This window comes from Coffea arabica, chromosome 5c (genome assembly GCF_036785885.1).
Source record: "Coffea arabica cultivar ET-39 chromosome 5c, Coffea Arabica ET-39 HiFi, whole genome shotgun sequence".
NCBI lineage: Eukaryota > Viridiplantae > Streptophyta > Magnoliopsida > Gentianales > Rubiaceae > Coffea > Coffea arabica.
The window spans coordinates 10,277,270-10,421,448 of record NC_092319.1 but is presented as its reverse complement, the minus strand read 5'-3'; the positions used below and the strand labels follow the sequence as shown (position 1 = coordinate 10,421,448).

At 36.7% G+C, this 144,179-nt stretch overlaps 2 protein-coding genes, 3 long non-coding RNA genes and 3 pseudogenes across 7 annotated transcripts; 4 read left to right on the top strand and 4 right to left on the bottom strand.

Annotated features, from left to right (window-relative positions):
* Window positions 1-3,130: 3,130 nt before the first annotated feature.
* Window positions 3,131-10,170, top strand: LOC113689966 (uncharacterized). The gene is made up of 3 exons (XM_027207787.2): window positions 3,131-3,338; window positions 9,449-9,716; window positions 9,850-10,170. The coding sequence occupies exons 1-3, from the start codon at window positions 3,139-3,141 to the stop codon at window positions 10,078-10,080; spliced, it is 699 nt and encodes a 232-aa protein (XP_027063588.2). The 5' UTR covers window positions 3,131-3,138; the 3' UTR covers window positions 10,081-10,170.
* A 1,858-nt stretch (window positions 10,171-12,028) lies between these two features.
* Window positions 12,029-12,374, top strand: LOC140007431 (uncharacterized). The gene is made up of 2 exons (XR_011814743.1): window positions 12,029-12,095; window positions 12,296-12,374. It is a non-coding gene; the product is annotated as an uncharacterized lncRNA (long non-coding RNA).
* Window positions 12,375-68,447: 56,073 nt separating this feature from the next.
* LOC113689164 (probable dolichyl-diphosphooligosaccharide--protein glycosyltransferase subunit 3B) lies at window positions 68,448-74,193 on the top strand (annotated as a pseudogene).
* Window positions 71,180-71,643, bottom strand: LOC113688823 (large ribosomal subunit protein uL23-like; annotated as a pseudogene).
* Window positions 74,194-83,958: 9,765 nt separating the features above from the next.
* On the bottom strand, window positions 83,959-107,018 carry LOC113689163 (uncharacterized). Its single transcript, XM_072049890.1, has 7 exons — window positions 107,009-107,018; window positions 105,953-106,096; window positions 85,468-85,715; window positions 84,753-85,320; window positions 84,457-84,610; window positions 84,219-84,373; window positions 83,959-84,110 (listed from the first exon to the last, which is right to left on the bottom strand). Exons 1-7 carry the CDS (start codon window positions 107,016-107,018, stop codon window positions 83,959-83,961), a joined length of 1,431 nt encoding a protein of 476 aa, XP_071905991.1.
* A 3,083-nt stretch (window positions 107,019-110,101) lies between these two features.
* On the bottom strand, window positions 110,102-111,736 carry LOC113688918 (anthocyanidin 3-O-glucosyltransferase 2-like; annotated as a pseudogene).
* A 1,348-nt stretch (window positions 111,737-113,084) lies between these two features.
* On the top strand, window positions 113,085-114,145 carry LOC140007430 (uncharacterized). 2 transcript variants are annotated; one of them, XR_011814742.1, is made up of 4 exons: window positions 113,085-113,331; window positions 113,453-113,529; window positions 113,627-113,731; window positions 113,875-114,145. It is a non-coding gene; the product is annotated as an uncharacterized lncRNA (long non-coding RNA). The 2 variants fall into 2 exon arrangements; XR_011814741.1 differs by lacking the exon at window positions 113,453-113,529 and having other exon boundaries at window positions 113,612-113,731.
* Window positions 114,146-118,902: 4,757 nt separating this feature from the next.
* LOC140007429 (uncharacterized) lies at window positions 118,903-124,440 on the bottom strand. Of its 2 annotated transcripts, none has more exons than XR_011814740.1 (4): window positions 124,236-124,440; window positions 123,098-123,151; window positions 120,537-120,626; window positions 118,903-119,102 (listed from the first exon to the last, which is right to left on the bottom strand). It is a non-coding gene; the product is annotated as an uncharacterized lncRNA (long non-coding RNA). The 2 variants fall into 2 exon arrangements; XR_011814739.1 differs by lacking the exon at window positions 118,903-119,102 and adding an exon at window positions 119,612-119,833.
* Window positions 124,441-144,179: the final 19,739 nt, after the last annotated feature.

The following is a 144,179-nucleotide window of genomic DNA, read 5'->3' as shown; positions in this document are numbered from 1 at the left end:
ACCCCTTAACAAATCTCCTATAGTACCCTGTTAGGCCTAGGAACCCTCTCAGTTGTCTCACATTTGCTGGTTTAGGCCACTTCACCATACCTTCAATTTTCTCAGGGTCAGCTCTTACTCCTTCAGCAGAGATGATGTGTCCCAGGTATTCCACCTGTGTTTGGCCAAAGGCACATTTGCTCCTTTTGGCATATAGCTGGTGTTCTCTGAGGATGTTCAGCACTACTGTGACATGTTCTAAATGTTCCTGCAAACTTGAGCTATATATCAAGATGTCATCAAAAAATACCAGCACAAATTTCCTTAACAGTTTTTGAAATACATGGTTCATCAAACTTTGGAAAGTAGCAGGAGCATTGGTGAGCCCAAATGGCATCACTTTGAACTCGTAGAGCCCCTGGTGAGTTCTAAATGCTGTCTTGGGAGTATCTGCTGCTTTTACTCTGATCTGGAAATAGCCTGCCCTCAAATCTATCTTGGTAAAGTATTTGGATCCTGTCAATTCATCCAAAAGTTCGTCAATAAGGGGTATAGGATATTTGTTTTTGACTGTCATCTCATTTAACTGCCTATAATCAACACAGAATCTCCAGGTGCCATCCTTCTTTTTTACCAGAAGTACAGGGGATGCAAAGGGGCTGTTACTGTGCTGGATGATACCATTTCCCAACATTTCTTGCACCAGCTTCTCAATCTCAGTCTTTTGAATATAGGGACACCTGTACGGTCTGATCTGGAAAGGTTTGGACCCTTCTTTAAGGGTAATGGAATGATCATGTCCCCTCTCAGGGGGCAGCCCCTGAGGTTCTTTGAATACCTCCTCAAAATCCTGCAGTACTCCTTCCATCTCTGGGGGTGTAGTAGCAGGGGCATGTACCTCCTCCTGGACTGCACTGAGCTGAGCCATAATTCCATAGGCCTGTTTCCTGGCCCACTTGTGCAATCTACTCCCTTTGATCAACCTTAGCTGCACCTGGTCCCTCTCCCCTTTCAGTTCCACCTGCTGTTTCCCTTTTCTGAACTTCACACTAAGCCCCTTGAAGTCAAACTCCATAGGACTGAATCTGGCCAGCCAATCTACCCCCAGCACCATATCACATCCTCCTAGCTTTAGTGTATTGAACTGGTGCTGAAATTCATAGCCCTGCATCCTCCACACTATAGGTTTAGCTAGGCTGCTGGACTGAACCTTTTCCCCATTGGCTACCTTAACAACTAAGGGTGGGCCACTACTAGCCAGTTTCAGGTTGTTAGCCAGTTGTGCATCCAGAAAACAGTGAGTGCTACCACTGTCAATAAGTGCAGTGATAGTTCTCCCTTTTACTAACCCCTTTAATTTAATAGTTTTGTGCTCACTACCTCCTGCTAGAGCATTGATGGAGATTTCCATATGTTCATCCCCAATTTTGCCTTCTACACAATCGCAGAAAACTTCAGGTTCAGTCTCTCTTCCTTCCTCACTGACCACCTGTTTCTCACTGTCATCTTGTACTAACAGTAGGTGGATGTGGGACTGTTTACATGTATGGCCAAGTGTGTAGGGTTCAGCACATTTATAACATAGTCCTTTCTTCCTCCTGAGATTGAACTCACTAGGGGTGATCTTTTTGAACTGGTTAGTGTTGCTGTTTGGGGTTCTGTAGGTGTTTTTTCTGGGAATCTGGGAAGTGTGGGGTTCCATTTGTTATGGTTCTGGGGGTGGAAAGGGGTTCTGTGTGTTTGGTTGTTAGGTAGGGGTTTGTGAAACTTTTGCATGGCTTTCAGGTTCTTTTCTTGTAGTTTGGCCGCTTCTATTGCATCTGACAGGGTTGTAGGTTTGGCCATTTTAACCATATTGACTATTTCTTCCTTTAAACCACTTAGGAAACATGCTTTATAGTAAGAATCAGCCAAATGAGGGAGGGAAGGCATTACCAGTGCTTTGAGTAGCTCGAACCTTTCCAGGTAGTCTGCTATGGATCCTTCCTGCCTAAGCTTGTTGAATTCTTCAATAGCTTCCTCTGGTGTACCCTCCCCAAACCTTTTGCACAGAGCAGTAGCCAGTTCTGTCCATGGAATGGTTCCCCTGCCACTGAATACTCCATGGAACCAGGTATCAGCTCTGTCCCTCAGGTATAGCTCAGCAATCTCAGATTTCATGTTTTCCTCCACTCCATTGATTTTGAAGAACTTGTTAGCCTTACGGATCCATTCCCTGGGACTGTCTCCTGTGAAGTTAGGTAACTCCACCTTGGGTATTCTGGAGTAGGACCTGGTCTCTCTCCACTCTGATCTGCCACAGCCTTCTTCCTGTGTTACTAACTTACTAGGTCCCTCGATGGAGTTACTGCTTTCTACCTCCTTGTCCCTGTCATTAAATTTTGCCATCATCTGAGCCATCATAGCCATCATACTCTCATATTTTTGGTCCAGATTTTTAAGAGTTCTTTCTGTGCTTTCTTGTCTATGCCCCAACACTTTGACCACACTACCTAGCTCAGAAATATCTTTCTTCAACCCCTCCTCCTGAGATTTGGTCATCCCTATGGCTCGTAGCTAAGCTCTGATACCACTGTTATGGTATTGAACCTAACTACAGCAATGGTGACAGATTTAGTTGCAGCAGAAGAAGAATTAACCCTTAACGATTCTGGTTGAACAGGAATTGGTAATGAATATTGGAACTTCAATTCTGGTTGACAATTGGTAAATCAATTACAGAGATAGAATCCACGGATATAGGATCGAAGAGGAAAGATTTGAAGGAATTTGAAAGGAAAAAAAAAGGGAGGGAAATTGGCAGAGCCAATTTCTGCTACAAACAATGGAAATTAATATCTCAAAAAAATCTCCCTAACTCCCGGATTCTTTCAGCCATTTATAGCATTTTCAGACTAACTAACTCTTAAACTAGCTAATCAGGTGATGCCATGTGGAAGTTCTGGAATCATCAGCTCCACTTGCGCAAAACAGAAGCATAATTCTGTTATATCAGGTAGAAGGCGTGATTTGTAAGTCACGCCTTTCTTCTTCAAGCTGAGCAGCTGCGCCTTTCACTCAAACTGGAACACGCCTTCCTCCTTCTTCAAGCTGGAACACGCCTTTCCTTTATTCTGGATCACGATTTCAGTATTACTCCATGACAGTGGTCAGAAAACGATGCAGAAAACAGCACAAGCGTGGTTTTCAGGGGGACCAAGCAGCGATCTCCAGAAAGCGCCTTCATCTCTGTTAGCGGATTGGAACGCTTATGCGGCTTCAAGAGAATCCGAGGACGCGGAGTCTTCTTCCGGGTTAGGGTTTGATCTCGAAGCTGCTGTCAGAACGGCCAATGATAAAGTTTCCGGCACTTTTAATGTGTAAGAATCAGGCAGTTATGAATTGAATGAATATTGGATTTCCCATTTAAACAATCAGTCGATTGTTTTCTGTCATAAAATTGCTTAGCAAAGATTTTGAACTGTAAAAACCATGCTGGCCAATGTGAAGTTACTTAGGAAAGAACATCTGTTTGTAGAATGTGCTTCTTTGAAACTGAATTTGCATCTATTCCAGTAGAATTGGTCCTAGGGATCATGAAATAAGGATTTATGAAGTCTCCGAATACGTAAGAAACATTAAGTGTAATGCTCGATTGAGATTGGGCTTGTGTAGAGCAGGTTATTTTGTGAATGTTCTGGTCTTGACTCTTGAAAGACCAATTTTGATTAGGTTTAGCTGGATTTTTGCTATATCATTGTATTTGGGGATCAAAATGTTGATGCAACATATTGGATAGTATGGTGGATGTAAGCCTTGGCTTTGGCTTAATTTGGATCACGTGATGTTTTTCTAGTCTTCTTGTAGTTAGGCAGATATATGAGGGACAGTGGAGGTCAAGGAAAAATGCTGGTTGGCTGGGTGAGAAACGTATGTGTCGATCCAGTATCCTTCTCAAACATGCAAAGAGGTCATTTGGAGTTTTTATATCAAGCTAAAATTAAGCAAGTATCGCCTTTCGGATTTTCTTTTAGATGGTTATGTGTTTCACTGAAGTTGCATTGAGGAAGAATGAGCTTACCAGGAGCAAACTTAATGTTCCTTTGGCAGTCTTTTGCAAACCTGCACATTTTATTTGCTGCTGGAGAGTTTTACTTATACTGGGTCCTCTAAGAGTGCATAAATGTTTTGCTGCGCTTGAAATGCACCTTCTCATGCAAGGATGCAGTGTTTCCCTTAATCATTCTGGTTATCCAAAATTGTCTTGTTAGTTTGCTATGAATGATGATTCAGAGTCACTATGGTGTCTGAAACTGATAGCAGGACACAAATATTGGTTAAAGTAGAAAAAATTTGACAAATTGCAGTTAATGAATTCACTCCCCACCCCCCCCCCCCTTTTGGGGAGGGACCAGAGGCTAGATATTATTGTACTCTATTTTAATTAACTAGCTATTGAAAATCCATGGGAGATTGGCTCATTATAATCTTGCTTGAGATCTGCTTGTTACCAAAACAACTGAATCTGGGTTCCATTGGTATGTTATTCTGAGACAGTGCTAAAAACCTTGTCAGTTTGAACTTATGTGTTTGATAGTCTAGAAGGGATTAGCTTCTCTTATGCAGTTAACAATTGCTGAAGCCTAATGACCGTCTTTAATGTGAAGTTGCTTAACATCGTGTGCCAGCCTATTGCAAAATATGCTTCACAAAAAGATAAGTGTCAAGCATTATATTCAACAAAGCTGCATTAAGTTGACTAATAGCATTGGCCTTTTGAGTTTCAAATATAAATGTTTTTAAAACATTCAATGGATCTTTCTTTAATGCATGATCCTGTGTAGACTCGATAAGTGTATGATTTTCTTTTAGAATTTGAGAGACCTCTATGAATGAGTCTCAGGTGGAATAGGGGCTTTAGAATACAATTTGGAGAATGCAAATATTAACCTAACATGTTGAAGTCCGTGTTGGTGGATATCAGCGATGGATTAGCTAGATCAAATATGATAATTTGTAATCATCTCAATTTATTTTGTTATTTGGTGGATAGGATTTTAATTGAAAATGTACAGAGGAAACTGGATGGACAGATGAGACCATAAAGGGGATAGCCAGTGTGGTAGCAAAAACTTCTGAATGGTACTCAGCTTTTTCATGATGCATGTTTCCAGTATCATTTCCTTTGTTGTCAGAAAGTTGATTTTTTGCCTGAAGTTTGCAACACTAGATCCAATAAAACGGTAAAATGCCTGATGCATATCACAAGTATTGGAAGCTAGGACTAGCATCTCTTTTCTCGCCGTTTGGGTGAAGAATCCTTATTGGGAAGAGGAACAGATAAAACATGTTGAGAACCACCAAACTTTACTTCAGAGGATAGAAAATGCTAAGAAAATTCACTGTTCTTATGGTGTATCTATTGGATACTCAAAGATGAGAGCTAGCTTCTTTACAATCATGTATAACGTATGCCCAGAAAACAAAACTAATCATGGCATGTGTATATGATTTGCTGAACAAGGATCCAAGGCAAACAGATATATTTGGAAGCGTCTCCTTTTGGTTAAGGAAATATGCATTGAAGACATAACTTGGCTTTAAACATGAATTGAAAACATAATTTGGGGTAGGCACGACCATCCGCTTTTATGTGCATTCAACCTGGCTTTGCATAAGTAGCTTTTTCTACTTGTAAAATTTGTTATAGAGAATTATTCTTATTTGATATCGTGACTTCATGGTCTCCAGTCATGTGGTTTTCTCATTCAAATCTCAATTAAATTAGAGACTGTTGATGAGCTCAAAAGCAATAATTAGTTATTGAGACTTGTAGGCAGCCTTTTAAAGAGCATGCTGAAGCCTTTTATCATATGAAAAACTAATGTGCTCTCTTTGTGTTGGCAAATAGGAATAGGGAAAACTCAGTCTGTTAGTACATATTTCATTATGTCCAAAACCCTTCTGGTACATTGAATTGAGGTTTTCGGGATTAGATATTAACTGCAACCTAAATAAGCTGAAGCTGGGGAGTACTCCTCTTGGTGCCCTTATGGGGACCTCTATTTTTGCAGATGCTTATGTGGCTTGAGCCAAGTAGCAAATGCTTTTAATGAGCTTGCTTGGACGTTGTTGTTATTTTTTTTTTTGAATATTTTTTCAAGCCTACTTCAGAGTTCCATTGTCAGTGGGTGGCCACCTATGGCTGCATTTAGGCTCCCTTGGTGTCAGTATGTATTTTCTATTTTTGAGAGTGGTGTTTATACTGAAAAAGTTTTCCTTCAATCTTGCAAAGTATTTAATATTTAGTTATGTTGGACTTTATCAAACTGTTGAGACCCCTTGGTGCAAGGTATCAAAGAGATATTGATTAAGTGCTTTTCAGGGACAACTCTTATGTCCTTTAGCTCCGATTATTGTTTGAAATTTACTATGGAGGACAGGAAATTTTATATACCTTTTGAAAAGTTTCGGTAATTGCTTGCATGTTCTTTACACTTATTAAAATGTCCCACTTTTCCAATTAAACTATGCTTAGTTTCATTTTGTTATGATATTTGTGATGCAACCATCTAACCCTGTTAACTTGGATGGACTTCAATAGTTTAAGGTCATGTTAGTGGGCATCATTGTTAAAACCACCATACATTATTTTGTTTCTTCTTTCTCTTTCTCCTTTTCCTGGTCTTTTGCTTTGCTTTCTTCTTTCCTTCCCTCTCAATAGACCTCTCCAACCAGAATGCTGTTGTCATGACCTAAAGCTGGCTTTCACGCATTTGCCATCCACAACTGCTGGCCATAAACTTTTTGGGCGATGGACACATTTCCCAACTCTTTTGTGGCATAGATTTTATTTCCTGGGGGGGGGGGACGGTTAGAACTACCACAAGTGATCTTTTTTGCATCATATAATCATGGTTAGCTGCATATCCGATACTGCACTGCCCTTTATCTAAGTTCCAATAAATCAGCACGACTCTCTCATCTCTCTTTAACCTTAAGAATACAAAACAACCTACAATTGATCCTTTTACTACAGGGCATCAAAAGAATGAAAGCCAAAAACTTAGAAGTTTTGCCAACTTAGAATAAAACCTTCATATTCCAATGCTAAATCATATGGTCTATGTACACCAGTAGGCTTCCTTGATTGGGAATCTCTCTTGATCTTGTATGTTTTCTGCAGAAACCAAATTTCACAATATGCTGGTGGGATATAGCAAGGGATTATGCAATGGTCTTCATGGTTACATCGTTTGGAAATCATGTGTGTTGCAGGCAAGTGGTTATGAGTGTCTTGTGGGCTGCAGGAGGCAGTATTGAGGGCCTAATGGTGTTGGTGTGGAGAATATGGAGAAGGTTGAAGGAGGAGCAACAGAAAGAAAAGTATGAAAAAAAAAAAAAAAAAAGAGAAAGCAAAAATGGAAACAGAATAAGATAAAGAAAACATTAAAACTGACATAGAAACCCAATAGAGTGTTGATAATCTCAAATGTGGGTCCTATGTTAGTGCTATTTGAAGGAGCATCTTGATGGAATGTCTAAAATGTCCATGTGACATCCATGTTTTAACATTCAGATACCAAAATGAAATTAAAAGTAGTTGGGATGGCAAGATGAGACTCTTGAAGAGTTTGATGATCTCCATGCACTTTGCCTGAAATTTTTCTAGTGGTGGTTTTATGGGATCTTGTGCATTGCAGAAGATGTCTTCTTTTGGTTCAGGTCCACCTTTTCATGCAAAGAGGCAGTCATATTAATAAGGGATTTGGTTTTCTAAAATTTTTTTGAGTTTTATGCTGATGATCAATTATATGATCTCGGCTGAATCATATCATGATCAGAGAATGATAAGAAACTAGTGCTATGAATTACCATCATTTTTCATGGCTCAGTCTTTCTTTATTTTGAGATTGGCTTGTATAATACTGCCTGAGAGTTACCATACCTAAACAAGCCTATTGTATGGGATTGTCATTTTTCTGAAGCCAGGTTTATCTTTTATTTTATTTTTAAAAATATTTTCAGGCTTAAATTCACTAACTTCTACATTTGATAACATATGGGATCCCCAACTTAACGTGGATTATCAGCTCCATTCAGTGCTCACTTGGAATGTTATTTGGCATGATGAAAATAAGCATGGTATCATTAAGGAGACACGAAGGTATAGCTCTGCAATCTAGTGTCCCGAGTCAGATGAGGAGTAACATTTTTTAGGGATGGTACTTTACACAAATAAAAGCAGATCAGGAATGTATGGTTTGTAAAGTTCTATAACACCGGAAAAAAAAGTTGACTGTAAGGAAACTGGCGACACTTTAGCAAAGATGTAATCCAAGCAAGAAATTAGTGTTCAGGTTCTGAAGATACTACATTACTTGTTAAACTGAAAGGAACATGACAAGTTGGAAGAGCTGAGGAGAAGCATTATGGAAAGAACAACCAGAAATTCCTATGGTTTTGAAAGCTATAGCATTCATAAATGACAATACAAAGGAAAGGTCCTTCATGCAGTTCTCCACTATTTACTTCTTCGGTTTGGCTTTTTTTCTATAGCTACTAGGATACCTCATTAAGAGGTAAGCAGCCAAAACAACAATTAATCTCTTAAATTTTAGTTGTTTGTTCCAGGTTAAACTCACAGGATGTTGTCAAGTGTCTGAAGATGGAACTCATAAAACACCCATTAGAGGTTCTTGTAAAATCGAAGTATTGTTGCAAGTTTAGGAAGCTTGCCTAATTTTAATCTTTTTGAAAGGTAATGCGAAGAATTACGGCTTGACTTCTGGCGTATGTGTTTTCTTTGTTGTGTCTCATTGAAGTAGATTTCATGGAAAATCTACTTTATAATATCTTAACCGTTCTAACACTCAGGGTTTTCAATTTTTGTGCGCAGGACAGGAGCAAGTTCTCAAATTGTAGATTTGACACTTCTGTAGCATGCCACTTGTTAAACATAGCTTATTACACATAAAATGGTTTGGGAGAACTATCCTGACATGCTTGCCCCACCAATTGGAATACTTGAACTCTATTTTGAAGCTTGTTAAATGGCTTAGCTTGAACAACATATTGTTTGGTTTGGTCCAAATTTTTATGCCATTACCACTGGATGTTTCTCATGTTAACACTGTATGTAATTTGTACATTTCTAGTCATCTTTTATGTGCCTATCGGAAAGTATTATAATGTTTTCGGAATTATCTTTCAGGTATTATCATGCTATGCATTTCATAGATATCCCCAGCTTCTTAGTCTAAGGGATTCTTTTTCCAATAACTATAACTCTTCAATAAACGGAATTTAGATTTCTTTTGCATAACCAAATGTTTTGGCCATAATTTCTCTGATTGCTTGTTTGTTTATACTTAGATTACTTACAGTCCTTGTTTTTGCTTGAATAAGAAACTTTACGTGCTACTTGTTCGAAGTATATCTTTTTTAATTTTTTATTATTATCTTATCCAAATTCTGTTCTGTCTTACAGCGTATCGAAGGGAGTGAGGGATCTGCCAGGGAATTTCCAATCTGCCACAAGTAGTGTCCCTTCTGGAAAATCTCTCTTGTACTTCGGCATCTTGCTTGCTTCTGGTGTGTTCTTCATTATAATAGCATTCTCCATTTTCCTTCCTGTTATGGTGATAGCACCCCAAAAGTTTGCTCTATGCTTCACAATTGGCTGTGCCTTTATCATTGGCTCGTTCTTTGCCCTTAAAGGCCCAAAAGATCAGCTTGGACACATGTCATCAAAAGAGGTATTTTTGTGAAACTGGAAACCTATCTGGTCTAAAAAATTTATATTATGCTGGCTCGATGAATGCTGGCTTGATTAATGGTATTTAGTTGGTGCTGTACTCTGATCCTGTACTACTTTCTGTACTTCTCCAGAGACTACCTTTTACCTTGGGATTTATAGGCAGCACCGTGGGAACAATATATGTTTCTATGGTGCTTCACAGCTATATTCTCTCTGTTTTCTTCTCTTTGTTACAGGTATGGAATCCTCTCCTTTCTCTATGTACAGTAACTGCATCATTAAGCAATAAAGACCATGGGAATTATTTAAATGGAGATGCAGAAGTTCTACCATTCTTCCTTGTGCATTCACAATTATCATAGAACTTCTACCTTACCTTCTTTCCAAACTATGCATCAACTCAAAACGTTAGTAGTAGTTTATGAATAATGCCTGATGTAAAAGATGAATGTTAGGGGTACAACTCGTCATACGCAGACTACAGCCATTGTGCACATAAGAATTTGTCTTGGTACTGTTGGACGAAAATCTAGAGAAAGGGAATGGATCAAGGAAACCAGAGTACCAATTAGGTACAATCACAAGCCTGAGAGGTGCGGGAGCGGAAGATAAAAGGAGACTATGAATATAATGAGCAGTGTATGTGTGCATTTTTAAAATCTTTTTGTGCATTAAAAACATGGTAACTGGTGTCTTTGTGACTTTAGGTGAAAAAGGAGATGATGAATAGGAGCAGAGGGGTATTTGCATCTTTATAGCCTTTAACTGCTTTAGAGATATCAAATGGGGTCTTTGTAACTTCAGATCGAAGAGTTTAAGCCAACTTCCGTGTTATACAGTTGAAGACTATATTAAGCTATATCCTTATGCTATTCGCATGACTTGACTGTTTTAGAACACATTTCAGGAAATATTTTCTTTTTAATTAACAGATCTAATTTGGTTTGATGGATTCACCTCTATGATTTTCATTTAAAATAATATAATTAGGGGCCAATCCACCTTTCAGTTTTAGGGAGTTAAAAAAGAGCTGCTGTTTGGGGTTGTGTTAAGGTGTTACTCTTAAGAATGTTAAAAATATTTTTTGACTACTGGATAAATAAATGTAATAAAGCACGACAAACTGGAGATTTATCTAGGATTATTACCTAGAAATATTCTCATTGATTTTTTTTTTAAAATATTGTTTGACTACTGGATAAATAAATGTAATAAAGCATGACAAACTGGAGATTTATCTAGGATTATTACCTAGAAATATTCTCATTAATTTTTTTTTTAAACTATCTAGGGAAGAAATCAATGAGAATATTTCTGGGCAATAATCCTAGATAGATCTCCTCTTTGTCCTTGTTACATTTGCTTATCCAGTAGTACAAAATACTTTTAACATTTTAAGAGCAGCACCTTAACACAAAAAGGGGTTGCTTCCCCATGATGATAGATATTTAGGTTTGTGGTTGCCCTTCTAACTGCTTTACCAATAAAGCTTAAATGGTTCCTACGTTGTAAAAATAAATTATTCTCATTAAATTTGGTAATTACCAATGAATGCACTAGCTACCTTGGGTATTCAGGGTCCATGTGAATTTGATGTAGAATTAAGATCCTTAAATGGGGACATGACAAAACAGTAAAAGCAAAAGGCACCTGGATTGTTTGTGCAGCTACACACTATGCTGTATATGTTTGGTGAGAGGCTTGCTGCAAGCAAGCTAGATCACTGTAAAACACGGCTCTATGTAAGACGATGGTTGGGTTGGAGGATTTTCTGTGTGATTATATTCATATATATTTTAGAGTATACTTATTTTGTCATGTTGATTTAAAGCTGTTTCGTTTTCCTTTTTTGCCCCCTTGTTCTTTGGTTGTGTGCAGCTTTTACATTCTAATTTTATCTACTTTGGCCTCTTTGCCTATTGCCAAATCTTGAACATGGAAATGATGACTGTAGTTAAGAGGGATGAGATTTTCTATTTTACAGGTTAGTCAAGTGCCTTCGTAGAGGTGCCACAGATGATTATGGTTGGCTTGTGACCTTTCTCATTCACCCACACTCATCATATAGAGTTTGGTTTTCACCCCTCAATAAAACAATTAGTCAAAGCAAAAAAGTAAACGGCTGTATTATCGTTGTTTATACATATAGTAGGCAAATACTGACACATTACTTCTTTGTGTTACCAAAAGGGAAACAAGTGAGAGTGGTAGATAATGCGTATGATATGCTATAACAACGTAACATCAGATTTAGCTTTTGGAGTAAGAGCCTGACTTAAAACACTTGATTGGTTTAATTCTGTAGGTGATTGGACTAAAGTTTCTTTTCTCAACGCTTACCTCTTCTCTGCTAAGATGTTTTGGAAGGTGATATCAGGTTCTTGTTTATCCGTACATCTACATCATCATTTGCAGAAGTGTAGCTAGTCTGATGACGAATCTGACATCTTTAAATTCAAGGATGCTGCCATTGCGTGTGTTGTATTGTTCATCACAAAGTTTTTATTGTGCCCTTTAAATTCTTAATTTTATGTGTATATTTTTTAATCCCATTTTGGTGTATAGACTGATTTCAAGTGATGGAATAGTCTTGCTTTGTTTGGAGCGGCAAAAAAGAATTTGAAAGAGAAAGAGGCCAAAGGATGGAGATTGTCAATTGAGTTGGCGCCTGCTATATTTTAGTGACCAGCATGATGTGAAATTATAGAACTTTGTATGACCGAAGTTGACTAATATCTTTAGTCACTTTTTTTTCGCAAATTTTTTTAATTTAATAGTAGTTGGTACTAGATAAGATTTTAAACATTAATGGAGGGTTCCTATTGCATCCACTTCACGTTTGATTTCAAATGTTTATGGTTATAACAAGGATTAATCTTTGGGTCTCGGGAAATTGGATGTGCAAAGATGCTTTTTTTTTTTTTCTAATGTCTAAAAACTTTCCTTTTGAATTACACCAATGCATTAATTGGCATATTGCTGACATTTACCAGTATTGTCAAATTTGTTTGAGTTGAAACAAATTATATATTCTCAAATTCCCCAATAAATTCATTATATATTGAGAAGAAGGTAACGCTCGCAAGACAAAGAATAACGGAAGGAGAAAATACTAATCAAGAGCGTCACAAAACCATGCAACCGATCTCGATACCTATATAACGAATAGTTGTAGAGAATTTATGTAATCATGTTAGAAGATTCTACTGATTCACTCATGTGAGTCCAATGAAAACGTTGCAAACTCGTCTAGCTAAATTTTCATCAGGACATGCTCTTGGACCACACCCAAATGGCATAAACACGAATCCCTCTCTTTGGACTTCCGAGTTTATAAACGTTTCAGGCTTAAATTTCGTGGGTCCTTCCCATATGTTGGGATAACAGTGAATTTCATGGGTTCATCCAAAAAAATTGCTTTGGCCAAATTATTGAGGATCAAAACTGTAATTTTCTCTCTTTTTTTTTAATATTTTCTTGATAAGATCGCATATAATGCACAACTATATGACAATAAAAGAGATTACAAATATTTCAAACTACAACTGATTTATACATTTGGTGGGATAAATACTAACACAACATTACGAAAGACTCGCACTTTGATAAGAATTAAATCCAAGATCTCTAACTTCAACGTTGAACCATGTCTCTGATGATTTGATCCGTATAGTACTGTGATTCAGTCTCTTGGAGAGATAAAAGAACATCAATCAATGTCTTATTCTCACGATGACTGATGATTCTTCTGTGCTCTTCAATCAAATCTTATAGGAACTCTTGCCCCTTCACCTGCAATGTTTTCAGATGACTTTCAAGCTTATTTTGCCCTATCCACCTGAATAGTGGAACAACAAGTGCAGCATTTGTTGATCTGCTGACTTGAATACTCTCTTTGACCATTTCTTGAAGCCTTGTGACTTTCTCTTGAATCATCACCAGAATATTGCTTTACAGCAATCATCCACATCATAATGTTCAGTTTGAGTTCGAAGAAGGCTGATTTCATTTTGACATGCCATAATGGTCATTAGCACTCGTGGAGCGGCCCTTAGAAGGTGCCGAAACAAATTGAACCTCCTTAGAATGTATGTGCGTCAGCATCTGGACTCGACTACCTGATAATATTTCAAGGGTAGTGATGTTTCTTAGATTGCTCCAGTGTTAACTGTACAAGGCCCATGCCAGAGTTGTATAGTTAAAGCCGAGGTATTTTCCGGCGAGGAACTTGGGCCAATTTGTAAAGACTATTTCACTCTTAGGGAGGCATTCCAGTGTAGCAAAAGGCGAAAGATATGAGAAGGACAGGGTGAGAACCAAAATAAAGCAAGAGAACTGGACCATATTTACTGGAGATTTGAGCTTGTGAGAACCTAGAAATTCGCTAATTTATCTAGTTTAACAATTTGGTACTTTATTTATTAAGTCATCTATTTAGTTATTTATTGATTTGATGATGATTTTGCCTTAATACTTTTATTAAACTTTACATGTGAAAGTTAATGTGTAGGGTAAAATGAAAATTTCCTTTATAGTGGGGTGTAAAAAGGAATTTTTGGAAAAAAAGGAGGACTTTAGTATAATAAGAGAGAGAATTGGAATACTTGGAACTATAGAGCTCTAGAAGGTGACAAGTGTTGGGACACTTGGACCTAAAGAACTCTAGAAGATGACAAGTGCCACCATAGGAATTAAGGGAGACCTTTGACCAAGTTTTCTTATCATTTAATTTTTCCTTTCTTACCTTAAAAAAATAATAAATAAATAGAGCAACCAAAATCAAGAGGAAAGGAGAGAGTAGATGGCCGAGAGCTAGGAAAAAAAAAGAGAAGAAAAGCTCAACTTTTTTCCTCCATTTTTGCTTCAAATCTTCCCCAACTTTGGATGATTCTTGGAATCTTGCTTGAGTTTGGAAGAAAGTCTTGTTTGGGGGCAACTCTTGGAGGAAACTTGGACTTATTACTTGATTGAAATTGCTATGAGAGGTATTAGATTGAAACCCTCTTTTTCCTTCAAGTTTCTAGTAGCTTTGTAGCTAGAAAAATTGAATCTTTGATGGGTTTCCTTGAAACCTTGATTTAGGTAGATGACTTGAGGAAAATTTCTTATATTTTCATGGCAAACTAGGTAGATGACTTCAAGTTCATTCTTGCGCTTTTATGATGAATGTTTATGGTAGATTTTGGTGTTTTAAAAGTGTAAGGATCGAAGATAACCTAAGAGGGGGGTGAATTAGGCTTTCAAAAACCTGCTAATAAATATTTTACCTTTTTGAACAGACAGCCTTTCTTTTTCAAAATGCCTCCCAATGAACAAGATAATATAATAGCACAGGTATTAGTGAGATGGAGAGAGGAACAGTTTATATGGAAAAGCAGTAAATAAGAGTAAAGAACCAAACCAGGCTTCAAACACAACTGAGGTTTGAACACCACTATTATATACCAAGTTACTTCAAGCAGAATAAACTTACAACCAATCTTATGTGTGCAAGGAAGGGATCACTTCCTTCTTGCCCCAAAACACACTTGGTCAAGCAAGGAAGTTTTACAAACACTCGCAAACCCTCACTATGCTACACTATTGAAGAAGCTATGTCTCACTTGAAAAACAACTCCACGAAGATTGCACATGCAAGGAATACAAATGTTTCTTTTGAGTATTCTAGCACTTGAATCACTCACAATCTGATGTAGGCTTGATGTACAAAGTTGTTCTGAGGTGGTTGACTTTGTTCCTTTTATAGGAGACCAGAGAATTCCTCAATTAATGCTGTCAACGGGTAGAAGGCAGCTGAAGAGTCAACTAGCCGTTGGTGCTGTCGGACGTCCGATGATTGGTTTTTATGCGTCCGAACGATATAAATGAGTTCTGGAAGTTTTTTCGAGTCCCTTAGGACGTCCGATCATGTGTCCGAGGGTAGGATGAATACTTGGACTTTCTTCTTCAATTCCTTCGGACGGCCGATGCATCCAAAGTGTTGTGTCTGAAGATCAGCAACGTTTGTCGGACGTCCGATACACAGGTGTTGAGCGTCCGAACCTAATTAGTAACTTCTGGCTTGTCTTCTTCGGACGTCCGAGTCTGAGTTATTTACTCATCCGAAGATGCTCAAAGAATGTCGGACGTCCGATACTTTCCTTTTGTGCGTCCGACATCATCCTCAGCATACTTCATTCCTTTCTGATCTTCTTTTTCTGCTTTAACTCCACATACCTGTTTGGTTTATTTCTGAAAAGGATCTTTACAAAAAGTATTAGAAACATCCAATTGTTTTGTAATCATCAAAAGATATGAATTGAGATAAACAATCTCCCCCTTTTTGATGATGACAAAACAATTGGATACAGCACAAAATATAGCAGCTCCCCCTGACGAAGTGCATGAGTAGTATATTACTCCCCCTGAAACTGACTCCCCCTAACCAGATACTCTATACCATCAGTTGTAAACCATCAAATCCAATTCCAATTCTCCCCCTTTTTGTCATCACAACCAGCAATACATTTTTTCAGAAGTAATATCAGTATACAAATATACATCACAGTTTGGAGTTAATCATTGAGCAGATATCAATCAGAAACATTCATTCAACCAGCAGATTGCACACATACATACCAATCATATCATAAAAAAAATCCATAACACAATACTTAGTTAAAGCATCCATAAACAGTAAAGAAAATATCCAGTTTTACAGACCATGTGTCCAGCACTTAAAACAAAAGATAAACTATAGTCCTAGATTTAGATGCAGTGACCTAGAAGTGCCTAGATAGTGATTTTAGATGATCCAGGCCTCCTCCTGGTCAGACGATACTGTTCAGGGTCCTCCTCTTACTCAGTTTCTTCATCATCATCTTCAACTTCTTCCTCAGTTATTGGAGCCTTGCCTTTATCCTTGGGCTGAGAACTGGAAGTTGGAGTAGTCTCATCACCAGTGGTTGGCCTTGTGGGCTCAGATCTTGGTTCTTTCTGATGAGCAGCTTCATTTGTTTCAGGTATAGGGGGCACAAGAAGATTCCTTTTTTCAAGAAAGGAGGATTGTTGGGCAGAGGTTATGGTCATCATGAGACCATCTTCAAGAAGCATAACATGCTGTTTGAGGTCTTCAAGCAGGGAGATGACATCAGAATTGGAAGGGAAGGACTTACTGGCAGACTTTCTGGGATGAATGGTGAAAGGAGATATATACCCTGACTGATCATGGGGAGTTCTAGGAGTGACAGGGGTTTCATGCAAATTTTTTCTTCTAGACTCGGCCACAGTTTCCTTGTAGCACCAATGACCCTCAAAAAATTTTAGATTCTTTCTTTCAAAGTAAGCTTTGGAGAAAACTGAAGAGGCACTTTCTTTTGGAGATTTGCCAGAAAAGGGTATGTCAAAATGAGCAAAAATGGGGGTCAGAAATCTGCCATAGGAAAGCTTCCTACGACTATCAGTGCTGATTTTGAGCAGAAATTTGCACATTACAAATCCAAAGTCAATGCGGATTTTTTCAACAAAGCAGTAAAAAAGATAGAGTTCCATTTTATTTGCATCTGTTCTGTGGCCATCAGTTGGCACCAACAGATTCGAGATGATAGTGAAGATGATCAGATTCTGAGGACTAAGATCATCCAATCTTGCCTCAGCAGGGGTGTTGAATTTAGATTGAAAATAAGTCATGAGTTTAGCATTGTAAAAGTGATGATAGGCAGAAGGAAATTCCTCATATGAAAAGAAATTTGTAATTTTTCCCTTAAACCAGGTTCAATATTAGTTTTCAGAATTGAATTCACAATGTCAGGAGTTAATATGATGTCCACAAAGTTGACCCTAGAGATGAGTTCAGTGTGTGATGTACCCTTTCTAAGATTAGTAAAAAATTGATACAGCATGTCAGGATAGAAAACATTAGGAATGGTCAAGAGATGAGTCCATTTCTGGAATTCAAAGAGTTTGATGACAGGTTCAAGATCAAGCTTACGAAATTCAAAAGGGATGATGAGCCTTTGGGTGATGAAACCTTTTTGAGATACTAACTCAAATCTGTCTCTGGCTTCATCATCGATGAACTTAGGTAGAGGAATGGGTTCAGGTGCACGCTGAGATACTGGATTCTTCCCAGAACTTGTCCCTTTAGAGGTTTGAGTGCCAGATGCACCAGCATTTTGAGTCTCAGTCCTTGTCCTAGGAGACTTCCGGATGGAGGGTTCTGGAGTTGGTTGACTCTCAGTGATGTTTTCTTCATTCTGTTGATCAACAGATGGATCAGTAGATTGCTTTTTCTTGAATTGGGGAGTTCTCTTCCCCTTTGCAGTCCTTTTTCTTTTACTGGAAGACCTTGTGACAGTTTCTTCACCTTGGGTGGCCTGCTCTGGTTCCTCATTTCCACCAGCAATGTTCCCTTCAGAGATCTGCCTTTCCATTTGTTCATCAGATGATTCAGGAGATGGAATGACTAATTTTCTTTGGGCAGTCTCCTTCACTGTGCCCCTACGAGTCACTTTCTTTCTTTTTGAAACCACAGGAGGTGGATCAACAATTTCAATGTCTTCATCCCTCAGTTTAAAAGACCGTCCGGCACTAGTAGATCCTCCCCTCATCCTAACCATGATGCAATGTGGATGTGATTTTTAATGCAGAGTGTTGTGTATAGAAGGAAAGAACAGTGAGAGTTAACAAGAGTGCACTATGATGCCACAGGGAGAGGGTTATATGAGGTTAGGGTTTCGTATGTAAATTGGGAATTTTGGGGCAGTTGGGTGTTAGAAGTGCCTTTTATGAGTGGTTAAAGAGCAATGGAGGTGTAATTGAGTTGGTTGAGTCAATTTCTCGGAACTTGGTTTGAGGAGAGAGGAATTTGAATTTCAAATTTTAGAGAAACTGAAAGGTCGCGTCCGAGACTGATGAAGGAAAATGAATTGAGAAGAGTCAGTGACTGCCTTATAGGACATATTTTTGGGTGTCGGACGTCCGAACGAAGTGATGCGTCCGACACAACCGTCCGAGCCAGGGATTTTCTGTACCTTGGATGAAGAACACTGTCGGACGTCCGTTTCAATTCATCGGACGTCCGATAAGGATTGACTGGAAGTAAGACTCAGAACATTTTTTCTGTAACACCCAATTTAGTCCTCAAAGACACAAATTGATCTAGCGGAAGAGCTTTTGTGAGTATATCAGCGATCTGTTCTTTAGAACAAATAAACTCAACACGGATTATCCCCTTTGAGACCAGATCGCGAATGAAATGATGCTTAATATCAATGTGCTTAGTCCTAGAGTGTTGAATGGGATTTTTTGTTAGATTAATTGCACTGGTGTTGTCACAGTACATGGGTACACATTCATATACTAAACCGAAATCATTTAATGTGTTTTTCATCCATAACAATTGAGCACAACAAGCACCAGCAGCAACATATTCAGCTTCAGTAGTGGACAGTGAGATAGCATTTTGTTTTTTACTAAACCAAGAGACCAAGCAATTTCCAATAAAGTTGCATATACCAGTAGTGCTTTTTCTATCTATTTTACAACCACCAAAATCAGCATCAGAGAATCCACACAAAGGAAGTTCATAACATTTTGGATACCACAAGCCAAAATTTAAGGTTCCTTTAAGATATCTCAAGATTCTTTTTACTGCATTCAAGTGTGATTCCTTTGGACATGATTGAAATCGAGCACATAAACACACAGCAAACATGATGTCAGGCCTACTAGCAGTTAAATAAAGTAAACTTCCAATCATACCTCTGTACTTCTTCTCTTCAACTTTAATACCTTCCTCATCTTTGTCTAGTTTGGTAGAGGTGCACATAGGTGTCCCAACAGGTTTTGAATCCTCCATTCCGAATTTTTTCAGCAACTCCTTGATGTATTGTGTTTGATTTATAAACGTTCCATCTTGGTTTTGAACCACTTGGAGTCCAAGGAAGAAATTCAGTTGTCCCATCATGCTCATTTCAAATTCTTTTTGCATGATGGTGGAAAAATCCTTGCACAATTTTTCGTTAGTAGCACCAAATATGATATCATCCACATATATTTGTACAATCAAAAGATCTTGTGAGCTTTGTTTTGTAAAAAGTGTAGTGTCTACAACACCTCTTTTAAAACCATTTTCAATCAGAAATCCACTCAGACGTTCATACCATGCTCTAGGAGCTTGCTTTAATCCATATAAAGCTTTTGAGAATTTAAACACGTGATCTGGATAGGATTCATTTTCAAAATCAGGAGGTTGGTCAACATAGACCTCTTGGTCTATAAATCCATTTAAGAAGGCACTCTTAACATCCATTTGAAATAATTTAAAGTTCTTCAAACATGCAAATGCTAAAAATATTCTTATGGATTCCAGCCGAGCTACTGGAGCAAAAGATTCATCAAAGTCTATTCCCTCTTCTTGAGTGTATCCCTTAGCCACCAGTCTAGCCTTATTTCTAACAATCTCCCCTTTATCATTCAATTTGTTTCTAAAAATCCATTTTGTGCCAATGATAGGATGGCCTTGTGGTCTGGCAACCAGAGTCCAAACTTTGTTTCTTTCAAATTGGATTAACTCTTCTTCCATAGCTAAAATCCAGTGCTCATCATTCAAGGCATCAACAACATTTTTAGGTTCAATATGTGATACAAAAGCAAGATTATCTATCAAGTGTCTAGATGAGCGAGTTCTGACCTTTTCAGAAGGATCACCAATTATAAGCTCCCTGGGATGATTATGAGCAAATTTCCAGGCTCTTGGAAGATCATTAGGAGTAGTGGTAACTCCATTATTTACTTCTTCAACTTGACTGACCTGAGCATCATTATTCTTTGAATCAGTTTCTGGTGAGGCAGAGTCATGGTCATTAATTGCTAGCTTCTTTAGTCCTTCTTGAACACCTGTGTCATCATCTTCACCACAACTCATAGAAATGTCACCATTAGATTCATCAAATGTAATGTGTATAGCCTCCTCTATAATCAATGTTCTACGATTATAAACTCTGAAACCTCTCTTGTTTTCACAATAACCCAAGAAAATTCCCTCATCAGATTTCTTGTCAAACTTTCCAAGATGTTCCTTGATATTTAAAATGAAACATTTGCAACCAAATACTTTGAAGTAGCCGACAACAGGCTTTTTGTCATACATGAGCTCATAAGAAGTTTTGTTCAAAATTGGTCTTAGAAGAATTCTATTCATGGTATAACAGGCTGTGTTTATGGCTTCAGCCCAAAAATATTTTGGTAAATTGCATTCACTAAGTATGGTTCTAGCAGCCTCTTGGAGAGTTCTATTTTTTCTTTCTACAACTCCATTTTGTTGAGGAACTCTAGCAATAGAGAATTCATGAGTAATACCATTGTGATCACAAAATTCTGGAAAACCACAGAACTTGAATTCTGTCCCATTATCACTTCTGATCCTGACAATTTTCAAGCCAAGCAGATTTTGTACTTTAGCAAATAATGAGGTAAAGTTCTTAAAGGCATCATCTTTATGAGCAAGGAATATTACCCAAGTATATCGAGAATAGTTATCAACAATCACAAAACAATATCTCTTACCACCTAGGCTTGCAGTCTGTGTAGGACCAAACAGATCAAGGTGCAGAAGTTCAAGTGGTTTTGAGGTAGAAACACATTTCTTAGGTTTAAAAGAAACTTTGACTTGTTTTCCAAATTGGCAAGCATCACAGATTCTGTCTTTTTCAAATCTAATTTTTGGAAGACCTCTAACAAGTTCCTTTTTAGAAATTTCTTTCAGCAAATCCATATTGAAGTGACACAGCCTTCTATGCCACAACCATGGGTCCTCATTTGCTACTTTGAGACATTTGAGATGTGAGGAATCAATTTTTTCAAGAAACACTACATAGACATCATTAACTCTTTTTCCTTTGAAAATAATGTTAAACTTTGAGTCAAATATGAAACATTCAAGCATTTTGAACAGTACAAACAGATTCCTATCGCACAATTGGCTAACACTTAGCAGATTGTAACTCAAATTGTCAACAAGAAGAACATTGTGGATAAAAGTTTGGTCATTCTTACCAACATCGCCAATACCAACAGTCTTGGCTTTGTTATCATCTCCAAATGTTACCTTTACACTTGTTTTTTTCTTGAGTTTGATGAATTGTGATGCATCACCAGTCATATGTCTTGAACATCCACTATCAATGAACCATTTTGATTCTTTAGCAATGTAATCCTGGTTCACCTACACACAAAACCACAAGATAATATTTGGTACCCTTTACATGTTGGGTCCTTGAGAGTTAGTCTTATGTTTGACTATCCACATGCATCTCATGTCATTCCTCATGTTTTTCTTAACGTGACAGTTTCTATACATGTGACCAAATTGACAACAAAAGTTGCATACCAACATTAAATCAATTAAATGAACAGGTTTAATGAATCTGACTTGCCTTCTTCTGTGGATAGCAAATTCATTTGTATTTTGGTTCAGTCTTATTCGATGAGTGTTAACATAAGGTACAGTGTCATTCATTTGAAAATGATTCTGTTTCACATGATGTAACAATTTGCATAAATCATCCATCCTTTTTCTTAAGCTGCATTGCTCACTTTTGAGAGAGTCACAGTAATTTTTCTTTTTGTAATGTTCAGCAAGCATATTAGTTTCAGTCCTTTTCAGGTTATCATTTTCATGCTTAAGACATTTGTTTTGTCGAAAAAGATTTGCATTGTCTTGTATTAGAAAACTGATTTTTTGCTTCAGTTCTTTGTTTTTAACATAGGATTCTTTCAATCTGTTATGCATTTTTTCTAGAAAAGAATTAACATCATCATCAGATTCACTATCACTATTGGTTTGAAAATTGCATTGTGTTACCTCTTCATCTCCAATAGCCATGAAAGTCACTTGAGCAGATTCCTCTTCTTCTTCAACTTCGCCTTCTGAGTTGCAATCATTCCAGGTAATCTGGAAATTGTTGAACTTTGGTTTTCGTTCAATCTTGTTTTCCTTCTTTTTCTTCATTGGACACTCATTTGCATAATGTCCAGGTTGGCCACATTCAAAATATTTATTGTTCTGCTTTTTGTTGAGCTCTAGTTTCCCTCTATTCCTGAAGTCATTTGTCTGATTCTGGAAGGAATTGCTGGATCCGCCTTTCCTGAATCTTCTCTTATTGAGAAATCTTTTGAAGCCTCTTGTGATGAGTGCAATATCACTGTCATCACCTTCCAAGTCATTTTCCTCCAGCGAGGCTGTTTCATCTTCATCTTGTGAAGCTTTCAAGGCAATACTCTTCCTTCCTTTTGTGTCTTCTTCTTCCTGCAACTTAGATTTAAGCTTCAGTTCATAAGAGGTTAGAGAGTTAATCAGAGATTCAATGGATAAGGAATTTAGATCCTTGGCTTCCTCTATGGCAGTCACTTTGCTTTCCCAATCTTTTGATAGAGCATTCAGAATTTTCCTGTTCTTTTCACCTTGAGAGTATTGCTTTTCAAGCACCTCTAAATCCTTGATCAGATCATTGAATCTACAATACATTTTGTCGATGTTCTCATGAGACTCCATCTTAAAAGATTCATACTTGGTGACAAGAATGGACTTTTCTGTTCTCTTACGTTGTCACTGCCCTCATGGATTTCTCTTAGCTTATCCCACATTTCTTTGGCAAATTTACACTCTTTTACTCTAATTGACTCATTTGAGTCTAAGGCACTGTAAAGAACATTCATGGCTTTGGCATTCAATGTGAGATTGGTTCTGTCTTGAGCATTCATCTCAGCTCTCGTTTTTGGTCGCAACAAACCTGTTTCTGCATCAAGAAAGTTAGCATCATGCGGTCCTTCATTCACAATAAACCACAGCTCAATATCAATGGATTGCAAGAAGATAATCATTCTTTCTTTCCAGCTAACATAATTGGAACCAATAAACATGGGAGGCCTAGTAACAGATTGCCCCTCAACAAACATAGCATGACTGGTTGTCATCTTACTCCAAGCCGCTTGAGCTTAATCTCTAGGAGACCAAGCTCTGATACCAATTGTAAGGATCGAAGACAACCTAAGAGGGGGGGTGAATTAGGCTTTCAAAAACCTGCTAATAAATATTTTACCTTTTTGAACAGACAGCCTTTCTTTTTCAAAATGCCTCCCAATGAACAAGATAATATAATAGCACAGGTATTAGTGAGATGGAAAGAGGAACAGTTTATATGGAAAAGCAGTAAATAAGAGTAAAGAACCAAACCAGGCTTCAAACACAACTGAGGTTTGAACACCACTATTATATACCAAGTTACTTCAAGCAGAATAAACTTACAACCAATCTTATGTGTACAAGGAAGGGATCACTTCCTTCTTGCCCCAAAACACACTTGGTCAAGCAAGGAAGTTTTACAAACACTCGCAAACCCTCACTATACTACACTATTGAAGAAGCTATGTCTCACTTGAAAAATAACTCCACGAAGATTGCACATGCAAGGAATACAAATGTTTCTTTTGAGTATTCTAGCACTTGAATCACTCACAATCTGATGTAGGCTTGATGTACAAAGTTGTTCTGAGGTGGTTGACTTTGTTCCTTTTATAGGAGACCAGAGAATTCCTCAATTAATGCTGTCAACGGGTAGAAGGCAGCTGAAGAGTCAACTAGCCGTTGGTGCTGTCGGACGTCCGATGCTTGGTTTTTATGCGTCCGAACGATATAAATGAGTTCTGGAAGTTTTCTCGAGTCCCTTAGGACGTCCGATCATGCGTCCGAGGGTAGGATGAATACTTGGACTTTCTTCTTCAATTCCTTCGGACGGCCGATGCATCCAAAGTGTTGTGTCCGAATATCAGCAACGTTTGTCGGACGTCCGATACACAGGTGTTGAGCGTCCGAACCTAATTAGTAACTTCTGGCTTGTCTTCTTCGGACGTCCGAGTCTGAGTTATTTACTCATCTGAAGATGCTCAAAGAATGTCGGACGTCCGATACTTTCCTTTTGTGCGTCCGACATCATCCTCAGCATACTTCATTCCTTTCTGATCTTCTTTTTCTGCTTTAACTCCACATACCTGTTTGGTTTATTTCTGAAAAGGATCTTTACAAAAAGTATTAGAAACATCCAATTGTTTTGTAATCATCAAAAGATATGAATTGAGATAAACAAAAAGCTTGATGTTGTAGCTTGTGTGTATATTTCTTGGAAAGCTTGAATCTTAGTTGGATTTTGTTTGGTGGAAAAATTCTGTTTTGAAAGCTTCTTGATGGCCTAAACTTTTGAGTGCTATTAGCCCTTATTTTCAAGAAATTTTGGGAGAAATATTGCTCCACAAACTATGTTGGACATTAAACTTTGATTGTGAGTTGGATTTGAACCAAAATTATGAGCTTAAGTCAAGGGTTGCTGAAAATTTTGTTCTGCAGGAGACTTTGAGCAGCCTTGAAAAATCTATTGTATCTTGGTGTAGAAAAATTCAAATTGAGTTCTGCTTGTTGTGTTTGAAACTAGACTCAGAATACTTTATACTATGAAAATTTCAGAAATTTTCTCAATTCCTATGAATATCTGTGATTTTTCAAATTTGATTGAATTTCCACACCTATTCTGTCTTTCTACTGGATAAAGTAGCAACTTGAGATTGGAATTTGACTGACTTGTGAGCAGAATCTTGCAAATGTGTCTCCTAGAAAATTGTATTCCTTTGAGTCTATTTTCCAACGATATAAAGTTTATAAATTTTGGATTTAAGAAGCTTGCGATACGATTTTTCAAACAGTGTCACACAAAACTGGAGAAAATTCTGTTTTCTAAACTTGTTCTTGCTTCCATTTCCAACTTTAAGTTAGAGTTGTTAAGCCATTTGGAGCTTGGTTTTATGAGTGGAAATGAGTTTTTTCAAATCATTTTAGGTCGGACAATTTCCAACTTTGTATTTTGAAAGTCTTGTTCTAATTTTTTCAAACGTTTGACTATAATCAATACTCTTGTACTCCAAATGACTTTTGCAACGTTGATTTACTAAACACATGAGGTTTTTTTCTCGATTGCAACAAGAAAATATTATATTTTGATAGGTTATATGGGTATAAAACTTGTGAATTGATGCATTTTCTAAATGAAGTTTTGAAACTTCAATTTCTTCATGTATTTTGGCTTTGTATTGCTAGTCTTTTAATATAGCATATGATCACAGGGCTCGAAAGAGTTCAAGAGGACGAACCGGCGTTAAAATGAAGGGTTGCAATTGACTGGTGAGTATTCCAATGCATGTTATTTGATTATGCATGACTTAAGAAAATGCTATTATTTGTTTAAGTGCTCTCCTTAAAATGACATGCGAATAAGTGAATGACTGTTGTGATTTTCTTGTCTTGTTAATTTGCTATGAGTGCATGTTCACATTGCATGAATGCGTGATAAATATGCAAGAATGTAGGCCGATATGTACTTTATCGCATCGGCTGAACTGAGTTTAACCTATGCTGGCACCCTGTCTAGGCAATTTGGGTTTATAACTTACCAATGTTAAGTGCAAAACTCAAAACTCTTTGCCGAAATGTCTTGAGTACAATGTTTAATGTTTACTGTTAAATGAGGGGAATGTTGATTTTTTGGAGGGCATAAGGTGAATATGAAATGAGGGGATTGTTGATCTTTCGGAGGATATAAGGTGGGAGTTCAGAGGTTATAAGGTGGTAAAATGTTGGGGATTGTTTATTGGCAGTTATAAGGTGAATGTTGCTCCCTATGGGCCCCGTATCTTTTTAATGTTCAAATCATTGTTCATCCTTGTATTTACTTGAACGAATGATTGAATGCACGTATGAATGTTATTGTTTATTAAGTATTTTACATTGAAAGATTCCTATTACAATTAATTGCTCTATTACCAGTTTCTAAAGTTGAGTATCGATTTACTTGAACTTATGTTCTTGGAAAAACGTGCTCATATGTTAAATTATGTTATTCTCTTATTTTGCCTATTTACCTGGAATGCTCACTGGGTGTAAGCTCATCCCACGTTTTGTTTTCCTTAACAGGATTCGGATCCAAGAGTGCTCAAGAATACTGTTGAAATGTTTTGAGAGACTTTAAGTTTTTATTTTAGTATAAATGACTGTAGTGTATATATTTTTGGGTTGTAGTTAAGATAGACGCCGAATGATGAATCTTTTGTACGCGAACCAACATAATAACTTTTGGATGTATGTAAATATTATTTTGGGGTGTAATGAACATTATTTTGGTTAGTTTAGAAATTTCAAGTAATTCTTGCTATGGAATGTAGTGAGTTCTGGCGAGAGTTGGGGCAGATGGTCCGCTGACCCCTCTGGTTCGCCTTTGGGGAAAGTGGGGCTGTCACAGAGCTAATGTTAGATGGATTGGATTCTTGATGAGATGAAGATGCCCAATTATGGGTAAACATGGAGAAGGACTAGGTGGGAGATTATTGTTAGAAAATACTACTACAACTATAGAAAAATTAGAGTATGGTTTTGACAGGAACAGATTCACTTTCGTTAAGCCAATTTGTCCCCAGCATTTGCTACTGGGTTTGTGGCAACTTCCTCTGGGAATTACAAAGCCAAATCTAGAACTTCCTTACAACGCTATAAAGAAATTCTCCCAAGAACGTTTATAGAATTTTTGGTTTTGATTAGAAGAAGAAAAATGATAGAAATAATGGTAAAAGTTAAAAAAGGGCAGCAAATGATGTCTACAACTTTTGTTTATAAAAATAGTTTAGACGTCTCTAAAAGAAATGTGTCGTTTTAGATATATAGAGTTTCATATGTATATACATTTTCATCAACAAACATCTCATAATGATCAAGTAGCCCTTTGTCAATAGATATCTTTTAATAAATAGACAACTTTTGAATAAAAAGTACCCCTTAATCAATGGGTGCATTTTAATATATCACTTTTCATCTTCCTCTAACTTCCCAATATTGAATACATCAATAACTATATCCAACAATCCCCCTGTAATATCCCTAAAATCATCCCCTTACCATATTGCTTAGACAAATCATTTCCCAAAAATCATTACTTAGGCAAATGAACCAAGTCATACTACTAAACACTAGTCATAAGATTCTATGAATGTACTCAGTCTATTTTCTTTAATTCCCATGGTAATTTTCTAATTATATTTAGTATCATTAATATTTGATTACCAATCAAAAATCAATCAAACCTACCTTTTTTTTTTTTAAACGGTAGTAGACTTGCATTGATCTAGAAAATGAATTTACATATCGAGCAACGGCTCGTTAAGCTGTACAACTTGTGTTCAAAAACACAGAGGAAGAGATGCTTCCTCATCCAACAAAATGCCTAAGGCATATAAGCTAGCATTAGCACTAGCGGTACTATTATCATTCTTATCTAAACAAAAATAGCACATTCGAAACAATGGCTTTAAACAAAATATGTCCTCTAAGATCATTGTTAACCTGCCATCCAATGCTTTCCCAAGCATTATTTGTCTCAGCACTTCTTTGTTTTGGACCCTTACTTTGATGTTACGCCATCCCCTGTGCAGCGCTTTGCACAATACTAATCTAATTGCTGCAGCCGCGTCCGTGTTTTTGTTTCCATGACTTCTGTCCTTTAGTGCCTAGGATTCTATTGTGTCATGTGACCTGGTCTTGATCTCAACCCCAATACCTACCACAGCAGGCCTGAGTAGGGTAGTTGTTGTCACTGTCATACTTTTCAAGTTCTGGTCCTCTTGTGCTTCATTTCCAACCTCCAGGTCTGGCATTGTTTCTGCTGTACTCAAATCAGCTTCGTGCCTTCTTACATCCTCCATTTCCAACCATTCTGTATGTGCTTTTTGGATTACTTTGCACGGTTGATGGTTACAACTATTCTCAAATTCCCTTTTGTTCCTATCTTTCCAAATCTGCCATAAAATGTTTGCAGTAAGACCAATGTGGCTGTTCCCCTCTTGTCTAGATTTAGCTTCTGAGATTCTCCCCCACCACTTTGTGAAGTTGTATCTCTGATCATTTGCACCATCCCACTTAACTGGAGCTACTTTCCAGACATTCTTTGCCAGGGGACATTGCAAGAGTGTGTGTTCTATCGTTTCTGGCTCTTCTCCACATCCCTTGCATATTGGATCTCCTGTTGCTGCTCTCCGGTGGATTGCCTCTTTGACTGGTAACGCTCCACTAACACACTTCCAGATAAACAACTTAACTTTGTGTTTGATATTTAGCTTCTACAGTGTCTTCCAAATCTGCCTGTTTTGGTTACTGCCAGTCTCAAAGCTAGTTCCAGCAAGTTCCTTGTGACAGCCCCACTTTCCCCTAAGGCGAACCAAAGGGGTGAGCGGACTGCCTGCCCAGCTCTCGCCAGGACTAACGATGCAGACCAGAACTATCTATAGCGATCCGGAACTTACAAACGAGCGTAAACACGTCAAAACGGTAAAATAACCCAAAATAACAAAATGAAATCCGGAGTCGGTCATGAATAGCAACTGACCCGTCAGAACCCAACCGAACTAGCTAACAACCATTCACATCTGAACTTTAGCGTGTACAAATCAAAATGACATACAAAAGTTTTCAAAAGTTAATATATACACATGGTTTGCCAAATCAAAAGAGAAAACGCCCCCAAAAGTACACTTAGGGTTTTAATACATGAACTATACAAAAGATATGTTCGACTAGCTCAATTTGGCAGCCATTTGTCAAATCCAGACCAAAAGGGGTTTATTTTTCCTGTAAGGAAAACAAAAGGAACAGAAAGGGGTGAGCTTGCGCTCAATGAGGTACCAAACATATAGCAGAAAATCATGGCATTTCACATTTAACAAATCAGATACACATGCCAGATGTAAAGCAAAGGAACCAATGATTCAAATCAGAAGGATACGGGTGGCTCTCAGGAGCCAAATTTCCAGCGCAGTACTTGATCCAAACCGGTTGACTCTCCGTCAACGTATATAGAACCAAAACGTCCGTAGACCCCTCTTTACACCGAATTCCGTCCACCAAACACCCCTTTACCGGGCCCGCTCACCGTAACCGAACAGAAATGGTAATACTCGAGTATACCGGAATCAAGGGTCTCAATACCCAAAAATCCCCGAACAGACTACCGTGGTTCGTTATCTAATCGTCCAGGCCCTTGCCGGCCCGACTCGAATAACTTAGCCACAGGATTGAGCTCATAGGTCATAGAAATCCGAACAGATGCAGACACAGATAACAGATTCAAATTTTGCATAGTAAATTGGCATATGAACAGACTAGAGAACGAGTGTGATAAAGTACACCCCCGTCTCGAACAAATAAACAGATTGCAGAGCAGAAATCAAGTTAAACAGCAATGGAGGGGAGTGGTACACTCACCGGCTCAACTTCAAAAGTTTTCACTTCAGATTGGCCTTAATCGCCAAGAAACCCTAAAATAATCAAAATAAACCAATTGAAGGTTTTACTTCCAGAATCGAGTAAACAGAATGCACATGTGAGGCTCGACTACTAGTCGTATGCCTCGCCAAATAATTACTAATGCAAGGGTGCAAAACATGATTTTCTTGGAAATGAAAAGGTAGCATGAAGACCTAGGCGCAACCAACCCAAAAGCCTTTCATTCTACCAAAAGGCAAACCCAACTTAAAGGAACCAAACGGCCTAGAAAATCGGGCAGCACTTCCCCTAAATTTCTTACTTTTCCAGCCATTAAGGCTTCATTCTATCCTCAAATCAGTCCCAACATCTCGCACAAAATTCATCTCATTTCCCAAAAGCCGTTCACTAGGCTCAAAGTGGTACAAGTACAAAAGTTAACTAGGAAATAACCGAAATGAAAGCAAGCCCTAAAAGAGACTCGGTAACGAGTCATATAGCAATGCTAAACACAACCCCAATAGGATTTCATATGCATAAATGAGCATAATAGCAAACCAGAAATTAGAAAATGGCCTTAGTCTTGGCCCCAAATAGAAAACTGTTTTGCCCTTATTATGCGGTAATGGTGTAAAATTCTCTACGGTTATCGGATGGGGGTGCAAGACCCACCGTTTCGAAGCTATGAAACAGGGCTACAACAATGTAGAAGGTCACTCAATCCAGTTCCTGGCCCAACTAGGTCAAAAATACGAAATACTATACCAGAATTCCCAAAACAGGTTTGCAAAACGCAGAAAACTGTAATCGGTATATCTCAGTCCATACTAGTCCAAATGCCGAAATTCCAAAGGAATATGTTAGCTAAGACATTCAGATACATTTCATCAGAAGACACAAACTTCAAAATCCAAACCAAAACCAGTCAAAATGGCCAATTACTATCACAGTTTTCGCATTCTGTCCAAAGCAGAACAGCCACAGTAATTTCATCATAACTCATTCTACATTAATTCAAATGCCCTGAAATTTTACAGGCACCTTAACCACATCAATACCTACAACTTTCATGTTTTGAGCAAAGTCTAATTCGGCCTCTAACCCATTGATCTAAAACCGGACAGAATTGGGAATAATAAGAACCCTAACTTTCCATTTTCCATCCAAATCCAAAATTGATTGCAAATACTTATCAAACATACCTACTAGAGCCATTATAGTCCATTGCCAATCATCAAAGATGGCCACAACATTCATTTCATATTACACCAGAAAATTCATCACAAAATGGAAAACTTCACCAAAACTCTTCAAATCAAGAAATAAATCATATATTCCAACACTTATGCCACCCTTAAGCACAAAATAACCATCATTAAGTATAAGGAAGTAGTAAAACATCACTTACCTAAGAACAAGAGGTGTAGAGAGGTTGGCCACCTTAGAGCTTCAAACAAACTTCACTACAACCCTTACTAGCACTAGAAGATAGGATTTTATGGAGTGAAATCTAGTCTAAGCTTTTGTTTATGGAAGATTGAACCAAATGGAAGCTTGCAAAATGATGAAGTTCTCTTCCTTCTTGAGGTAAGAGGGCCGGCCATCCAAGGTGAGAAAATGGGGATTTTTTGTGAAATTTTTAGATATTTAACCAATTTTGGTCAAAAGTCAAAAAAAGTGAATAGTGTTCCATAAGCTTCAACCCATAAGATGGTGACACTTGTCACACCATTAATGCAATCCTATCCTTTCTTTTCTCTCTCACATCAATCATTTCACACACTCTACTTATCTCTTAACACCCGATAAATTTTACACAGTATCCGGAATTTAACCTAATTAGCCGAATTTTTCCGAACTTTTCGCACTAGTGGGTCCCACGCCTGATATACGTTCTTAATTTCTCAAAATCTATTCGTTACAAGAAAAATCATCTAAAAACTATATTTACTCGTAAAATCCACTAAGAAAATATTTCTAAGCCAGAAAATACAGAAATCATGCCATTAAAGGAAATAAACCCTAAGAAAATTATTAGGGATTTACGGGTTCTCACATTCCTGCCCTTTGTTGCTTCTTGTCTTCTCCACCAAAAACCTCTTGTAGCTAGATCTCACTGTATATTCACCTCCTTCACTGTGTGTCCAAAAGTTGGAGTCTGGTCTACCTGCAAAGCTAATTGGAATACTAAGAATCCTTTCCGCATCAGTCTTGTTGAACAATCTGAAAATTATATTAGTGTTCCATCTGCTTTGGTTGATCAGCTGTTGAACAGATACAAATTCACAGTTTGGGGGCCTTGAAGTTGTAGGATAACTTGATGGAGAATTTGGAATCCATTTATGCTCCCATATGTTTATGCCTCTCCCATTTCCAATTCTTCTTCTTACTCCTTCTTCCACTATCCCTCTGACATCCATTATTCCTTTCCAAAACCAGGATGCATTACTCTGAGCTTTACAGGTGAAAATTGATTCCTTGGGGAAGTACTTGGCTTTCAAGACTTTACTGACTAGGAGATTTGGCTTAGTGATAAATCTCCAAACCTGCTTTCCTATCAGGGCTTTGTTGAAGGCTTCCAAATCCTTAAAACCCAACCCACCATCCTGTCGGTTCTGAGCCATTCCCCCCCAAGATATCCAGTGTAGCTTGTTTTTTCCATTTGTTTCACCCCACCAATAATTAGCCATTGCTGAGTTAATGTCCTTGAGGAGTTTCTTAGGCAATTTGAAACAAGACATAACATAGGTGGGCATGGCCATTGTGACAGCTTTGAGCATGACTTCCTTTCCAGCAGAACTTAGCAATTTATTCTTGCAACTTTCCAATCTTCGCTTGATATTGTCTCTTATGTAGCCAAAGATCTGGTCCTTGGTTCTTGAGATAACCATAGGAAGACCAAGGTACTTCCCTTGCTTTGCCTCTGCCATTCCCCCTAGAGTACTACATATCTCTTGTTTCTGGCCGCTGGTTATATTTCTGCTGAAGAACACAGATGATTTTTCAAGATTGATTAGCTGCCCGGAGGCCTGTTCATAGTCTTGAAGAATCCTCAAGATTTCCTTTGCTTGTTGCACATCAGCTTTACAAAATACCAGTGAATCATCAGCAAAAAAGAGATGAGTAATGCTTGGACCTTGCCTGCTGATCTTCATTCCTTCCAAATTCTTGCAGTCTGCTGACCGTTGGAGTAGATTTGAGAAGCCTTCTGAGCAAATAAAAAACAAGTAAGGTGAGAGGGGATCTCCCTGCCTTATTCCCCTTCCTGGCTTCACAAATCCTTTAACTTCTCCATTGCAATTAAAGGAGTAGGATACAGTTTCCAGACATCTTGTTACCCAGCTTACCCACTTAGCACAGAATCCCATTCTTATCATCATGTCTTTAACAAAGTGCCATTCAACTCTATCATACGCTTTCGCCATATCTAGCTTGATGGCCATATACCCTTCTTTCCCTTGCCTTTTGTTTTTCAGATACTGCATGTATTCCTGAGCAATGATAATACAACCTAATAATTAGGTTATTACAATCATTCCATTTAGGTTAAGTCCTATGCTAGGATTTTAAATACAATTGATACAATTAATAATTCATCAATCAAGGCCATTTCCATTACCAATTAGGATATTTCATATGGTAAGATTTAAAATACATTTAATATCATTTATATTTGATTGCTAGTCAAACACCAATGACCCCCATTTACTTGATATTTCCAATTGCCCATTAAGATATTACCTTTTCAACCAAGTATCGTTTTTCTCCAAAACTGATACCACCAAAATTAAACATAGGGTTTATATCCTCTAAACACAAAACTAAATCATGTTTCTTTCTCTGACAAATTGGCAAACCATATAGGTGAAGCTCTAGGGAGAGAGTGAGGAAACACTTGGGAAAGTGGATTTGAAAAGGACAAGAAAGAGGAGGGCTTACTGTGATGTAGATCTGTCAACCAAGTAAGGTGTTGATCTTGCTATCTTACACTCCATTTGGATTAGTCATTTTTTTCATATAAAATATTACAGTAATACACAAACAAAAAGAACCTCAAAAACACAAAAAACAGCCTGAAAAAAACCTCATCTATAGTAAAAGTTTTTTACCTACATTGCTATAGTAAAATATTTTAAAAATACCTCCAAAAATAATTAATCCAAACAGAGTGTTAATTTCTTTATAAACAAGTTTTATACATTCACAATTGACTTGGATCTTTAGTAGGTTGCATGAACAAATCTCATCTAGTAGTCATTGACTATGAACTTGTATATTCTTATTTTGTTAAAAGCATTATAGGTTAACAATGCACATTTGTTTTTTTCTCCGACATGCTATCTTTGCCAATTGAGGTATCAAAAGGTAGTGGTATGAGTATTCATTGTTTTGGATCTTTGAAAACTCATAAACTAGTCACTCAGATACAAAGTGAAACACCAGTTGATTGATTACATAACCTATATAGGTTCTAGAATATACAAATTACAGTGTTACTTTTCCATGGGATTGATGTAATATAAATTCCTCAAGTGATTGCTAGATTTGGAATACCAATTCACATATCCATTACAAAAAATAAAATGGATGAGTTAGCTTCACAATGCACTTGGGATTGATATGGACCATAGGAATATTTAATCAATAATGAGGAAAACTTGCTAAGTATGGGACCATATAGAATCACAATTTTCTGAATCAAGGATGTGATTAGTGTCGGCCTATTGGTTTTGCAATAGTCTTTGACTAATTAAAAAATCCTAACCTTGTGCCCGACGTGATAAAAAGAAATAGAGAAGAAATAATGGCCAACAAGGTAATGACACATGGGTAATGTTGCTTAGGGAAGCCCTAAATATAAAAACTTCAATATTTTAAGAAACACAAAATATTTTGAGGTCAGATGTGATTCTTAGAGATGCATTTAGAAATAAAAAATTGCTGTTTTATATTAACACCCGATTTATATATATATAACATAATAAAGTTATATGACAATTTTTCTAGGGTTACAAGGCAAAGAATCAAGAACCCTAATAGGACTAGCTTTTAAGTTGATCAAGGTGAGTGGGATTTAGCCCTTTGTATTATCTAAAATCATTTTTGGCAATGTTTAACAAGGTGTTACTTTCTAAAATCTAAATTATATGAGATGTTCATGCTTATACAAAGTTATTTGATTAAGTGTGAATGTTAATGTAACGGCTCTAATGGTCACGACATAATCAGTAGGGGCTATAGTCCTACCAATGTCAATGTAAAGTAAAATAAAGTAAAGTGCAATGTTGGTCATAGGGTACTCCAAAGGTCCCTTTGACTGCCGGTTCTAGTGGGGTCAATCACTAGACTAAGTACTCAGCGCCGATGAAGAGGTGTAATTAGTAAGAGTTGATAAATGTTTAATAAACGTTTATATATGATACCAATGTGCAAAGAATGTTTACTCTTCCTAAAATTGTGTGTTTATGTGTATATTTATTGTAAATGTATAATTGTATATATATATGTAACATACTCGATCCAAAATGGTGGTATGTCTTACTCATTGAGCAAGTTGATACCCATGCCAATATTTTAACATTTCATGCAAAGGATGAGTATGTATACAAGTTTGTTGAGGCTGATAATAATTGGGATTGCTGGAGTTGGATTGCTACTAGAAAATCAAATCGTTATTGAATAAATGTTATGTTTGGATCCGTTATTTTAATAATGAGCATGTATGGCTCAATGGATTAACTGCTTAGTCATTTTATTTTTATTTGCTGTATTATTGGAAATAAGTTCCACACTAGATTATCTCTTGCTTCGGCAAATAAGATGTAATGATTATTGATTAATGCCTTGTATCTTGGAGAGTTATATTCTTCGGGATACGGTGACTGTTGCATTTCGGGTAAGGTGCGGGCTCAGGGCATGATAGTTTTAGTAATATTAGAGTAAGGTCTAGATCTTATAAGAATAGATTCTAGATATTAAGATATGTGATTCCTAATATGTATTTTGGGAGATTTAATTTTGCTCTAAGTTAAAATTTCTACTAACAAGAATTTTTTTAGTTGCGTAGGTTATGGTTGGACACATTGTTTATCATGTTAAGGGAGAAGAGTGCAATTGTCTGGTAAAGGCAATTGGATGTAGTGTTAGGCACCTAAGAGATGAAAATGAGATGTTGTAGACTAGGGTTCAGGAACTTGAGAAGTCAAAGGAGTTTGTTGATTTAATTGAGGAATGGATGAAGAAGGCAATACAAGTTGAGGTGGCTACCAGAGAGATTATCAAGAGTTTGAAAAGGGAGCTTAAGGAGAAAGCTCATGAGATTCAAGGACAGGAACTAAGGGAAGATGCCTTGCACAGGGCAATTGTCAAACTTCTAGCTTCCAATGCTGACGTAGAAAAAGAGAAGGAATTTTTAAGGTGTGATGTTTAGAATCTAGTGGTTGATATGGTGGCTAGATTGAGGAATAGAAATAATTCTTTGGATTTGAAAGTCCATAACTTGAAGTGTGAAAATATCCATTTGAAAATGGATATTGAAGCATTGAGGATTGAAGCCAATTCCTGGGAGAATGCGGTGGAGGAAATGAATGATTATATTTATAAGCAAGGGATGGCCTACCATGATCTAAGGGCCAAGTATGAGCAAAAGAGAAATGAGTTTTGCGCTATCATAGCCACATTTGTATCGGTCCCTGAGTTTGAAAACTTTTGGCCGAATATAGATGATGAAGGTAATAATGAGAGTGAGAATGCATCTGTTGTGTTAAGAATAAGAATGAAAATGCTATGAATGAAGAAGAGAAAGAGCATCCTATAGAGGAGGAATAGTAAGAGGAACTCGTAGAGGAGGAAATTGACAATGACGATGCTCCTTGGGATGCTCGAGAGGATGAGAAAGATTTAGGTATTGGGAACATAGTGAATCCTTAATGTCTTGACACATAGTCAAGCAATATGATTTCACTTACTTGATATAAAATCTCTATTAGAAGTTGTAATAAGTGAGGGGTTATTCCCTAATGTTTGACAATTTTATTATTAGTAACATTATTATTGTCATTCTTATTAATATTCTAACTTTGATATTTGCTTGTTTAACTTGTGATTGAATAATTCATGAAATTCATGCTTATCGTTGATTATTACATTCATTAGTTTCTTGCACTAGATAACTCTTCTCTTGATTTACATTTTGAGGCAAAAAAAGCGAGAACAACTTTAAAAAGGCTCACATTACAACTTGAATTTAGGTTGTTCAATGTATATAGATCTTTGGTACAATATAGATGATTTTGATAGATTTTGTTATTTTAAGAAAATGGTACAAGCTAGGAGTGATGGTCAAGGTGAGGGTAGTAGCAACCAAAATACAAATAGTCAAGGTGGCAATGGAAACAACAATTAAACTGTGAATGGTCAAGGTGGCAATGGACCGGTAATGATGGTGCCACCAGAATTTATTAGAGCATTAACTATTGTGGCATGAGCTGTGCAAGGCCATGTGCAGTTGCAAGCCCAAGCGACATAGGCAAATGCACAAAGATAGACTGGTATTTCATGTACACTATTAGAGGATGAAGAAAATGCAAGTCCCAACCTTTGATGGTTCTCTGAATCTAGATAAAGCAGAGAAATGGTTGGAAATGGTTGGGAGAGGTTAAGGCTAACTTGAAGTTATTCCAAGTTCCAAAGGAAGTGAAGCATGATATAATAACACCATTTTTAGCGAGAGACGCGTAGAAATGGTAGTCAACTATTGAACCTACCATTGCATGGCCAATGAATTGGGAGAAATTTAAGGAAGCATTCAATAACTTTTTTTTTAACCTACTGTTCATCTTCAAAAAATGGAGGAATTTGAATCACTAAAGCAAACACCAAGCATGTCCATCGTCGAATTTGCGAATAAGTTTGAACTTTGAGAAGGTTTGTTCCTTCTATTATGGCAAATGATCAGTTAAAAATGTTAAAGTTCACTAGGATTGTCAAGTGAAATACAATCAAAATTGTCAAACACTATGATTTCTGATTATGATACACTATTCAATGTGTGAGAACCCGAAAATTTCCTTATTTTATTTTATTTTACTGGCTTTATTAATTATTTAATTCGACTATTTAAAATTCATTTATATGGAAAAACGCCTCTCTTATGTTTTTAAAGCGTTTGGTTAGAAAAGTTACATTTCTAAAACTCGTTTAGTTCGGAACAACAAGTACACGTTTTTCTAGACTATATTTGAATTAAGGGTGTATTAATTTTGAAAAAGTAAGAATGATCAATAGTAAATTAAGAAAAGTCGTGAGGACTCGTAAAATTTATTTATGTTTAAACTCCTATTATGAGTTTATTTAAATATTTAATTACATGTTTACCCCGAATATTATTTTCTAATCTTTTTAGACCCAATTACATGGAACTATGACTTTACATGTATTTTTAAAATGACTTGTTATGGAAATTAATTTTTGGAAGCTCGTTTAGTGAAAATAGTGAATACGCGTTTGGAAACAGTGATCGATTTGAGGATATAGTGAGTTTGGAAAATTGGAAACTTATACATTAGTCTTAAAAATAGGTATTTTATGTTTAAATACTCAAGTATTAGTTAGTAGTATTATCGTTATAAGAATTTCTTAAAAATTGCACTTTATCGCGCAAAAGTCGGAAGTTCGCGTTTTTACGCGCGCGATCAATTAAGGGACTTAAGACCTTTATTTTTAGACTATTAAGAGTGAATAATAATAGTATGAATGAAAGTGCATTAGAGGTTTAGTGCACTAGTGAAACAAACTCGAGAGGAAACGAGCACGAAATGCGCGCTTACGCGCACTCTCCTTAGTTGACTTTTGAAGCATTTTGTGCCACACATTCTTAGGCTTCTCATGGGAGCATCACACCAGATCAAAACTCTCCACTTTATCACCTCAAACAGCCGTGCAACTCTTCCTTTCTTCCTCTTAGCAGCCGTGCACTCCATGGAAGAAAAAGACCAACAATTCTCTTCATTTCACCTCACAATTCTTGCTCAAATCACCTCAAATTTTAAGTACAACTTGCTAAACACTTGGAGATTCACTTAAACTAGGAAGAAAGCTTCATTTCCATGGTTTCTTGGGGCCCAAAGTGACCAAAAATTTCTTATCTTGATCATCTAAGGAGGTAATGACGATCAACCCCTTGAATCTTAGTTTATGGAAGTTATATTGCACTTGTGAACTCATATATCCATGTGGGCAGTTTTATTTATGTTGGATTTTGTTGTGTGGGCTATATGAACTCCCACATCTGATGGATGGACTGATTTGGTGAATGATGATTTATTAATGTTATTTTGGTGCTTAAATTAGTGAAATAATGTTGGGTTGTTGATAGAAACTTAAGGATGGTGCAATGACCAAAAATGACCATTTTGCCCCTGCTATATTCGAGCACTTTGGTGCAAATTTTTGAGGTTCTTGTAAGGCCCAAAGACAACCTAAGAGGGGGGTGAATTAGGTTGATTAAAAACTTAATTGAGTTTATGCACTTTTTCCTTAATAAAAAATTTACCTTCTTTTCTAGTAGTGATCAATCAAGTAAATTTAAAGAAGGGAACAATGTTGATCAGAAATAAGAGAGTATATAAGAAATGAGAATTTTATTAAACAAAAAAGAATAGGATAGAGTATCAAACCGATTGTCTACCAAGCTTTCCTCAAACTTAAAAATCAATCACAAAGATGAGCACCTTCTCTTTGAAGAACAAAATCAACTCAATGTACAATAGAGGGATCACTTCCTCCTTGCCCCAAGCCTCACTTAGTCAAGTTAGGAAATTTTACTATCACTCAGATAACCCTCAACAAAGCTACACTATTAAAAATTTCAAACACAAGAGAAGAGCTTATAGGAAATTCACACCACTTGGAGAACAAATCTTGCTTAGGAGACTATTTTCTCACTAAAATATCTCTTGAGATCTTGTAAACAAAGTGTGCAAAAGTCCCTCACTGGTTCAGAATCGTTTGTATTTAAAGGGGACCAAAAATGGGCTTCAATAATGCTTGCAACGGATAGTAGGCAAATGAAGAGTCAGCTAGCCGTTGGGGCCATCGGACGTCCGACAGATGAATCACCGTCCGATCCCATCGTCCGAAAATGAGCCAAGTTGTCGTTCGGACGTCCGATGGGATATTATCGTCCGACAGCATCTGCGTCCGAAGTCGTCAGAGAGTCATCAAAACTTTACAGAATTTCTCGGACGTCCGATGCGATCGATGTGCATCCAAAGCGTGTGTCCGATCCTCCCGGACGTCCGATGCTTCCTTACGTGCGTCCGACAGAGTTTCCTTCTTGATGTTCTTCAATCTTTCGGACGTCCGACAGCTTTCTTTAGGACGTCCGACATGAGTGCCCTGTTTTTGCTTCTTCTTTTGGTTGATTTTCTTTCCTTGACACCTTTGTACCTGATTCTCTTAAAAGCAAGAGAATTAGATAAACATTTCAAAGTGATTTGTGATCATCAAAATCAAGAATAACATTCTCCCCCTTTTTGATGATGACAAAACAATGGTTTGAAATGAAATTTGATGATTACTAATAGGCTCCCCCTTTCTTAGTCAATCGTAGAACAAAAGCTTAAAAACTCCCCCTCACTTGGCTACTCCACAGATTTAGAACAAAAACATAAAAACTCCCCCTCACTTGGCTACTTATTATCCATATTATCCGTATTCATATCTACACCATCTCTCCCCCTTTTTGTCATCACAAAATTCAAAATGTAAAGATACATTTGGAGAACTAGTAACAAAGATTCGACCATATATCCAACCATTCAGAGCAAAATGATCTTACGAGTATTACATCCATATTTCCAACCATTCAACCAAGCAAAATGTAACCATTCACAAACATTACAAACATATGTCCAATTTTGGACATTACAAAACAGTCAAAGAGTTCAATAGATAAAAAGAGTTCAAGGCAACTATCTAACATTCAACAAATAAAAACAGTCAAACATAATGCAAATGATCCTAATAGAACTAGTGATCCTAAATGATAAACTAAGAGGATCCAGGCGTCCTTCGAGTAAGCTGATACTGAGAGAGATCCTCCTCCTCAGTGTCTTCATCATTTTCAGCAATTTCACCAACTGGTTTCTTGCCTTTATCAGATGTGGAATGATCATGTGGTGCCACGGGAGTAGAGGTGAGGTCGATAGGAGCAGGACTCATAGAGCGAACAGGGGCTGATGAACTTGGATCATTGGAGTGTGGCTCCTTGCCAGAAAGGACTTCCTCAACCACAGGTGGGGGAAAAAGAAAACTCATTTTATCTAGGAAGTCAGCTTGTTGCTGGGATGACATGGTGAGCATGAGACCATGTTCAAGAAGCAGAACATGTTGCTTAAGGTCTCGAAGGAGCTCAACCACCTCAGAATTTGAAGAAGAAGATGCCTTAGTGGCAGTCTTCCTAGGATGAATAGAGGTCAGTGCAACAGAGGTGTGAAGTGGATCATGTGCAGGCTTAGATCTAGATTCATTAGAAGTGTCCCCCTTATACGCCCACAAATTATCCCTAAAGACAAGATTTTTGCGCTCAAAATAAGCCTTAGTGAAGGCAGAGGAAAATGTTTCTTTGGGAAAAACACCAAGGATAGGTACTTTGTAAAATTCAAAAATCTTTTGAAGGAATTTTCCATAGGACAGTTTTCTACGAGAATCAGTGGTATAGCGAAATAAAAACTTGCACATGACAAAGCCAAAGTCAATACGAATTTTTTCTCGAAAACAATAAAACAGATACAGCTCCATTTTATTTGCATCTGTTCTATGACCGTCAGTAGGCACAAGCAGATTTGAAATGATTGAGAAAGCAATAAGATTCACAGGGGCAAGGTCATTTAGTTTTGCATTAGCAGGGGCAGAAAATTTCTTTCGAAAATAGGTTAGCATTTTAGCATTATCAAAGTGATTATCAGCAGTAGGATGCTCTTCATAAGAAAAAAAATTGGCAATTTTACTTTTGCATCCTGGTTCAATAACAGTATTTAAAATGACATTCACAGTTTCATGATCAAATACTAAGTCAACCCCATTTACCCTGGACATGATTTCAGTGTGATCAGTGCCTTTCCTAATATTGGCAAAGAATTGATACAACATTTCAGGGTAATAAACGTTAGGCATGGAAATGATATGTGACCATTTCTAGAATTCAAAGAGATTAAGAATTGACTCTAAACCAATCTTGCGGAACTCAGAAAGATTTATGGTTCATTGAGGAATGAAACCTTTCTGAGTTATCAAGGAATGTTTTTCTTTGGCAGCAGCATCAAAGAATGGGGAGACGGTGGTTGATTGGGAAGGCTGTTGAGATGAAGTTCCTTGTTCGGATTCAGGCTGAGCGGAAGGCCGGGAAGTTTGAGTCTTTACTGCTCCCCTTTTGAAGCGTTTGGATGATCTTATGACCCTAGGAGAATCCACATCTTCATCCTTGAGTGTGTGGTTGCGTCCGGCAGGGACTTTTTCTCCTCTTAGATTCATCATTGTGTGAAATGTGCGAGAAGTATCATGCGAATGATGCACACAGTGGTATGGGAGTCACTCACACAAGAATTTTGGGTTACAAAAGCTTTGAAGATGATTGAGCAGAGCGATTATGAGAAAGTAGAGTTTTGAGAGAAATTTGGGATCTTTCGAAATGTGATGAGATTTGGTAAAAAGATCCGAAAATTGAACTCGCAATGATCAGGAGAAATTTTTGGTTGAGTCAATTTTGGAATGAGTGCTTCAGAAAAGCACGAATTGAGTGTGAGAAGGATAGAGGTTTCCGTCCGAGTGAGAAGAGAAGAGGAGAGTTCTGAAACAAATGAGGAGGGAAGTCACTTTAAAAAGGGTACCGTTGCACTGTCGGACGGTCGAACGTAGTCGTGCGTCTGACGGTTTCGTCCGAACAGATGTTTTCTGGGAAGATAACTGAAAAACATCATCGGACGGCCGAAAGCTTTGAACAGAAAAATTTTAAGATGATTTTTCGATTATCCCTAATTTTGATTTTAGATGAATGAATTGATCCAATGGCAAAACTTTTATAAAAATATTAGCAATTTGATCTTTAGAACAGACATAATTCACACAAATTTCACCTTTTTGAACAAGATCGCGAATAAAGTGGTGCCTTATATCTATATGTTTTGTCCTAAAATGCTGAATTGGATTTTTGGTCAAATTGACAGCACTAGTATTATCACAGAATACAGGCATGCAGTCATATAACAATCCAAAATCATTCAAGGTATGCTTCATCCACAAAAGTTGAGCACAACATGCACTAGCGGCAATATATTCCGCTTCGGTTGTGGACAATGAGATTGCATTTTGTTTTTTGCTAAACCAAGAAACTAAGCAATTACCAAGAAAGTGACAAGTTCCACTAGTACTTTTTCTATCCACACGACGACCACCAAAATCCGCATCCGAATATCCATATAGAGCAAATTCACAAGATCTAGCAAACCAAAGATCATAGTTTAATGTACCTTTCAAATACCTAAAAATCCTTTTAACGGCGTTCAAATGTGATTCTTTTGGAGATGATTGAAATCTAGCACACAAGCAAACAGCAAACATAATATCGGGTCTACTTGCGGTTAAATAGAGTAGGCTTCCGAACATACCTCTATAGTGCTTTTCATCCACATGTTTACCTTCTTCATCTTTGTCAAATTTTGTAGAAGTGCACATTGGAGTTCCAACTTGCTTTGAGTCCTCCATGCCAAATCTTTTCAGCAATCCCTTGGTGTATTTTGCTTGATTTACAAAAATTCCCTCTAGGGCTTGATGTATTTGAAGTCCAAGGAAGAAATTTAATTCTCTCATCATACTCATTTCAAATTCACTTTGCATAATGGTGAAAAATTCCTTGCATAGATACTCATTAGTAGCACCAAAAATAATATCATCTACATATACTTGCACAATAAGAAGGTTATTTAACACTTGCTTAGTAAAAAGTGTGGTGTCCACAATATCTCTTTTGGAACCATTTTCAATCAAGAACAACAATATAAATATCGTTAAACCTCTTACCTTTGAACACAACATTATATTTAGAGTCAAGCACAAATCATTTATACTTTTTGAACAACACATTCAAGTCTTTATCACATAATTGACTAACACTAAGCAAGTTATAACCTAAGTTATCAACTAAGAGCACATTATGAACAAAAGTTTCACCATCCTTACCAACATCACCTATTCCAATAGTCTTAGCTTTCACGTCATCACCAAATGTCACCTTTCCACTTGATTTTGCTTTTAGCTTTATGAATAAAGAAGGATCACCGGTCATATGCCTTGAACAGCCACTGTCAATGAACCATTTGGACTTGTTTGAGCCTTTTCCCTGAAAAGAGAGTTTTTGGTACCCTTTAACTTTTGGGTCCACAATAGTTAGCATTGTGTCTAACAAACTACATGCATCTCATTCATTTGTTCAGATTTCTTTTCACATAACAATCTCCTTTCAAATGTCCTTTTTGACAACAAAAATTACACATAATGGAAGAGTCTTTAACATGTAATGGTTTGATAAATCTCAATCCACTCCTTCTATATGTTGTGAAACCATGTGCATTTTTGTTGTGTGCAAATGTTCTTTCATGAGTAGTAAGAAAGGTGGTTGACATGTTCTTTTTGAGATAATCTTGTTTTCTAACTTTTAAGGTCTCATCCAAATTGTCCATCCTTTTCTTCAAATCACCATGTCTTTCCTTTAGCATTTCACAAAGACTTGTCTTTCTGTCAAGTTCATCTTAAACATCAAATCCGGCTCTTACAAGACACTCATTGTCAGTCTCTAGTTGTTTATTTTGGTGAAAAAGTCTTGCATTTTCTTGAATGAGAAAAATAATTTTCTGTTTTAGCTGCTTGTTTTTATCATAAGATTCCTTCAAGGCATGATGCAATTTTTTAACAAAGGATTCAAGATCATCATCATCTTCATCATCACTATCAGATTGAGGGTGTATGGAAGTTATCTCATTATCTCCAATAGCCATCAAGGCTATTTGAGCTGATTCTTCCTCTTCTTCAATTTCACCTTCGGAGTTGCATTCATTCCGTGTAATCTGGAAGTTGTTGAACCTTGATTTTTGATCAGATTTTCCATCTTTCTTTTTCTTTAGAGAGCATTCGTTTGCGTAGTGTCCAGGCTGTCCACACTCGTAGCATTTGTCCAATTGTTTCTTGTTAAATTCTTGTTTTCCCTTGTTCCTTGCGTTTGAAGACTGATTCTGGAATTAATTGCTAGGTTCTCCCCTTCTAAACTTCCTTTTACTCAAGATTCTTTTGAAGCTTTTTGTGATGAGAGCAAGATTGTTGTCATCACCATCCGAGTCTTCATCATCCAACAGAGCTGAATCATCATCACCTTGAGCTGCCTTTAGAGCTATGTTTCTCTTTGCTCTCGCGTCCTCTTTCTCCTGCACTTTAGTTTTCAACTTCAACTCATAGGAGGTTAGTGAGTTTATGAGAGATTCAATAGGTAAAGAATTCAAATCCTTAGCCTCCTCTATTGCAGTCACTTTATTTTCCCATTCTTTGCCCAAAGCATTGAGAATTTTTCTGTTTTTCTCTCCCAAGGTGTACTCCTGCAATATATTTTGTCAATATGCTCAAAAGGTTCTATTCTAAATGATTCATACTTTGTGACCAAGATAGACTTTTTCTGTTCTCTCACGTTGTCACTACCCTCATGAATTTCTCTTAGCTTATCCCACATTTCTTTGGCAAATTTACATCCTTTTACTCTAAATGATTCATTTGACTCTAAGACACTATAAAGAACATTCATGACTTTGACATTCAATGTGAGATTGATTTTATCTTGAGCATTCAACTCAATTCTTGTTTTTGGCCAAAACAAACCTGTATCTGCATCAAGAATGTTAGCATCATGCGGTCCTTCATTCACAATAAACCATAGCTCAATATCAATGGATTGCAAAAAGATAATCATTCTTTCTTTCCAATTAACATAATTGGAACCAGTAAACATGGGAGGCCTAGTGACAGATTGCCCCTTAACAAATATGGCATGATTGGTTGTCATCTTTACTCCAAACCGATTGAGCTTAATCTCTAGAAGACCAAACTCTGATACCAATTGTAAGGCCCAAAAACAACCTAAGAGGGGGGATGAATTAGGTCGATTAAAAACTTAATTGAGTTTATGCACTTTTTCCTTAATAAAAAATTTACCTTCTTTTCTAGTAGTGATCAATCAAGTAAATTTAAAGAAGAGAACAATGTTGATAAGAAATAAGAGAGTATATAAGCAATGAGAATTTTATTAAACAAAAAAGAATAGGATAGAGTATCAAACCGATTGTCTACCAAGCTTTTCTCAAACTTGAAGACCAATCACAAAGATGAGCACCTTCTCTTTGAAGAACAAAATCAACTCAATGTACAATGGAGGGATCACTTCCTCCTTACCCCAAACCTCACTTAGTCAAGTTAGGAAGTTTTACTATCACTCAGATAACCCTCAACAAAGCTACACTATTGAAAATTTCAAACACAAGAGAAGAGCTTACAGGAAATTCACACCACTTGGAGAACAAATCTTGCTTAGGAGACTATTTTCTCACTAAAATATCTCTTGAGATCTCGTAAACAAAGTGTGCAAAAGTCCCTCACTGGTTCAGAATCGTTTGTATTTAAAGGGGACCAAAAATGGGTTTCAATAATGCTTCCAACGGATAGTAGGCAGATGAAGAGTCAGCTAACCGTTGGGGCCGTCGGACGTCCGACAGATGAATCACCGTCCGATCCCATCGTCCGAAAATGAGCCAAGTTGTCGTTCGGACGTCCGATGGGATATTATCGTCCGACAGCATCTGCGTCCGAAGTCGTCAGAGAGTCATCAAAACTTTGCAGAATTTCTCGGACGTCCGATGACATCGATGTGCGTCCGAAGCGTGCGTCCGATCCTCCCGGACGTCCGATGCTTCCTTACGTGCGTCCGACAGAGTTTCCTTCTTGATGTTCTTCAATCTTTCGGACGTCCGACAGCTTCCTTTAGGACGTCCGATATGAATGCCCTGTTTTTGCTTTTTCTTTTGGTTGATTTTCTTTCCTTGACACCTTTGTACCTGATTCTCTTAAAAGCAAAACACTTATATTTGAAGAGAATTAGATAAACATTTCAAAGTGCTTTGTGATCATCAAAATCAAGAATAACAGTTCTAATGGCTTGTTTATGTTGTTTATACGTTATAGTGAGTGTGTAAAAAGTTTCATTGAAAAATAACATGATTTGATTGGTCAAATGTGTTGAATTCCAAAGTTCACCAAATCTGGAAACTTTTCCCGTATTGCCTAAGCAGTCATTTTGTTTTGGCTATATCTTTTTGTTCCGATGTCAGAATCGAGTTTTGTTTGTGGCAGTGGAAACTAGACATCCCCAGCTTTCCAACGATATAAAATACGTATCCTGATTCCACCCGAGCAAATCGTACCACTCATTTGAACTCAGCTGTTCTGTTTCTCGGGTTCACTGGAAGGCAGAACCGGAAGTACAACTTGATGCTCAAATTGGGGCTAGTTGTGGACAGATTTAGAAAATGGTTTCCTCTGAGAAATTGTATCTTTATGAATGTGTTTTCTAACGCTACCAACAACGCTCAATTCTAAATTGAATTGACTGAGTTGTGACCAAAGTTTGAAACTGACTCAGTTATGAAATTCTTCATTTTGGACTGATCCTTAACTAATCTTAGTTTGGGGTTTGTTATCCGAAATTTTTGGTGTTAATCACCTATCAAATGTACCTCGGACATATATTAGACATTATCTACTGAAATGAACCATGTTTGAGGTGTTTTATTGGCCAAACGTTTTGAAAACGAAAAAACGGAAGTCCAAGGCAGATTTGCCGAGGAACTTCTTGGGATTTTAGTGATTTCGTTAACCAACTTTCCCGATGAATTTTCCTATGAAATCTGGTAGAGGAATAGCCCTTATATGGTAGGATAATATTACCAAATTTGGTGCCATTCCAAGTCCATTTCGATATTCAATCAAAGTCTCAAAGTTGTGAATTAAACCTGGAATTTACTTAACTGTTTCACATTTTCATTAACTTTGAGCTACCATATCTTGGTGCTCAAAACTCCGATTCTTGCTCCACTTATTTTGTTTTAAACTTTGATTATAACTCTAATTGAGTTACAAATTTCGGAGGCTGGTTTGCAACGTGTGAATTTTACCAAATTTCCAAAATTGCCCAAAAACCAACCTTGAAACTGTTTTGGTATTCTAAAGCAGTAACTTTTAGCCAACTTGTGAATGTCATCCATTTGGAATCATAGAAAAGTGTCTTCTAGAAACTTTTACCACTTTGGATGTAGTTTCCAACGGTACCAAGTTTTCCAATTTTGGACTCATAGAGAGTGAGATCTGATTTTTCAAAGTTTGCTTATCGAATCTGAAATTTCCGAACTTAAAGGAAATTGAGGGTTTCAAACTCTCCATTTTCCTCTAATATTGCTAGACCGTTTTACACTTGATTTTAAAGGCGAAAATCAGATTTCTCTTGTGTTTTTTAACCTCACTTCCAAGCCTCGATTATGAATGACTAAGGCTCAATTTATGAATTCTCCTTAGAGTGAACACTAGTACAATCTTCTCGATAAGTAGGGAATTCTAAGTGATAGTATATGATAGTTAATGGTTATTTGCTCAGGCACTAAAGGGGACCTTCAAGAGGAACTCGAAACAGACGCCTAAACACTTGTTCGAGCACGTACTCACTTGTTTGGAGTAGGTGGGTGTTCCATATAGGAGTACGTAATTTGAAAAGTCCATGACGTGCTTATCCCATGATCATTAAGTGTTAAGTGCTACATGTTAAGTATTTACCACACTCATGCATATTTAAATAAGGTATACTTGAATTACTCAACATGAAATACTTGAAGTGCATATATTTCAATTACTCGACATGAAATACTTGAAGAGCATATTTACATGACTACTTGAATTACTCGATAAAAAAATGCTTAAAGAGATATTTACGTGATGTGTTTAAATGATTAATTATGCTATGGCAGCATAAGTCGATTAGAGTGAATCTCCTCGACTCTTACATGGTAATAGTGGGACATGGCCAAAGGCGGCTTATTAAAATGACATATGTCTACCAATTAACCGTCATTACTACCGTTAATCGTTTACTGTTTAACGTTTACCGTTAACCGTGTTTACTTGCCGTTTTCTAATCTATTTGACTACCTGCTTACTTGATTACTTGATTAGCATAAATTATATGTTCACATGAAATTATCAAATATTACTTACGTGTTTATGTGTTAATTGTTGTTAGTAATTGCTCATATGAAATTGTCCACCATTTTAAGGCGAGTGTGTACTTTATCTCACTCGACCTACGAAAAGAATAAATTTTACCGTTCGCCAAGTTATTTGATTACTTGTGCATGTTGTAAGCTCTAAGCTGAACTTGGGCCCTGCCCTTGGTTACTGACGTACTCGAGCCATGACTGGACTCGGTCGGGTAGGTTGGAACCCTGGGCCACTGTTTCGGTATACTCGAGTATTATCACTGGAGGGATAAGACGATGGCCAGACAATACCGTGAGGACCAGAAGTTATAAGGTACAGTTGACCGAAATAGTTCCAATGGAACACCGTATCCTTCAATATGTGTTTATTTTACATAATGATAACCGTTTCATGCAAATGTGCTATACCTGTGATGTGCTCAAATTACTCGTAGAATGATAATTGTCTCATGTTCTTATGTCAACGTGCAACCCTGAACCATACATGTGGTATGCTCCCTTTACTTGATTTAATAGAACTGCTAGAGTGTCTTGGAACCTCACTGGATTGTGTAGCTCATTCCACGTTGTGGATTTCTTTTACAGGGTTTGAGACCAAGAGTGCCCTAGAATAGTACTAGATTGCTTTCTTTTGAAGATCTTAAGTTGTACTATAGCGGATGGCTGTAGTACATATTCCGTTGGGTTGTGTTTTAGCTTGAAAGTTAACTTAATGTAAGTGTGAGATATTTTGGAGTACTTTAATTATGTGTTGAAGTTATTTAAAATATTTCTAGTTTTTGAATTATGGATTGTACCGAATTCTGGCGAGAGCTGGACAGGCGTCCCGTCGATACCCTTGGGTTCGCCTTTGGGTGAAGTAGGGGCGTCACAGTTGGTATCAGAGTTTAGGCTTCAGATCTTTGTAGTGTATCATAGGCTTAAAAGTTTAGGATGCCGGACTGTGGGATTGATTTGAAAGTTAAGTAACTGCTTGTAGGGATAAATCAACGCCGTTTCACGTGGGTAAGCTTGGACTAAGTGATGATATGGTCCTTATGATGTGGACGATTAAAGGGTTAAGTGTTTTTCTAGAGTGAAATTGTGGATCATGAATGTGATAGATGTAAAACCTTTATCTTGATATTTGAAGGGAATTAGATATGTATGTTGGGTAGGAATCTCGAATGTGATGATTTACTCTTGGGACCGGCCGGCTCGAGTTGTGAATTATCTTGTTTCGAATTTTTGTACCCAAGTATTTGAGAGTTGAGGAAAATCCTAAGGACTTGAGATCTCCATTTGTGGGGAATAAGAATGAATCGATATTTCATGTGAATAGTTACGGGGAAATCGATAATTATTTGGCTATGATAGCACGATAATTAAGAACGGGAGATGGGAAAGATCGTAACCTAGAAGATCCTTATGTTGGGATTGAAGTTGAACGTGTTAGGGAACGGGAATCATCCAATTCCAGTTAATCTAGTGAAGCTCTACTTGTAATCTTTCGTAGTGGGACGGTAGGAGTAGAACTTAAGAGTTTGTACCTTAGAGATGGATGCACTTTTAATAATCACTTGTTCATTTTTTATTTATTGACTTTGATTTGGAATGTACTTTACTTGGCTTGTTTGTGACCTCTTGATTTGTATTATGACTTTTGATATATGTAAAGAATCATGCTTCTAATTTTAAATGTATTTGTAACTTGTATATGTTTTAAGTTCTTCTATGCCTAATTATTCCTTTTTTTTTACGCCTATAGACGTATATTAAGTATGGCTCGGTAAGGGCAATGAATGGGTTGTGGTGTGGGTTTAGGCAACCCGCACTCTTGAGAAAGAATAATGGCCGGTCTTATGTAATCCAATGGGATCTTAGTGATAGATATGAATAAAAAATGAACGAGAAGATTAGACTTACCAGTGATATAAAAGATTGATCTAGTTGGGTACCTAGAGAGGTTCTCCCCTGTGCAATTTTAAAAATTGTTCTACCGTATCTTGTGGTTGGTCTTGTGGACATGTTTCAACCTTTTATGAATGTTTGAACTTTCAAAGTATTTTGTTGATTATTTGTGAAGTGACTTGAACTCATTACTTATCTGCTGTACTTAAAAAAAAACACTTTCTCTCTTAAAAGCGTTTTCTAGAATATATGTTTATTCAAACGCAATTCTTAACTCGAAACTTTGATGAGATTTTTGAAACATCCTTCAGTTATATGTTATTTCATTATATACGCTCTTTAATACCCATGTATTGACTCAAATTCATCCAATTCAATCTCCTAAAATTCATATACAGGGGATCAAGTTATCTAGCACCATTGAAGCTTAAAACGCAACACACAAAATGATTAAATGAACCAAAATAGTCTAGCCAACAAGAAAGAACCAAAACAGTCCACTAACTTGCCCAAAACAACCACTTTACTTGCTTCATTTCCATTTCAACTCACACCTAAGTTTAAACCAATATTTAGCCAAGTTTCTTAGGCTTAATTAAGGTGCAATGAGTCACAAAAATCAAGGAGAAACCTCCACTCCAAGACCGGTCAGCAAAGAGGAAACAAAATAGTCTACAAGTTCACATTCAACACCAACCTCCATGCTTTCATTATAGCTAACTTAAACAACATTCCAAGAGTTATCCCTAACTTTAAAAAGATCCATAACATGTTAATACATCAAGAAAAATCATAAACAAAGCTTAAACAAATAATCAAACATATAGCATGCTAAACATCCAACCTTACTTCCACTTGCTTAGATTAAGAAATTTCACTATAAACAACCTCAACTCAACCTCTAGTCTGTCTTCAATACTTTGAACACTTGATAATACACAATAAAACTAAGATTTTAGGATCATTTACCTCTCTTAAGTGAAGATTGAATCACCGAATAAGCCACCAAAACAAAAGCTCCAAGCTTGAATCACACACTAGCCTTGAAGGTAGTTCACTCCACTAACTAAAGTTCTTTCTCTTTTGATTTTTGCTCAAAGATCAAATTAGGGTTTATAAGCAAGAAAATGGAGTTTTTATTCTTCCCTTGGAAGCTTAAGATGGCCGGCCAACATAAGGAGAAAAAGGGAGCCAAGTTGGTTTAAATTCCTCTAATTTCCTTGGTCAAATGAGTTGAATGGTTAGGGTTTTGCCACATGACTCAATCTTGGTCATTCTTCCTTTAAACTTTGCCAAATAAGGTTTCTTCCCTCCAAATGTTTCAAATGCCAAATTAACACCCTTAAACTATCATATAAAGTTTCAAACACGATTAAAAGGATATTTGGTCATAGTGTATATAGTGAAATAAAATGATACCACTTCAAGAAAATGTTACAATTCAAATAAAAGGCAATGAAATGCAATGCAAGGAAATGTTATAATTGGTTTAGTCTTAGAACAATGCAAACGATTTAGGAGGATTTATATTTTTAAATGAGGGTTCTCACATGTTACAGCAAAATAAATAACCGCTTTAACACAAGAAAAAACTAACTAATTTTTTAGCATTCTAATTCTTGTCAAGACAATCCAAGAACTTGCTACTTGGTTGTCTTCTCGAATTTATTGTATTCTAGAGTTTTTGTCCAATACCTGATTAGCAAGATAGTGGGGGCAATCAAACTTCAAGGAAAGTGATTACACACCTTGAATTTACTTAGTAATATCAGATTCCCCTCATTTTGTATCTCTGCAATTTTTCCTAGAAATTCATCTTCAATTCTTTTGTTTTTGACTTACTTGTTGTCTTATTACAACCCTTTTGTTTTCTTACAATAAATAAAGGCAGGGAATAAGGAGATAGTTATATGAAGTATCCATAGAGATGTTCATCAGAACTCTGTATTGGAGGAGTACCTATCCAATGAATAACTTAATTAATTCCCAGCTAGTTCAGTAATATGGCTTCTAGGTATCAAGATGCCTTCATCTTAGGCCATTTTATTTCAGTTGATATCCTGAAATCTGCATCTTGTGTTAATGTAAAATTTCATATAACATAGATCATTGTTTATTTATTGCTTTTTTTCCCTCTTGTGGTTGTGACATGTGAGATGGATCTTGTAGTGTAGAACCAAATATGGCAGCTTTCAGCATTTCATATGGAAATGGAGTTCAGCAGACAAATGAATTTTTTGATTTTCTTTGGTTGTTAAATGCATGGACTTTGCGACGCCTTTGTCGTATGGCTTCGAATGGAGTATGTGCGTATGGACTAAGACTAACCATAGAGTGAATATGAACAAAACATGAGTAGTGAACATAGCTGTCTGATTCAGAGCTAATGTTCAATTTAGAGGTTTTGAAACCTAGAGACTCGACAAACAATTTGCAAGATTGTCATGATGTTAGAAAAATTGTACAGTAGGGATGCTTTTTTGTGGTGGGCTCTTAAGCCAAAAGGATGTCGAATTCCCTAAACTCGTTAAGTGAGCTCACATTTGCTAATGCAATCTCTTGTTGAATTGTATTTTTCCAAAGCAGATGAACTTGATCAAAATTTAAGATTTACTCACCTCATAGTTATATAATGCAAGCAATCTTTGTTGAAAGATAGCATATGCAAGATGCGAGGACCCTCTAAATTACAATCTTACAAATAATTTTAAATTTGATCAGAATTTTGTGAATTTCTAATACTTGACAAAATATTTGCCCAATTTGCTTCTCCATCAGTTGAATTCTTAATCATTGGTCTGGGCGGATTTAAAAAGATGGCCATTAGAATTTCAACCAAGAGAGAAAGTGTACCTGAAAATATCCCTTACTAAAGGAGTAATGAGATTTGGAAGGAGTGGTAAACTATGCCCAAGATATGTGGGACCTTACGAAATTCTAGAAGGGGTTGGGACTTTAGCATATCGATTGGCCCTTCCACCTGCATTGTCAAGGGTACATAACGTCTTCCATGTCTCGTAATTGAGGAAGTACATATCGGATCCAAGTCATATCTTAGAAGACTAACCCATTGAAGTGAAAGAGAATTTGTCAGTAGAGGAGGTTCCACTAAGGATCGTGGATCGCAAAGGAACAAGTTTTAAGAAGAAGGACGATACCTTATGTCACGGTACAATGGAGAAATCATACACCCAGCGAAACAACATAAGACCTAGAGGAAGACATGAGAAATAAGTATCCATACCTTTTCGATCAAGGTACATGAGTTTCGAGGATGAAATCTTAAGGGCTTGTAGAATGTAATAACCACTATTTTTTTCCCTAAACATTATTACTATTAATTACTATTAAGCCCTACAACAACGAAAATGTGAATGAAACATAGTAATTTAAGAAGAATTCCTAAGAGGTAAAGAGATAAACTAGATGAATGAGATAGTGGTAGCCCAACTATACAACATGTCTGTAGTGGTGAAGTTAGTCGAAGAAGTGGTAGGGTAGTTGCTACCTATCGTTATTTATCTGATAAGCAAGGAGAAACATCATTCTTACTTCCTTTTTCCTTTATCATATTAGTACAAAAACTCTCTGAAGTTGTTAGAGAAGAGAAGAGAAGAAGACAACATTGGTGTTGAACAAGTAGACATTAGTTAGAAAAAACCAACTTCAAGTACTCACACTTGTAAGTTTCAACAAACACTATGTGAGGACTCGAAATTTTTATTTATTTATTGAATATTACAAGTTTACTTAAATATTTATTTACCCATTTTCTCCGAATTATTTATTTCGACCATTTGAAATCCATTTATATGGAACAACGCTTCTTTTATATTTTCTAAAGCGTTTTGTTGGAAAAATTCACTTTTCGAAATTCATTTAATTCGGAACAATGAGTGCACGTCTTTCGAGGCTATACTTGAATCGGGAGTGTATTAATATTGGAGAGTTAGGAATGATCAATGGTAGATTAAGAAAGGTTAATTGAGGAATTAATACTCGACTCATGTAAAGACTCACAAATTTATCTATTTTAACTCCAAATTCTAACTCATTTAATTATTTACTTGGTCATTTACTCCGAATATTATTTTCTAACCTCTTAAGACCTAATTACATTGATCTATGACTCCATTATATTTTTAAAGTGACTCGTATCAAAAATTAATTTTTAGAATCTCGATTAATGAAAATAGTGAAAACGTGTTTGAAAATTTTAGCCAATTGGGAGTACAATAAGCTCGGAAAATTGGAGACATGTACAATGGTCATAAAATAGGTAAATTTAGGTTTAAGTACTCAAGTGATAGTTAGTGGAACGATCGTTATAAGAATTTCTCGAAGGTTTCACTTTATCGCGCCTAAATTGGAAATAAGCGTTTTCACGCGCGCGATTAATTGAGGGACTTTAGACCATTATTTTGGGACAATTAAGAGTGAATAATATTTATATGAATATAAGTGCATTAGAGGTTTAGTGCACTAGTGAAATAAACTCGAAAGGAATCGAGCCCAAAATGCGCGTGTGTAGAGTTGACTTTTGAGGCATTCTTAGCCACATATTCTAAGCCTCTCACGTAAGCCTCATTATCAGCCAACAACATTCTTCTTCCTCAAAGCTGCCGTCCAACACCAAGAGCAAGAACCAAACTTGCTTCATCAAATTCTACTCCAAAATCTTGCTCAAATCACTACCAAATCTTCTCAAATTTTAACTCTACTTAGCTTAACATTTGGAGAGTCCATTTAGCTACAAAAAAGAGGAGCTTTCCACGGTTTTTCTGAGCTGAGAAAAGGGCTGAAATTCTGCTCTAGTTCATCAACCAAAGTAGGTAATGATCCACTCTCAAATTCTTGTCCTATGGAAGTTAATTTACACTTATGAGCTTGAATATTCATATGGGTGGTTGTTATTGTTGGAAAATTTTGAAGGTGGGCTCTATGAACTCCCACCTTTGTCTTGATGGCTGATGTGATGATTGATGATAGATTTAATGTTGGTTTAATGCTCAAAATGGTAGATTAATGGTGTATTATTAGTATGAACTTCAAGAAATGCATGAGGGAAAAAGTTCCAATTCTGCCCCTGCTTTGAACGTACCCTTTTCTGCAGAATTTTGAGGGTTTAATGTCTTGTATATGATGTTTATATGTTGTATAGATGGTGTACAAAATTTCATTGAAAAATATTGAGGTTTGGTTGGTCAAATGAATTATTTTCGTGAAGGTAGCAGACCTGGAAACTGTTCCCATAATGCTCTGACCAGCTTTCGTGCTTTGGCCATAACTCTGTACTCCGACTTCGAAATCAAGTGCTGTCAGTGGAATTTAAAACTAGACATTCCCACCTTTCTGACAGTATAAAATGTACTTTCTGGTTCCATGTATGTGAGCCGAACCAACCATTTAAAGTCAGCTGTCCTGTTTCTCTGTTTTCCAGGAACGAAATGCTGAGGCTGCAACTTGTGGCTCGAATTCGAGCTAGTTGTGTGCCGAATTTCATAATGATTTCTTTTGTGAAATTATAACTCTATGAACGAGTTTTCCAACGCCATAAACCATTCCTAATTCTAAGTTAAGCTGAGTAATTTGTGGTCAAAATACGGAATCTGCCCTGCTCTTGAAAACCCTCACTTTTGGACAGATTTGATGCAAGGCTTGAAGTAGACTTGCTAACTGAATATTTTGGTGCTAAACACTTATGAAATGTGCCATGAATGCTCTTTAGGCTTTGCCTACACTAATGAGCCATGTTTGAGGAATTTTTCCTTGACCAAATGTTTGAAATGGAAAACAAAAGGTTCAAGGCAGTTTTGTCTTAGCATTTTCGAAATTTTGGTTGTTTGATTGACTACCTTTCCGAAGGTATTTTTCCATGAAATTTGATAGAGGGATACTCTTTATATAGGAGTATTATACTGCCAAATTTTGTACCAATCCAAGTCCATTTTGATACCTAACTAAAGCCCCAAAGTTGGAAGCTCAAATCTGGAAATTTATTCACCAGTTTGAATTTTTCCCAAACTTCGGGCTACCGTATCTCGGTGCTCGAAACTACGATCCTTGATCTGCTTTTTCTGTTATAAACCTTACTTGCAACTCTAATTGAATTACGAATTTCAGAGGCTAGCTTGCAATGTATGAATTTTTCCAAATTTCCAAAGTTAGCAAAAAACCAACCCTGGCTCAATTCTGAGTGTTCTGGAACAGCAACTTTAAGCCCATTTTTGAATACCTTCCACTTAGATTCATGGAAAAGTGTCTTCTAAGAACTCTTAGTACTTTCAAAGAGGTTTCCAACGGTATCAAGTTTTCCAATTTTTGACATGTAAAATGTGAGATACGATTTTTCAAAATATCGTATCAAAACTGAAAATTTTCCGAATTCCAAAGGAATGGAGTTTTCAAGCACTACTTATTCTTTCGATATTACTTGAACATGTTATACTTGATTTTTCAAAATGAAAACTCGATCACTCTTGTACTTTAAGAAACTCTAATTGAATCTCGATTTACGAGTAATTGAGGTTCGATTTTATGAAATTTCCTTAGATTGTACTAGTGTACAATCTTCCTTGATAATTGGGATATATGAGTGATGCTTCACTATTATTTGCTCAAGCGCACATGAGGACCCTCAAGAGGATCCCACGGTGGACGCTTAAACTTCGAGTGCCCTTTTCTTCTCGTTTTACTTGGTGAGTGTCAAGTGTGTGTTACTTGAACTCCTGTGAATTCGATACGTGATTACTTGTTATTGATACTTGAGATTTTGGGAAAAGGAGTCGAGTGTGTACTTTATCGCACTCGTTCTCTTTCGAAATGATTTAACTCATGCTCAAATTGCTTGAATATATCGATTGCTTGGATACATCGATTGCTTGTATATATCAATGCTTGATACATGATATGGTATGCTATGGGTGCATATGTTGTTGGAGTGAATCTCCTCGACACACAATTGCACATGGGGACGCCCACATCTCATTGGCCGACCTTGGACTCGAGCTGGCATGGGCTTGGTCGGGAACCTTGGCGAGCCATGAGATATATAAGCTTGACCTAATGAGAGGTCTTGCTTGGCATACTCAAGTAGTATCGCCACAAACAAATGATAGGCGGGCTCGATACAGGGGTATGTAAGGTTAAAGGGGACAGGTTAAGTGGAGTTCTACGGACAAAACCTATCCGATTGACGGAGTGTCAATTCGTGGAGGTTATTGATCGTGCAAGTGGAATATAGCTTCTGAGAGCTCCTATATCCTTGAATTGTTTCGTTTACTTTCCGGTAAATTGTTAATTATTGAAACATATTATTGCTTGGCTTGTAATTGGGATTGTTACTTGAACTACGTGCTTGCATGTGTGTCCTTGACCTTACGAGCGTTTTGCTCACCCTGTAGATTTGTTTTCCTTAACAGGTTTGAACTCGGAGGTGTACTGGAGAAACCCTCCTGATGTGCTTTTGTTTAGGATTTCTATTATATTTTGGCTATGTCCTTGGTTTTGGGTTGTACTTTTGGAATTGAAAGTGTAACTTTTGGGGCGTGATGTATATTTGGGAATCATGATATACTTTGAACACCCGGCGTGCGGGTTGGATAATGGATGACTATTGTTAATTTTGAACGCTTCCGCATTTACTGTATTTAAGTTATTTACTTGTGTTGTGTAGATCGATAATAAACTTGAATGGAATTGCTTGAGTCCTGGCGAGAGCTAGGCAGGCGTCCCACGGATACCCTTTGGTTCGCCTTAGGGTGAAGTGGGGGCGTCACAGTTGGTATGAGAGCTTAGGTTTTAGATCTCTGTAGTGTATCATAGACTTGAAATTTAGGATGCCGGACCATGGAACTAGTTGAAAAGTTAAGTGACCACTAGTGGGAATGAAAATTAGAACCTAGGTTTGAATTAATGGACGATTGGGGTTCTCGATCTTGTAAGGGACATGTGAGATAGTATGAGATGATCAAATCCAGTATATTTAGTACATTTGGTCCCATTTAAGTTTTAAATTTTAATTGTAAGTTACGGAAGGTAACGGTGGCATTGAACTGTCTTAGGAACGCATTATGGTGACCATGGCCGTGAAGGGCCTAGGGAGGGCTCGTTGGAGGTATAATCCAACTTGCCGAACTAGGACTTTATTTGATCTCCAAAGGACTTACTCGTGCCCAAATAATGGAGTGTTTATAGTAGCCAATCATCGGAAGTGGCTATTCGAGGAAAATAGGGTGATTCGAGGGAATAATCGAGATTTGAGGGCAATTGCGGATGTCTAGACTATTAGAAATTTCTAAAGTGGAGATTGAGATACTTAAGGAGCAAGAAAGACAAAGGCTCCCTGTGAGAGGCTTTAAACAGCTAAGAATCAACTTGTTGGGGTAGTGTCCGAAATTAAAGACAGGATGGATAAATCGATGGCTGGGTGTGTTGCCTTGATTGAACAAGTAGAGAATGATAAGATATTCGATAAGGGACATTAGATTAAAACTCCTAGTGCTGGAAATGAAAATGATCCTACGGAGGTAATTAAGACTTTTGACTCCGCCAATCACTAAACTAGTGATTTAAACTATTTTAAAAGTTTTTGCCAAAGATAGATGGGGTGGCGCTCGCTTAAAGGCCATTGCATTTTGTATCTTGTTTCACTATGTTTCCTATCTTTTGAGGCAATGAAACGTTATTCATGGCATGCTTGACTTTACTGCTTCATGATTGGGTTGTACACATTTGTGATTATTTCGGAGTCTTCCCTTTTATTCGTGTATTTGTTTGGCGTGATAAAAGTATCACTTTTCAAACTCCATTTGTGTGCACTCACCTTATGTCAAGCCTTCCAACATGTTAAATTTATGGGTAGTCAAAGGAGTGAAAAGGGATCGAGGGCAAGGGGTTAAGTAACTCCAAGCGCAAGGAAGTGATTATAGGGCGACTGCTGGACTGAACCAAAACCCTAGAAATGAAGGAGAATAATCGCGTAGTTATTGTTATTAACCAGACGATTGATGTCCTAGCACGATTAGTTGAGCACTCACTACAAGAAAATTGGTCATCAGTGACAACTTTTCTCTGTGACGAAAAAAAGATGTCACAAAAGTGGATCCTTTATTGACGACTTTCTAACTCGTCACAAACCTCTAATGGGAGCCAACTCATTTGTGACGACTTAGTCTAAGTCGTCACTAGTAAATTCCCGCCAAGATTTAGCAAGAGCGCGGGAGTATTTAGAACACACAATAGTGACGACATTAAGAACATTATCACTATTGCTTGGCCTATTTACGGACGACTTTTTGTTGTCGTCACTGATCACTAAAAAAAAAGTTATTAGTGACAACATTTTGTAGTGATGACAATAAGTCGTCACAAAAGGAGCTTCTTTAGTCGCGACACCTAAAGTTGTTACAATTGCATCAAAGCAACTAAATGTTTAGTGACGACCCGTTATTTTCGTCACAAACTACACTGCAAGAAATATGGTCATTAGTGACAACATTTTTTAGTGACGACAAAAGTCGTCACAAAACGTGGTTGTTTAGTGACGACTGTAGACACCAAATTTTGAATAATTTGTGTGTATCATCTATTTCATGATTTTCATTTTAGATTGCTTGCATTTTAGTTCGTTATTGTACGTTTTGCACTATTAGTTGTTATGATATTTTAGTTTTATTCATTTTCGCCCTTTTAGTTGACCTATTTCATTTGCTTTTTATTTACTTTTAGTTTTAGTTTTTAGTTTTAGCTTTTAAGTTTAAGATTAGCATAGAGTTTTTAGAAAAAGAAAAGGAAAACATCAAAAATATGTTTTAGTCATTTTGTTTTTATTCAATGTTTTCTTGGAAAAGGAAAAAAAGAGAAAAAAGGAAAATCATAAAAAAAGAAAAATAAATAAAATTGTTCACAAAAATACGTTCAAATTCAATCTTTTGGCACTTTAGTTATTTTTGTTAAGTTATTTTGAGAAAAGAAAAGAAAAAAAAGAAAAAAGGGGAAAAATGAAGAAAATTTGAAAAATGGACATTTTTGTTGTTTTTATTTGTTTAGTTTGTTTTTTTTATTTTATTTTATTTTATTTATTTGTTTTCATTATTATTACATAGTTTTGTCATTTTGTTATTATTATTATTATTTATATTCTGTATTTATTAAGTTTAAAAAAAAAAAATAGAGCCGATGCATGCAAGCTGCAATTTTTTGCAGTTTGCAAAGGAGGACTTGTGCGGCTCCTTAAGTTGCAAATATGGTGGCAATGTTTTAAGGGTTTAGGAGGGGGGTTGATGATATAAATAGCAAGAGAAAGGGGAGCCGCAGGGGAGAGTTTTTTGGTCTGGAAAAAAGGGGAAAGTTTTGGGAGGTTTTTTCTGGACGGCTGAAACAAGAGAAAGTGAAAAAGAAAAATCTGGGGGATAACCAAGAGGGTTGGAAGTGTAGAAAAGAACGGCTGAAAAATCAAAGAGGGAGTTGGACGGCAAAAGGAAAACACAAGAAAAAAAAACAGCTAGGAACGGCTAAGGAGAAACCGAGATGGTGAGAAGAGATTGACGGAACAAAAAGAGCAAACGAAACGGCAAAAGAAGAAAAAAAAGAGTGACGACTGAACAGAAAGGGGAGGGAGAAATATGGGCTGAGATAGAGGTGAGAAGGGAGAGAACATAGGATGGGAGTGGTGATTGAATCTAGAGGAAATTGATAGAAACTCAACAAAGGCAAAAGCGGCAGAAATCGACGGGCAAGGAGGTGAAGAGCAGCAAAAAATTCGACCTTCCAGCCTGCATTTTTCCAGCGAACGACAGAAGACTCTGAGCTCCCAAAATTTGGATTCCTACATCTCAACTTCATAGGCTACAAAGGTAATCCTTTTCTGGCTTCATATCTCCCAACAAGCTCAGCAGTTTGTATGTTTTTCCTTTTCCATTAGACTTCATAAATTTTCAGTTTTGGTCCGCAAGTTTCACGGTAGAGAGTTGCAGGTTTGGACATTGTTTTGATATGATGAGTTTATATTGACATTCTGGGTTTGTTGTCGGAGGTTGAGATTGAAGATTTTGGAGTTTGTTTGTCGTGAGAATCAGTTTTGTTTGGGTAGTTATCGATCATGCCTGTTTTGTCTTGGGCTAGTTCTTCATTTTGTTCTAACGCTAAAGGGGCCGAAGAGTTGGAATTTCTGGAATAGATTTTTACATGTGGAAGTGTTGCATATTGTTTTCTTGTTAGAAGCCTAAAAATTCATGATGTTGATTGTTGGGATGTGGTTCAATAATGGTAAAGATTTGTGATTTGGGTTGAAGATTAAAAAAAATGAATGAAGAGTCTTGCGGCAATCTAAGGTTGGCCGTTAACTGATTTTGTATGAAGGTTGGCCGTGAACTTACCTGTCCTCATTTAAAGCTCTGGCTCATTGGCATTGTTTTCTGGTTTGTTTGAGTCGAATTTTAGCATGAACATGAATTATTTCTGAAGTACTTTGAATCTGAAGTCTGTCCCACAGTTGAACAGCAAACAGATTTTCATTTTTGATTGATAATTTCTGGGTATCTAAGCCTTCTGAAATGATTTGATTTTCCTCTTTGGTTTAATGCATGTGAGTTATATGGTTGGTTGGAGTTGAAGATGCAATATACGTGTGTGCTTGGGGAGGCTTGAAAGCTTTAAATTAGGACCAAGTGCTTGCTGAAATTAACCATTGAACCAGTCTTGCGCACATATGTTCTAGATTTTTTTTTTGGCGTGGCTTTCCATCTGATTTTTGTTGATCTTGATTGGCTTGGTTGGTTAGTTAATTGCTTAGTGTAAAGATGTGAACCTGGAGTTGGGAGTATTCAATCAGAATCATGTGTCAAAAACTGGAAAAAATTGAGTTAGGAAACTAAAATGCAGCATGCCTTATGTTCGGCACACTTGAGACCTGTGTTTAAAAATGAGAATCACAACTAGTTTTGTTGCCGAAAGGTCACACCCTTTGCCAAAGCTCCTAAATTGCAGCAATCTTCTTTCATCTTGCATCAATGTTTCATAAGCTTTTGCATAATTTCCTTCCATGTTTTGATTGTTAGATGTGGAACTTGTTTGTTTTGTTGCTTCATCCAAAGTTTGGATAGGTGAAAGGGTTAGTCAAAGCTGCTTAGAATTTGTGCATAAGATGGAAATTGCAGCCAGCGTTTGTTTTAATATCAAGAAGATGTTCATTGCAGAAATTTTGTTTCCTACGTATGCATGCATGTAAATGTCCAAAAATTGCACTTTGACCCCTTAGGTTTCCCCTTATGCCACTATAACCCAAGCAATTGAATAATCTCTTCAATTTGGTCCTTGGCAGCTCAAACTTTACCACTTTTCATTGTTTGTTTGCTTCAATTAGTTACCATGCTTTGTTTAAATTGCACGTCATACATGAATTTAGGGGCTTTATGACCAAGTGAGCTTGTGTTTGCCTATTTTCTTTAATTTTCTCAAATAAATTGGTACCTTGACCATTTCTTTTATTTTGGAGGATAAATAAGTAATTTCACTTCATTAGGGTGTCAATTCAAGGGAGGTATACTCTATCCCTCATTTGCACTTCATTTTGACCCTACGTGCTCCTACGTGTTATGTGAATATGCATGTCTATTTTGATTTTCCTTGTTTTTCCTTAATTCCTTGCATTTATTTCATTTACTTTTACTTTTATTCAAGTATTCTTTTAATGGGGTATGTGTACACCTCTTGGCTTGTAATAGATAGGGTTTGGAGGAGCATTCGATGAAGAGCTGTTGAAGACTTGTGCCTAGCTAGCAAATGTAATAGTTAGGGCCTTAATCACTTTATGTGTCTTGCATGTCTATGTGCTATATGTTTAATCGTTTTCTTAGGTTTTGGCATTTAGATATGCATGCTAAGTGTTATGTGCTATGTGATTGACATGTCTACTCGCTTTCCATAGCCTTGAATGAATGTGATGGATGAATGTACGTTTCCACTAGTCCAACGCTAGTCGGAATTCATAGAATGGGTTAGTCCAACACTAGACCCTTAGGGATTTCCCCTCGTTAGTACATGTTCATTACATGTCATGCACTTTTTTTTAGTTTTATCATTTTACATGCCCCTCGAACCCCTTTTCCCTCCATTTTAGGATTTTTGCATTTCATGCTAGTTATAGGGTTCATTTGCTTGAGAGTCCCCTTAAATATGGGATATAGACGAGTGTGGCTTTTTCTAAGCCTTAGCACGCTTGTATTCCCTCTATAAAAGGGTAAATTGAGTCACGATTTAGGTCTCCCCGTACCCAATATGCATGAGTTCCCTAAGTCCATGCATCCACTCTCCTATTTTTACCCTCATTACACTTTCATTTTGCACACGTGCACTTTTATATTTTCATTTGCACACAAACACTTGTATCACTACTTGCACACATGCACTTCACATTATCATTTCACATACCGTACCTTGCCCACTCACGTGCACATTTTCATTTACATATTTATTGTTTTTTTATTACTTTTTCAAACTCATGTCCTCACATTGCATACATGCATTCCATTCATTTGCATCCCACTCGCATTATTCGTGACTTCTTCAAAGGATCGTTATTGGGCTTCACAATTAATGTGATTGGCACCATTCAACCTTTGAAGAGAAATTTCCCCCAATACCCCTAGGTCTAGTGTCTGCATTCATGTAGTGCATCCAAATATAATAAATTCTTTGGTTAAAACAAGAAAATCTTTGATTAAATCATGCAACTAGCCTTAGCTAGGTCGAAGGGGTGCCTTGGATTTTTATCCTTGCCTTCCCCTTCGTCAAATGTGACTCCCGAACCTTTTTCTTTGGTTTACGTAGACTAGGAGTCGTTTAAAAAGGGTTTCTCACTACTTTTTCCTATTTTTCTTAAAAAATACATTTTTTAGGTGACTTGGTACACCTTAACTCATTACCAAGTGGCGACTCCGTATTTAGTTTTAAAAACCCTTTTAAACTATAATTTTGGGTCAAATCGTCGCATTCTCAAAACCCCATTTAGACCCATTTTTCTTTTAAATCACGATTCATTTTCCAATCACAAAATACATTTTTTTAAACCAATTTATTTATTTATCAAAAAATGGGGCGCGACAACGACAAGGAAAGTTGTCATAATTGCTCAAAGCAACTAAGTTTTCAGTGACGACCTTGAAAAAGTTGTCACTAAAATGATCTATATAGTGACAACTTCTAATATCGTCACTGTCACTCTACCGATTCGGATTTAGTGACAAGAATTAATTGTCACTGTTTAAAGTAATTATTTTTAAGTCACTTTCATTAATTCTACTGTGCCACCCTAATTTTTGCGATTTAGCCCCAAATGTTGTAAAAAATTCCATTAATTCCATTATGATACCTTAACTTTTACAATTTAGCCCCATATGTAGTACACCGATTTCTTTAATTCTATTATTACTCCCTAACTTTTGTAATTTAGCCCCATATGTAATTCACCAATTTCATTAATTCTACTATGGCACTCTAACTTTTGCAATTTAACCCCCATATGTAATACACCAATTTTATTATTTCTATTATGGCACCCTAGCTTTTACAATTTAGCTCCTATTTTTTTATTAGGAAATTCCGAATGTTATCTTGATAAACTATGCATAAATATTTTATAATTTTCTCAAACTTAAGTAATAATTTGTTATAAACTCTGAAGATATATCTTTCATTACAATAGTTATAAGGCAGGCAGGTCTTTTTATCAATGGAATAAGAAATTTATACCAGATTTATCCTTTGTACTACATGCCAAGTAGTATTAGCAAAGGAATAACAAAGTACTACAAAGTAATTAACAAAATGTTTTTTTTCTGGATTTGTAATATGGTTTGAACCATAGATTTTAATGCTATAGTATTATTCTTTATTTTTTAGCAAAAAATAAAAATTTTCATCAACATAGGTGGCAAAATTTGTTAATTTCATATAATTGAAAATGTACTTTTATAATTTGCTAATATTTTATACTAATTTCTTATAATTGCAGCACTAAAGAACATCATGTAATTGAAAATAACGAAAGTCAAATTCTATGGTTATAACAGACTTTCATTAAAAATAATCAAATGCTATTAATAAGACATTATTGTTAAGTCAAAATCAAAGAAAATTTAGTGATGACATAATGTTAGCACTAATTTATTCAAGATTATAATGACAAGAAAAGTCGTCACTAATTAAATTGCTAGTTTTTAATATTGTCAATTGCTAGTTTTTAATACTTTTGTTCTTTTTCAAACATTTATTTTAATGTTTAATTTTGTTTAAAACTATTGTACTAGTATAGATTTGCAAGACAAAACTTAAGTTCTCAATAGTTAAAAAATTCATTACAGAGAAAACACAAAGTAGTAGTTGCAAAATGTGTATAAATTACAGATATTTTAATGTGTATAAATTATAGTTTATTTTAATGTTTAATTTTGTTTGAAACTATTTTACTAGTTTAGATTTGCAAGACATAGATTTATGGGTAATTTCTTTTTTTTTTTTTGCTTTCACATATTTAATTTATGTTAAATACAAAACCTACCAGTTTCCCTTTCATAAAAATATTAGTGCAACACTTTTTGAATTTTACTTACAAACATTTATGTATTTAACATAAATTAAATGATTCATAGTGAAATGCCCATAAAGAGCAGAATATTTGTTCATGTAATGGAGGAAACCCACAAAGAGTTGGTACTTTATGGGCCATTTCTTTTTTTAAAAAAATTTAATTTATGTTGAAAAGATAACCTGCCAGTTTTCGTTTTGTAAGAAATCAGTGTAACACTTTTTGAATTTTACTTACAAACATTTATAAATTTATCATAAATTATATGTTTGAGAGTAAAATACCCATAAAAAGTTGGTACTTTGAATAGATAATGCTCATTTGCCTATAAACTATACTCCCTGAAGACTGATTTTTGGTATCACTACAAGAATTCTTTAAAAACGGCGGGAATTGAAAATTGGTGGAGGCATTCTTTAAAAAGCAAATTTCAAAATGAAAGAGTACAAGTCTACCACTTTTGGGCTAAGTCTGATACACTTCTAATTCTCACATTTTGCACTCGCTGGCATAGTTATTAAACTCGGCCCGGAGAGGAGACTGGCGAAGGAGGTGGGTCAACGGGTCACTGGTTCAACCGGTGGGTGAGTGGTTGAACCAGTGGGTCACTACATATATTTAAATATTATATTTTATAAATTTTGATGTAGGATATATGAGATAAATTGTAATAAATAATGTCATAACAAATATTCATTTAATTTAATTTGCTATAGAATATTTAATTCATATAAGAATCAGCAAAACATAAATTTAATTAGTAATCCACCAAACTTTAAGTGTAGATGTTTATTGTAATTATCTAGGTTATTTACAAATTTTAAATGCAAAAAAATATTTAAAAAACAATATTTGTCTTTAAAATAAATTATGTAATATGTTATTTTTGAAATCTATTTTATAATTTATAGAATATAAGGGTCATAAGTTTTATTAAAAGATTCCAAATACATTTGTTTTGGAGAGTTTAAAAAAATAAAGATGAAATTAACAAAACATTCATATAGCATAAGAATGGCCATTTATGAACAAGTGACAAAGTGGCCTGGTGGTGAGCTACGCACAAACAATACCGAAGGTCTGAAGTTCGAATCCAAGCAAAGGCTTGGATAAACATTTTTTCCTCAAACCCGGTCTGCCCACAAAACCGGCCGGGTTTCCGGTTTAATCCGGTTGAACCGCCGGTCCGTTGAAAAGTCAACGGTTCATATGCAGAAACGATCCAATTAAAGAACCGGCTCGGTTTAGTGGCCGGTTTGCCGGGTTAACCGGTCGAACCGCCGGGCCGGGCCGGGTTTAATAACTATGCTCGCTGGCCTTCTCACTGTCTCTCTCGGTCTCTCTCTCACTTGGACCCCTCTCAATTTCTTTCTCACTACTGCTCGAGCATTCCTCCTTATTCACTACAAAAAATTATTTCTTTCGTGACAAATTTTTCATGACAACCAACTTATTTGTCAGAAAAATCATACCTTTTATGACAATTCGTCAGGCAAATATCCTTCAAAAGGCACTGCTACTTTAAACATATTTTTCTACTTTTGCCCGCGTCAATTCATCAGGAAAAGTTTTCGTTTTCCCACCATTTTTTTCCCACCAGTTTTTTTCCTTTTCGACCAAAAAAGAATTTAGACGGACATTAACTTATAGTAGGTCGCAAAATGGCCTTCACAAAAGCCCCAATCTTCATCATCCTCTTCCTCATCACCCTCCTCCCGATCTCCACCAATTCTCAAGACCCCAGTTCGGATTTGCTCTTGCAGCTCGAATCCCTCCAATCCCAGTCCCCCAAAAGCGGCGTTATCCATCTCACTGATTCCCTCCTCAAACGGATTCTATCCATTCCAACTCATCGTCCCTGTACTTTCCTCGTCTTCTTCGACGCCCAACAACTCCACTCCAAACCCGAACTCTCCTTCCCTTCTCTCAAATCCGAGTTCTCCCTCGTCTCTAAATCCTTTTTAGCCAACAACCCTCCAACTTCTCACTCAAAACTCTTCTTCGACATCGAATTTCAAGAATCCCAGTCCTTTTTCGCCCTTTTCGGAGTAAATTCTCTGCCCCACACCGATGTCAAGAAAGACTCCGTCCAGATAAATGCATCAGATTTCTCGAGGCTCGCCGAATCCATGGCTGAATTTGTCAAGGCCAAAACGAAGCTGAGCATTGGGCCAATTGATCGCCCCTCTTTGATTTCTAAGAAGCAATTGATGTTTCTCATTGCTGTTATTCTGATTCGGCTCCATTCTTGGTGAAAAAAGTTATTTATGGGAACACCCTTTTGCACAATAAGAGTATTTGGATGACCGGAGAGATTTTTGTCTACTTTTTCAGTGTCTCCGGTTCAATGCATAACATAATTAGGAAAATACCCATGTTTTTGGTTGATAGGAATGACCCTGGGAAGTTGGTTTTCTTTTATCAGGGGGTCCGGGATGCAATTGGGAGCTAAAGGGTTCGCAGTTGGGTTCTTGTACACTGTGGTGGGATTGTTGCTGGCTTTTGTTACTCATGTTCTTGTCTATGTGAGGAATAGGAATGCTCAGAGGTTGGTGATGTTTATTTCCTCCTGGACTGTTCAGATGATTTTTGTTGGCATTCTTGTTGCATTTCTGGTTTCTTGATTTTAGTTTGTTCTACCGTGTTAGTTTTTGTTAGTGTTTCAGATAAGGAAAATTGACGTTTTATTTTTGGTGTAAATTAACAATGTACCTTTTATTTTGCTTTTGTGCTCATATTCTGTATTTGCAACTGTTGCTAAAAAAATTGATTCATGTAATTGGCAGTGATTTATGTATCTTTTTGGTGTTGTCTTGGTGAAATGCTTGTAATAAGCATAGCAATCACTTGTTTTCTCGTTTTCTATGGTATCTGTTCTAGATCTTCTTTCACATGTAGATATGGCGTTGAGATAAGTTTCCGACTAAATGAGGAAAGGTGCAATTTTGAATGGTAAACCTGCGGCCAAATTGCAAATCACATGCCAAATTATGAACTAGAACTATAAGTTATTATTTGCAGTTGGTAGTGGGTGTTTCTTCAGGAGTTGGAAGAATTTGATTCACAATTCCATAACATTTTAAAAGGCTATACTGCGTACTCAGTAATTAGACTAGAGAGGATGATGCTTGAGTGCTAGAGCTTAGTGCAAGAGGATACTGCTATATTATTTGTGATATAAGTAATTCTCAATCAACTTGCACAACGGTGATCTTTATGCTAGTTTTCTAGTTCGAGTAAGAATAAGTACTTTGTAAAATCTGTTTTGCTTGCTTTCCTGGAATTTAAGTTTCATGTCTTACATGGTAGTTTGTTCTCCATATAGCATTATTTTATACTATATAATCACAAACTTTTTGCTGGATGTAGGTTGGATTTTCTGTTAACGGAGTAATAATACTAACTTTTATGTGGGTTTTGAAGGCATTCCTTGAGGTAATACCTTTTCTTTTCACATGAATGGTTCCCATTTTTGGTGCCATTCTTGAAGTAAATTTCACTGTGAATGTTTTGCAATGTCCCGCCACTTGCCTAACTTACTAGTTTGATTGGAATACAATATTAAGGGTGCTGGTTTTCTATGGAATTAATACACCATGACAAACAGCAAAAGTAATTTCAGAGATCTAGAACAAGAAAGTTGTTTTTTGCTTTTAAATGGCAAAGAAACATTCTAGTTATGTTGGTACACATTGCTCCTACTTGACACCTTATATCATGATCGACATTACTTTGGTTATCATACTTGACACCTTGTATCCTCTGTGGTGCATTAGTTTGGATTGTTTTGGTTTAGTTTAGTTTAGTTTATTTGAATGTTTTAGCTAAGCAAGTGAACTGAAGTTGCTTTTCCTTTAGTGTTGTGCTTATCGTCTTATCAACTGGTTATATTGTTCATAGCAGTACTTATATCAGTACTTGTTATAGTAGTGCTTGTTGCCTTATCAACTTGTTATATTATTCCTTTGAGGTTGAAGTTTAATAGCAGTACTTATTTCTTGAGCTAATTTGGTGCATTAGTTTGGGCCTGATTTTGATTTTCTTTAGGGCTGATTTTGAATGTCCAGCTTTAATTATTGAGGTTCTTATTGGATTGCAAATTTTAGCTAAGAAACCGAACTACAAGAGATATAGTGCAATTGGGAAATGGCAAGGTTTAGTGAAATTTTGTCTGATGTTAAAAATTACCCCTTGTGTTGAAATTTGGTATTTTTTTTTTCACGACAAAACAGCCTAGCAAATTGTCACACTTAAAAGATAGTATCTTTTATCGGAACAAAACAATGACTAAATTCGTTTATATTATTCCAATCTTGTTTGCCACATCCAAAGCATCGTAGTCTGGAGTCAACCGAACATATGCTTTCTTTGTTCCATCAGGCCTGATCAAAGTGTTCACTTTCTTGATCTGTATGTCGTACATCTTCTTCACTGCATCTTTGATTTTCTTCTTATCAGCACGGATGTCAACTATGAATACCATGGTATTGTTATTTTCAATCTTTTTCATGGCAGATTCAGTAGTCAAAGGATATTTGAGAATTTGATAATGGTCCAACTTATTCCTAGGAGGAGCACTGATGCGTGGGTACTTCGGGTTCCCGTCCTTTTTCAATGTCTTAGGACGATGGAAGGTAACTTTGGTCCGGATCTTCTTGGCTTTCTTCTTAAAAGTTGTCTTAGATTTGACAAATTTGGCAACCTTGGCTGCCTAAGCCTTTGTATCAAGCTTTTTTGTGGTGTCAGCTTTAGAAGCCATTGCTGGAAACTGCCTTACAAATCTTTTACCTGAGGGGAGGAGCCGAGTGTTGAGGGGAGAAGCTGAGTGTTGCTGAAGCGGCTCTGTGTTGAAATTTGGGACTTGGATTTGTTTTGTAAAGCTACCTCGAGTTATATGTGAAATTTAGGCCAAATACCACTTATCAAACTATCTATAGGGTGTTGTTGAACTTCATTATGATATTTGAATGCTTATATGATATTTTGACATTTCGTAATGCAATGGATGCATTCATTTGCTAATTATAAATCATTGTCATTTTTTTCCATTTATAGATATAATTGTTGTAGGAAAATTTTCAATTTTCATGGTGATAAAGAGTTATCATTGAATCAGAATTTTTCATTAATAACAATATATAGTTGCACTTAAATGTTCGCTTTTGTTTATATGCTGATTTTAAGTTTAAGGATGGAGTGTAATTACTTGTAAGATTTTTTTTTGTTTATTGTACCAGTTGTCACTAGATTTGGTTCAAGAATGGCTAGCAGAGAATGCCAAGGAATCAATATTGGGACAGGACATGAGTATTAGTGGAATAGCAACTTATCAGCCATTTGATGGATTGATGGAGTTGAAAGTGGTAAGTACTTTGACATTACGTCTCATTTCTATCTGTTGTGCAGTTAATACTTGTTGAGTTGCGTAAAAACCTCTGAAGTTTATTGCATTTCCTGCTTCTACTGTGCAAATTTTTCTGAACCAATTTCTGTTCTGAAGTGCTATTGACTCTATTAAAATTGAAGGAGAAACTTCCCATGCAGCAAGTAATTTGAATGAATGCCTTCTATCTGTTTTATGGTTAATACTTGCTGAGTTGCATAAGAATCTCTAAAGTTTATTGCATTTTCTGCTTCTACTGTGTTAATTTTTCTGAAGCAATATCCATTCTAAAGTGCTATTGACTCTGCTAAAATTGAAGTAGAAACTTCCCATGCGGCAAGTAATTCGATTGAATGGCTGCTTTGATGATGTATATTTAATTCATATGAAGTATCTTTTGGTAAGTGCTTTAGAATGAGTAGAATCTTGGTGAAGAATCTCCACTTGCGATACAAAATTGAGTGTGAAGCTAGTTGATATCCTGATTCTATCTAAACTAAAGACAGAAAAACAAGGGAAAGACATTCGAAATGAAGCAAATATGTCCTGCATGAGTCTAAATCATTCTGTCAATGCACAAAATCGTGTCATGAAGACAATCTTTGGCAGATGTCACAGCACAAATTAGTCATGTATGTTGTACTACTTCTTTGAACTACTGGAATTTGCAATGCGTTCCATTGGTAGCAGAGTACAGGCAAGAAAATGAAAAACTAGATTAAAAAAATTCCAAACGTATTTAAGACTCAGGGCTTGCTTTTGCCTGCCTAAAGTCTCAAAAATCTTGAAAATGATTACTATTTCATGTTTTTTGGTAATCAATTTGTGGTTTTCAAACAATGAATTACAAGTTTGGTCACTACAATTTGTTGTATGTGATTTGTCACTTGTAAATAATGGCTTTGACATTCCTGTGTATCCTAACCAAAGTACTGTGTCTGCATAATTATGATATTGACAAATGTGCTTAATGAACACTAGTTGCTAACTCACTTTAGTTAAAAGATGATAGTTTTGAATATGTTTCTGCTTCTTGTAGTAGCACTTTCTCTCCCCCCTGCCACTGTTGGAGTCTTGAAAGTAATTATTCTGGCAATAAGCCCATAGGTTACTATTAACATGGACTCGGATAAAGTTTGACTTTTTGGCTCTAGGTGTAGCTCTTATAGCTTCCAGCTATTAGGATATCCAATTTGTCTCTTCAATTAGCCAACTTGCAATCATGTGTACGGTGCTTGGACTTGCTTTTTATCTTGTTGCTGTATATGCTGATTTCACTAGTCTTGTAGGCAGTAGTTGGATTCATGTCTCAAGTAACAGACAAATTAGTATCCTTCAAAAGTGCTTGGTAGGTGACAATATTAACTTGTAGTATCAAGCCTCAAAAGTGCTTGGTAGGTGATAAGGCTGCTTTTTCTTGTTTATTAGACCTTATGTATAGTTACATATTTTTAGATATATGAAATCCTATGACATTCAAAGCTTCAAAGACCACTTTTGGTCCAAAACACAGTGAAGTTTGCAAAGTTGTTTCTCATAAATGTGGAATCGTTTGTTGCTGTCCTTTGACATCTTAATATTAAAATAAAGAAGTGGAACAATTCTGCCCATATAATCCTTGGCTCTTAATGAATGTTATTAAACTTCCATCCTCTAGTAGACTTTGTTTCCGAACTACCCATATAATGTCTCTTTTTCTACTCTTTGTATAGCCACTATCTAGATGAGACTTAAAACAAATGATTCACTTTATTTTTTGGTGACTCCTTAACTAATTTTCCTTGTTTTAATTTTTCTATCATCTACTAATAACTTTACTACTTTATTGCAGATATATTGCTCATTTTAGAGGTTTGGAAGATTAGCAGTACGGCTTACGTGTCGACTCAAAAACTATGGTTATAGTGCTATCTTAAGTTTAGAAAATGTTTCGGTAGCACGGAAAATGTTTTGGGACTTGGAATTGTTTTTTAGTGCAGCCTTGACTTATATGGCAAAATTTGCTCTATTGAAACTTATCAAACTATTTGTAGTGTGATGTTGCACTTATTTATGACATTTGAATATTTAATATGTTATTATGGCATTTCCTATTGTAACGGGTGTCTACGTTTGTTATTTATTAAACATTGCTGATGTTTTCATTTTTTAGATATTATTGTAGTAGGAAAATCATCAAACTACACATTGCAAGGTGTTGTAAATGAGTAGCATTTCTCAAGCAGGTTGTCTTTATTGACAATTGTTGTTGTCACTCAATCAAAACTATCCATTGATAAGAAGTTGTTGTCACAGTTGATAAGGGGTTTATTGACAACAAAGTTGTCACTAATTAATATATAAACTGACTATGTTGCTTCATGCATCATTGACAAGAAAGAATGTCGTCACTAAATTTGTAACTTTTATTGACGACATATCTTGTCATAAAAAAGTTTCTATTCACTGACGACTTTAAAGTCGTCACTGTATACTTTTACCGATGGAGATTCAGTAACGACCCTGCGACAACCGAAATGTTGTCAATAAAAGTCATCAGTGACGACTTTTTGCTTTTTTGTGGCGAAAAGTAGTTGTCATTGAAGACCAAAATTCTTGTAGTGACTAAAGTTCTAAACCAATCAACCAACCTGGGGACCAAGAGAGAGATGTGAGAAATGGAGTGATTCTTGAAGTTCGCCTATCTAGGTTTTACGGAGAACCTAACCTCGAAATAATAAGATTAAATTGAAAGGATACAATAAGGCACTAATGAGACTAAGAGATTATGATCTCTTCTTGAACAACTTCATAGACAAGTATTGGAGAGTGAGGTAAGACCTGAAAACTCTATATCAAGGAATAGAGTCCCCGTATCTTGTTGTATTCGTGAGTAATGGTAGTAAATTTTTGGAGACTGAAGATCTCACCCATGTTTAGCAGAGAATAGCTAAGATTTATATCTTGGGACGACCTTTAAACGAAAGAATGAAAGAGTAATATGGCTCGAACTTCCACTATGAATAGCTACTCATTTTGATCATTTGATTTGCCTGATAGGCTAGCATCTGATTTTAGCCAACTGGTGAGATGGCAACTTTGGAAGAAATGCGTAAGGAAATGGATATTCTTTGAAATGAGGTAGAATTTCAAAAGAAATTGGCTGACTACTGGGAAGGACGGTGGAAACAAGAATACGCAGAGAAAACTGAGCTGCTACGTAAAAATATAGAACTGGAGAAGGAATACAAGGAAAATTCTCAAACTGGTCAAGCCGTCACTTCTGACACAAAATGTGGATACTGTGGCAAGATGAACCACACTGAGGACAAGTGCTAGATAAAGCAAGGAAAGTGTCTGTGGTGCGGTAGTATCAAGCATAAGATTTCGAATTGCCCTGGTAACCCTAACAAAAAGAGGAAATACTCAGCAGCCGCTACAAAGCAATCAAGTGTCAGAGGGAAGTAATTAGTACTAATGGTTATGAAGGGGGTTCTAGTAGTGGAAGTTTTGCGAGTGCGGATGTTTTTGACTACACTCGAGGGATAGGGATTGTAGTTTACCCTGGACTAGACTAGCACTTTTGGAAATTTAATCTTTAAAAAAAAAAGAAAGGGGAAAAGTCTTTTGTTGTTTGTATCTTGACAATTTGACACGTTTTGTTATAATCTTGTGTTTCCCTTTTTCCTCTTGGGAAGATTTGATTAAACCTATTCCAACTTGATGTAATTACTGTGATCTTGTATAAAATGTGAAAAGTTATCTTGCTTTTAATCGATTGCATGGCTTATATGTACGGTTGCACTTTGTCCTACACCTCTAGATTGATAATAAGACATGAACGATAATAGACATGATCGAGATTATACTTAAGAGCGTAGGCAAACTTGAGGTCATGGAGATAACAAGGGATCAGGACCGAATTGAGAACTTAATTTTGAAGTGGGATCCAATGTTTGAGTACCAATTCGAGATATTAAAATCGGGAGATTGAGTTGGTGAAGGGAAATATTTGATAGGTTCAATAAGCCCAACAAATAAGGACTTGATATCATACTTGGAATGGAAGTTGGAAACTATATATATATATATATATAGCTTATCGAGACTTGAACGATGTGACTACTGAGCACAAATACTTCGTAGCCTCACATAAGCGGGAATTGTGACCAATGGCAAGGAGTCATGATATTATTCAAGTTGAAATTAAAGTAAAGCTAGTATCAGTTGAGAATCCTAGAAACTGATGTGTTTAAAATCTCTTCTAATTCAAGATAGGGACACTTTGAACTTTCAATTACGCCGTTGGGTTGACCAATGCACTAGCAGCAATTATGACCTAAATGCATCGGGGTTTTAAATCGTAATTAGATTAATCTGTGGTGGCATTTATTGATGATATATCGGTATACTCTAAAGTTTGAGGAGATCATGAAAGATACTTGGTGATGTTTTACAAACCTCAAGAATGCACCAACTTTCATTAAGTTCGACAAATATGAGTTCTATTCGAAGGAAATAGCCTTTCTAGGTTATACAATATCTAAGGAAGGAATTGTTGTTGACTCAATTACAGTGGAAGTTGTTTAAGAGGAAACGACTAGAAAATCCTACCGAAATTTGGAGTCCTTGGAGGTAGTCGAACCTTTCCTTTGGTTTGATCAAGGAATTTTCTAAGAGTGCAAGACTTGGCAAGTTATTTGGGATTCTAGATATGAGGAAGAATTTTGAAAAGTGAAAAGTATTTAGCTGATGCACCTGTGTTAGTCGTACCGAGTGGAGGAAGTAGTTTTATGATTTATATATATGCTTCAAAGGATGATTTAGAATGTATATTAATAATACATGAGAAGGTGATTATATATGCCTCTAGAGAGTTAAATATCACGAGAGAAAGTAGCCAACACATGATTTTGAGTTAGTGGCTATAAAATTCGCATTAAAGAAGTAGAGACATTTCCTATACAAGATAGACATGAAAACGATTAAGCTGCCATATGACTTAGAAAATTAAAACGCATATTGAAGATCAAAATTTGATTGTTAATTGGGTGGATAGAAAGTAGGAGATACGAATTGGAAAGTGTAAGTTATTGATTAATCTGCTAAGCCTGACTATTGAGAGGTGTGATATTTTTCTAAGTGTGAATTTCGAGGACGAAATTCCTTTTAAGGAGAGGAGGATGTGAGGACTCGAAATTTTTTTTTTATTTATTGAATATTACAAGTTTACTTAAATATTTATTTACTCATTTTCTCCGAATTATTTATTTCGACCATTTGAAATCCATTTATATGGAACAACGCCTCTTTTATATTTTCTAAAGCGTTTTGTTGGAAAAATTCACTTTTCGAAATTCATTTAATTTGGAACAATGAGTGCACGTCTTTCGAGGCTATACTTGAATCGTGAGTGTATTAATATTGGAGAGTTAAGAATGATCAATGGTAGATTAAGAAAGGTTAATTGAGGAATTAATACTCGACTCATGTAAAGACTCACAAATTTATCTATTTTAACTCCAAATTCTAACTCATTTAATTATTTACTTGGTCATTTACTCCGAATATTATTTTCTAACCTCTTAAGACCTAATTACATTGATCTATGACTCCATTTTATTTTTAAAGTGACTCGTATCAAAAATTAATTTTTAGAAGCTCGATTAATTAAAATAGTGAAAACGTGTTTGAAAATTTTAGCCAATTGGGAGTACAATAAGCTCGGAAAATTGGAGACATGTACAATGGTCATAAAATAGGTAAATTTAGGTTTAATTACTCAAGTGATAGTTAGTGATATGATCGTTATAAGAATTTCTCGAAGGTTTCACTTTATCGCGCCTAAATTGGAAATACGCGTTTTCACGCGCGCGATTAATTGAGGGACTTTAGACCATTATTTTGGGACAATTAAGAGTGAATAATATTTATATGAATATAAGTGCATTAGAGGTTTAGTGCACTAGTGAAATAAACTCGAAAGGAATCGAGCCCAAAATGCGCGCGTGTAGAGTTGACTTTTGAGGCATTCTTAGCCACATATTCTTAAGCCTCATTATCAGCCAACAACATTCTTCTTCCTCAAAGCTGCCGTCCAGCACCAAGAGCAAGAACCAAACTTGCTTCATCAAATTCTACTCCAAAATCTTGCTCAAATCACTACCAAATCCTCTCAAATTTTAACTCTACTTAGCTTAACATTTGGAGAGTCCATTTAGCTACAAAAAAGAGGAGCTTTCCACGGTTTTTCTGAGCTGAGAAAAGGGCTGAAATTCTGCTCTAGTTCATCAACCAAAGTAGGTAATGATCCACTCTCAAATTCTTGTCCTATGGAAGTTAATTTACACTTATGAGCTTGAATATTCATATGGGTGGTTGTTATTGTTGAAAAATTTTGAAGGTGGGTTCTATGAACTCCCACCCTTGTCTTGATGGCTGATGTGATGATTGACGATAGATTTAATGTTGGTTTAGTGCTCAAAATGGTAGATTAATGGTGTATTATTAGTATGAACTTCAAGAAATGCATGAGGGAAAAAGTTCTAATTCTGCCCCTGCTTTGAACGTACCCTTTTCTGCAGAATTTTGAGGGTTTAATGGCTTGTATATGATATTTATATGTTGTATAGATGGTGTACAAAATTTCATTGAAAAATATTGAGGTTTGGTTGGTCAAATGAATTATTTTCGTGAAGGTAGCAGACCTGGAAACTGTTCCCGTAATGCTCTGACCAGCTTTCGTGCTTTGGCCATAACTCTGTACTCCGACGTCGAAATCAAGTGCCGTCAGCAGCATTTGAAACTAGAGATTCCCACCTTTCCGACAGTATAAAATTTACATTCTGGTTCCATGTATGTGAGCCGAACCAACCATTTAAAGTCAGCTGTCCTGTTTCTCTATTTTCCTGGAACGAAATGCTGAGGCTGCAACTTGTGGCTCGAATTCGAGCTAGTTGTGTGCCGAATTTCAAAATGATTTCTTTTGTGAAATTATAGCTCTATGAACGAGTTTTCCAACGCCATAAACCATTCTTAATTCTAAGTTAAGCTGAGTAATTTGTGGTCAAAATACGGAACCTGCCCTACTCTTGAAAACCCTCACTTTTGGACAGATTTGATGCAAGGCTTGGTGTAGACTTGCTAACTGAATATTTTGGTGCTAAAAACTTATGAAATGTGCCATGAATGCTCTTTAGGCTTTGCCTACACTAATGAGCCATGTTTGAGGAATTTTTCCTTGACCAAATGTTTGAAATGGAAAACAAAAGGTTCAAGGCAGTTTTGTCTTAGCATTTTCGAAACTTTGGTTGTTTGATTGACTACCTTTCTGAAGGTATTTTCCATGAAATTTGATAGAGGGATACTCTTTATATAGGAGTATTATACTGCCAAATTTTGTACCAATCCAAGTCCATTTCGATACCTAACTAAAGTCCCAAAGTTGGAAGCTCAAATCTGGAAATTTATTCACCAGTTTGAATTTTTCCCAAACTTCGGGCTACCGTATCTCGGTGCTCGAAACTACGATCCTTGATCCGCTTTTTCTGATATAAACCTTACTTGCAACTCTAATTGAATTACGAATTTCAGAGGCTAGCTTGCAACGTATGAATTTTGCCGAATTTCCAAAGTTAGCGAAAAACCAACCCCGGCTCAATTCTGAGTGTTCTGGAACAGCAACTTTAAGCCCATTTTTGAATACCTTCCACTTAGATTCATGGAAAAGTGTCTTCTAAGAACTTTTAGTACTTTCAAAGAGGTTTCCAACGGTACCAAGTTTTCCAATTTTTGATATGTAGAATGTGAGATACGATGTTTCAAAATATCGTATCAAAACTGAAAATTTTCCGAATTCCAAAGGAAGGGAGTTTTCAAGCACTCCTTATTCCTTCGATATTACTTGAACGTGTTATACTTGATTTTTCAAAATGAAAACTCGATCGCTCTTGTATTTTATGAAACTCTAATTGAACCTCGATTTACGAGTAATTGAGGTTTGATTTCATGAAATTTCCTTAGATTGTACTAGTGTACAATCTTCCTTGATAATTGGGATATATGAGTGATGCTTCACTATTATTTGCTCAGGCGCACATGAGGACCCTGAAGAGGATCCCACGGTGGACGCTTAAACTTCGAGTGCCCTTTTCTTCTCGTTTTACTTGGTGAGTGTCAAGTGTGTGTTACTTGAACTCCTGTGAATTCGATACATGATTACTTGTTATTGATACTTGAGATTTTGGGAAAAGAAGTCGAGTGTGTACTTTATCGCACTCGTTCTCATTCAAAATGATTTAACTCATGCTCAAATTGTTTGAATATATCGATTGCTTGGATACATCGATTGCTTGTACATATCAATGCTTGATACATGATATGGTATGCTATGGCTGCATACGTCGTTGGAGTGAATCTCCTCGACACACAATTGCACATGGGGACGCCCACATCTCATTGGCCGACCTTGGACTCGAGCCGGCATAGGCTTGGTCGGGAACCTTGGCGAGCCATGAGATATATAAGCTTGACCTAATGATAGGTCTTGCTTGGCATACTCGAGTAGTATCACCACAAACAAATGACAGGCGGGCCCGATACAGGGGTATGTAAGGTGAAAGGGGACAGGTTAAGTGGAGTTCTACGGACAAAACCTACCCGATTGACGGAGTGTCAATTCGTGGAGGTTATTGATCGTGCAAGTGGAATATAGCTCCTGAGAGCTCCTATATCCTTGAATTGTTTCCGTTTACTTTCCGGTAAATTGTTAATTATTGAAACATATTATTGCTTGGCTTGTAATTAGGATTGTTACTTGAACTACGTGCTTGCATGTGTGTCCTTGACCTCATGAGCGTTTTGCTCACCCTGTAGATTTGTTTTCCTTAACAGGTTTGAACTCGGAGGTGTACTGGAGAAACCCTCCTAATGTGCTTTTGTTTAGGATTTCTATTATATTTTAGCTATGCCCTTGGTTTTGAGTTGTACTTTTGGAATTGAAAATGTAACTTTTGGGGCGTGATGTATATTTGGCAATCATGATATACTTTGAACACCCGGCGTGCGGGTTGGATAATGGATGGCTATTGTTAAGTTTGAACGCTTCCGCATTTACTGTATTTAAGTTATTTACTTGTGTTGTGTAGATCGATAATAAGGTTGAATGGAATTGCTTGAGTCCTGGCGAGAGATAGGTTGGTGTCCCGCGGATACCCTTTGGTTCGCCTTAGGGAGAAGTGGGGGCATCACACACTAAAACTTATCTTTCAAGTTTTGTCTTTTTCAAGTATTATTTTGATGTTTTGTCATACATGTATGAAGATACACCTATATATATATATATATATATATATATATATATATATTCAATTTTGTTATGAAAATTAGGAAGATTCATGTTTCGTTAGGAAAACAAATTCATCTTAGGGTTAGATTACATAATTAGTAAAAGTTGCCTTGCTTAAGAAAAATTTATGTTACATCGTTGCTGAAGCTTCAAGCTTCAACACAAAAAGAAATGGTGGTTGAAGAAGAGTCAGTTGACCCTCCCCCTACTTTTAGGCCACCGCAAACACCAGCAATGTCAACCAAAAGAAAAGGCCGGCCAAAGAGAACAAGCAGCCGCTGCTGCTTGTTGCTACTGCTGCTGACGCAACATGACAAGGAGGCTGGCGGTTGAAGCAATGAGGGAAAAAACAGCGAGAACGATGACACTAATGATGGTGAAGTTATTTGGAAGTTAGGGTTTTGAAAAAAAAAATTTGTGTTGAGAAAATGGAGGAAGAGGAAGACCCATTTGTGTAGTTGGGTCAAGAACTGGGTTGGATAAGGTGAACTGGGTAGGGTAGTTAGAAATGGATTTAGGTTGGTTTATTCCTTTTCGGGTCGGGTATGGAGGAAATAGAATTGGATCAAACAATTATGGGTTTTGTTTAAGTTGGATATTCGAGATTAAAGTAGTATTGGCTAAGACTAGAAGACAATAAAGAAATGTTTGGGCTAAATGATCTTGGGCCAACACCAACCATTGCAAAAAAAAAAAAATAATTTTACAAAGTCTAATTGGGCCGGAAATATATTATAAGCCTAGTAAATTTTCAATTAATTAATCCCACGTATAAGGTTAATCCATCTTTTGTGGATTATCATGGTTATTAAACATCAAAGCCCAACATAATTTAGCGTTGGGCTATAAATTAAGTTATTAATGCTTATGCTTAATTAGTTACATCTGAGGTACCAAAATAGAAGTATAAAACATATTACCTAATATTATTAGGAAAACTTTATGAAGAGTAAAATAAGTCTTAGATATTTAAACAAACTTTTAACATAAATTAAAAACAATAATGGTAGTAAAAATAAATAAAATAGAAAAAAATGTATGTATATACATATATGAATAATGAAATAAGAGCATCAATGGAAATGAAATAAATAAAATAAAATATAAATAAATAAATATACATATATAAAAATAGAAATAAAAAATGTAAATAAATAAAATATATATAAATAAAATAAGAAAAAATAATATATATAAATGAAAATAATAACATAATGATAATCAAGATAATAAAAATAAAATAATAAGGATAATAATAATCAAATAATAACAGTCAAGATAATAAAAATAATCAAGATAATAGTAATAAAATTGAAATAAGTATGATTATTTCTAAATTAGGAAACTTTATAAAAGAAGAGGAACTTTCCGATAAGAAACTTTCCAAAAATAGAAACTTCCATTTTAGGAAATGTACTTATACTTTATATAGTTGTTCATACATGAATTTTAGGGTTATCAGAATGTTATATATATAAGAAATATTACTAATTACGATATTCATGTATTTGATAGGTATGATACAAGTTTAAAAAGTCCTATGGTAATTCCACTTCAGCAATCAGTCAAAAGTAAGTGGTGCTTACCTCTCTAGGTTTTCAAATATTGAAGTGAAATTTTTCTTAAAGGCAAGTTTTATTTTGTTATATGAAGATGGATCATGTAATGTTTTGACAAGCGATAAATTACAATTTGAGTGGCATGTTTTATGAAACGAAAGAAAAGTGCATGTGATATAAGAATTTATGATGAGAAAAACTCTTAACAGTCAAGAAATAGACGGTAGGGACTATAGTCCTGCCATGTTATGTTATGTTAGTCATGAGGTCAATATAGAGTCCGGCCAATTGACTTATATTACGTGATCAAGCAATAACCATGAAACCTCTCGGTTACCCTTCTAGAAGAGGTTTAATCTCTAAAGTGAGTACTCAAAAGCATAGTTATTAAAACCAACCCGGACATCAACCCGGCAAGAGGACGGGGTTGATGGGTTAGTGGTTCAACCGGTGGGTCACTGGTTGAACCGTTGGGTCACAATATATAATAAAAATATATATAATATAATTAAATAAACATGTAAATTATAATACAAGTACAGAAATTCTTAAATCTCAACAAGTTATAACCTGTTCATAGTTCATAGTTCATAATTCATTTCACACACATAATCCATAACCATATGTGATCAACAATTCATGAATTCAAACTAAAATCAGTAAATTACACACAAATATAAATGATAAATATAAGTATCAAACCATGAAACATAAGTCATAAACGACCAATTCAATACAACCAAACATAAAGTCATGAACATAAACAACACCACAATTATCACTTGAGTAGTTCACTCCATCTATTATTCATGCCCATGGTTCCCAACTTCTGCCAAATTCAGTACCACCAAGTTCATTTACATCACAACCCACATTAAGATCATTTCTTTCAACATTCTCTTCATTATTGGTCTCATCTTCATCTCCAATGTCCAAATCATCCAAATTTAGAGTTTCATCTACATAAATACAAAAATCAATGAATCATTCACTAAATTTGGATAATATTTACCCAAAAACGAAAAACAAAGAATAAGCAAGCATATGGCTCAAATAGAATAACTCACCACTTTGTCGGCTGATAGCAAATGTAGCTATTTCATTCCTAAAGCTTTCTAATTCAATTGGAGTTAATTGTGAAGGTTCATCATCCAAAATCCAAGTTTCATTGGCGTTGAAGTCCTCAAAATCAATAGGATCATAATTTCTACCCCTTGCATTTCTAATAATACAAAACATTAAAACTAGCTAACTAACAAATGTCATCATATTAAAACAAAAATCTGATTGCAAAATGTAGTTTACCTTTGTTGTAGTCTTAAATTGTAGTGTACATAAACCAAATCATTTAGTCTTTGATGCTCCAATCTATTTCTCTTCTTTGAGTGGATATGCTCAAATAAACTCCAATTCCTTTCACAACCAGAAGCACTGCAAGTTTGGCTTAGAACACATATAGCTAGTTTTTGCAAATTAGGTGCAGTGCTACCATAACATGTCCATCATTCATCTATTGCAATAAATAAAGGAAAAAAGTCAGATTATAATATTTTACAATTAAAATCAAATCATCAATAAAAATGAAGCTAATTTTTGGGTACCTGGAAGCATGACATCACGATCTCGTATAGCAGAGACTCTACCAAAATCACCTTCAGCTTTACGAAATAATCTCATCTCTTCGGTCAAATTACTCATCAAATCAGGATTTGCATAAGAATATCTCTCAATCACATCCAAAAGTCCTGATGTTGCATGCCTGTGCTTTTCCAAATCAAGAGAATTATATTGATAAGCAAGATTGAGCCAATAACCGGCAGCATGAAGATTTTTGTGAAGCTGACTATCCCATCTTGAATCAATTATTCTTAAGTAAGGATCAACTGTTTTCTTTTTTCTTGTGAATCTCCTCAAAAGCTCTTCTCTGGCTCTATGCATGGCAGCATACAAGTATCCCATAGCAGGCCTTTCATCACTATCAACAATTCTTAGAACTCGAACAAGAGGCTCAGTTAATTGAACTATTGTAGCACATTCTTTCCAAAATATAGAATCTAGCACAAGATCCACAAATTTTTTTGCTTTACTCTCCTTAGCATATGCTGAAAGAGTCCATTCTTTTGAAGTCACTATAGCTCTTAAAGCATCTTTTTGCACTAAAATACTTTGCTATGCAATGAAATTAGTAGCAAAACGTGTAGGAGCAGGCCGAATAATTTCTTTTCCACCAGTGTGTTTTCTCATCAAATGCAATGGATAACAATGATTATAAATGTATTTTGTAATTTTTGAAGCATGTCCAACCACTTTACTAACCTCATCTAACTTGCCCATATCATGTAGCATCAAATTTAGACAATGAGCAGCACATGGAGACCAATAAAGTGTTGGAAATTCCCTTTCTAATAATCTTCCAGCAACAACATAATTGGCAGCATTGTCAGTGACGAAGTGTACCACGTTTTGCACCCCAACAAATAAAACCACTTCTCTAAACAGCTTATACAACATCTCTGCAGTCTTAGAAGCATCTGAGGCATCAACTGATTTTAAAAAAATAGTTCCTGTAGACACCAAATTTTTAAATAATTTGTATGTTGCATCTAATTCATGATTTTGTTTTAGATTATCTGCATTTTAGTTGTTACCTTTTTATTTGTCTTTTATTTGCTAATTATTTGTCATATTAATTTTGTTCACGTTTTAGTCTTAGTTTTAGTTTTAAGTTTTAACGTAAAATTTTTGAAAAAAAAAAGGAAAGAAAAGAGGAAATTGATGAAAAATGAAAAATTGTGCTTTTGTGGATTCTAGTTTATTTAGATTTAGTTTCTATCCAATGTTAATTAAATTTTTTTTTTTTTTGTTGTTTTTGTTGTTTGTTATCTATTTTTATTATCAGTTTTATTTAATTAATTAAAAAAAAAATCAAAAAAATCAAAAAAATCACAATTCTATTTCTGCCGAATCCATTTCCACTTCACATTCTAGTATTTTCTATCCTTAGTGCCGGTTTATTTCTCCACTATCACACACCATTATATTAACTACTAATCACCACAACACTTCCGATACAATGGCTCATTACACATTTCCATTTCTGCCGAAGTGCAATTTTTTTCCTCTACACATATACTCAACCTCCACTACCGCAAATGACTTCATTATTCCAGCCTCTACCACAACTACTCGACACCATTTTTCCTCACCTCGTGATCATCGACCGAGAGTGAAGAGAAAAGCTTGAGCTGCACCATATAGCCGAGAGTGAGGGAGGAAGTTGAGAGCTGAAAATTCCAATTCTGGTGCTGTCCGCGAACTGCATCACACTTTGTCCCTGTCCTGTCCGTAAGCTGAGGGAGAAACCAAAGAACCATCTCCACCGACAACCACAGCCACACCAACCCAAAACAGAAAACCTGTCGCGTGCTTGTGAGCCGAGAGGAGGAAAACATTTTCCAGATTTTCGTGTGAAAGCTTGACTAGTTGTGAGGTAATTTATGGATCATTTTTAGGATAAATCTGAGGTAATTTGAGTTATCTAGTAACATGCATGTGATGTTAGAGCAGTCGGATGTTGAATTGAATCATTAGAAAATTCTGTTTTGAATATTGAGGTACCATCCGAAAGCTGAGATGATAATGCACTCTATTTCTGAATTCCTGTGATGACTTGAGCACTTAAGTGGATTTAGCCAAATGAAAATGTGATGATTTCCACCATGCATGTTGATTTGTACCTTCGGATGGCATAGTGAAAGCCTGCAGAAATTCTGGTTAGATATAAAGCTCCTGCCGTGAGCTTGATGCACTTGTTTTATTTTGGCTGCTGAATGGGTCTGAATTTGGACAATCTGAGCATGAAAGATGTTTATCTCACTGGATTTTGGATGATTATCAGGATTAGAGTCTTGCATGTGTTAAATTTCGCAATCAAATGGTGAAAACAAAGCTGTGGAAAATTCTGTCTTGGCTAGAAAATTTTGCCGTGAGCTTGCTTGGAGTAGTGCAGCTTAAATTGGTTTTGATTTTTGTAATTTGGGCTTATAATCATAAATATGCAGCTAATAATGAGTACTTAGGCCCTGCATGTAGCCAATCAGTTTGATAAAACAGAGGAATAAAAATTCAAAAGTGCAATCTGCCTTAAGGCAAGATCATCCGGACCAAACAGAAAAATTTCTGGAAATTTTGATGGTTATGGATATTATTTGAACTTGATTTCTGAGCTGGAAATATTCATATGCTAGCTTGATACGTGCATAAGGAATTTAAGAGTTTATAAGCATGTCCAAACCAGAAAATGAAATGAAAATAGAAAGCTCTTAACACAATGATTCAACCGAGGTAAATTCGGATTTAAGACCAACCAAGTGCTGGAAAATTTATGTGACTTGCCAAGGGAGTGAAACCAGAATTTGCAGTTGTTTCTGGAATTTTTCATTAGCAAATAATGCTTGGAAATGCATGAAAAATGTTGTTTTAAGTCTTGTATGACATTCAGTAGTAAACCATTTGAATTGTGGGCAGATTTGGCCAAAATTGTTGACACATAGCTGCGGCAAGGTTGTAATTAGAAAATGCAGAAGTTTGCGACTTGTTTTCCTGATTTGTTTGGGTCAGAGTTTAGTGTGAATGTAGATCATTTCTGATGTATTTTGAAACTGAAAGTTTGTTGGAAACTCATGGTATGAATTGCTGAAGTCACCAAGTTATTTAAAAGTTCCTCCTTTCAAAAACACAGCAAGCAAAAGCTGCTGCATTTTTTCGGTCTTTTCCCTGCCGCATTTCCTTTCCTTTGGTTGCTGGTTAAGTTTTGCCCTTCAGTTTCATGTTTGATCTTGTGTTGGAGGGAATCAATGGAAGGTTGGGTGTTGAGTTTGAGTGTTTAAACATCTAAAATATTTGAGCTGGAAAGTGGATTTCAGATTGCCAAAGTATTCTACATGAATGTCTGTCCAGATTTTCTGTAATGCATTAGCTCCTTCATTGTTCTTGTTTGTTTGGAGTTGAGTTAAGCAGCTTGTTGTTTAGTTAGAGTTAAGATGCTGGTTTGAGAAATATCTAATCAAAGCTTTGTATTTGAATTAAAAATCTGGTTTGCATGATGAAAAGAAATGCCGTGGCTGAAAAATTGTAGAATGCTGCAGAGAAAATTTTCCAGATTTGCATGCTCTCTTTCCTTGAATTGTTGTGTTTACACATAAGAGTTTTATGATTAAAAAGTGGAAAGAATGTTTGGTAATCTTGTCCAAACCTTTGTTGCCTAAGTTGTTCCTTGCGTTTGAACTGCATCAGAAACCCTGAAAGTTGCAATAAAAGAAAACGCAGCATAGCTTCAGCCGAGTTGCATGAGTTTTTGGGGGTGTTTTTCTGCTTTTTTTTTTGTTGCATGTTCAGCTGTGTTGTGTTAATCAAAGTGTTTAGTTGTTAAATGGTGATTGAGTGAGGGTCTTTGGTGGCTTTTGTTTGAAGTTTTCTATGAAACCTGCAGTTGAGAGTTTAAAGTTGCAAAAAGGAAAAATTCTGGATGAATGTTGCAGCAGAAAATTTGCTTCATCATTTTTGCAGGCTCTTTTTGTTTGATTGATTGTTTTGTTGCATTATTAAAGTGGGTAGATCAAGTGGTGTTTTGTTATTTTGTGCGAACTGCATTTGTTTTGGTCTAAAAGCCTAAGGAAGTTCACAAATTATGAAGAAGTGCAGCTGGTTTGGCATTGCAGAAATTGTTTGTTGCAGAAATTCTTCTTCTACGTGATTTGCATGCATGGAACTTTCAAAAATTTGCACTTTGGCCCCCAAGTCTCTCCTTGTTCCACTAGAACCCAATCAATTAAATAATTTCATCAATTTGGTCCTTGGCAATTTTAATTTGTGCAACTTCATGGCTTGTTTTGTTTCAATTAACTACCATGTTTTGTCAATTGCACTTAAGTCATGACTTTAGGGGTTTCATGACCGAATGAGCTCGTGTTTGCCTATTTTTTTAATTTCCCTAAAATAAATTGGTTGTTTGACCTTTTCTTGGCTCTTGAGACCTTTGGAGTGCTTAAATGTTTCGATTGAATTCGAATGGTTGACTAAGGTTTGCAATTGGGTCTTTAATTGGTAATTGGGTCCTTGGTGGGTCCTTTTTCTGAAACTTATGCATTATTTGATTTCATTTAAATTGCAATTAGGAGAGATTTGGTGACTTTGTTATACTTTACTATTTGAGGTACCTTGACCTTTTTATTGTTTTGAAGCCATTTTTCTTTCATTTGGACACCATTCAAAGGGGCGGTATAATTTCTTTTATCCCTTTTGTTTCTCTCCTATGTGACCCAACGTGTTAAGTGAATTGCATGCCTACTTTGCTTTCCTAGTTTTTTCTCAATTCCTTTTACTTATGTCATTTACTTTCATTTTCATGAAGTTATTCTTTAATGGGGTATGTGTACACCTCTTGGCTTGTAATAGATAGAGCTTTGGCGAGCAATTTGGTCCATTTTCCCCTTCCCCTTTTGTTTTAATTAGTGAATGTAATAATTTCATTAGTTTGGTTGCATGCCTTTGTGTTACGTGTTACTTGCTTTATTAGGTTTTGCATCTAGTCGAGCATGTTAAGTGTTACGTGCTACGTGTTTATGGGCGTTTGGCATGTCTACTAGCTTTCTGTAGTGTAGATGAATGGAATGGATGAATGTACGTTTCCACTAGTCCAACGCTAGTCGGAATTCATAGAATGGGCTAGTCCAACGCTAGACCCTTAGGGATTTCCCCTCATTAGTACATGTTTGTATGTTCATTACATGTCATGCATTCTTTTTAGTTTTGTCATTTTTTGCATGCCCCCGATTCCCTTTCCCCTCACTTTAGGACTTGCATCTCATGCTAGTTAGGGTACATTTGCCTGAAGAGTCCCCTTCTGATAAGGGAAACGAGCGAGTGTGGCTACTCGATAGCCTTAGCACGCTAGTTCCGCCTTCTAATCAAAGGGAAAATCGAAGTCGAAAAGTTAGAAGTCAACCCCCGTACCCGACTTGTTGCATTCCCCTAGGGTCATACTTTCATTTTTATCACTTCCATACTCTTTTAATCACATTTTTCTTACATTTCGCAATCCATATTTTTCACTACATCTTTATCATTTATTTACTTTACTTCACAAATGAAATTCAAGTTTCACTTATATATGTACTATTCTATCTTCATTCATTTGCACACACAAACACTTTGATTTTTCATACAAATTCACACATGCACTTTCTTTACACATTCGCACACAAACACTTTGTTTTTACATGAATCTTTTCATACACTTGCACACTTGCACTTGAGTCACCATTTGCATCAATCGACCTCTATGAGATTTCCCTTTATTGGCCGCCACAATTCATGTGGTTTGGGACCAAAAACCTCACGAGAGACATCATAGAATTTAGGATTGCATTTCTCATTTATTAGTCTTTGTCCAAATTGTAAATACATACTTTGGGTAGGAAAAATTAGGAAAATAAGGGTTAAATCACGCAACTAGCCTTGGCTAGGTCGAAGGGGTGCCTTGGATTTTTATCCTTGCCTTCCCCTTCGTCAAATGTGACTCCCGAACCTTTTTCTTTGTTTGCGTGGACTAGGAGTCGTTCAAAAGGGTTTCTTACTTTTTTCCTTAAAAAATTCAATTTTTTTTTTTTTTTTGGGTGACTTGGTACACCCTAATTCTATACCAAGTGGCGACTCCATTTTTCATATAAAAAACCCTTTTTGAACTATTTTTCTTGGGTCAAATCGTCGCATTTTCAAAAGTCCCATTTAGACCCATTTTTATTTTTATCAAAAAATTCACTTTTTCCAAACCAATAAAATCACAAAAACAAGTATTTATTTTTTACCAAAAAGTGGGGCGCGACAGTTGGCGACTCCACTGGGGACTTCTTAAGTGGGTCCGAGCATTTTTTATTTAACCATTCTTTTTCCTTTTTCTACCCCTTTTATGAATTGCATTTTGGATATTAGGGTTGCATTTTTCATTTTTTAGGACTTTTTGATTCGCTCACGTATCAAGCTCCCTCACTCACGTATGTATGATTGGATGTTTGAATGAATGTTTAATTGTTTATACCGCGCTTGTCATTGCACTTGGGGGGTGTGTGTCACTCTTAGGGCCACACATTGGTTCTCGATCCCTCCCCTCCAAAACGTGCACTATCATACGCGCATACGCTTTACTATTCATCCCCCTTTATTTTTCTTTTTAGTGGCTTGTCACGCCACTCCACCCTATTAGGATTAGGAGACCCACTTGGACGTGTGATCGTGACACGACGTGTGCGTAGCACGATCCAATGGGTCACTCACTCTTCCGCTTTAAACTTTGGGTTAATATCCTTTGTTTTTAGTCGAAGGTTGAGGTTTTTTATAGATTCACTCAAACATGCGGCCGTGACACGACGTGTGCGTAGCGGTGTTTGGGGAATCGCTCGAGCCACCGACAAAGGGCCATGGAATTGATGACCCTTGGCCCTAAGTCTGAAGGCTTGGGGACCTGAGCTTATCGAGTTAGATGCATTAGTGAACCCCAACCTCATGCATCCATATAGTTCACCTAGGGTAGAGTCTGCCTTACCCTATTAGGGACACTGTTCACGAGGGGAGGGGTCCAACCCCTTTCTCCCTTTTATTGTTTTATTTCTTCGTATTGATTTCGTTGCTACAATGTGTTATGTGTATTTATTCGGCTGAACTAACTTTTTCTTGGTTTTGTGTCCCCATTGCATTCACAAACCCTAGCAAATAAGAGGTCTGGCATGACCTTCTTTTAGAACCTACCCTTGTAGATAGGCTATTGCACGTTTAAGAAATTTTGGTATATTTTGTTCATGAATTAATAATGCCATGTCATTTTAGGCTTACCCTGGCAAATAAAGGGTTCCTTAGGTCACGTTTCATTTCGAATTGCATATTTATATCGCTTTAATAAATGGCATCATGCATAAACCCTAGAAAGGGAATGCCACTTAGGGAATCCCGCGTTTAGGAATAAACCACCTTTGTGTCTCGGATACTTAATCCAGTGAGACTTGCACGTTTACATTTTGTACCATCCAAAGGGGTAGTGCACAAGGTAAGGTAGGATCCGATCATTTTCATAGAGTGATCTTTGGAATATGAGCATCTAATAATCACTTTTTGGCCCTTTTATCAAAAATTGGTAAAAATCCCTTGCGTGAAGGACATTAATTTGAAGAAATTCACAAATGATTCCTCCTTTTGACACGATAAATAAATTAAAACCAAAATTTGATTTTTAGAAGGTCATAGACTAATGCACTTCAATGATTTTGAAATAACCAATGGCCGGGCAATTCAACCAATCCATTTTGCCGATTCATTCAATAAATTGTCAATTCATTTGACCAATTTACCCTTTTTAGGGTCATCCGGTCAATTTTGAGTAAATCATCAATTCATTTGACCAATTTACCCTTTTTAGGGTCACCTGGTCGATTTTGAATAAATTGTCAATTTATTTGATCAATTTACCCTTTTTAGGGTCATTTGACCAATCTACCCTTTTTAGGGTCATCCGGTCGATTTTGAATAAATCGTCAATTCATTTGACCAATTTACCCTTTTTAGGGTCATTCGACCAATTTTTGAATAAATCACTAATTCAATTTCATTCATTTTGCCAATTTACCCATTTTTAGGGCAACCGAGCCGATTTTGAATAAATCAAGTTTCGTTCAATCTATTTGATCAATTTACCCTTTTTAGGGTGATCTGATTAATTTTGGATAAATTAAATTTCATTCAATTCATTTGACATGTTCCCCTTTTTAGGGTAATCTGGTCGATTTTAAATAAATGATCAATTTCATTCAACCCATTTGACCAATTAAGGTTTCAAGATCGAATTTCAAATTGGGAAACCTAGTCGGTTTTAAGAAAACCGTCCACTGCATCCAGCCATTTGATCAGTTGGGGTTTTGACCCGCGCTTTACTGAGGAAATTTTGTCAAACGAATTCCGGTCTCTTCGATAGGAAGTTTGTCAAGGTCAAACCTGTGCGTTTTTACAAATTCTTGTATCGATCAAAAGTGATCAATCCATTCGGACGTTGACCTCATTTTGACAAAGTGTCTCTCGTCACTCCAATTGGCCAAAATTTTCAAATTATTTTTCACTCCATAAGCTGATTGGATCCATCAGGTATGGTATAGTGCCTACTCTAGAGGATTGCATCCTCATTCTAGGCCTACCCTTGGCGCAAAAAGGGTTCCCCCATAGGACATGCATCCGAATTTTCTGGATATCTACTAACTCTTGTTTTTTCTTTTCTTTTTCTTTGTTTTTATTGGAATAACTAAGCAAGGGTTAAATCTAAAAGCAATCTTTTCAAAATTCTCAGGTAATATTTAAACATAGCTTCTCGTCGAAGCCCCATCATAACGCGATCCCGTAGTCAAGTCCAAAGGAATCGTGTAAACATGAGTTCACAACCAGAACAGTCAGATAGGTCTGCTACTACCGCTCAACCCGAGACTGCAAGTTTGGGGATTCAGTTGACTGAGATGCTTACCAAGTTCGGAGAGATGGCGTCTGAGATGGCCGCTCAAAGGAAGTTGGATGATGAGCTAATTAGCAGCAGAGTTCAACCTGAACCTGTACCCGCCAGACAGCCTGAGCAAGAGACATTTGTCCTACCTTCGGCCCACGCCACTGTTACTCCATCATTCCCTATTGCACCCGAAGAAACTTTCACCTATCCCACCACAAATTTGCCATACACTTACCCTCCCCATCCTTCATTTTTTCTTACTCACATGCGAGGTCCACAACCCCAAATCACTTCAAATATACCACCTGAGCCATACACCTTTTATCATACTGCTGCCGAGCCTTTCTTGCCTGATCATACTTTTCAAACCAAGGCAGAAATGGGGGAATCTTCTGTCCCTGTTGATATAAAGCTGCTCAAACGCCTTGACCGTTTTGATGAATTTATGAGGAAGAGTCAGGGGTTGAACAAGCAAGGAGTCCTAGATTACGATAAGCTTTGTCTCTTCCCAAATGTGCAATTGCCTGAGGGATTCAAAACTCCGAAGTTCAACAAATACGATGGCACGGGCAGTCCCAAGACACATCTCCGATTGTTCGCCAATAAATTGGGTAGGCCGGTGGATGATGAAAATTTACCTTTAAGGCTATTCCCAGAAAGTCTGGAGGGCGACGCACTTGATTGGTATTCAACTTTGAAGTCTGAGGAGATAAAGACTTGGCTAGACCTGTCCAATGTGTTTATAAGGCAATACGAGTACAACTGCGAGCTGGCTCCGACGCGAACCACGTTAGAAGGAACAAAAAGAAAACCCTCCGAGGATCACAAGACTTATGCCAAGAGGTGGAGGAAAATAGCTGCCAAAGTCGAGCCACCGATGACTGAGGACGAAATCATACGCACTTTCATTAAGGCACATGATCCTCCATATTTCGAAGAAATTTTTCGCATGACTGGATGCTCGTTCGCTGCTATTGTTAATAAGCTTGAGGAATTTGATGATTTCGTGAAAGCTGGGAAGATTGTTAATGTCTCTACCCTCAAGTCACAGTTGGATGCTTTGCAAGGTCAGGGGACTAGTGGGAAGAACCCCCAATTCCAAAAGAAAGAGGGAGAAACTGCCTTCACATGGAATCAAAACCCTGTCCCAAGACCCAGACCTCGACAATACCCTACCTACTCAAACCCTTACCTCTACTACTCAAATCCTCATCCTGTTTACCACACCAATATCACTCATCCTCGACCTCGCCCAAATTATGCCAACCCGCCTACAACCCCTTCCCAAATATCTCAACCAAGCTTTCAACAAGCTCGTCCTCGGCCTCCTTACCACCAAAGATTTTTCCCACCAAATAGACCCACCTACAACTATCCCCGACCCACTGAAACCTACAATCAAAGCCGTACCCGAACCTTCACCAATCTAGGCAGGCCTTTGGACCAATTGTATGAGCAATTGAAGGTTGCCAACAAAATAGGCGTGATTCCCCCTCCAACTTACCTTCATGGCATGCCTGCTGGGTACAATCCACATGCTATTTGTGCCTATCATTCGGGAGTACCTGGTCACTCAACCGCCGATTGCAGGGCACTCAAGCACAAAGTCCAAGACATGATCGAGGCAGGGGAAATAATGCTAAGGAAAAGAGGTGAACAAGGGCCGAGCATAAGTACAAATCCTTTCCCTGAACACAAGGACACCTTCGAAGCATCCACCTCCAATGACGAAATTTGAAAATCCTGAAGGAACTTTGCATAATTTGAATGGCCGAGTATCTTCCCTCTCGAAGGGAATTTCGGTAAATCTAGGGGTTGTTATTTACTAAGGTTCACGAAAACCATTTCTTGCATATGTGAATAGCTTCATGAAAACATCTTTCGCAATCAAGTTTTTGTCTTGTTTCCGCTTTGATTAGTTTTTCCATTAAATGCACAATTTGTTTATTTGATTATTGTCCTGAATTTTAATTCTTTTAAATGGCCAAAGATGAATTTATTTGACCCTTTGAATATCACTGTTCTGGAATTTGAGAAAGCCATTGAAAACCCCTTCATTAAAACTCCCTTCATTAGGAAATTTCTTCTTTAAGAGACCCCTTCATGAAAAAGCCCTCATTGAGAAAATTCCTTCAGAAAGCCTTCATTGAGAAAATTCCTTCAGAAAGCCCTCATTGAGAAAAATTCCTTCAAAAAGCCCTCATTGAGAAAATTCCTTCAGAAAGCCTTCATTGAAAAATCCTTTCATTTGAGAAATCCATTCATTGAAAAATCCCTTCATTTGAGAAAATCCCTTTCCGGCCAGGCTGAAAGTTGATTGGTTAAGGCAGTGTCATCAACGATTGATTCTGATTGATGAAAAGCAGTTGAATGCTATGTACCATGACCAATTTTGTCAAAATGCATGGCCTGTGTTCATAATAAAAGGGGCCACCACCGATCTTCTGAAGAAGGGAACAAAATGCTAAAGTAATGAAAGATGAAGTCGAAGGCAAATTTGTTTCAAATTGTCAAAGCTCATTGGGTGTTCAAAAGGTATTACCTGGCGGAGCAATCATTTTGGCAGAAACAGATGGACAGACATTCCTGCAACCTATCAACTCAGATATGTGTAAAAAGTTTTATTTTTGATTATGCAAATTCCTTTTGGAAATCATGCAAGGGACGAGGCAAAGGTCAGGCTATCTTCCTTTCCAATCAAAACATTTCATCCCTAGTCATCCCTTTTGAGCTATCAGAACAATAATTTTCGTTTGGCAGCCCCTGAGAATTGCAAACCCCACACTGGGGCAAATTCATTTTGAAACGAGATTATCAGAGAGGGAAAAGGAAAAATCCCCATACTGGGGCAAATTCATTTTGAAAAAAAGGGAAAAAAGGAAAAAGAGAAAAAGAGAAAAGAAAAATGATCAAGGCAAACCCCACACTGGGAAAAATTTATTTTTGAAAAAGAAAAAAAAGAGAAAAGAAAAAAAAGAAAAGAGACGACAAGAAAACCCACACTAGGGCAAATTTAGCTTTGAAGAAAAATGCAAAAGTGAAAAATGCGATGAAGAAAATGCAAAGAAAGAAAAATCCAATCAAACTGGGGCAAAATTTTCCTCAGTTTCGTTCAAAATTGGAAATAATTTCAAAATGATGCAATCTCAGGCTATTTCACACCCCTCTCATCAAATTTGCTTTCAAGCCTCAACTTTTCTTGAAACACCCCACCTGACTTCATTTCAAAAGCCCAAAGTCCTGGCTTTCGTCATTTGCTGTATTTTCTATTGGGAAATTTGCTAATCAACTGGCAAGTGATGTCCATAATGCCTTCGCCTAATCTTACAAGGGAAGCGCATTTCACTGATGTCAGCAATCTTCAGTTCATACTCCTGAGTCGATTATGGTTGAGTTTTTCCATTGTTCCTTAGGTGAAAACCCGAAAGAGCACCTCAAAAGAAAAGGAAAAAAGAAAAACAAAAGCAAAAAACAAAACAAAAGAAAAGGAGTGGGGGCAACCTTGGTGAAAACCCGAAAGGGCGCCAAGGTAGGATTTTGCAGCGAGCGAGCACGAGGAAAAACAGCTGGTGATTTGGTTCATTTGGATTTCTCCTCATTTTGTCATACTTCTGTCAATTTTGAATTCCAGAACAAAGATGTCCAGAGAATTGAATATGACATTTGTTGGCCAAAACTGTGTCATTTTGTAAAACATTCTTTTGCAAAGCTCATTTTTCCAAATTACTTGCATTCATGGCATTTTTGTAGAATTTAAGCACAAATGGTTATGTGTGCATTCTTGTATGACATGTGAATTTTCTTGCATACTTCATTCTTTATCGTTGAATTTTGGTGAATAACAATCCCCGTGGTTTATTCGAAACATACTTGGGTTCAGTCATCTCCTGAAAAGGGTTAAGGTTCAACAAAGTCAGTTATGCAGACTTCACAATATGGCAAAGCACATACCGGATCAGTTTGTAAATCGGAAAAGCTTTGAAAAATCCAACTCAGTCGGCTGCCGCAACAAAAGTTGATAAAGGCATCGAAAGACTCATGTTTACACGATTCTCAAAGGGAAACGGATCAAATGATGGTGGCAATTTCGTTGTTTTCTTTTCTTTTTGCAGAAAAACTGCATGCACAGATGAAAGTAATCACACCTCGCACTAGAATCGGTGTCGGAAAGAGTCCTCCGGTGAACAAAGGCAGATTGAAAATGTCGCAAGCAAATTTCATCAAAAATGCAATAACATGGCGATATGGAATCAACTCTGGACTCACATTGCAACAATTCATCATACTGGGGCAAATTAATTTCTTGGAAAGATTTTCAAAAGTCAAAAGAAAAGCAAAAAGAAATCATCAATCAGAAATCAACACAAATTTGATCAAGAGCATTTCCGGATCAGTCCCATGATCAAAAGCATTGTCGGGTCAGTCCCACGATCAAGAGCATTTTCGGGTCAGTCCCACGATCAAAAGCATTTTCGGGTCAGTCCCATGATCAAAAGTATTGTCGGGTCAGTCCCACGATCAAGAGCATTTTCGGGTCAGTCCCATGATCAAAAGCATTTTCGGGTCAGTCCCTCGATCAAAAGCATTTTCGGGTCAGTCCCTCGATCAAAAACATTTTTCGGGTCAGTCCCTCGATCAAAAGCATTTTCGGGTCAGTCCCTCGATCAAAAGCATTTTCGGGTCAGTCCCTCGATCAAAAGCTCATTCGGGTCAGTCCCTCGATCAAAAACATTTTTCGGGTCAGTCCCTCGATCAAAAGCATTTTCGGGTCAGTCCCTCGATCAAAAGCTCATTCGGGTCAGTCCCATGATTCAAATATTATTCGGGTCAGTCCCACGATTCAAAGTTTATTCGGGTCAATCCCGCGATTAAAGCTTGTTCGGGCCAGTCCCATGATTTGAATTTCCTTCTCTAGTCAGTCCCAATTTTAAATTTCTGCTCGGGTCAGTCCCGTTTTAATTTCCTGTTTGGGTCAATCCCATTTCAAAAAAAAAAAAAAATCAATCAAAAAAAAAATCAAAAAAAAAAAATGTTAAAGAGGTCGATCCTCATTTCAGAAGCGTCCATTGCAGCCGAATAATACAGGTAAGTATTTAGTGTCTACTTCTTTGTCTCAAGTTTTTTCAAAAATCAGACAAAGAGGGGCAAAATGTAGACACCAAATTTTTAAATAATTTGTATGTTGCATCTAATTCATGATTTTGTTTTAGATTATCTGCATTTTAGTTGTTACCTTTTTATTTGTCTTTTATTTGCTAATTATTTGTCATATTAATTTTGTTCACGTTTTAGTCTTAGTTTTAGTTTTAAGTTTTAACGTAAAATTTGTGAAAAAAAAAGGAAAGAAAAGAGGAAATTGATGAAAAATGGAAAATTGTGCTTTTGTGGATTCTAGTTTATTTAGATTTAGTTTCTATCCAATGTTAATTAAATTTTTTTTTTTTTTGTTGTTTTTGTTGTTTGTTATCTATTTTTATTATCAGTTTTATTTAATTAATCAAAAAAAAAAAATCAAAAAAATCAAAAAAATCACAATTCTATTTCTGCCGAATCCATTTCCACTTCACATTCTAGTATTTTCTATCCTTAGTGCCGGTTTATTTCTCCACTATCACACACCATTATATTAACTACTAATCACCACAACACTTCCGATACAATGGCTCATTACACATTTCCATTTCTGCCGAAGTGCAATTTTTTTCCTCTACACATATACTCAACCTCCACTACCGCAAATGACTTCATTATTCCAGCCTCTACCACAACTACTCGACACCATTTTTCCTCACCTCGTGATCATCGACCGAGAGTGAAGAGAAAAGATTGAGCTGCACCATATAGCCGAGAGTGAGGGAGGAAGTTGAGAGCTGAAAATTCCAATTCTGGTGCTGTCCGCGAACTGCATCACACTTTGTCCCTGTCCTGTCCGTAAGCTGAGGGAGAAACCAAAGAACCATCTCCACCGACAACCACAGCCACACCAACCCAAAACAGAAAACCTGTCGCGTGCTTGTGAGCCGAGAGGAGGAAAACATTTTCCAGATTTTCGTGTGAAAGCTTGACTAGTTGTGAGGTAATTTATGGATCATTTTTAGGATAAATCTGAGGTAATTTGAGTTATCTAGTAACATGCATGTGATGTTAGAGCAGTCGGATGTTGAATTGAATCATTAGAAAATTCTGTTTTGAATATTGAGGTACCATCCGAAAGCTGAGATGATAATGCACTCTATTTCTGAATTCCTGTGATGACTTGAGCACTTAAGTGGATTTAGCCAAATGAAAATGTGATGATTTCCACCATGCATGTTGATTTGTACCTTCGGATGGCATAGTGAAAGCCTGCAGAAATTCTGGTTAGATATAAAGCTCCTGCCGTGAGCTTGATGCACTTGTTTTATTTTGGCTGCTGAATGGGTCTGAATTTGGACAATCTGAGCATGAAAGATGTTTATCTAACTGGATTTTGGATGATTATCAGGATTAGAGTCTTGCATGTGTTAAATTTCGCAATCAAATGGTGAAAACAAAGCTGTGGAAAATTCTGTCTTGGCTAGAAAATTTTGCCGTGAGCTTGCTTGGAGTAGTGCAGCTTAAATTGGTTTTGATTTTTGTAATTTGGGCTTATAATCATAAATATGCAGCTAATAATGAGTACTTAGGCCCTGCATGTAGCCAATCAGTTTGATAAAACAGAGGAATAAAAATTCAAAAGTGCAATCTGCCTTAAGGCAAGATCATCCGGACCAAACAGAAAAATTTCTGGAAATTTTGATGGTTATGGATATTATTTGAACTTGATTTCTGAGCTGGAAATATTCATATGCTAGCTTGATACGTGCATAAGGAATTTAAGAGTTTATAAGCATGTCCAAACCAGAAAATGAAATGAAAATAGAAAGCTCTTAACACAATGATTCAACCGAGGTAAATTCGGATTTAAGACCAACCAAGTGCTGGAAAATTTATGTGACTTGCCAAGGGAGTGAAACCAGAATTTGCAGTTGTTTCTGGAATTTTTCATTAGCAAATAATGCTTGGAAATGCATGAAAAATGTTGTTTTAAGTCTTGTATGACATTCAGTAGTAAACCATTTGAATTGTGGGCAGATTTGGCCAAAATTGTTGACACATAGCTGCGGCAAGGTTGTAATTAGAAAATGCAGAAGTTTGCGACTTGTTTTCCTGATTTGTTTGGGTCAGAGTTTAGTGTGAATGTAGATCATTTCTGATGTATTTTGAAACTGAAAGTTTGTTGGAAACTCATGGTATGAATTGCTGAAGTCACCAAGTTATTTAAAAGTTCCTCCTTTCAAAAACACAGCAAGCAAAAGCTGCTGCATTTTTTCGGTCTTTTCCCTGCCGCATTTCCTTTCCTTTGGTTGCTGGTTAAGTTTTGCCCTTCAGTTTCATGTTTGATCTTGTGTTGGAGGGAATCAATGGAAGGTTGGGTGTTGAGTTTGAGTGTTTAAACATCTAAAATATTTGAGCTGGAAAGTGGATTTCAGATTGCCAAAGTATTCTACATGAATGTCTGTCCAGATTTTCTGTAATGCATTAGCTCCTTCATTGTTCTTGTTTGTTTGGAGTTGAGTTAAGCAGCTTGTTGTTTAGTTAGAGTTAAGATGCTGGTTTGAGAAATATCTAATCAAAGCTTTGTATTTGAATTAAAAATCTGGTTTGCATGATGAAAAGAAATGCCGTGGCTGAAAAATTGTAGAATGCTGCAGAGAAAATTTTCCAGATTTGCATGCTCTCTTTCCTTGAATTGTTGTGTTTACACATAAGAGTTTTATGATTAAAAAGTGGAAAGAATGTTTGGTAATCTTGTCCAAACCTTTGTTGCCTAAGTTGTTCCTTGCGTTTGAACTGCATCAGAAACCCTGAAAGTTGCAATAAAAGAAAACGCAGCATAGCTTCAGCCGAGTTGCATGAGTTTTTGGGGGTGTTTTTCTGCTTTTTTTTTTGTTGCATGTTCAGCTGTGTTGTGTTAATCAAAGTGTTTAGTTGTTAAATGGTGATTGAGTGAGGGTCTTTGGTGGCTTTTGTTTGAAGTTTTCTATGAAACCTGCAGTTGAGAGTTTAAAGTTGCAAAAAGGAAAAATTCTGGATGAATGTTGCAGCAGAAAATTTGCTTCATCATTTTTGCAGGCTCTTTTTGTTTGATTGATTGTTTTGTTGCATTATTAAAGTGGGTAGATCAAGTGGTGTTTTGTTATTTTGTGCGAACTGCATTTGTTTTGGTCTAAAAGCCTAAGGAAGTTCACAAATTATGAAGAAGTGCAGCTGGTTTGGCATTGCAGAAATTGTTTGTTGCAGAAATTCTTCTTCTACGTGATTTGCATGCATGGAACTTTCAAAAATTTGCACTTTGGCCCCCAAGTCTCTCCTTGTTCCACTAGAACCCAATCAATTAAATAATTTCATCAATTTGGTCCTTGGCAATTTTAATTTGTGCAACTTCATGGCTTGTTTTGTTTCAATTAACTACCATGTTTTGTCAATTGCACTTAAGTCATGACTTTAGGGGTTTCATGACCGAATGAGCTCGTGTTTGCCTATTTTTTTAATTTCCCTAAAATAAATTGGTTGTTTGACCTTTTCTTGGCTCTTGAGACCTTTGGAGTGCTTAAATGTTTCGATTGAATTCGAATGGTTGACTAAGGTTTGCAATTGGGTCTTTAATTGGTAATTGGGTCCTTGGTGGGTCCTTTTTCTGAAACTTATGCATTATTTGATTTCATTTAAATTGCAATTAGGAGAGATTTGGTGACTTTGTTATACTTTACTATTTGAGGTACCTTGACCTTTTTATTGTTTTGAAGCCATTTTTCTTTCATTTGGACACCATTCAAAGGGGCGGTATAATTTCTTTTATCCCTTTTGTTTCTCTCCTATGTGACCCAACGTGTTAAGTGAATTGCATGCCTACTTTGCTTTCCTAGTTTTTTCTCAATTCCTTTTACTTATGTCATTTACTTTCATTTTCATGAAGTTATTCTTTAATGGGGTATGTGTACACCTCTTGGCTTGTAATAGATAGAGCTTTGGCGAGCAATTTGGTCCATTTTCCCCTTCCCCTTTTGTTTTAATTAGTGAATGTAATAATTTCATTAGTTTGGTTGCATGCCTTTGTGTTACGTGTTACTTGCTTTATTAGGTTTTGCATCTAGTCGAGCATGTTAAGTGTTACGTGCTACGTGTTTATGGGCGTTTGGCATGTCTACTAGCTTTCTGTAGTGTAGATGAATGGAATGGATGAATGTACGTTTCCACTAGTCCAACGCTAGTCGGAATTCATAGAATGGGCTAGTCCAACGCTAGACCCTTAGGGATTTCCCCTCATTAGTACATGTTTGTATGTTCATTACATGTCATGCATTCTTTTTAGTTTTGTCATTTTTTGCATGCCCCCGATTCCCTATCCCCTCACTTTAGGACTTGCATCTCATGCTAGTTAGGGTACATTTGCCTGAAGAGTCCCCTTCTGATAAGGGAAACGAGCGAGTGTGGCTACTCGATAGCCTTAGCACGCTAGTTCCGCCTTCTAATCAAAGGGAAAATCGAAGTCGAAAAGTTAGAAGTCAACCCCCGTACCCGACTTGTTGCATTCCCCTAGGGTCATACTTTCATTTTTATCACTTCCATACTCTTTTAATCACATTTTTCTTACATTTCGCAATCCATATTTTTCACTACATCTTTATCATTTATTTACTTTACTTCACAAATGAAATTCAAGTTTCACTTATATATGTACTATTCTATCTTCATTCATTTGCACACACAAACACTTTGATTTTTCATACAAATTCACACATGCACTTTCTTTACACATTCGCACACAAACACTTTGTTTTTACATGAATCTTTTCATACACTTGCACACTTGCACTTGAGTCACCATTTGCATCAATCGACCTCTATGAGATTTCCCTTTATTGGCCGCCACAATTCATGTGGTTTGGGACCAAAAACCTCACGAGAGACATCATAGAATTTAGGATTGCATTTCTCATTTATTAGTCTTTGTCCAAATTGTAAATACATACTTTGGGTAGGAAAAATTAGGAAAATAAGGGTTAAATCACGCAACTAGCCTTGGCTAGGTCGAAGGGGTGCCTTGGATTTTTATCCTTGCCTTCCCCTTCGTCAAATGTGACTCCCGAACCTTTTTCTTTGTTTGCGTGGACTAGGAGTCGTTCAAAAGGGTTTCTTACTTTTTTCCTTAAAAAATTCAATTTTTTTTTTTTTTTTGGGTGACTTGGTACACCCTAATTCTATACCAAGTGGCGACTCCATTTTTCATATAAAAAACCCTTTTTGAACTATTTTTCTTGGGTCAAATCGTCGCATTTTCAAAAGTCCCATTTAGACCCATTTTTATTTTTATCAAAAAATTCACTTTTTCCAAACCAATAAAATCACAAAAACAAGTATTTATTTTTTACCAAAAAGTGGGGCGCGACAGTTCTTCTAGGGCAATAAGCTAGAAAGTTGATGAGAGTTCTCCTTTGTTGGTCAGTCCATCCATCAGCCATAATAGTACATCCAGTTTCTTTCCAAGTTGTACGAAAGCTATTAATGAAATTCTTAACTTGCTCAACATTTTTTGTCAACAAATAGCCACGCAAGTCATAGAAATTAGGCGCTTTGTAACCAGTTCCAAAAGAATAAGCAACATCAAACATTGTTTGATAATATGCAGAGTTTGCTGCATTAAAGGGGATGGAAGCATCAATCATCCACTTCACAACTGCCAAGTCAACCTTCTCTTTAGCTTCTTTGCTTTGCATCACACTTTTGATGGATGGTTGACCTCCTGGAGTAGCTCTTGGCATAAAAAAAGTTCCTATTGTTTTTCCTTTTTTGTGTTGTTGAAGAACTTTTTTTCCTTTTGAAGTGGGAGGTGGTTGAATCTCTTGAATATCATCTGCATCTTGCATGTATACCTCCTCTTCATGTTGTCTTAGATCTTGACCATATAAATCACTTCCCCTTGAGCATTATTTCAAGCTTCTTTTCTTACTTTCCACAGCTTTCAAGTTTTCTAGCATTTCAAATCTGATTTGTTCATCAACCTTCGGACAAGGTGCTGTCTCTCCTTTTATGCCTGCAAGGTGCTGCTTGAATCGATTGATACCACCTCCTCGAATTCTTTTTCCACAATGAATACATACCAAGCACTTAACTTTTTTGTTGGACACAGAATCTTCTCTACAATGAGACCATGCAGGGTCCGTCTTTCCCCTTGTTAGAGGTTGATTTTGAGAATTTGATGTACTAGGTGTTGGTTCTGTACTTGGTGTTTGAGACGGTGTTTCTCCAATAGAGTCCATTACAAATATGAAATATCTGAAAAGTAATAAAACATATCTTTTATTTTAAAAAATTAGCTACAGGTTAAGTTCAATGATGCAATTAAACTACTAGAAACTTGCTCACGTGAAAATAAGGCTGTGTTTTATGCAGAAACAAAAATGCATTACCGAGAATTGGAGTATTTAATTGTGAGCCTATTATAATTGCACTACAATTCTTGTCTCCATGCTTTTTTTTGGGGGGGGGGGTTGCTAAAATGGTCTTATGATGATAGATTTTTGGCAAATTCAAGCTTCAAAACTTGATTCATTCAACTAGCGAGTCTCAGATGTATGCTACATGGCACATTAGGTGAAGGTTTTCCAAAGGCCCATATGAGTTGAAAAGAGACAACTTTTCAAATATATGTCATGGGTGATTCACTACCAAAGCGAACAAAAGGTCGTAATATGATCTCTATGCTTTGGTTCAATGATATGCAACTTCTTACTATTATTTTGCTTGTGCATTTTGCTATGTTTCTTTCACCTAATGTTAACGTCTGTTTGGAAGTGGAAAAATTCACAAGTTTTTTAAGTTTTGATTGCCCTTATATCTTTTACAAGTATGGTCAGCAACCATACTACTTTTGATTCTAAACATGCAAGCTATACTCCTCTTCTCTTGCTAAGCTTTACTTGCTGGCATGGCCCTAATCTTGTTTGGTTTTGTTGGGAAATTGGATGCAGAGGAAGAAGAAATAAATAATCACCCAAAAAGAAAGAAGAAACAAAATATTGCCTGCGGTCAGAGAATTCGGAGAAACTTAACTCCCTAAGAGAATAGGGAGAGAGAGGAACAAACTCCACAAGAGGATTGAGAGGAACAAAGCTTCCTGGAAGTGGCAACTTCGGTAGCAGCGGTAGCTTCGGTGGCAGCGGCAGCAGCAGCTTCGAGTACCTGGAGCTTCGGTGGCAGCAGCAGCTTCAGTAGCAGCAGCAGTGGTAGCTTCGAGTACCAGGAGCTTCGGTGGCCGCGGCAGCTTCAGTAGCAGCGGCAGCGGCAGCTTCAGTAGCAACGACGGCTTCCTTGAAGAACTTTGAACTTCCAAGTTCCAATTGCTTGCCTCAAACTCTCAGAGTAACTAGCAAAGCAAAGGAAAGAAAAATTGATCAAAGCTGCCAGTGCCGACAAAACAACGGCCGAATGCCTAAATGCTCAAAAAGTTCTCAATTTGCTCTCACTTCTTAGAGAAACAAAGAAGAAAACAATCCCTAAATGCCTAAATCCCCAATGACGGCCAAATGCCCGATTCCCTCTTCATTCTTCAATTTTTCTGATTTTCTCTTTTATTTGGCTAAAAAGACGATAATGCCCATGTAGTATGAATGGTCAAAATAAAAAAAAAATTGGATAAAACGGTAACTTCAAAAAAATTACCAAAGCCCACCGGGTTTATCAATAACCGCCGGTTCTAGCGGTTCTATGTTTAAACCGTCTGGGTCGAGAGGGTCCAGGCGGGTTCTTTACAATTCCGATCTAACTAGAAAACCAGCCCGGTTTCATGACCGGGCCACCGGTTTGACCGGTCCGATTGCCGGGCCGGGTTTAATAACTGTGCGCAAAAGTTGGATATTACATGTACTGCTTCTTATGTATGATTATGGATGGATTGAACTGCAACTTGTCATTGCCACTCATTAATAATGTACGTTGCCAGTTTAATGTTGTTTGAATATTCTTGCATGCGATGTGCGAAAATGTTTTGTTATATGTAATGCTATAATTATATGGTCCAATAGAGGAATAGTTGCTGCCTATTGAGCGAATATCACTTAACCTATATTTTTTTACCATTTTTTGCAGATCTTGGAGATAATGAGTTAGTTTATGCTATAATAAATTAACGTGCCATGATTATTGTTTTACTACTTTCACCTCTTTTGAAATTGAATATTTTGCTATTGCCTGGATTTTTCAAGAAATACTATGGCATTGTTAGTTGTTGGAAGATACTTGTATCCATCATCGTTCTTTTTTTTTTTTAATGTATCCATTTTCATTCTTTGACTACACTTTATTACTGCTAAATCTTTTCTTATCAAACTTGCTTAAAATTCAATGCAAAATAGCATAAATTAATAGTTTTATTAGGGAAGAAGTAATTGGAAGCATTTGGATGTGTTAGTTGATAGCCACTAGAGATGTGCTGACCATCCGTTAGACGGTGAAAGGTCTTTAGGAAAAAAAATGTAGATCAACTAATCGGTTTCATACTCAAAAGATATTTGTTTTACTTTAACCCAAACTTTTCATGGAAAATTGATATCTTAATTATTAATTAAAATGAAGTCCACTGACATACATAACACTTCAATGAGATTACAAGGTGCACAAGTTTTAACTTCATGATGATGAAAAATATTAATTTGAAGGTTTCTAATATATGAAAGATTAAATTTACTTGCCCACACATCTTATAGCTTCCGCTCAAATAATGATTACTATTGAAAATGTTACTAATTAACCAAAACAAAAGAGCTACGAATTGTTAACACCAATTTTATTATTTTAAAACTTTTACACTTTCAAGGGATTTGACATACATTTGTGAGAAACCTTAGAATCTCTCTCTCCCTCTCTCTTGGCATTGCTTCCTCTTGGCATTGCTTGTGGATGCCAAAACGAAGGAACAATCTTTATTACTATGCATCCAAACTTTAAAGACCTTCTTAGTGACACCAATTTCTCTGCAGAACCTTTCGAACTTATTTTGTGGATCGTTCTTTTGTAGTTTCCATCCTAACTTCTTGGAAAATGCCAACATGCTTTCTTTTCGTTCTGTTGCAAATTTCGTCGTAAACCTTTTTTGCGGGTTCATCCTCTAGGCCAACTGGGGTGCCTGTTCTATGCACCTACTACCACCAGCATGGCTGTTTGCATTCAAAGTCAATTCTTCCTGGTCGGATCCACGATCGCTGTTGCTCGCTTGTAAGATGACTTTACGATGAAAGTTACGATGGCAGCCGCACACGACACACTTAAGGGCGGTCGAAGCCGCCGGATCTAACATAAACTCTTTGCAACCATCAGTTACATAAGGGCCCTGATTGGTTGCGTAGTTTTTTTGGCACTCCTATAAATGTAACTAGTGTTTTCACCTTCCATTGCTTTCTCCCTTGCTATTTGTTATCTCTTGCTTAGTTTATAATGAATTTATAGGAGAATGTAAAGTACATAGGTTGTTTTAAATCAAAAGAAAAACGACCACCGTGGTCAATGTCACATATTTCCAATTAATTAGATCATTTAGTGTAATGTGAAAAGGAAAGTTTGTAGATACTACAAAAAGAAAAGATCTTTGGAGGAAGTAATTCCGTGGTCCAAACAAGAAAGGTTAACTCATAAATTTATTTGGACATTGATATACAATTTAAGGTTTGGGGACCAATTAGTAATTTTTCTTTTGTGAACACAAACATAATTTGAAAAAACTTTTGATTAAGCAATTTTTTGCTGAATAATTTCTTCAAGCAACTTACGCGATTTATTCAGAAATTGCCATTTGCATTAAATTTCAGTTGCTGTTTTAACTAAAAGTTAATTGGCAAAAAAATTGTGGCAATGAATTATTCAATAACTAGTTAATATTTAATTTTGCCAAGCGTAAAATGGAATACTTAATCCTTGCACGTGTAGAAACACCATTATGTCATTTTAGACTTCCTTTATCTCCGCTAAAGGGTTTAGAATAAGAAAGTAATGATTCACTTTTATAAGAGTAACACTAATAGTTTCATTGTGCAATTTAATTTGATTTGATTGTGATACATGTTCGAATGGATGGCAAAAACTATGTAAATTTTGCTAGTGAAGCAATAATTTTTTAATCCAATAGTTATGCCAATTTCAGTAAAGAATATGGTATAATATTCCCTATACTTTATTTTGAATAAGCATTTCGGTCTAATGAATCAAATTTACAAAAGTTTTACACCGTGAATAAGTAGAAGTCTAGGTTGTGAAAAACATAATTATTTTGTGTTAACCATATAAAATGTGTAAATGGAAGATCTCACATTTATATGCTATAGCGAGAGAGAATTTAACCATTTATATGGATAAATGAAAGATCTTACATTTATATGCTATAATGAGAGAGGATAAAATCCCAATTTTCTTTTGACAAATGGAAAAAAATTTGACAGTATCTTGGAGATAATCCAATTCATAAGAGGTTAAAAGTATAAGATTTTACTTTGTTTTAAAGCTGTATGTCAGAGTTTGCCTAATTTTAGGCCATTTTGAGACGTTTAGTGCGCTTTAAGCAGGACTTACTTGATCAGCTGTAGATCTTTCTTACACAATTTTGTCAAAAAAAAATTAAATTAGAAGATTACCAATGAATAAAACTCGAGAAGTTTAGGCCTTCAGGCAACGAGTTTTATTGCCATTATTGCATCAAGGAGTTAGCTCACAATGAGAAAATTGTACCAGCTTCAAGGCAGATTTCTTCGTTGGCTTCATCGAAGAGTAAATTATACTTTGACTAGTTCTGAGAAAGTGAAAGGACTAAATGATGTGAACCAGATTACACATCTGATCTGTGCAATATTCACGTTTCAAACTCGATGTGATAGGTTATATATGTTACTAACTGTTCATTCACTGATTATTGCAGGTACAACAACACAAACCACAACTAGTTTTGTGTAAACACTGAAGTGGCAAATTCTGATCTCAATACCGTAATAAAGTTGTCTTAATATGGTCTCCTTATTTTGATTTTAGCACTACGACAGTCCCTTATTCTTTCTAAACTGCGACAATTTAATTTTTACCATTGATTTTAATTATTTGTCTTAAATTGCATTTCGAATGGCTGCAGATTTTTGCTTTGATTGAAGAAGGTTTATGAAAAGAAAAGCAAGTCAAGTATCTTGAGCAGAATCTGAAGTCGCTTCCTCCCTGGAGTCTTGTCAGTCTGCATTTTTTTATTTTCCTTCACCGTAATTACTATATGTATTAGAGCAAAAAACAATAAAGTAACACGAAAATGTCTAGGATAGCACAAGAAAATATCTAGCCAATGCCTGACAAGCAAAAGCAGAGCACAAACTTGCAGAAGTTATTAATTATAGTAGAGTTCATAGATTTTGGTCCAATGACAGATGTCAGATCTGACAAACAGTTATGGAATACTATCTATCACATCATCTAGGAAACGTTCCAATGAAGCAGAGGATGATCTTCCTTCATTGAGAGTCAACCTGCTCTTCTCTTTCATTTCCTTCACCTTCTTTCTAATTTCAGTCTCTGGATCCATTAGATGTTTAATAGCCTTTTCAATCACATCTGCAGCCACAATCTCAGTACTTGGCTCGAGAAAATTTTTTTTGAAATCCATTTTGATCTAGACAGCCAACCCCAACTCTTTCAGCATCAGGAAGGCATTCACCTGCTGCTCAGCGTAAAGCGGCCAAGTTGCCATTGGAACGCCATACCAAACGCTCTCCAATGTTGAGTTCCAGCCACAGTGAGACACAAAGCCCCCAACAGCAGGATGGGAGAGAACTGCCGTCTGTGGTGCCCATCCAATAACTTTTCCGACCTCTGCAGTTCGCTGCAAGAACCCTTCTGGCAAGACTTCTTCCAGGTTCTCATAGTCACCTGGAAACTCAAATTTTCCTTTAGGTGGAGGCCTTCTCAATGACCACAGGAATCGATGTCCACTGCACTCGAGTGCATAAGCAATTTCCTTGACTTGGTCACCATCAAAACAGCCTCCACTGCCAAAGCAAAGGAAAACGACAGAACAGTCAGGCTGAAGATCAAGCCATTTCATAATTGTCTCAGTTCCTTGATTTTGGCCATTGCTTCCCTTAAGATTCAATACAGGCCCTACTGCATACACTGGTGGGATGGTTTTATCATCAGTTAAAGCCTGTATTGCATGGGATTCTAACTCGAGGAAAGTGTTGATTATGATTCCTTTGGTATCCCTGTATCTTTTTGCCAGATTGAGGAACAAGTCGCCACCTCCATCCTTGTTAAACAGAACAGATGGAAAAACTTTAACTGGAACAGGATTGATGTATGTTGGAACAGCTAATTCAACTTTACAATTCTCATAATCGGTGACATCATCTTTGAAATCATCTCTCAGACTTTGCAAATGGAATAGAAGGCCAAGCATTGCAGCACCAGATGTATAAAATACATAGGAGGGAACCCCAAATTCGTTGGCGACATCAATCATGGAGCTGCAAAACATGTCTATGACGATTCCAACGAGATCAGAGGACGCAGAATTAGATATTTCAGCAAGGACATCCCTCACACTGCTTTTATGATCTTCAATAAACTGATACATAAACGAACCAAAAGATTCCCTTTGTGAAGAAGACTCTTCTTTTTTGAGCTCAAGAAACCTTATGCGTGAATCTGAAGCTTCCGTCTGCAAATTTGTGTTGCTACCCACCTTTGTTTCAGAAGGAAACTTCATAATCAGAACTGTAACCAATATGTGTTCATTACGATCAATAAGAAGCTTTGCTAGTTCAACAGTTGATCCTAAGTGACTCATCCCTGCTGAAGGAATGAAAACCAGCTCCGTTTTCTTCATTCCTCTCCTCTTTTCTGTTATTAACTTCAGTAAATAAGTTGATTGAAGATGGAAATAAAGAATATATGCTTTCAAGTGTCTATTGGCTTTTTATACAAGTCCATGTGAGTATTTTATTGTTGTACTGCAAGACTTCGCTTTTTATAGTTCTATCAGTCCACAATTGTCCAATGAAAAACTATATTTTGACCTGGTAATAAGCAAGTGAAGTCATGGCACACATCACATGAAATCAAACTGCATAAACAACACTCAAATGAATCCATCACAGAAAACAAAGTGAGATTTGAACCATAAGATCCGTCCATTCTCATCGCCAAAGCGAAAGGTCAGAAAATAAAGTGAAATGATAAAATTTGTCTGTTGTGTTTTGTAAGAGTTGAACCATAAGATCCGTCCATTCTCATCTCAAAAGCGAAAGGTCAGAAAACAAAGTGAAATGATAAAATTTGTCTGTTGTGTTTTGCAAGGTTTGACAGAAGGGTCCAGTTTTAGTTGTATTTGAAAAGGCTATCTTAGATCTTTGAAAATTTAAAGTTGTTCAGAGCATGGAATAGAGACGGATAAAGGGCAGAAAGAAGCCCGCCTGAAGGAAGGAAAACCGGGGAGAGAGTTCCTGGTTCGCAATGAACACAACTTTTTTTCTACCTTACAATGCGCTGTTTTAAGCCTCCTGATTTAGAGAGAGAGGCCATATGTTGCGCATGAGGTGGTGTTGGCTGTGATTTGAGCAAAAGATATAAAAAAAAATGGAAGAAACTACAAAACCAAAAATGTGTTAAAAAATTTAGCGCATCAGGTGGTGTTGGTTGTGGTTTGGGCAAAAGATATAAAAAAAATGGAAGAAACTACAAAACCAAAAATGTGTTAAAAAATTTACTACTAAATAGTTTATCAATTGCAATGGAAATATATAAGGTTGGTTAACAATTGTATGAAGGTCTTTACTTTTCGGAGCCTGAACTCAGTCGAAGCCGCCCCTTCGCTTGATTGCATGGACCCCTTCTCAGTCGAAACCCGCCCTTCTCAGAATACTGCAACATCAATAACTATTACGATTAATCTTATATACATAATTAATGTATGCACTATTACCATTAGATATATAATACATGTAAAATTCAAAATTTACTCATGTGTCATTCATTTAACCATGATAGTGTATTCTTATACTATATAAGAATGAGTTAAGGGCAAAGATTTCAACCGCAAGGGTGGGGTTATTTTAGGAATAGTAAATATTGTGTATTAGCTTAAAAGCTTTAGGTGCAACTTAACAAAGCTTGTATTTGGATATGTTTACTAAAATAACCCCGTTTCATTACATTTAAAGTCCTCATTGATGAGCCATCTGGGTATTGATGGAATGTATAATGAGTGTACAACTGTTTTTGCACTTTGTACACTCCATATATGCTTGTGTGTTGGTGTAATTACTGGAATACCCTTAGCAATCAATTATTCCTCTAGACGGACAAGTAAACGTTGCTTCGCCGTGGGAAGAGGCGCCATTGAAATCCTCCGCTGTCTGAAACGTTCCACTCCTTGCCGGGCTGTTATTGTGTGTTAATTGTTATGAGTGTTATGAGTGTTAATGGCTGCCGAACTGTTATCCCCTTTACGAGCGCCCCACGTAAGTCCGTTTCCCCCCGTTCAGCTTCAATCTCTCGCCGAGTCCCTTTACAAAGGCCTGCCGCATCGTTTCCTCTTCCAGGTTTCAATTGCTTAGTCTCGACTTCTGTTAGCTAGATGAGTTAAGGCTGTATGCTCTTTACTCTGAAATTACCTATCTTGTGGCCGCGTTTCACGCCCCAAATGCCTTACTTGCTTGTTAGGGCTGCTAATGATTGGATAGGGGAGGCGTGAGAGTTCAAATGGGGCTTACACATTTCTTATGCTCTCCAATCCTGCTGTAATTATATTGATCACCCTATTTTCCCCTTATTAATTACACCCCAATTTAATTTCCGAACCGTGGGTATGTTAATGCCCAGACGGTTGATGCTCAGGTACCCCCTGTTCGCATTCCGGGATTGGGTTACTTCTTCGTGGCTCCATAGTAAGCAGCTCAGAATGTTCTTCAGCCGCAGCTATACCTGGTGGTTCAGCTTGAGGTTAGATTCCACCCCTCCCCCCAATTTTCCAGTTCTACCCTTATTTTTGTGAGCGTGTTCTTAGAACCTGCAATTAGCAACTTTTATTGCGTTGCCTAACTGCTGCCCTCTGTAATTTGACTGGGTTGGCTATGATCTTATAGGTTTGGAGCAACAGCAAGAAAGAGCTCTCAGTGGGGATTTTGGCCTAAGGTTAGCTTTCAGCGTACCTCTACCTTTTAGTATTACCACCGACCTTGAATTTGCTACCGTTCTAATGTTGAACTGCCTTGCTGTTTTGAAAAGGGTAGCTTTCTTGCTCCAATGATTATATCGTTTATTGTTGATTTGGGTGTGCAGTTTTGACTTTACTTACTGCTAAATATGTTCCTTATTTTATTTTATATTGTATGAGAATCAAATTGTTATGTTGTATTCCAATCCCGACATTGCTATGCAGTTAATGGCAACTTAATCTATATTGAGAAGAAGCTATATGGGGCTTGCATGCACTAATTTGTGAAATGCAAGTTCGTCAGAGTCTATATGTAGAGAATGCTTGCTAAACCTGTTAATTAACTCCGAAATCTCAATCCTTACTTCAGTTTCCCTCTTATTCTTGTAATCTCCAAATTCAGCCGCAATTTCTCTGCTGTTACACCTGCACCAGTCCTCTCCCAATCTTAATGCAAAACTGAAGCCTTTAAATTAGCCTCAAAGTTGCCTTTTCGTACATCCTGCCTCATATTTATCTCACCCTTGCAATCTCCAATTCAGCCAACACTGCTGTGCAGTCACACTTGCACCCGTCCTCTCCTGTTGTTAATGCAGAATTGAGGCCTTTTATGGTTGTTGAGTCACTTCACCTTTAAGTGATCTTTTACACTTTCATAATTGCCATATATGTTAAAGTTATGAGCAAATAGCATCAGCAATGGGTTGCTAATGCTTGATTCTCAATTTCATTGATTCCTATTTTTGCAAGTTTTTGAGCATTCTTAGACGTGAAAACAATCTGATAGGAGCATAAAATCTGCTCATGGACAAGTTTATAGTTAGCTATTTTAAATTGTCAATCAACCTTAATTCCTTTTCTTTTTCTTTTTCCCATGGAGAAACATCATTAATATTTCTTTAAGCAGAGGAAACATAGGGAGATTGGATTTATAGTTAACAGTGTATGTCTGTGATTGAAGCCAGCTGAAGAGAAAGGATATATATTGGCAAGAAAATTTGTAGGGTCGCTTTATTAATGCTGTATTTTGTTCCTTGCGATTGAGGGAACAGAATTGGAGTTGAGTGGCCCAGATCCAAATCCCTTGTGTGGTTTTGAGTTAAACAAGTAGAATCAGAACTCTTTTGCAAGTTTGTAGGGCACCTTAAACTCTCAACAATTTGTTACAATCCGAACCCTGTATTTGTGTAATTCAGTCGAGTCATATTTTTCCAAAACCAGTAAGTTCAGTGCTGCAGAAGTAGGAGCCTCCATTTACAGGGTTATTTAGTATTTTCATGTTGAATTTGAGTTCAAGCTGTTTCTCAAGCTCAACATTGGATCTGTTTATACTCATTTTCTCAGCATCAATCTTTAAATGATGAGTGTATGATAATGGTATTTTTTTTAATATAAGATTTTAGAAACTTGAAAATAGTATGGAAAATGATTGATGATATTTTCAAAAAATAACCATGGTTCCCTGCAAAACTAACCACAGTTACGAATTAAATATTGGAAGTGACCTCAGATAAGGAATCTTAAAGAAATAGTTATGCTAAGAAAGGGGAAAATTAAGCATTTAATTGGAAAGGCTAATAGCTCTTTTATTTTCTTTCATTTTTTCCCTATTTCTTTTGATTTCTGTTTGTATTTCTTAAATATTGGAAGTGACCTCAGATAAAGAATCTTAAAGAAATAGTTGTGCTAAGAAAGGGGAAAATTAAGCATTTAATTGGAAAGGCTAATAGCTCTTTTTTTATTTTATTTTATTTTTTTTCTATTACTTTTGATTTCTGTTTGTATTTGCTAAAAAGACAACATATACATAAGGACAAAACTTATGAAAAATAGAAAAATTTGGCAGTAAGCATTTATTAATAATCCGGAGAGTATAGTTTACTTCTTCTCACAATATATTATTGTTTGTTTCACAAAGCAACCTTCTTTCCCACAGGCACCAAACACCCGCGCGATGCGCGGGCACTCCCCCCTAGTAATATATATAAGATTCACTTTAACTATTATGGCTGGCTCATGTGTAACAATTGCAAGTACGTGTTTGGTTCTCAACAAACGTTCATTTGGTTCTCAATAACATATTTTGTGCTGAACAAATGTATATATTCAAGAACGGAGGAGGGGAATATCTTGAATGTTTTTGGTACTTGTAAGTTTAAAAGGAAGAGAGAATTACTCGATTCTGAAGTTAGACCTCTGTTTTCAAACTCGGACCGGACCGGCCGGTCGAACCGGTTGAACCGGGAACCGGCCAGGTAGCCGGTCCGAGTCACATTAGAAAACCGGAAATTTAAAACCCGGTCAAAGCCGGTCAAAAACCGGGTTTGACCGGGAAAAACCCGGTTTTTCCGGTTCAACAGTATTTTTTTAAAAAAAAAATTCAAACTTTTTAATATTATGTTTTGACCCCCTAAATTGTTAAAACTTATTGATATACCTCAAATATTTGATACTTTATAAATATTGTCCTAAAATTTGATGTTATTTTTCAATTAAATTCATAATTTTAATTCTAAACTTGTTAATATTTATTAAATAATATAAATTGCTACTTGATTGTTCTAATTTCTTTGTATTTTCTTGTTAAATATATTTGAAACATCAAATATATATGAATATGCCTTTATTAATATCAATATATTATTAGATATTATATATATAACATTTTAATTTTAAAATAATTTTTATTTATGACGTCATCCGGTTCGACCCCTATCGACCCCCGGTCGAACCCATTGACCCCTGACCCCTGACCTCGGCCGAGTCGCTATCCGGTCCGGTTCTGAAAACATAGAGTTAGACAAGACTGGAATCCAAACCCTTCAATGAACGTGTCGTACCAAATGTGCTAACCTCGGCTGACTTCTATCACAAAATGTCAAACCAACTTTTGAGGAGCATGACTACAATTTAGTACAGACTCAAACAAAAACTTTAGAGTCGCCTAAATTAATAAATAAACTTTCGACATTTAAAGCTAATAGAACAATTAATCATTACTTTATAATATCCCAAAAAACCAGGCGAATTCCTTAGATTGTGGTCCTTTCAAAAAAGTTTCCGTCGAATATTGATCTGCAGACCTTGTTTCTTGGTCTATACCGGTTGTACCATGTAGGCACGATGGGTCAAGCAATTTTTTTTAAAAAAATAAAAAAAGATCCATCGTACCGTCTAGGTGCGATGACTCGGCAATATTTTTTTTCGAAAACAGGAAGGGCACGACAATCCAAATTTTTTTTTTCCAAAATTTTTTCCTTTATCAGTACAAAAGGGTTCTACTTTTCTTTAGGGTTCTATAAATGTTAAACCAGATTTTATTAATGTTAAGCCAACAAAAGCATGTATGGTTTAGGGATTAAGTGTTTATTAAGTTCGTTAATAAAGGGTAAATTTTGTCCTTAAAAAAATTAATTTTGTCCTTAATAACTCCCTTAATGTTCTTAATTTTGTCCTTAATGTTCCATAACTCCCTTAAACATTGTAACTAATAAATTAATCGTAATTGTATTCATGGCAAAAAATTACTAATAAATTGCAAAATTTTATGAAGAATTTATATAAAAATAAGTAATGTAAAAATACAATTTCATAATAAAAATTATTAATTGTTTCTATTCACACACATTAGGTAATAGTTATTGGTATAATATAGTTTGTTAAATGATTAAAAAAAACTAAAACATTCATATATTTACTTATTCCTCTTTTCATTAAGTTGAGTTAATGGACCAATTTATCCAATTTTAATAATTCATCAATTGACATATATTTTTGTATTTTGAAATATTCAATGTTATTCTACTTAAAAGTGATTAGATCAAATTAAAAAGTTAGAATAATAAATTAAATGGCAAGTAATGAAAAAGTATGTTTAATGGATTAGGTTTAAAACATTGCATAACATATGACAATTTAAACACCTTGCGGGTTTTTTGTCCTTGCCCTTGGCCTGTGTTGTGGGTGCGCAGCAAAATCTATCATGTCCTTACCACTGACAATCATGTAGACAATCGTGTACAGCTCGTTCACCCATAAACAGCCTAAACGTGTCCAAAACACCAACAGATGGCTCATCATTATTAATAGCATCATCGTGGAGCAGGTCTTCACCGCCAGCAGGTCTCCTGATACAGTGGCATCACACCCAAATATCGGTATGTGCAGCAATGGCATGAGCTGTACACCAAAAATAAGAATGTGTGGAGATGAAGTGACCTGTGCAGGATAAGTAGGAAAGTGCGGGGAGGGCATGACGTGTGCAGCAACGAGGCAAGTATGTGTGTGTATGATAAGTGTGCATTTTATGTATTTTAAGTGTGTTTTTTTATTTAATTTTGATGTATTTTATTTATTTTTATCAATAATTAATTAGGTTTTTAGTGAAGTTTACATTTTGTGGTTTAAATGTGAAATATTACATTTCTATGGATTAAAGTAGTGAAACGTTTTATTTTTATTTTTATGTTTTAATGATTCAATAATCAAATGGAATAAATTGAGAAGATATTTGGATAATTGTTGATAATTTGAAGTGATTTAAAAAAATAGAAAATGTAAAATATTCAAAAGATGAAATGCAATCAAGTATAAAAGAAGAAATGTTTGATAGCTTTGATACCTTTTGGTATTTTGGTTATATCTTGGACAAGCATCCAATTTGGGTGATTCATGAGGTATTTTGAAGCTAAAACATAGCTCTATATTTCTTGTGAAGACATCGAAATCCAGTCCACGATTTTTCCTAGTCAATAGTCGAAATACAGTCAGATAGATTTATTGTTAAAAGCTGAAACAGGATTTTGACAAGTTAATGGTATTTTGGTTATTTCGTAATCTACAAAACTCCCAATTAGATGATTCTTGATACATTAGTGTGACAACCCCACCTCTCCCAAGGGCGTACCCTAAGGTATCAGCGGGCTGCCTGTCTAACTCTCCTCAGGACTCGTTAACAAGCCACAAAATCAAATTCATTGCCCAATCTTAGCACAACATTCGCTAAATACAACTAATACATCAGTTGTCTGTCGAGACAACTTAAAATACAAGAGAGAGTTTAGCTTACAATACACATTCAAAATAATGTAGTACCCTAATCATTTAGTTTAACTAAAATAAAAGTTAAGTGCTAATTCCCCGAATCACGAACCAACCCTGCTAAGGAAAACAAAAGGAAATGTATAAGCTTGCACTCAGTGATGTCTAAAAAAGGCATGCAAGTTAAGAAAGCAATAATTTCTCATTTTAAGTCAACAAGAGGTATCATATAAGCACATCAATAAAATTGTTATTTAAGGATACTGAGTACTAGCAAACACTTAATCAATCAATAATTCAAATAGTTGACACTCCATCAATTTTCATGTTCATGTAAAATCACCACTGTTACACCACTCCGTCCACCTTTCACCCCCTACCGGGTCCGCACACCAACAAAATTTTAGTGATTGATATTACTCAAGTATACCAAGAACAGTATGGATCCAACACATACTACCCAAAGTTCGCTAATCGAGTTGATCAAGTCCTTGCCAGCTCAACCTCGAATAACTAGCCATTGAATTTTGGGGCCTCCATTGTGACAGCCCCACCTTCCCCTAGGGCGTACCCCAGGGTTCGGCGGGTCGCCTGCCCAACTCTCGTCGGGACTCACTCACTCACTACAGTCCTCCAATGAAGTATAAGATAAATCTCAAATATTACATCCAATTCTCCAAGAATTACATATCACGAGTACCAGAAAGTAAAACCTAGAAAACTGATAACTACAACCACCACGCCAACTATATACATCTTATTCGTCAACTTTTAACAAATACAAATTCAAGTATTCTATAGCTCAAAATCTAACCACCTTCCCGAGCGATCCCCACGTCGGCCCCCTGCTAAGGAAAACAAATGGAACGGGGTAAGCTATATGCTTAGTAAGTAAACAGGGGTAAAATCATAAATTTCACATTTAGATAAGCAACTATTTCACAAAAGTGTCAAGTCAAGTGCAAAAGTAACAATACAAAGGAAGGAGACAGGTTGGCTCCAAAGCCAAGTAGTTTGCCATGCGTGACCTCCTGCCGACACTCCGTCGACCATAAACAAGGTCCGTAGAACTCCACTTGTACTCCCACCTAACACCTTATCACTCTCACTGGCCAGTCACCTCACAAACTTGTTCGAGCGAACGAAATCACAAACTTGAGCTTGAGTCACAAGCTCGGGTCACAAACCTGGTTCATAATTTGAACCTACAAACTTGGTTCACATTCTCAGTGAACCGGATTCACAAACTTGGTAACCTCCGACTAGGCTGGACTAATTTCGACCAAGCCCTAACCGGCTCGAATAGTCCAGCTAGGTCTTGAGATCGACCTCAAACTCACAAACTTCACAAAAGTACCCAAAAGTCACCCCGAGCTACAAGCTCGAGGGTTTTAGTTCCAAAATGGTTCATATACATATGCCATATACAAATACGTGGGCAAATTAGGGTTTAGGTCGAGTGCGATAAAGTACACCCTCGCCTATCGTACCCTTTTCATACATATCAAAACACATAAGTAACGAACGCATAAGAATGGCCTGAATACTTACTCAAAATACAAAAGTAGCACAAGAGCAAAAATCACTTCGTGCGTGTTAGCTAGTAGTGGGCCCCACCGGCTCCGCCTAGCTTACCACTGTCTGAAATAGAAAATTGCATCACATAATATCACAAATGGCCACTAACATGCTCAAAACAAGCAAAACGGCAAAATCGGCACATGCAAGTGTGGAAACGGCAAACGGAAATGGCCAGATCTGCCATCTCAAACCGTTTTGATCAAACGTTAGGCTAGGAATGTCGGATCAAGGTAGGTTAGACACCGTTTCGAAGATACAAGGAAGAGCTACAATTTTCGTGAAGACACCTTAACCCAGATCTCGAAAGGTATTGGTCAAAAATGCACAAATTAGTTCCAGCCATTTAATTTCGGTTTACCAAACAGGCCCTGTTTGAAAGACCGTAACTCACAGCTCAGAAATCAAAATCATGAAATTCCAGAGGCATTAGAAAGCTGAGACATAAGGCTATAACTTTCATGTTCAGACCAAAAGCTGAATCAATACAGAGCATGGAGGAAAATGGGTCCAAACATTCCTGTCAGAACTGTCCAATTCGAAGGCAGTTCTGACAACCGATCTTGTTTTGGCAATAACTGAAGCTACGGGACTCGGATTTGGATGAACTTTATACGGTTTCGAAGCTAAGACCAAGATCTACATTTCTTATGAAGAGGTCAACACCCAGTTCGTACGTTATCAAAACGGATAAAACATGGTCAGAAGCAAAATTCAAAAATGTACACAATCCAAGGTACAAAACAGGTGCAAGTGTTTTGGCTATAACTTGGGCTACACTGATCCGTTTAAGGTGTTCTTGGTGGCGTTGAAAATCTTAAGACAGAGTACTAAAACTTTCATGTTTTGGAAAATGGCTAAATCAGCATGGATCATAGTGAATAAACACAATCAATTGGATGAACTGTCCAAAACGGATCACTGGAAATATCCTAGGACAGTGAGGGTATTTTGATCTTTTCACCGGCTACGTTGTTCCGAATGAGCTGAAATTTTGTAGGCAACTATAAAATATCATTCTCTACAACTTTCATGTTTTATGCTAAGCCGAATTGGGCCTCTAACATGATGCAATAAAATCGGACAGAACAGGGTAGCTTGGTTTCCAAATTCTGAAATTTGCACCTTTACTCTATAAATTCATATCTAACAAGTGCTCTATCATCAAACCCACCAACTACTAGCTCAATAACATCAATTAAGAGGTAGATAACCATAATCAAGGCTGAAAATATAAACCCTAGTTAAACATCCCAACATACCATTGAACCCATGAAATTTTCCCCATAAATCCATCAAAATTATAACTATAAGCTTCTAGTTCACACATATACGAAGTAGAGGGAAGTTTCTTACCAAATTCACCTTAATCCCTATATCAAGAAGCTGCCAAGACCTTCCTCTTCCCAGATCACTCCACCAAAACCCTTAAGCTTCCTTGGAGATCAACTTTTGTGGAGGAATTTGCAAGATTATCGATTGAAACTCAAGATTGAGGTGCGAGGTGAAGTTTTTTCCTCTCTTGTTTTTCCTCTCAAGAATTTCAACCAATACTAAGAAAAGGGGAAGAAATGAGGAAATTTTGATCAAATTTCTGTTTTATGAAGGTTAAGACAAGTTGGTCAAAGTCCAACTTCCATAGATGCCTTGACACTTGTTTTCTTTCTACCATTTTCTCTCATTTCTCTTGGTCAAATATTGTGGCTGATGTATGAGATATTTTGAGGGTCAATTATCTAAAATAAAATGAGAAGATTAAGGTAATAAAGTATGGGTCAAATGGTGTGTTTACCTGGTAACAAACGGTACCCGTTGGTTCGAGCCGATTTTCCTTAAATCACCCGTACTAGGGTTTTTTCTTCCTATTCACTAACTTTTTATTATTGCATCTAATCCCATATTATTTCTCACCCAAAAGTCACTTTTAATCACCAAATTTGATCCTTGCTCCGTACCGAAAAAATCATCCGGCGAAAAATCGCGAAAACCCTCATTTGCTCCAATCTTGAAAACGAAGAGTGAAACCCTACTTTCTAGGTTCATTTGCACTTATTGAGGAATGATTGAATAGTAGGATCATATTAAATGAATAATTTCCAAATAAAAGGAATTTTAAGAAAAGTGTGATGAATTTTACAATTCCATAGAATAAAATTAGGGTTTTGAGTCAAATATGAGGGATTTAAACATAACCTGCTAGTCACAAGTAAACTAGGGTTTTAAAGTACAAGTAAGGTTTCTAGTCTTGTTAAAATAAAACAATGTTTTAAGACAAAAATAAAATAAAGAAACCGTAATCCTTTCTTTGAGATTAAACAAAAATAGTCTCCTAAAATTTGGGGTATCACATCCATATATCAATAATATCATGTCACATTCACTTATAGTAATAACAATTCAATAGGGTCGAATGCGATAAAGTACACACTCGCCCATTCATAAACAAGTTCAAAATTATAGTTCATAGTTATATCATTTTTCTCAAACTCATTGACGGCATATATATAATGCTACCATACACTTAGAGCACTCACCAAATAGAACTTAAGCGTTCACAGAAGGATTGCCTGCACGTTCAGTTTGCAACCCTAGCAAACAATTACAACATATAAGTGAATCCTTAGTGTTCATCAAATCAATTCACTTAAATACGAAAACTTTGTTTTCAAATTAGCCAATTTTAATGTTCTAGATACTTCAACTCATTCAGGCTTTCAAATCGACAATTCAGGTAAAATACAACTTCCCATTAGGGTAAAAGCATTTCAAAAGTTTGAACAAGTCTTTTAACTCCTACAAGTTTTCTAGCAAGCAAATCATAACAAAAGTGCACTTTTCAATTACTTACATTCATAATTTTTGTCCCAAAATCATCTTATAAACAAGGATGAAAGTTTAATAAGGTTTCTTGAACTAAACCGATCAAAACTTTATTAAAACAAGGATCCAAAGTCAAATCAATCCATAAAGTTGTCAACCACTAAACTTTGGAAGAAATCTTACTTTTCACTCTTTTTAACTTCAAAATTTTGATCCAAAATCATTATATACCAAAATCAAAGTCCAATAGAACCTTTTGAACTCAATTCCATCCAAAACAGTTGTTAAAATAGTAAATTAAAGTTGGAGTTTTTGGCTCACAAATTTGGCAGACTTAGGCCATTTTTTCAACTTTTGCAAATTTATTTTTTCCAATTAGATAACCCGCATCACCACTTTATTTTCTTACAAATTTTTCAACATAATCCAAACAATATACATGGAGTCAAGTAGCATCAAATTTCCCAAAAAAAATTCCAGAACAAGTGTACAAACAAGCCACAAATTCAAGGAAGGTAAAGATGAAAATTTGCCCATGATAATTGCTCATCTAAACAGAAATTTCGGCATATATATATACTCCAATTTTCACCAACAATCCACCATAAATCACACTCAAATGCTCATGGGCTTTATCAATCATTAATCCTAGGATCTCACGAGACAATAATCAACCAAATTCTAGCCAAATACATCAAGATCTAAGCATATCAAGATCATTAAAGCACCTAGTATCAAATTCCCATAAAACTTCCAAACCCACCATGAGTTTTCCATAAATACCATAGATCTACCAAGATCTAGTCCAAAATTGCTTGAAAAGCAAAAGAATGAAGTAAATTAACTACTTACCTCTTCAAAGCTCCAATCTTTAGCAAAATTAACCCAAGAAGATGGAAAGATCCACTCCTAGGAGCTTTTTCCTTCAAGATCTTCCAAAGATTCAAGTAGTTTGGTGAAAGGAAAGTTTGGGTCTTCAAGAATTTCAAGAAGAATTGGAATCTCTCTCTCTCTCTTCTTGTATCTAGGGTTCGGCCATCAAGGGAAGCAAAACGAGGGCATTTTGGTTGTTTTGAGCTAATATACTAGCTACAAGAAAGGTTTTTAAGTCAACTTTGACTAGTATCCAAAGAGTGTCTTCCACTTAAATTTCTTGCTATTAACTCTTAACTTTTGTAACCTTCTTTTAACTCCAAAAAATCTTTCTTAACTTTACTAATATCTTAACTTATATTCTTCTAGGGTTTTAGCCAAATTCACTAATAAGTCGTGAAATAAAAAATTTTCAAGAAATTAATCGCTCGAAAATTAAAATAAGCAAGCAAGAGAAACTCATTATCACTTAACAAGTAAATCACTAAATGAATGAAAATTTTATACAAATATAATTTAAATAGAAATGTAAATAGTTGGGAAGTGAGAAAATAATTTTTTTCTGGGTCATCACAATTAGAATGTTAATTCAAAGGGATACAACTTTCAGCACATGAGTTGGATCTGGATGGTACATCTTTAACAATGAGACATGGAAAACGTCATGAATTCTAGACAGACTCGTGGGTAACTCCAACCGATAACCAACCTTTTCCACTCGTTGGAGAATTTTAAAAGGTTCCACATATCTCGGTTTAAGTTTCTTTCCCTTTCCGGTTGTCACACTTCTTAGCGATGTGATCTTAAAGAACACTCTATCCCCAACTTCAAATTCCAAGTCTTTCCTCCGATTATCTGCATAACTTTTCTGTCTACTTTGGGTCGTTTGAATTCTTTGTCGGATTAACTTTGCATTCTCATAAGTTTCCTCAACCCATGGCACCGCTGAAAACTCTAAAACTTTCCTTTCTCCTATTTCATCCCAATAAATTTGTGATCGGCATTTCCTTCCATAGAGAGCTTCATACGGAGCTATTTAAATAGATGAATGATAGCTATTATTATATGCAAACTCAACCAAGGTCGAGTATTGGCCCTAACTTCCACCAAAATCTACAATACAGGCCCTTAGTATATTTTCAAGGGTTTGAATGGTCCTCCCGGATTGTCCGTCCTTCTGGGGGTGATAAGTCATGCTAAAGTTTAGTTTGGCCTCTAAAGTTTCTTGCAACTTTTGCCAAAATCAGGATACGAACCGAGACTATTCCTACTGGCACTCCATGCAACCTCACAATTTCATCCAAGTATAGTGTAGCAAGTTTCTCCAAGGAATACTTCATATTAACTGGGAAGAAATGGGCCAACTTAGTCAAACGATCCACAATAAGCCAAATCGCATCATGCCCCTTCTGTGTCCGTGATAACCCTGATACAAAATCTATGGTGATATGTTCCCACTTCTACTTTGGTATTTCCAAGGGTTGTAGTAATCCAGATGGTTTCTGGTGCTCGGCCTTCACTTGTTGACAGGTGAGACAGGTTTGGACAAACTGAGCGATTTCTCTTTTCATGTTGTCCCACCAATACAGTCCCTTTAACTCGCGATACATTTTATTACTTTCAGGATGTATGATATACTTAGAACGATGAGCCTCTTTCAAAATTTTCCTTTTTAACTTCGCATCTTTTGGTATTACTAACCGATCTCGAAATTTTAGAATCCCTTCGGGCCCAATTTTAAAATCTGGTATCTCTCCTTTTTGTACTTTTTTCACCCACTTTTGTACCATAGGTTCCTTTGCTTGCGCCTCTTTAATTCGATCCAATAAAGTAAGTCTCACCGTAATGTTTCCAAAAATTATCTTTTGTCTTTCAAGGCGAGGGTTCCACTCACTGATTTTCACCAATAAATTCCATTCCTTAACCATTAAACTGTCCACTTGAGCTTTTCGGTTTAAGGCATCTGCCACCACATTAGCCTTTCCAGAGTGATAGTTAATGATATATTCATAGTCTTCCAAAAATTCTATCCAACAACGTTGCCTCAAATTTAACTCTTTTTAGGAGAAGAGATACTTAAGACTCTTGTGATCTGTATATACCTCAAAAGCTACCCTATATAAATAATGTCACCATTTCTTTAGATCAAAAACTACAGTAGTTAGTTCTAAATCATGAGTTGGATATTCTACTCATTGGGTTTCAGATTCCCAGAGGTGTAGGCGATCACATTTCCTTTTTGCATCAATACACACCCTAACCCATCTCTTGAGGCATCTATATATACCACGAAACCCTACTTCTCTTTTGACAAAGCTAAAACTAGTGCAATGGTCAATCGTCTCTTTAGCTCTTGAAAACTAACCTCACTTTGCATCCCAAATAAACCTACCAAGCTTTTTGGTTAACTCGGTTAAAGGCCTTGCAATTCTAGAGAAGTTTTGGATGAATCGATGGTAATATCCTGCTAAGCCCAAGAAGCTACGGACCTCAGTCAGGTTCTTGAGTCGTTTTCATTTAGCAATAGTTTCCACCTTAGACAGTTCTACAGTGATTCCATCCTTTGAAATTATATGCCCAAGAAATGATACCTTCTCTAACCAAAACTCACATTTACTGAATTTGGTATACAACTGATATTCCCTTAAAGTTTGTAAAATTATCCTCAAATGTTGTTCATGTTCCTCATGAGTTTTGGAATAAATCAAAATATCATCAATGAATACCAGACAAATTGATCCAAATAGGGCTTAAAGACTCGATGCATCAAATTCATGAAGGCAGCTGGGGCATTCGTCAGTCTAAAAGGCATAATAGCAAACTCAAAATGCCTATATTTTGAATTAAAGGCAGTCTTAGGCACATCTTTCTTCCTTATCCTTAATTGATAATGTCCTTGCCTAAGATCCAACTTCAAAAACACCACTGCTCCTTGTAACTGATCGAATAACTCATCAATGTGCGATAATAGGTATTTTTTTTATTGTAACATTATTTAACCCCCATAGTCTATGCACAACCTCAAACTCCCATCTTTTTCCTTAACAAATAGAATTGGAGCTCTCCACGGAGATTCACTTTCTCGAATAAATCCTCGTTCTAACAAATCTTGCAATTGCACTTTTAATTCTTTCAACTCGGTAGGTGCCATTCTATAGGGAGGTTTTGAAATGGGTGTTGTTTCGGGCATTAAATTAATCTTAAATTCCACCTCTCTCTCTGGTGGTAGTGATACTAGCTTATTAGGCAAAACATCCGAGTATTCTCTTACTACCGACACATCTTTGACCTCCAACTTATCCCCTGGGGTATTAATGAGAAAAGCTAGGTATCCTTGGACTCTATTACTTAACAATTTTCTAGCCCGAATTTTAGAGATAAGAACAGATGAGACTAAAATATCCCTTACGTCTATCCTTAGGGTCGCCTTTCCAGGTATACAAAATTCCACTACTTTCGTTCTACAGTCTAGTCGAGCATGATATCAAGCTAACCAATCCATTCCTAATATAACGTCATACCCTTTGATACCCAAACTTATCAAATCTACCCACAATTTGCGCTCTCCAACACAAATCTCTCAATTCTTATAAATGGTGTTAGTAATTATACGTTGATCACTGGTAAGGGTTCTCAATTCCAGGTCATAAGGTAATTGCTCAGGTTTAACATTAATTCTATACATGAAAGTAGGGGTCACAAAGGAATGAGTTGAACCGGGATCTATTAAGATCTTAGTCAGGCAATGAAAAATAGGAATCGTACCTTCAACAACTTCAAACGAATCCGAAACTTGATATTGGTTGATCGCATATACCCTGGCTGGCACTCTCGGCCTGCTCCCTCATGTAGTTGATTGCCTAGGGTTCACCCTATCCGTCCGCTGGGTGTTACTCCCTTCTTGATGCACATTCGGACAACTGCCAAATCATGTGCTCTATACTTCTACACCGCAAACATTTCTGCCCCTTTCTCTGACACTCCTCCTCAGTGTGGTTAGGCTTCTCACAAAACCCACAAGTTACACGAGGAGCTGACACTTGCTCTCCGGATGGGATGGTTCTCGGTTGTCCTTGCCTACTTTGGGCTCCTCTAGACAGGGATATTCTTGGCGCCCCTGGAACTCTCGCTCCTCCTGCCCCTCTTCCCGCCTTGGGCGGAGGTGCACTCTTATCACCTTGCCCTAAATTAGTACTTGGTGGACCTCTCTTCCGAGCATGAAAGGCCTTTACTTGAGACCTTGCAAGTTCAGCCCACTAAACTTTCTCAAGTGCTTCCCTAAAGGTGGTTATTTGAGCAGCTGCTAAGGCCTCTTGAATTTCCATGTTAAGGCCTTGCACGAAACGCCTTATTCTCCTATGCTCCGTTACTACTAGTTCAAGAGCATATTTCGACAACTTAGTAAATTGGGTTTCATACTCGGCTACACTTTGAGATCCTTGACAAAGCTTTATAAACTCAACCTCTCTTTTCTCCTGAATCAAGGGTTGGAGAAATTTTTCATTAAATTTCCGAGTAAAGTTTACCCAAGTCCTAGAAGTTTGTTCCCGTTCCCAACTAACTCGTATAACATTCCACCAAACTCGAATAGCTCCCTCAAACTGAAAGGTGGCAAAGTTTACTTGCCTCTCTTCCGGATAGTTTAAAATCGTGAAAATATCGATCACTTAGCAAGCCAATTTTCGGCAGCTTTAGGATCAGGTCCACCCAAGAATTTAGGGGAAGAAAATTTTTGAAATCATTCTAAGGCTCTATCTTCCCCTTCTGCGGGATTTTCAGAGTTTCTAGGTTGATTAAGAGGATTTTGGCCCTGACGATCCACCAACTGAGCTAGCAAGTCAGTCATACGATTAATGGCTGTAGCCACTTGGTCTCCCACTTCAGCCCTTGGTCCCTGATTTTGATTACCTACAAGTTCTCAGTCACTCCCTTGTTCTTGGGATTGCCTAGGTCCATGCCCACGCCCACGGCCTCGTTCTCGTCCACTACGCCTACCTTCCATCGGTTATTAGCAAGTCTAGGGTCGAATGTAAATGCAAAGATTAAAATTTCATAGATGCATGAGTAAAAGTAAGAATATAAACAAGCCAAAAGGTTAGGTATATTTAACACAACTTTATCATACATGTCACATAGTAGCGGTCAGATACAAGCAAAAGCAATCCCCTTTAATAGTAGCGGGGTCATAACAAAAGCACAATGTACAAAAACTATGCCAAAAGTACAAAAACATCCAACTAGGAGCTTTTCTAACTACCCCTCACATGGGGTCAAAATAAGACTCATAGGGGCTCTAACCTAGTTACCAACCGAGCTAACAGACTTTCTCTCGTGGGTAGAACTAGGTGCATCTCCCTCTCTAGGGGCTCCGTCGCCCTAAACCTCCACAGGTGCGTTAGCGCCAATCACTCCCTCGATTAGCGCTTCACACTCGTCAATGATACCTCAAGATCGATCTCTAATCTCGCAGACCACCCTAATGAGGCGGTCATTAATCACCTGTAGCTGCTCTCTAAGAGTATTCATCCTCTCCTGCTCCATCGATATGTCCTCCTGGAGCTGCCAAATCCTATCAGCCTGCATCCTCATGATGCCTCTCATCCTCACTATCTTAGTTTGGTCCCTATCACGGCCAAGTCTAAGCCTTCTCCTTTCATCTAGTACCGCCAAGACCACATGGTCGGCAAAGAAGTAACTTTGGCAACGACTACATGTCTAGTCCAACTAGCGGTACTCCAACGCCGGATCGGTCCTCCTGGCCTTTCTTCATAATGAATAACTTGAAAGTGCCTTCGAGACGGCTCACCTGCACCTTCTCCATTGCTTTCTTCCATGACCTATAAAAATAAACACGGTTTACAACTTAGGCGAGGTTAATTATACTCAATGACACCCTAACACATCACACTAAATTCTTTGGAATCAAATTTCTATTTCGCCCAAACCATTTCTAATCTAGGCTCTAATACCAACTGTGACGACTCCACCTCTCCCTAAGGCGAACCAAAGGGTTCAGCGGGCCGCCTGCCCAACTCTCATCAGGACTCAAGCACTAGCTAAATAACAAGTCCTTTCAAAATAAAAGTCATATTTACATGGTCTATACAAAAGATCCCTGGTATATACAATAGATTGTGATCAATTCGATCTTAAAATATGCTACTAGCTCAACTTACAAAAGTTTAGTTCCCAACTTACAAAAACAAAACTGAAAGTTGGTGCAACTAAGCTATAGCAAAAGATTCCGACAGGACCTGGCCCTTCCTATTCACTCGTCCAGGTGCTCGCTCCCTGTAAGGAAAACAAATCTAAACGGTAAGTTTTCGCCCTGTGAGGTTCCATGAAAGTCATGCAACAATAATATCATATTCACGCCACATAACGATAGTTCACAACCACAATACAAGTACACGTCGGATACCTGACAATTAAGAATTTACATTGCCATATAAAAGGATATGGGGCTCTCAAGAGCATATTCAAGCAGCTTGATCAAAATTCCGTTAACACTCCGTCAACATTTTTTCCAAAATACTAACAAGTATTTCTGTGAGGCCCCAGTTCGTTCTACGTTGATATATTCATTATTTGGGCGGTAACGTTTGGTTTTGGGAGTATTTCGAAAACCCTAAGTAGGGATTAAGATTTAAACCCTAAGTTCCGGTTAAGATTGAAAACCCGTTTTTCTACATTTTCTTTATTAGAAAATTCTCCAGGATAATTTTCATCAGTAAATATGGGTTTTAGATGATTTTTCTAGTATTGGTTAGATTTTGAGAAATTAAGAACGTATATCGGACGTGGGACCCACTAGTGCGAAAAGTTCGGAAAAATTCGGCCAATTAGGTTAAATTCCGGATACTGTGTAAAATTTATCGGGTATTAAGAGATAAGTAGAGAGTGAGATATGATTGATGTGAGAGAGAAAAGAAAGGATAGGAATGCATTAATGGTGGTGACAAGTGTCACCATTTCATTGGAGAAGACTTAAGAATTACTATTCACTTTCTTGACTTTTTTGACCAAAAGATTAAATATCCAAAAATTGCTCAAAAATCACCATTTTCTTGCACCTTGTGGCCGGCTCTCTCCTCTCTCTCTTTCTCTCTCTCTTGCTCCAAGTACAAAGAAGAAACACTTCAATCTTGTTCCAAATCATCAAACCAACCATCCAACCTTGATTTTGCTCCATAAAACATCTTCAAGTGGTGGTTATGAGTTGTTTTGTGGATTTGTTTGGAAGAGCTAAGGTGGTCTACAACTCCTCTTCTCTTGTATACTAGGTAAGTGATGATTTAACATACTCTTGCACTTAATGAAGCTTAAGTTATGCTTATTAGTGATTAAAGTGCTGAAATTTCTGGTTTTTATCTTGGTTTGAGATGAATTGGTGAAGTTTTTAATTTATTGATGAATTTTCTGGTTTAATTGGATTATGATGTTGTGGGTGTTTATGATGGTTGGTAATGAGGGGGAATGACTCTAGTAGGTGTGTTTGATAAGAATTTGCAATCAATTTTGGGTTTGGAATGAATTGAGAAAAGTTAGGGTTTGATAATCCCTAATTCTGTCCGGTTTTGGATCATAGGGTTAGAGGCCGAATTTGACTTTGCTCAAAACATGAAAGTTGTAGGTATTGATGTGTTTGAGGTGCCTGTAAAATTTCAGGTCATTTGGATTAGTGTAGAGTGAGATATGACGAAATTACTGTAGCTGTTCTGCTTTGATCAGAATGCGAAAACTGCGATAGTAATTGGCCATTTTGACTGGAATTGATTTGGATTTTGGAGTTGGTTTCTTCGGATGAAATGTATCTGGATGTCTTAGGTAACTTATGCCTTTGGAATTTCGGCATTTGGACTTGTATGGACTGAGATATACCGATTACAGTTTTCTGCGTTTTGCAAACCTGTTTTGGGAATTCTGGTATAGTATTTTGCATATTTGACCTAGTTGTGTTAGGAACTGGATTGAGTGGTCTTCTGCATTGTTGTAGCCCTGTTTCTTAGCTTCAAAACGGTGGGTCTTACACCCCCATCCGATAACCGTAGTGAATTTGGTGCCATTACCGCATATTGAGGTCAAATACGGTTTGTGATTCTAGTACGTTTTTGGAAAGTTTATGGCTGGAACTTTGGCTTCACATTTGACTGAGTTACAAGCTGTTTGGGCTTCCGACCAAAACACCAAACTTATAGCCCTATATCAGAGCTTTCTAACGCCCTTGGAATTTCATGAATCGGATTTATAAAACCTGAGATATAGCCGAGCAAACAAGGCCTGCCCGTGAAAATGACCAGAAATCTGTTTTGGTCCTGATGACCAATTTTCGTTCCGAATTTGGATTGCCGACCTTCATGAAAGTTGTTCCATTTGGAATGAACTATCTAACTGCCAATTTTCAGCTCTTTTGACCATGTGTAGCATAGAAAACAGTTTGCGCTCAAAACTGACCATTTGTGCATTGGCCAGATTTCGTAAGTAATTGTGTTTGGTTCATTTGAGACTAAAGCCTCCAGTTTCAGTTCTGGATGTCTTCATAACAGTTGTTGTTCATCCTTTAAGCTTCGATATGGCGTCTCATACGCCTTAATCCGATGTTCGTAGCTCAACTTATGAGTAAACTAGAAACGAGTGTCAAATCTGCCGTTTCCGCTAACGGCCGTCTCCGTTTCCGTTCGTCATATTTACGTGCGCGCGTGCCGTTTTTGCCGTTTTGCTTGTTTTAGGCACGATAGTAGTCGTTTGCGATATTATGTGACACAATCTTCTATTTCAGACAGTGGTGAGCTGGGCGGAACTGGTGGGGCCCACTACTAGCTGTTCATTTCGATCCGACCTCGTACTTTTGCTATTTCAGTTTCTGTGTAAGTATTCAGGCCAGTTTGGTGTGTTTTCTTTGCTATGTGTTTGAGATATGTGAAAAGGGCACTTAGGCGAGGGTGTACTTTATCGCACTCGACCTAAACCCTAATTTGAATGTATAATTGTACTTGGCATATGTATATGAACCTTTTGGAACCAAAACCCTTGAGCTTGTGGCTCGGGGCGACTTTCGAATAAAGTTTGTGAAGTTTACAAAGTTTGTGTTTTTGAATAATTTTGTGAAGTTTGTGAGTTTGGGGCGAACTCTTGACCTGGTTGGACTATTCGAGCCGGTTAGGGCTTGGTCGAAGGCAGTCCAACTTAGTCTGAGGTCACCAAGTTTGTAGGTTCATGTTATGAACCAATTTTGTAAATCCGGTTCACCGAGAAGGTGACCAAGTTTGTGACCCGAGCTTGTGACTCAAGCTCAAGTTTGTGATTTCGTTCGCCCGGGCAAGTTTGTGAGGTGACTGGCCAGTGAGGGTGATAAGGTGTCGGTGGGTGTACAAGTGAAGTTCTACGGACTATTATTTGCAGTCGACGGAGTGTCGGCAGGAGATCACGCATGGCACATGAGTTGGCTTTGGAGCCACCTGTATCCTTATTATGTGATGTTACTTTTCTGCTTTTGCTTTACTCTTATTGTGTAACTGTTACGTGAAATTTATGCTTTCGCCCCTGTTTACTTACTAAGCATATAGCTTACCCCATTCCTTTTGTTTTCCTTAGCAGGGGCCGACGCGGGGACTTTTGGCTCGTATACTAGTATAGTAAGGTTGGCTTGTAATAGTTGAACAGTTAGGATGTTTGTTTTGTTTTGGTGGTTTGACTCGATACTTTTGGAGAATGTAATTATAACTCTTTTGGGGTTGTATATAGTACTCTTTTGAATTTTTTGGCTTTGATTGTTTTAAGTTTTGAGTCCTGGCGCGAGCTAGGCAGGCGGCCCGCCGATACCCTTGGGTTCGCCCTTGGGAGAAGTGGGGTCGTCACAATTTCACCACTTCACATCATTCTCCAACCACCGTTCAGCTTCCTACCGGGCCCACACGTCAAAATTTAAGAAGGATAATACTCAAGTATACCAGTTCAAGTTCGAGAGTTCAAGTACAAGTTCAAGTTCATGTGACAAGTGACAAGATCCATGGTTCGTCAATCGTGCCGACCAATGGGGTTGGGGCCCCTAGCACTCAAGAGAGTCGATGGAATAACCATCCAATCGACCAACAAGTCAAGTACAAGCAAAGCAATTCATTTCATATCAATGTTAAGTCACAAAGGAGCGAATATGATAAAGTACATCCTCATCCCAACATTAACAGTTCAAGAGTAACAAGAACAAGTATTTCAAGCCAATGAACATGTCATTCAAGTAAGAGACATTACATGGTAGACAAAAATATTGTGGGGACTCTGGAAACTATTTGTTAGTAGTGTTCAGTATGTGGTGACTTCATAGGGGAAAGTACCAAGGAATCAGGAGAATTGGAGCTTAGTAGTTGAGTAGGGAATTCATGATGCTTGTGTTAGCTGTGTATAGACCTTGTTAGGGATAGCCATTGAGATGCACATATGTACTTGAGGAACTCTCTTGTATAAACTCATTGCTGATGTTAATAGAAATTTTACACTTTGCTCAAAAAAAAAAGGATGAATGAAGATGATTTTGACGAAATGGGCAATGAGAATGTGGTGATGGATTGATGCTTTTGAAGAAATGGACAATGAGATTATGATCGTAGTGTTATGCCTGTTAGTGGAACTTGGTAGATTATCACTTTGTGCTTTTCAATGGATTTGCTATACTTCAACTCACATTAATCTTTTTGATTAAATTTCTGCTAACATTTGGAACCTTTCATCTCATCATACTTTGTTTTCTCTTTTCACGTACAGAGAAATGTGAGCTTTCCGTATGTTCCAACATTGAGATTATTCTGATGAAGAGCTAGTTTGACAATCTTTTGTCATGTGTTTGGATTGACAATGAAACAAATTCTAGCTAGTTTGACCATCTTTTGTCATACAAGTTACAAATTAACCACTACAAAGGAGAAAAAGGATAAATATTCTTGTTGGGCTTGGGTTTTATCCTCGCATCATTCCAATTCCAAACATTCAATTGAAATCAGTTTTCCAATTTATGAAGCTAGGGCAACATTTATAACCTGTACAACTTTGCTGGAAAATCTTGAAAGTGCTATTCAATAGGTAAAAATTGTTTAGATACATTCGGTCCCTAAAACTCTTTAGAAGCTAGAATATTGTCCATGAGATGGAACTACAATTAATTAAGTTAATGAACTCCTTAGCTAATAAAGAATCTTTGAAAATCAACATAATATAAACAAGAAATGTGCAATAGCAAGTAGAGGTGTTAACCTAAGTACAGATTAACACCCTTCCCCATTCCTTGTTGTAGGTGTGCAAAGTCTAAGTCTCAATTTTGCTGCTCTTTATGTTTGCTTCAAAACTTACTATTTTCCAATTGCTTTCAAATCAAAACTACTATGCTGTTGTTCCTTCCCTACAAAATTCTTGCCATCACTTTCATTGGTGCTCCTATTGCATTCTTGCCGTTGCACCTTTTCATTGACTGCATATTTTGGAGAAGGATTGTTAACATTTGAATTCCCCTCTTTCGTACTTTTCTGAAAGGGGCAGTGCCATCCACATTAGCATTTTCAGTTGGAGGGGTAGATATACTGGATTGATTTGCTAAATAATGCACTAATTGAGCCAAGAGAGGGTTAAGGGTAGCCATGGCCCCTCCTAAGTTTTGAAAAATTTAATTCAGTGTGTAAATATGTGTAAAACAAAGTTGGGCCTCCCCTAATTTTTTACAATTTTAGTTTATATTATGAGAGTTTATGTGTGTTTGTGTGTATACATACATACATACATACATAAATACACACACTCACACACACATACATATTTATATGAATTAGCCACCTTTGAATTAATTTTTTCTTCAAAAAAGTTATTAGTTTTTTTTACGCCAATTATTTAACTTTCAAAAAGTAAACATATAATTTGATGATCCATAGTAAATTGACCCCATTTGATATAATATAATAAAGAAACCCAAGTCATAATTATCAATGGGCTAAAACAAAAATAATTACTTTATTGGCCCATATACAAATGTACAACTTTGCCCAATTGATTAGACTTGTTCTCACTCTTCTTCTATCAATTGGAATTATAGAATAGGTATTTTCAATTCTGAAGATAAACAAGACAAAATTCTAAAACAAGACATAATATAATTTCTTAAATGATTGCCTAACTGAATGCATAGAAAAGGAAGTTGTTGGAAAATTTGGCGCTAATACAATCATATATGAATTTAGTTCTATGAAAGAATGTAAAGCTCAATTTTCTTTTAAGAAAAGTGGTTGAAATTTCAAGGTATGTTAACATAACTTTTATCTTTTATTTTAATTGAAAATAATTATATTTATATTCCATAGTTATATATACACACACAAATGACATATTGGAGTATCTTCTCGTAATGTGCAACTTGGGTGGTTTGTGATGTTATAAGATGGAGACACTTGTGTTTTCCGGTAGAGGAAGGTGGGGTGGCGTTTCGGGCCCTTCACGACATTTACAGGGCATTTTTCTATAAGCTATGGTGGAACTTTAGGTGTGGTATGTCCTTGTGGGCTTCATTTTTGTAGGCCAAATATTGCCATGGACTCCACCCTTGTCAGGATCGCATCTCTTCTATGGGTTCTGCTATATGGAAATGGATGTTGGATGCTAGGGGGTTTGCTGAGTTATTTTTTTCTAGAAAATTTAAAAGCCAAGCTACAATTTTTGGTTTGATAACTGGGTTGGGTCAGGTGCTTTACATCTTAGAGTTGAGTACAAGAAAGTTTATCTTTCCAGGATTTTATGGTGAACAGGGCATGGATATATCAAGTTCTTCCGCCTGATATTGTTCATAAAGTCTTGGCGATCCCAGTTCTGTGTAAGTCTTCGCCGGATGTTATGGTGTGGAATGCTTCTACTTCTAGCAAATTCTCCTTGTCATCAGCGTACCATGAGTTGCGGGAGGTGAAACATTCATCTTTTATGCCAAAACAATTCTGGCATTCGCAAGTTACTCTGAAAGTGTCCTTTTTATGTTACAGTTATGAAAGGGATGGTTGCCAATGGATGATGTCTAACAGCCCCTCGGCGATATTGTCTCATAGTTTGACACCCCGTGGGGCCGTAGGTTTTGTTCTTGACGGTGCTGGACAACACAACAGGCACCCGCAGGCTACCTCACCAAAAGGCCTCGTCGAGGTCGGTGATACCACAACAGGTTTATCAAAGCAGCCCAAGCTTTCTCCCTAGCCTATGTGGGAGCATGACACTCCACCCCCCTTAGGGAACCCAACGTCCTCGCTGGCACACCGGGGTGGGGAGTCAGTCCTGATACCAACTCTAACAGCCCCTCGGCAATATTGTCCTACAGTTTGATACCCGGTGGGGCCGTGGGTTTTGTTCATGGCGGTGCTGGATAACACAACAGGCACCCGCAGGCTACCTCACCAAAAGGCCTCGTCGAGGTGGTTGATACCACAACAGGCTTATCAAAGCAGCCCAAGATTTCTCCCTAGCCGATGTGGGAGCATGACATGATGTATTATCTAAGTTCCAGCTGCACTTACCATTGAAGTGTTTTTGTTGTTCGAAATCTCAATCTGAATCTATATCGCATATGTTGATGGAGGGGGACTTGGTTATGGCTGTTTGGGAATTTATTTGGGTCTGTATATGGAATTCTGTTAGGAAATTAGTTTAATTTCTTTTAATCAAGATCCTTATTTGGTGTGGAAAGTAACTAGTTTCCTACTTAGATTTTAGTTACTTGAAATAGTAGTCAAGTAAAGTCTTATTTGGTTTAGAATTAGATGTTATTTCCTACTCTATATGAGTTTAGGAATTAGTATTGGTTTCCAATTGTTATTTGATTTTTTGGCCAAGTAATGTCATCTATAAATAGGTAGATTGGCATACTCCAAAGACAGTTCTTAGTGGGTGAGAGGGTTATTGTGACGGCCCCATCTCCCCCTGGAGCGTACCTTAGGGTTTAGTGGACCACCTGCCCAACTCTCGTCAGAACGCACTCACTCACATCAAATAAAAAAGGATGCAACTTCAATAATGAACGAATTAACAGTTTCCAGATTTGGCACATACAACTACATTCATTTCTATCTCAACCACCCATACAATCCCAAATACATCAAAAGATTTAAATTCTCAATACATTCAATCCTAATCGAGCGACTAGTGCGAGTACAATTACAAAATTAAAAAAAAAACTAGACTACGCTAGTCTGTACCAGTCTCACGTCTCGCTCGTACCCCCTGTAAGGAAAACAAATGGCATGGAATGAGTTAAAAGTCCAGTGAGATTCCAAATAGCAAGTTGACCATTATTTAAAATTGCAAGTATCACGTAGCACATAGCGAGCATAACAAGTGTATAAAAGTAGCATTAACACTTTAGGTAGCAAATCTCAAAATGAACGAGTGTAAAATTCTTTTCTGTTAAAATGAAACAATAACACGATAAGTACTAATCATTCCAAAGTATAATGATACGGATGGCTCTCAAGAGCCAAATTTCATTGCATCACTAGAGCTTGATCAAGTATTAGTTGACACTCCGTCAACTCTCAAGTAAAGTAACTAGTCTAGTAGTACACCACTTAACTCCAATCTCCGTCCACCAACCAAACCCCTTACCGGGCCCGAACTCCACAATAAACATTGGTGGTAATAATCGAATATACCCATTAGTCGAGGAGATAACACTCCACTTGACAACACTACATACCCATGGTTAGTTATCTAATCGACAAAACCCTTGTTGGCTCAACTCGATTAACTAGCCAATGGGGTATGGGTCCCTAAGAATTCGATGAGATAACATCCCCAATCGACTGAGTCAAGATAAAAGTACGGAGATGGGAATAAGAGGCACCTCCCACTCACATTGAGTGTGGTACATGCTGCCGCTCAGCACTTTCAAGTCAAGTACAAGTATATCAAGTCAATTGCAACAATAAGCAAGTATATATCATATTAGGGCAAGTGCGATAAAGTACACTTTTACCCGATCAAACAAATTACATATCATTAAATCACATTGGTCAAGTATTGAAAACAAGTGTCCAGTTCAATCAGGTATTTGCAAGCACTCACCAAAAGATGCGGTGCCTTTACGGGTTATGTTCGGGTATTACGCCGTGTGTGGAATCCAAATCTGCGATAAAACATTATTTAAGAGCTTTTGAAAGTAACTAAGGTTCGAAACTTAAACGTTTCGTTTAACGAGAATCAAGTAATTAAAACTCATTTGGAGAGTATTCGTAAAACCTATGCTCGCTCTTAAAACTTTGAAACTTTGAAGCAATTATACTTTGAAATACCATTTGTGTCGAAGGAATAGGGAAAACGTATTTCTATTAGTCGTAAATTTCATTTTTCCAAGGATACAAGTTTCGGTCAAATACTAACTTATATACCTCTATGAAAGAGAACTTGAATACCCTAGATGATTCAAGTAAGATTCGTTCCCAAATTCATACTCAAGTCGCGAGTACCTCTACCTAACCCTCGAGTGTAAATTTGGGCAGCAAGCCCTTTGTGTTTATCTATTTTTCAGCCATTTATGGCTTCATTATTCTTTTCTCAATTCAACCCGAAAACAAATACAATTAATTTCATCACAATAGCCGTTCAATAGGCTCAAAATCATCCACGTACAACACAAGTATAATAATCCAATTAAAAATCAAGTTTTGAAGGCAAAAGACTAAATGGCAGATTCGACATCTTATAATATTTTGGTCACAACTAGAGTTACGTTTATCGGATTGGTGTGAACTTTATACCGTTTCGAAGCTAAGACAAAGTTTTAAAACTTTCATGAAGACAACTCAACCCAGTTCACAATTGATCTAGGTCAAAATTACAGATTACAGAACCAGAATGTCTTTGTCAGTATGGTTGTCAGTACTGAATTCAAATGACAATAACTCAGGCTACACAATTCCGTTTGAGGTGTTTCCAGTTGTGTTTGAAATCTGAACCATAGGGCTAAAAGTTTCATGTTTTGGCCAAAGGCTGATTTGATACGTATCAAGGTGAAAAACGAAGCCAAAAGTATGAAATCACAAAACTGTCCGCAACAATGAAGCTTTTGGTGGTTAGGGGTATTTCGGATATTTTACATGTTACAGTGCTCCAATCGAGCAGAAATTTTAAAGATCGATATAAAACACCATTTCCTACAACTTTCATGTTTTAGCCTAATCGTAATTCGGCCTCCATCATACACGAATGGAACTGGTCAAAACAGAGCATTTCATCATCAAAGCCGGAAATTTCTCCTTAACACTAAACCAGCTTCTACAAATCAAATACATGCCAAATCAAAGATGAAATAGCTTACATAAAATCTGGAAAATTATTGATAAAACTTAAATTTTTCATCCCAACCCTAAAATTGCAAGAATCTCCACAAAATCAATCAAAATCAAGTTATCCAACAACTTAATCACAAAATTAAAGAACAAAAGGAGTTTCTAATGATTATACCTTCCAACACCTTGAAAACAAGCAAGCAAGCTCTTTTCTTCCCAAAACACTCCACTCTTAGCTTGCTATCACCTTGGATGCAAAGTTAATCGGAATAAATTTTGGTAATTAAAAGAAGTCTCTCAAGATTTGGTGAAGGAAATCAAAGGGAAAATGAACTTAGCTTGCTTGGTTTTGCTTCTCTTGAGGTTCGGCCAGCTTCAAGGGAAGAATGAAGAGGTTTTGTGCTCCCTATGGTTCGGTCAAGAGATAAGAAAAGAATGAAGTGTTGTGGTCAAATGTACTTCTAAGACAAAGACTAAACTAGTTTTGGTCAAAGGTCCAATATCCAACCTTTCTTCCTTGCTTTTGTTTTTTCCTTCTTCTCTCTCTTTTTTTTTTCCTCAAAACAGCCGGCCACTAGAAGGAAAATATGAAGATGATTTGGTCAATTGTTGATTTTAGTAAAGTTAAGTAAGACTTGGTCAAGTCCAACTTCCAACGGGTTCGTGACACTTGGCTTTTCTAGAGTTTTCTCTTATTTCTTTTGGTGAAAAATTATGGCTAATTCAAGAGATATTTTAGAGTTAATTAACTGAAATAAAGTGAGGAGATTAAGGTAATAAAGCCATGTGCAAGTGGTGCACTCAATCGGTAACGAACAGTACACATCGGTTCAACCGGATTTTCCTTATTTCGCGCGTACTAGGGTTTTTACTTACCATTCACTAACTTATTATTATTACTTCTAATCACATATTATTTTCTCATTTAAAACTCACTCTTAATTACCAAATTTAGTACACACTCCGTACCGATTACTCACACTTTACCAAGTGATCACACTACCAAAATGCAGCAAAACATACCAAAAACCCTAGTATGTACAAAAAAACCCTAACTTATGCCATTCCTTTAGAAAAATCATAAATTGAGTTATAATTATCAAAAATTCGTAAAACTTGGCCTATTAAAAACTAGACTTCAAATACTAATAATCTTTAGAAGACACCTCAAAGAGATTCAGTTCATAAGTTGGTCCAAATTGAGCTATAAACTACTACAACATTCCTATTGTAACTTGTGCAGGACAAAATTTTCAGCCAGCTTTACCAATTTTCTGAAATTTCTAGGGATTGAATCAAACTCTGAATTTGATACAGTCGGAAGCCCTATGAGTCTAGTTTTAAATACAACAAACGGAACTCAATTCCGACTTTCCTGTACGAAGTTAAAGCCAATTTTCCAAAGCTGCGCAGAGCCTCCTGCGAAAATTTCAAGATTCGACCATTAAAGGAATCAAAAATCAAAGGTAGGTGAGTTTACAAAAGGGTTACAAAGACACATAAAATTTCGGGGTCTCACGCTCTCTCCCCCTTAAAAGAATTTCGTCCTTAAAATTCTAACCTTTGCTCGCACAAAACTTGATGCTATGGAATTTTCCTCCAACTCTCAGATGACTTTCTCTTAGTCAATGTATTATCACAAACTTACCTAGAGAGAAAATCTTACCACATAAAGGCAACACTAATATCCTAAGGAAGTTTAACAAAGATATCAAATTGTGTAGGGTAATATAGACTTAAGAATTAACTACAAAACTTAGTTACTACTTCTACTAGATTTTAAAATCAAACATAGTGCACTGGCAATATGCTATCTTCTCTAATTGAACTGCCTTCGTTCATTATTAACTACAAATAGAAAATTCTTGTTTAACTCCTTTTTCTCAAAATCTCCATACCTAATCTGAAAACTCTCAATCTTGGCACAATAATAACCCAAATCAAGTTCCTATGCAGTATCATAGAAGGGTAGAAAATAGAAAAGCTAGTCAAGCAAAAGTTAAAACGAGTTCAAAAGAAATTCATGTATAACCGTAATCAAATCGCAATAAAATTATAGAAACACGAAATAAAAGTATGTAGGTACAGAAGAAATAAAACAATTACTCCCTCTGTCCCACTGTTATTGTCATAGTTCACCTTTTTTCATGTCCCAAAATTTGAGTCACACTACAATTTTTTTCTCTAACATTCCATTTGTAGCCTCAAAAGAGACATTGATAAAATAAAAAACAAGTATGATGGGACCCACAAAAGCAATAAATAGACATCCAAAAAAAAGATGTGTGGACAGCACCAAAAATTTTGATGGCCATAAATAGGCGCGTGCTTGGCAACAGCATGAAAAAGAACTTACATTTTACATGGACCCACAGATTCTTTTCACATCACCATAGACAGCAATTAAGATTTGATATCGGTCAAAGGGGCACGATTGGAAAAAAATGTCTCACATTCAAATTGATTGAACTGTGCATAATAAGTTAGAATCCCCAAAAACGTCCCTTATTTTGGGACGGAGAGAGTATAATACTAGCGCCTTAATATTTGCAACGATCACAAATCTAACTATCATATACAGAAACCCTAACCAGACGTACACGAGATTAATCCATGACAACACTCACTGATCCATTTTCCTTAATCAGTTTAATCTCAAATCCATTACTAGAACCTTTCACACCTTGAATTTTACCATCCAACTTTAACTCAAGTTCTCTAGTGCTCTCTACTTTTGGTACTCAGATACAAGAATTCGAAACTAGGAGAATTCACATCTCAGGCCATACGCTCCCAAGTGCAAATCTTCCAAGTTTAAGATTCCTACTTGACATACATATCTATCTACCTAAAGTATCATGATAAAAGTTTTATGCCTATACCTTTCATAATTCACAACTTACGCTCATGAAGAGCACTAAGTCCTTTATACGTATTCATATAATTGGGACCATATCACTACTTGGCCCAAGCTCATCCCACGCAAAGACCATGCGAAGCAACTCTGATACCATCTGTGACGGCCCTACCTCCCCCTGGGGCGTACCCTAGGGTTTAGCAGACCGTCTGTCCAACTCTCATCAGGATTTACTCATCCACATCAAATAAAATAGGATGCAATCTCAATAATAAACGAAATAACAGTTCCCAGATTTGGCACATACAACTACATTAATTTCTATTTCAACCAGCCATACAATCCCAAATACATCAAAAGATATAAGTTCTCAATACATTCAACCCTAATTGAGCGACTAGTACGAGTACAATTACAAAATTAAAAAACAACTAGACTACGCTAGTCTGTACCAGTCTCACGCCTCGCTCGTACCCCCTGTAAGGAAAACAAATAGCGTGGAATGAGCTAAAAACTCAGTGAGGTTCCAAATAGTAAGTTGACCATTATTTAAAATTGCAAGTATCACGTAGCAAAATAGCGAGCATAACAAGTGTATAAAAGTAGCATTAACACTTCAGTTAGCAAATCTCAAAATGAACGAGTGTAAAATTCTTTTATTTTAAAACAAAACAATAACACGATAAGTACTAATCATTCCAAAGTATAATGATATGGATGGCTCTCAAGAGCCAAATTTCATTGCATCACTAGAACTTGATCAAG

What these genes read in the sequence shown, in the direction of transcription:
- LOC113689966 (XM_027207787.2), top strand. Translation starts at nt 3,139, where the DNA reads ATGCAGAAAACAGCACAAGCGTGGTTTTCAGGGGGACCAAGCAGCGAT. An exon ending in GTTTCCGGCACTTTTAATGT is followed by an intron (nt 3,339 to 9,448) that starts GTAAGAATCAGG and finishes TCTGTCTTACAG; the next exon opens with CGTATCGAAGGGAGTGAGGG. An exon ending in GACACATGTCATCAAAAGAG is followed by an intron (nt 9,717 to 9,849) that starts GTATTTTTGTGA and finishes GTACTTCTCCAG; the next exon opens with AGACTACCTTTTACCTTGGG.
- LOC113689163 (XM_072049890.1), bottom strand. An exon ending in TGCTGCCACCGAAGCTCCAG is followed by an intron (nt 85,716 to 105,952) that starts GTACTCGAAGCT and finishes TGGTGTCTACAG; the next exon opens with GAACTATTTTTTTAAAATCA. An exon ending in TGCTATCAGCCGACAAAGTG is followed by an intron (nt 84,111 to 84,218) that starts GTGAGTTATTCT and finishes GTATTTATGTAG; the next exon opens with ATGAAACTCTAAATTTGGAT.